The 144179-nt window shown below is 40.3% G+C and overlaps 1 protein-coding gene across 1 annotated transcript; it reads right to left on the bottom strand.

Annotated features, from left to right (window-relative positions):
• Positions 1-34881: 34881 nt before the first annotated feature.
• KLHL14 (kelch like family member 14) lies at positions 34882-130100 on the bottom strand. Its single transcript, XM_032421273.1, has 9 exons — positions 129593-130100; positions 128319-129311; positions 101080-101201; positions 56252-56341; positions 48590-48668; positions 41865-42055; positions 41625-41783; positions 38927-39084; positions 34882-36613 (listed from the first exon to the last, which is right to left on the bottom strand). The coding sequence occupies exons 2-9, from the start codon at positions 129266-129268 to the stop codon at positions 36473-36475; spliced, it is 1890 nt and encodes a 629-aa protein (XP_032277164.1). The 5' UTR covers positions 129269-129311; positions 129593-130100; the 3' UTR covers positions 34882-36472.
• Between the last annotated feature and the right edge of the window lie 14079 nt (positions 130101-144179).

Below are 144179 nucleotides of genomic sequence, written 5' to 3'. Positions count from 1 at the left end.
GTATTTGTTCAACTAAAATGTCAGAGAATATGCAGTGCTGGGATTCAGCATTGCCTAACAGCGCACAAAATTTTACTGATATTTCGATGCATAGAAGGCAAATGATACGGGAATATGTTGTCATGTTGGGTACACAGCTCCTGGCCTAATAGTCCATTTGCCTCAGTTTATCCTCTCAAATGGCAATGAAACTGCTCACTTGGACAAAATGCCTTCTGACAGGGATAAAAAAGTAAATGACTTAAACAACAACAAAGAACTCTTTGCTCCTCTGACTTAGGTTTCATAACTCCTGTTGTTATCCTAAAGGACTTATATGCACATTTGTCAATAGAAGAACATTGCGAGCATAATTAGATTAATTTTAATAGAATTTTGAATTATTTGTTCACAATTAAGTTTACACGCATGATTGCATGCTGCCTGATGCTCAATAAGGGTGGAGATCGTACAGTTTCAGTTTGCAAATTATTGATTTTTTTTCAAAGACATTCAATAATTAAAGGCAGCAAAAATGGAGAAAAAGAACTAAGCTTTAAAAAAGAATATGCTGCAACATTAGAGGAGGGGTTGTCTTTTCATGAAGTTTCTTAAAAGAATGAAGACATCGATGGTTTGTTATTACAATCCACATGAAGTTATTGAACATCACTAAAAACTGACACCATCAAACAAACTGAAGGAAAACTGAATTTTAGGACTCCCATGTCTTACAGTTTACTGAACAGTTTTTCTTTGCTTTGCTTTTTTTTTTTTCCATTCCTTGACCCTTCAGGTTAGAGAATGACGGTGGCATTCTCTTTAATAAGGAATGTGACCTGGGGACCACAGAAAGATGAGGGGCCTCAAGGCGTGAAAGGGCAGGAGAAGAGGAAAAGAGAGGCATCAGAGAAGAATGAATAGGAAACACAGGAGCAAGCACATAGGGGAAAGAATGAAAAGCAGCTGAGGATATAAATAGGTGGGTATCATCAGTTACCTCAGGTGCCATGACCATTGGTTTCTTACATCTCAGTGAGAAACAGATGTCTAGCTTCTGCTTCTCTGAAGGCATTCTGCCTTGGGAAGCTTTTCATGAAAAGAATTATACCAGAAAGAAATGGCTGTAATCATTCTGAAAGAGTAGGAGGTATTTCCATCCCTTACTGTTGAATTTTCCAACTGGCATACCCTGATGCCTAAGGTTCTGAAGCCAAGGAGTAGAGGCTACTTCACAGACCTGTGGATCTGGATGGACTGGAGGGCAGACCCAATTAGTGGAGTTCAGCCTCTAGTGACTGGGGGAAAAAAAATAAAAAATAAAAAAATAAATTTTAAAAAATATTGTGTTTTATTGTCATGTAAATAGGAGTAAACTCCCTGAGGCCAAGCGTTGTGCCTTATTGATTTTAATATCCCCAATATAAGCTCAACACCTGGTACATAGACTTTTTTTTTTTTTGAGAGAGTATGAGAACAGGAAGGGGCAAAGGGAGAAGAAGAGAATCTTTTTTTTTTTTTTAAGATTTTATTTATTTATTTGACAGAGAGAGACACAGTGAGAAAGGGAACACAAGTAGGGGAAGCGGGAGAGGGAGAAGCAGGCTTCCCGCGGAGCAGGGAGCCCATTGCGGGGCTCGATCCCAGGACCCTGGGATCATGACCTGAGCCGAAGGCAGACGCTTAACGACTGAGCCACCCAGGTGCCCCGAAGAAGAGAATCTTAAGCAGGCTCCACGATGTGGGGCTTGATCTCACGACCCTGAGATCATGATCTGAGCCAAAATCAAGAGTTGGATGCTCAACTGACTGAGCCACCCAGGCACCCCCATAGACCTTTTTTTTAAGAGTAAATGCAGAATTTATGGTGGACACTTTAAAACACATTAATTCACATCTTTTGTCAGGGGATATTAAAAGCCACTGGGTCATTATACTAATAATTTTCATATCAACATTAAAAATCATTTATATTTTTCAAAAACCTTCCATTGTACTTTTAGGTTCTGTTGAACCCTATTGAACTTCTTGCAATTTGAATGCACGTCAGTGTCAGGGACAGGAAGAAGATGTACCCATAACATAAACCATGATATGATGGTCAATTTTATGTATTGACTTGGCTAGGCTACAGCCAGTTATTTAACTCAAACACTAATCTGGTGTTGGTGTGAACAGTGTTTCGTAGATGTGACTAAAATCTGTAATCATGTTACTTCAAGTAAGGAAGATTATTTTATATAATCTGGGTGAGCCTGATCCCGTAAAGTGAAAGCTTTAAGAACAGGCTTCCCTGAGAAAGAAGGAACTTCTCCTGTGGATAGCGCCATCAGCGTCCGGCGGGGAGCTCGAGCCTGCCCTTCCTGCCCTCCCCATTCCAAACGTGCCCAGTCAGCCTCCACAAGTGCACACGTCAAAGCCTTCAATAAATCTCTTAAAACCCCCCAGCTTTATTGAGATCTACTTCACATGCCAAATAATTTACATGTTAAATGTGTGTAATTCAACAGTTTTTATATTATTAATTTTTAAAACTGTGTAAAATACATATAACAAAATTTGCTGTTTTAATAATTTTTAAGTGTACGATTCAGTGGCATGAACTGCTTTCACAGTGCTATGCAACCATCATCACTATTTCCGAAGCTTTCTCATCACTGCCAACAGAAACTCTGACCATTAAGCAATTAACTTCTCATTCTCCCCTCCTCCAACTCCTGGTAACACCTAATCTACTTTCTGTCTATGAGTCTGCCTATTCTAGATACCTCATCCGAGTGGAATCATACAACATTTGTCCATTTGTGTCTGGCTTATTTCATTTAGCATAAATTTTCAAAGTTCATCGACATTGTAGTATATTTCAGTACTCCATTCCCTTTCATGGCTGAATACTATTCCATCATGGGGATGCAGCATGTTTTGTTTGTCTAATCATCTTTGGCCGGACACAGGTTGTCCCCATCTTCTAGCTATTGGCATAATACTGCAATGCACATCGGCATACAACTACCTGCTTGACTCCCTGTTTCAATGCGTTTGGGTATATACCTAGGAATGAAATTGCTGGGTTATATGGTCAATAGAGTATATATATTCTATTGGTTTTCCTTCTCTGGTTGAACCCTGGCTGATGCAAAGGCATGCGCTAGGGGAAAGGAGAGAAAGAATCTGACCCATTTGCAGATCTGAAAGTAATCTCTGGTGTATGTGTGCTGTATTTGCTCCAGTTAAAACATTGTTTTAGATACAACATTGTTGATACCGTTGAAGCTCTTACAATCCCATTCTTCACTCTCCCATTCCCTACCCCTCCTCTCGTAGAGTAAGGAACATTCTACAGCTGGTGCATACCATTCTGATCCATGTGTACATATTTTCAATATATGTAAATGAACAAACCGCTGAGCATCGTATTTTGAGTTTTAGAAATTTACATAAATGGCATAATACTTTATCTTTTTTGTAACTTACGTTTTTCACTATTATAATGTATTAAACATCCATACAAATTTATACATGTAAATCTGGCTCATTTATTTTAACTTCTGAATAGTATTCCATTGTAAAAATACATCATTATAGTTCATACACTTCCTATTGATTCTAGTTTTTCACTATTTCAAACAGTGTAGCAATGGATCCTAGGCACGTTTCCTTATAAAAATGTGCAAAAATTTAGGATGTAATTAAAAATGGACATTTTCTCTATCCGTGTCTAATCTGATGTTTATGATATCCATTGGGTTTTTAATTCCAAAGACTGCTGTTTCTGAGAAGTTTTATTGGCTAAAAACTGCTTTGAATCTTGGGTAATTTGAATCTGCTTTTATACGTCGAAGTTGCTGTTTTAAGTTTCCCCCTTTGAGTAAGGGAAAACCTGATAAGTTTGCATGGCACGCAATCCACACACTGTTATGCTTCCTCAATATTTAGCTAGCTTTCCCTTTCTTTCTGCCCACTGCCCTGGAGCAAATGCTGAATTTTAATTTTGTGATGTTATATCTAAATTTTAGCTTTAGCCCGTTCATAGTTATGAATATATAAATTCTCCCCATGCCCACCCCCAAAAAGACACATCAAAACTCAAAACAAGCTTTATGTAAATTTGCTTTCTCAACTTCATGCACCTGAGTTAAATGAGGCTCATAAGAACGGTTGCAATTTGGTTAATGTTTTCCTCCTGACACAGAATTTTAATTTGGAATTGTATTTCTGAAAAGGTGCTACAATTTCGGAGGCTGACAATTTAGGAGGCCATTTAAAATGATGCCTTCTCTATTAAGGAGAGTAGGAGGGCTTCTTCTGGGGTATTAACTAGGCCAAAAGTTCACCAAGGTCAGGGAGCAACAAATGTCCTTGACACTGAAAAGGCCTGTTTGGAAATCTGAGAAGTATTTAGAGCCCTAGTTGTTGTTTTTAATGCTGTTAATGGGTGACAGAATGCTAATTAGTCAGATTAACTAAGTGGCTGAGTCATACTGTAACCCTTCTCAAAAAAGAAGAGCCCATTTTGAGATGCTAAATGAGACCATAAAGGCAGCCAACCATACCATTCTTGAAAGATAAGAGAGTACGATTGAGGCTGTTAACAGAGCAAGTGAATTAAGTTTCGTGAGTGTTGTACATGTGCATGTGTATCTCTATCTACCCGTATACATTAATATACGTATATACGGAGGGGCCAGTTTTCATATGTAACAAGCACTTCGATAAATCTTGCAATAAGCTTAGGTTTCAAAGATATTTAATCAGATCAATTTATTCTTTAAGGGAAACATATTCACAATTTTTATTTGAAATAGAAATTCTAAAACTTAAGAGTTGAGCACTTTTTTCTGAAAATTGTGGGTTTGGAATTTTCAGCAGAGGGGCCAGAATGGTGGAAGCGGGTTCTGAGGCAGGGTCGGGTCTCGGATATGGGCATTTTAGGGTTTGGCCACACTTTCTTGGGAAGGTTATCGTAGCAAGGATTTCTTCAGGAGAATCCAAACTACATCTAATTCCATTTTTACAGCTGTCCCTCCACCTTTTCTCAGGTGCTTCAGTAGTTACCCAAACAAAAGGCCTCTAGCTAGAATTCTTTCTGGAGGTGTCGGGGGCGCAACCCTGAGGTAGTGTTCGTTCTCCACGGTTGGGACTATGTTTCAGTTTCTCCTACTCCCGGCAAGGTAGGAGGGTTAACAGGACCACCAATGCAGAGTCACTGATGCTTCCTTCCTGGAAAAAAGAGATACCCAGGAGAACTTGTGAAAGTGGAGCTGTGAAAGGAAAACCAAGCGAATGAGTGTTCTCAGTGCTCCCTCTGTACTGACAAGCAACACTGAGAAACAAACGTTTTTGCTTAGGATGACCTCCCTATCTCTACACCCTCTTGGGAAAGGAAACGCTTTCATTTTGTCAAAAGCAAGTAAGAGAAGCAAAAATCATGGAGCAGGGACATGCTCGTTTTGATGAGAGCAAGACAGCAGTGTGAGCTGTGGGAGGGCGTCTTACGGAAGGTGAACCAGGAGACAGAGTGTGGTTGGTGAGTGTCACTTCACTGGCCTCCTGATATGGACCTGGTGTGGCCTGGAGCATCCGCAAGTTTCCTCTGACAGGAGCAAAACGAAGGCCTGGAGAGAAGAGGCGCACGCACCCTCACGGATCCAACCGGGGGCTGAAAACAAAACAAAACAGAACAAATTTGGCTGGTGTATTATGTACTTCCTTGTGCCATGGTAAGCCATTTGGATTCTGCCGTAGAGTTCACCGGGGTTTGAAGCCAACATTATTTTGAATAAGGGAGTGATATACTCTGATTTTAGGAAGATCGTTCTAGCAGCCAGCAGAGTAAAAAACCTGCAGCAGGGAGCACCGGGGGAGAGAGACCAGCGCGGAGGGAGTTAATGTCACATAGGTCAGGGGTCTCTGCCCCGCTCCTGCCCGTACTCAAAGGGTGAGGGCCGCCCCAGCAGCACAGACATTCCTGGGCCCTGCCCTATCCGTGGTATCCGCATCTCTGGGGATGGGGTCCAGGAAACTTCTCACATGCCCTCCAGGAGGTTCTTAGGCACATTCAAGTTTGTGGACGCTCCTGGGGAACTGCTGCATTCCTCTCTGGTCACCTGCACGGGTGCCCCTACCCATCCCTGCGTTCCGGCTCCGGAGACTGCGTACTCTTCGGGGTTAACTTTCCATCCTAATGCGGTGAGGGAAGGCTTTTCAGCGATCAGGGTTCCACTTGGAAAACCACAACTTCCAGGGAATAAATCAGACCCCCTGGGAATAGTTTAGTCTCCTGACTTGAGAGGAGTGTTTCATCAGCTTTGATTCATCAGAGGATCTGGCCTGCATAGTAATAATCATCATTTCGATGACAACCAGCATTTGTTTAAGGGGGGATGGATGATGGCAGGCTATGGAGGTCTGAAGTGTTGAGCAGCAATAACTCCTCTCTCTTTGTCTTTGTGGGCTAGGATAACACTAATCATTCTCTTCTCCTTCCCCTCGGGGCTCTGTCTAGGCTGTAAAAAAGCAGACAGCAGCCCGGTGGGGGTGATTTCAAGGGTACTACAAAGACCTGCAGGAAGGCCTAAAATGCCTCCTGTCTGCTAGCGTTCCTCAGGTACTGGTCACCAGGAAATTCTAGTACTTTCTTTTATTATTCAAACCCTAGTTACTTAAAATGTGAATTTCCTCTGAGGGGGTTGTAATTTTAGAGTGCCTTTAGGTGAATTTGAAGAAGACCCCAAAATATGTATGTCTTTACCTTAAAATATACATATACTATAGTACCAACGTTATATATGTTATGCTAATGCACAAATAACAATGAAACCATAAATGTGTATAAATGATACACTTTTAAATAAAATAGTCCAGCTTCATAGATTCCTGCTCTAAAACTGGGAAAATCCACGGATGGGTTCCAAAAATGGTCAGTCAGTCCCGTGAAGTTGTATGCAAAATTGATAAGCACTTTCTGGAGAGGGGTTTTCAACTCAAAGTACATAATCACAGGTAAGGGAAAGGAGGATCTACAAAGAGGATTTTGCATGGGGTAGGGGAGAAAGACACTAGTGAAAGAAATGTTTAATGAGCAGATAATGTAAATTAGACACTGTCTTTGAGACTCTGACTTACCTTCTCTCACTTGACTCCTGCGAGTCTCACTGAGGTAGGCATTACTATCTCTATTTTATAAATAGGCAAACTGTGACTCAGGAAGTTAGATGATTTCCTAAGGTTTAGTCCGCAGGGATGGGATGTATCTGGGATTCGAAGAGAAAGGACAATGGGCACCTGGAGCTAAAGGGCTTTGAACAGAGGGAATTGGGACATCCCAGAGACCCTTCCTGCTGGGTCCCCAAGAAGGAGGAAGCACTGCACTTATCCAAAGCTAACCCCTCTGGTTTTGCCACTGATTCTTCTTCCTCCTGCCTCTTCTGGGACCATCTCTATCAAGTATTCCCTCTCTCTTTTATGCCTTCAGTCTCTCCTCCTGCATAGTGTCCTCCACGCGGCTCACTCTCAACATGGAGGGTCAGCGAGGAGCATGGGATTAAAGCAAAACCAAAACTTCTCTAGGTGATTCTACTGTCCCTGTTGCATTCTCCCCTCCCCAACGACAAACTATTCTCAACCCTCTGCATGTATTCTCTACCCTCTTGCCTGTGAGCAACTTTAGCATTCCCTATTATAAACAACAACAACAACAGTAACGAAACATCGTCTTGAAACTTGACACATTTCTCTTTCTCTCAGTCTCCCTTCCTCGGATTGGATTCCTAATACTTCTAAAGCCCAACCCTATCCCTCTGACTCTGGTGCAGAAACACCATTCAAGTACAAAGCGTATAATAAGACAATGTGTTGTCTGCCTCTTTCTCCCTCAATAGACTGTGAAGAACTGGAGTAGTGCGCTGTTTTGTCTCCCTGAGCCTGACAGAGGGCCAAGAAGGAAGCCTGGTGACACAGGGATGGTGAAGGAATGGCTGCGTTCCGTTGTCTGTAATTGCAAATCGAACTCCATACTTTAGAAGATGAACAGCTATCCTGGTGTGCCCAGAGCAAAGGGGTTTCTCAGGCTTCAGAACTGTTAGTGCTAAAACTGGGCTGCGCTGGTCACCCTATGCCTTAACCTGCTATTACAGACCCAGTGTGATCTGGTCCCCAGAAGCTTTTCCAAGCTCAATTTGCATTACTTCCTCTCAGACATTCTTATGTTTCAGAAAAGAAAAGAAAACAAAACATGTCCTTGTAGTTCCCTGAAGGTGGATCAGTTGCTAGACCTGTGATAAGAATGCAGGGCCTCCACCGAGTAGCATGGGAAGATGGGGTGCTATTTTGAATGTGTTTGGCTCCGTTTGCAGATGGAGGTCATTTAAGCAGAGCTGACCCAAGTTGTACAGAGACAGGTATATTTGGATGAGGTGGAGGAGAGTGTGGGATGGTTAAAAAGCAAGAAAGGAGTCTGGTGTAGTGCTGGGGTTCACTAAGTGTGGTTCTTGAACCAACAACATCAGCATCACCCGGAAAGTTGTTAGAAATGCAAATTCTCAGGCCTGATCCCAGCCCTACTGAATCAGGCATTCTGGGGGTACACCTAGCAATCTGTGGGGTTTGTTTGTTTTTAGAGAGGGAGAGAGGGAGACAGGGGTGGGGGCAGAGGGAGAGAGAGATTCTCAAGCAGGCTCCATGCCCAACGTGGAGCTTAATGTGGGGCTTGAACTCACAACCCTGAGATCATGACCTGAGCCGAAATCAAGAGTCAGCCACTTAATGGACTGAGCCACACAGATGCCCCAGGATCTGTGTTTTAATAAGCCATCCAGGGGATTGTGATGCGTGCATAAGCTTGAGGGCCACCGTCTGGTGACATGGACAGCTGACTAAGACTCAAACAACTTGGAATGTAGTGCAGGCTGTCATTGATTATCAGTGAGACCATGGGGCCTCTGCTTCTCTCTTAACTGAGGGGGTTGGAAGAGGTCATCTCTGAAGTGTCATCCTCTTTATGCAAACTTTTTTGTTGTGAGTACCCACTGATATATTAATGAAACATTCTTTACGAAATGAAGGCCTTCATGAAGATGTGAAGGCCAGGATATAATTCCATTGTGCCACATTTGGGCAGGGCTGGGATTCATTCTCATTATGGTTCCAAGAACCTCTTGGAGCAGAAAGTGGCTGTTCTGTCTCATGTTTGAGGGAATGGAAGTACCTTCTTCCAAAAATCTCTAACTTGCTCTTATTCGCCTATGCAACTACAATCCTTTGTCTTACCTTGTGTCAAAACCCTAATTTAATCAACGATTTGACAGTCTACCCGCTGCATGCCTATTGTTGTGCTGGGCCCTATGCTGGAGGGCTGTTGTGAGCTGACTTACGCCAATAGAATCATCTATAGTAAGCCTTTTGGGGGAAGATATTACAGCCTCTGATAGTAGAAAGTTGGGAGGGTTAAGATCTCAGATTGGGACAACCATGATATCAGGTTTTAATGATTGCAGGGCTCAGATCGAATTCTGCTGCATATACAAACGTTTTCTAGCCAGGAGACACAAAAAGAGTCATATAACCTGTACTATGAGCTTGATAAAGTCCCAGCTCTAGGTTCCTTTGAGTGCGGCAACAGCTCCCTGCATGGATGGTTCACTAGAGGCAAAGAGGCAGTAATTTAGCAGCAGGATTCAGCTAACATTCCAGCCAGATTCAGACAAGGAGAATCCTCTGAGTCAGCAGCTGGACCCAGGACGATTTCTGAATCAAGCCTCAGGCGCTGCTCCTAATTGCACAGGCTATTGGGCTCGCTGGATTCTCACGCCCTGTTCACACATGAGTGGGAATGCCTGTACAATATTTCGGTCGATACACACATCTTGATCACCACTCATTTCACCAATGAGAAATCATTTCTCATATCCATTACTCTAACAAAGAAAGTCTCTGGAGCTGATCGGCCTAGAGCCTCATGTGGAAGGTGAAGTTTCCATTACAGTCTTTCAAATTCTGACCACCCCCAGAATGAGTATTCTCAATTAAGGCACTGGCCTCCCTCCTTGCAGCTAGATAGAGACTACCTAATAAACCCTGTTTATGGGAAAGTATTTTAAAGTAAAAGTAAATCACAGGTAGTATGCCTGGGAAATACAAAGAAAGATGAGAGTACGAATTTCATAATGTATGAAAATGATGCATTGTTAGGTCACAAATTTCTGCTTGGAGGTTGGTAATCTCATATGATTTGTCCTTGATACATTGTGCTATCTCCTTGCTTTGTTTTTTCCTCCATTTTTGCTGAAGTCCTTGAATGCCCCACCCGCATCTCCCCGTAGACACTGACCTTTGTTCTCTGCCTGAGATGGTTCTGTCTCAATCCTTTCCTGGCTAACTGCTAGTCATCCTGCTAATCCTATCTGAGATATCATCCTATACAGGGAGATCTGGACTCCCCAGATGGCCCAGGTTTCCTCCTAGGGCTTCTTCACATCCTCGGCTAACTGCCTTCTGAATGCTGTATTTGTTAATCTTCCATTAACGCCTCTGTCTGGGCCCCTAGCTCGTGAGCTCCCCGAGAGCTGGGGCTGGACCTTCTTAAATGACAGGACAGAGCAGAAGGCAGCAGACAGCACCATGTGCTTGGCATCGTGTGACCTTGAGAAGTTTCCTTGGGAGGGCGATAAGGTTAACCTACGAGAGAATAATGTCCCCAGTGGACAACACAAGGCACATTAGAGTTAGATGCTCTGTGCTGAGATAGTCTGTAAGTGCCATGAGCAGTTAGGGATAGAAAAATGATGGAGGTGAGGCTGATAGAAAGCCAATGAAAGACATTTTAGAGATGGGGATCCGAGCCCCTGTCCTAAGTCTCCCGCTCCTAAGAGATTGTGATTCACCCACTGGGCTCCTGGGGACCAGTCTCTGCGGGATGGTGGGGCTCCGACTGACCTCAGAGCTCTGGGCCTCAGCAGATCTGCGTAAGGGCGACAAACGGAGGGATGAGGGAGGAATGACAATAGCAGTTACAGCAATTAAAATAGAAATGATATCAGCTGGGATCACTCAACCAATTAGCATACAATTTAGTGTAATAAGAAATCAGAGAGAGGGAGAAAGAGAGAGAATGAGAGCAAGAACACATGTGCCTACCAAGAATAAGAGAGGAAGCAAAAGACCGAAACTGCTGGATTTCAACATTGGCGAGCTCTCCCTCATTTGCCAGCAAGAACTGCACCCAAGAAGGAAGATAACTGCTTCTCTGCCATTTTGGAGCCCAGCATATTATCTTTTGGCGATTTTGACATCTTACTTAGGCCTGTGCCAGTCTGATTTTAGGAAGAGTGTACATTATTTACATGAAAACAAATATGAGCATTAGGAGGCATTTTTCCCCTGTGTGCAATTCCTACGAAAGAATTTACATTCTTCTAATTTGCTGCTTTATTGCACCACTTAGTACCCGCCTGAGATGAGCACAATGTCCTCAGTTAGGAAGGTGCTGAGGAAATTTACCCTTTTTGCACTGAATCGCTGGCTCTCCTCCTTGAAGCCACCAAACTCTTACTCACTTGAAATTCCCCTTTCTAAGCATCTCTTTTGTTTTGTAGGTATCAGCTGATCCCCACGTCGAGATGCAGGCTCGGGTAGACGTGTGACTTTGATGTGGCATTCTCCGTGTGATGTGGCAGTATTTCTCCCTGATTGAAAATGGCCTTTGCAATAACAAATGCAGAAGCGTGTGCTTTATTTATGTTGCAATTGATGAATTCTTCTTTAAAATGGGGGTTCTGGATGTATTTTAGCAACACACAAACATGAATACCATATGGTGAGCTGCTTCCTGCGGAGTTCGGATAAACATCGTGAATAGCATTAATGTAAACCACACGGAGTAGCGGTACCCTCCCTCCCCGCTCAGTACACTTCAGACCGAAACTGAACCGGGAAAGTGGCTTAGGAAACCAAGCAGTGAACTCTGGTGTCAGGAGACTGTGGTGTGTTTTCCTCCAGGAGAAGGAAGACAAATTTAGAGTCTTGCTTTAAGCACATAGGAATACTCACATCCGTGCTTTTTGCTTGCTGCATTTAGAGTTTTAGGACTCTGAATGCTCCAAGAGGCAAACTTTGGAGGAAGCTTTTGGTGCGATTGTGGACTTCATTCACTCACAGGTTCTGTTAAAATTGAGAGAAATACAGAAAACCGTTCAAGGTCTTTGAGCCACCACAGGCCCGTGCACAGGCAGCCGTGCCCATCACACTTACCCTGAAAGAGTAACTCACTGGCTCGGGAAGAGTTTTTGTGCTCATTGAGGACGAACTGTAGAGGTGACACTGATCTTCATCAGGATGGAGCAGAGGGCGAAGGAAAGCCACCTGGGTCTCCCATTAATGGAGACTAATCTTTGTAGCTGAGCTTTCTTTTCAAGTAGCAGCAGGGAGCAAAATTCTCTACTGTGTTGTTTTTGCTCAACATTTTATGGATCTAATGTGCCTTGGCCAGATTACTATAATCTATGGGGGCTGTACCCATTACTGAAACCTAGATTTTTCTGAAGTTCAAAGTCTTTTCCATTGGGTTTATTCTTTCCCTGTGTCCGTTTCCTGCTGGGTAAATCCCCCACAGATATAGGGAGATGGGAATAGGACATCCCTTGCCCCCCCACTTGTCTATTCCTCTCTGCCTTCTTATTTATCGAGTCTCTACGACGCGCCAGATGTTGTGTTGCCTGCTTCCCATTGTTCCTGCATGAGCACCATTCTTGCTTTGAATTTCACCTCTTCTGTTGAGTTGCCATAGTTGCCCATGGGGAGGAGGACTTCCATCGTTTTTCTGTTTTTGCCACCTGCTCCCACTTTCCTTTCTCTACACCATGATCTCCCAATGTCTTGATGACATTAAAATCCATGTCATCCAGACTGGCCATGAGTTAACTAATTGTTGATGCTAGGTTGAGGGTATTTGGGGGCTTATGATACCATGTTTCTACTTTCACATAAGCTTGAGATTTTTCATAAGAAAAAGTTAAAATAATCCATGTTGATGACCCTTAGCAAATTGCGGTCTTACAGTTCCTGAATATGATCTTTATCTCCACTTTAGCTACCATGGGCAAGGCCACGTGTTGGACTGACCATTTCTCCCTCAAGACCTGAAATTTCCTTCTCTGAATTCACTTTCCACCTTCCTTTCTCCCGCTCCATTCACTGACTGAATTCATTACTGACCAACATCCAGATCTCACATCCCTTTCACACACTCAGTTCTCAAAATCCATTTGTTTTCGTTATGGCTTTAGTTAAGTTCCTGCCTGGCCTAGGTCCCTTGGATTGGCCAACGAAATGATTCTCGTATCAGCATACTTAATTCCCTACCCACCTGTGTTTATATGGTACCTGTTCTTCCAATCTTCATCCCATGGAAGCCCCACTACACATTTTTTTCCTGTTTACTTGTATAGCAAACAGACCCGAGGGCACATTACCTGAGTACAGTCTATATGCCAGAAAATTACAAATATTCCTTCAGGGAATATCTTATGAGCTGTCATCATTCTTTTATTTTAACTCACATCCTAGCCACCTAGAGCAGCACGGTCCACTAGAACTTTCTATGGTGATTGAAATGTTCTATGAATCTCTACTGTTCAAAATGGTAGTCACAAGCCACATGTGCTGTGGAGCCCTTGAAAGGTGACTAGTGAGCCTGAGAAAACTGAACTTTAATCTTATTACATTTTCATTGATTTGAATTTAAATAGCCACTTGTGGCTAGTGGCTACCAAGCTGGACAGCGCAGCTTTAGAGCTTTGGGGCATTGCCCTAATTTCATCATTGTTATTACTACCTGGAGACTCTTCCTGCCAAAGTGGTATGTTTCCTTCTCTCCATGAGGCCAGCCCTTCTGTATCGTGAATATTTTCTCTTTGTCATCCCTTTGTTGTTGTCTTTGTGGTAGACTGACTTGACGCTGGGCACAAAGATGGAAGAGTCTGGGTTGTTTGCCCTCGCTTAACCCTCTCCTTCTGCCAGGCCATCTTTGATGCTTTATTTCAGCACCACATGCCTGGAATTCCATCATTTATTTCCTGAACCCCTGCAGTGGCCTCTGGCCAGTTTCCTTGCTGCCATTTTTGCTCCCCTACAGCCCATTCTTCACCCAACAGATAGAAGGAATGCATTAAAATGAAATTCAGAATTCCTCTTCTCCTCTCTTGCCGTTTCAGGGACATTACAAGTGCTTAAGCCCAGGAGGTTCCTCTTCTGCTTTTTGCAGAGCTAGCTTCTTATCCTTCAACTCTCAGCTTAAATGACACCTTCTTAGAGAGGTTGTCTCTGACCACGCTAAAGAACATCCTCATTTCACTGTCTCTGCTTTTTTTTTTTTTTGGTTTGCCCTGTTTGTTTGTTTGTTTTTTCCCTCTGTAGCATTTGTTACTATTTTATGTGTTTCTCCTCTCCTATAGAATGTCCAAGATGTCAGGTTTTTGCTCCCTCTTCATTAGATTTCTAGTATTTAGCATGTAATAGACACTCATCAAGAATTGTCAGATGAATTATTGAATCATTGACATTTTCCCTCTCAGAGAGCATGATGGGCTAGCCTCTTCCTTCACAAAGTCTGGTCGATGGACCAGCAGCATGGCACCACCTGGAATTTTGTTAGGAAGGAAAAATTTTGTTGAAAATGCAGACCTACTATATTCAAGTATGAAAACACAGACCTACTATATCCGAGCAGCCCTGCTTTAGTAGACTGGCTGAGAGAAAGAGTGGGCACCTCTGTGAGCATCCTCTGTGTTCGACCCAGTAAGGGTTGTCTCTCTAAGCAAAGAGAATAAGAATTTCTCTCCAACAACAGAAATGTACAGTCTACTGACCATTCCCTGGAAGTGGGGCTACAGTTTTCATGTCTAAGTGTGTTTGCCAGTCACATGGGCTCATCTGAGCTGGGACTGTAGGAGTGCTGATGAGGGAACCATGGGTTTAAGTCCTGACTTATTATTTACTGGCTGTAATTATTATTTGGCACATTACTACCTCTCTGTGTCTATTTGACAGGGGCATTAAAAATATAGCCAGGTGGCGCATCCAGGCTATGGAATATTATTCAGCACTAAAAAGAAACAAGCTGTCAATCCATGAAAAAGCATGGAGGAAACTTAAACGCACATTACTAAGTGAAAGAAGCCAATCTGGAAAGACTACATATCATAGGATTCCAACTAAATAACATTCTGGAAAAGGCCACACTATGGAGATAGTAAAAAGATCCATGGTTATTAAGGTTGGGGTGGAGGCAAGGAATGAATAGGTGGAGCAGAGAGGATTTTTAGGGCAATTAAAATTCTCTGTATGATGCCATGACGGGTACATGTCATTTGTCCAAATGCACAAACTACACAACACTAAGAGGGAACCATAATGTAAGCTATGGACTTTGAGTGATGATGATGTGTCAGTGTGGGTTCATCAGTTGTAACAAATGTACCACTCTGGTGAGGGGTGTTGATAATGGGAGAGGCTCTGTGTGTTTGTTGGCGGGGCGGGGGTGGGCAGTGTGAGGGCAGGGGATATAGGGGAAATTTATGTGCCTTCCCCTGAATTTTCCTGCGAATCTAAAACTGCTCTAAAAAATAAAGTTTGAATAAAAAACAAACAAGTATGGGCGCCTGGGTGGCTCAGTCGTTAAGCGTCTGCCTTCGGCTCAGGTCATGATCCCAGGGTCCTGGGATTGAGTCCCACATTGGGCTCCCTGCTCCGCAGGAAGCCTGCTTCTCCCTCTCCCACTCCCCCTGCTTGTGTTCCCTCTCTCGCTGTGTCTCTCTCTGTCAAAAAATAAAACTTTAAACAAACAAACAAGCAAACATAGCCAGCATTTATGGAGTGCTTACAATGAACCAGGCACTACACTAAATGCTTTACTTGAATTCATACTTCATACTCACAGAGCCCTATTAGATCCCTTTCTGTGATCCTATGTTGTAGACAGAGATTTGGGGTTTACAGATGCTGAGAATTTTGCACTAGGTCACGTGGTCGGTGGACTGCTAAGCCGGAATTCTAACCTAGGACTACCTGCCTGGTCCCCTGGTGCTCTGCAGCTCTTGGATGATAGCGCTTGGGGTTCTTGTGATAGCCCAGTGAAATAAAACAGTGCTGATAAATGATTAAGCTCTGTGTAAATGCTAGTGAACATAATTTGGAGCGGGACAAATAGCAAGTCCCCCAGCATATGACCATCTTGCACATATGGTCCCAGACAGGGAGCGGATCCCTGCCTGCTGGTGTCCATGGACCTCAGCCCCTCCCGGGGAGGTGCAGTGCAATGACTGTGGGGATGGTAGCCCTCTCCCCGCACTAGGGAGAAGATCTAGATGAGAAGCAATGGGAGAACTGCTGTCCTCCAGGTCCTGCACACAAGCTCGAGATTGGACCCGTGCAGGATTCTGGCTGCTCTCAATCTGCCCCTTATAAATGGAAGGAGAGAAACCGGTACTCAGGCCCCTACAACCAAGGTCTCAAATGCTCACTGTGTGTGTATTCTATGCACTTCTGTCATCTCTGCAAGTAGCACAAGATCAAAAATGTATCCCCTTTTCACACCTGGGGAAACAGAAGTAGAAAGAGGTAAAATCGTTTGCCTGAGGTCATGGACTTCATCATTGCTAAGAGCAAGGACCAGGCATTCAAACATTTCTTTACTCCAAATTCAGAATTTTATCTAGTAGATGATTCTGCAAAAGAAAAAAAAAGCTGGTGTTTCAGTTCTTTTATGCTAAGCTCCATTTCAGCGTTTCTTCTGATGTATGGCCCAAATTCTGCTTCAGTGGGTCTTGTTCAAAACTCATTTCTTTGGTGAACCAGCCTCTAATCTCATATGACCACGGGCTCTCCTTAGACTGAAGCTCCCGGACATGGTCTTTGAAAAATGACATCATAATCCTAAAAAGAAATGAAGGAAATTGAAACCAATCTTCGCGACACACTATTTTTATTTGGTTGCTTGTGCTATTTAGATGAAGAGGGTACTGGATAGGGACTATATCTTTTCCATGTTTTATACCATGCTTAATAAGTTCTCAGAATATAATAAATGTTTCACAGGCCAATGAAAAATTCCAAAGCACATAACCTACTGGGAGGTTATAAAACTATTCATGGCTGACACTGATGAGAAGATCAGAGTTTTTACCCTACAGGGAGAAGACACTGTGACACCCAGAGAAGCCAGGACTTATTCTTGGGAAAACCAGATGTATAGAGTATTTCAGTGCAACCTGTTTTCAGAAGGAATGTTAATAAGCATATACAAATGTATGTAATAACAATGTACTAATTTATGTCATCCTATGATCAAACTATAGTGGGTGCTGGTTGTTTATCATGTGATGCACTGATTTTAATATGGATTTTAAAAGAGGACCTTTAAAATGCTATATTGCTGATTAAATGAGATTATATATGTAGAAGACAGCGTATGTATATTAACTATTCTATAGATCTAAATTATTATTCCTAATGATGGAATCATTTCAGTTGTCTGAATAAGTGAGTGAGCTTTGTGAAATTATTGGGAAATAAATGTGTGAAGCTGTTGGACAAATACAATTTGAAATGGAACCATCCACACTGTGTGAGAGTTACATGGGGTGTTGGAGATAAGGTTACCTGGAAAAAGAGGTAGGAGAAAAGATGATCTGGAATAAGAGGGAGGAGAAAGCACTTTAGTAATGTACATAGATGTTGAGAGCCACCATTTTTGAACATTTTCTTCTTGAATTTATCTGTTGTAATGTCCTGGTATCGATATTCATTGCAAATGAAACTTTTTACTAATGTGTGTGTGTGTGTGTGTGTGTGTTACTGGAAGGCTTGGTACTTACGTATACTGAAACAGTTTAAGCACAACTATGGTAGAAAGTCAATATACAGAAAGTTTGAGGTCAGCGAAGGAGTGGGCACCTGGAACCCCTGTGAGGCAGAGGCGATGAGGGACTCAAGTCCAAGTCAGTGGTCAAGGCTGGTCGGAGCTGGGTGGCAGCAGAGTGACCTGCAGTAGGATGTGTCCTCAAACAAGAATGGGGCAGGAAGATGGGATGTCAAAGTCTTGTGAAAGAGATTGCTAAGTAAATATAAAGTGCCAAGTGCTATGATAAGGATGATGTGTTTTGAGTATCTACCAGGTGTCACGTATATATTTTACAATGCAATTACATGTACCAAACATTTTATCTTTTTTTTTTAAAGATTTATTTATTTATTTTAGAGAGAGAGAGAGAGAGAGAAAGCAAGCATGAGTGGGAGGGGCAGAGGGAGAGGGCAAGAGCATCTTCAGCAGATTCCGTGTTGAGCGGGGAGGCCTACTCAGGGCTCAATCTCACGACCTGAGATCATGACCCCAGCCGAAACCAAGAGTCAGATGCTTAACCGGCTAAGCCACCCAGGCGACCCCTTATTTTTCTTTTTAAAGGGAATGTTTCCATTACGTTGCTAGACCTCACAGTCTGCATTATGTAAAACATGCATTAATACAATTCGCTGCAGGGGCGCCTGGGTAGCTCAGTCGGTTAAGCGGCTCCCTTTGGCTCAGGTCATGATTTTGGTGTCCTGGGATGGAGCCCCGTGTTGTGCTCTGTGCTCAGTTGTGAGCCTGCTTCTCCCTCTCCTTCTGTTCCTCCCCCCTCATGCTCACTCTCTCTCTCTCTCTCTCAAATAAATAAATAAAATTTAAAAATAAATACGTGGGGCGCCTGGGTGGCTCAGTTGTTAAGCGTCTGCCTTCGGCTCAGGTCATGATCCCAGGGTCCTGGGATGGAGCCCCGCATCGGGCTCCCTGCTCCGCGGGAAACTGGCTTCTCCCTCTCCCACTCCCCCTGCTTGTGTTCCTGCTCTCGCTGTCTCTCTTTCTGTCAAATAAATAAATAAAATTCACTACAGCTGGAAATTCAATGTTAGACCCTTTTGGATGGTAAAAGAAGGTTGGACGAAAACTTGCAGATTTGTATCAGTCTATTGCTTAGAATCTACTGTCAGTTTACTTTCCCAAAGTAATTCACATGCTAAGGAAAAGCAGATTAATGAAAATTCAGGTTCAACTATATCATCAGTAGACTGGATGACTAAGATGAGAGGCTGACCCAAAACAAGGGCAAAAATTTCCAATGAGATTCTGTTTATTATGTAATTTACAATGAGTAAGAGGAGCAGAATTCTTTCTGGGGTGTTTTTATTTGGAGACCCAGAGCAGGAGGATGGGAGATTGTTAATATTTTTCCTGTAGAAGAGCTCCCGTCCCACCAAACACAGAAAAGATTGGTCATATAACAACTTTCTTTCTTTCTTTCGTTTTCTTTCTTTCTTTCGTTTTCTTTCTTTCCTTCGTTTTCTTTCTTTCCTTTCTTTCTTTCTTTCCTTCTTTCTTTCTTTCTTTCTTTCTTTCTTTCTTTCTTTCTTTCTTTCTTTCTTTCTTTCGTTCTTTCTTTCACATGTCTTATGAGTAAGCACAATGCTATGCTCTACAGGAAACAGTGGAAGTTAATGCTGAGATTACCAAAATGGTGAAGAAATTGGTTTTATTTTGTAGTCATGATGACTGAAAGAATGCTCTTTGCCCTGACTCTGCTTACACTTTCTTCTTTCAGATTCAGTCTCTTTTCTGAACTTAGTACTCCTTCTTGTTTCTCTCCTGCCCTTCCTCCCTTTCTTTTTCCTCCTGTTGCAGCTCTGCCTGACGTCCACTTTCATGCTCTCTCAACCTCTTAGCTTCTTGGGGGAAGTAGGACGAGAGGTTTTAAACTTCTCTTGGCAGAAAGAAGCATGCTTTCTGAGCACCCTTTCCCACGCTTTGACTTAGCAGCTGACTGGGGGCTTGTTTTAATATTTTTCACAACCATTGTCATGCAGGTTACACCACTGCATTGCTTCACCAAGTTGGGTTCTGACCAAAGAGATATATTTTAAAAATGGGTATGATAAGACCTACCCTGGCTAAACAGTTTAGCACCAGACTAGTTTATGTAACACATATCTTACTGCTATATACAAAGGTCTAAATTACATGGTAAGATAATTAGAGATTAAAAATTGTGACTTCAAGATAATATGTGCAAAATAAAGTGGAGTAAAAGCGTGATTCACTTGAGAGCAGGATTACACCATTACCAGAAAAATTAAATTCTAAACATTGAGATTCAGTTTTCCCTGGTGAGGTTCATCCTAAGTGCACTTGTTTCTCTTTCAGTCGATTTCTCCTCTCTCCTGTTCAGCGTCCTCTGAGAAATTACTGTCTTCAGGTAGTTTGCTAGCAGGGCCATTGGCACTCCAAGCCGGAAGTCAAAGTCAAGTGTAGAAATTGGATTGTCAAAGATGGGGCTTGTGGGTGGTCTCCCAAATTCTCCTCCTATGTTCTTTCTAGTGCATCATGTGGTCTATAATGTATACTTTGTTTGGAATATAATAAAAAAACTTTAGGCTTCGCCACAGGTACAAGTATGCACCCACACATGGACAACAATCTTTTATATACAAATGCACATAGTCATTACTTCAGGGTACACACATGCTTACCTTTCTGATTTTTTCACACACACACACACACACACACACACACACACACGTCTCTTACCAGGCTTCCCTGTATAGGGGCTTGATTGAATTAGGCAAGGAAGGACAGAAGGTCCCAGGTAATCATAAACACTACTTTCAAGACATGGGCAACCCACTTACTATTAATTAGGATTGACAGCAATTATTCAACTATTGGGTTAACTCCCCAAATGAAAATACCTTATATGTTTTCACATTTGCAGATTAATTATTTCATTAATGAATTCTTTTTATTGGCTTAATATGCACCAACATAACAGAGCCCAACAATTCTCTCAGACTATAAAGGGGTACTAATTTTGTAACACCTATAATGCATATTTCCCATTCTAGTTATACCTTACTTTTGTTGGTGTGAAAATTAGTTTATATTTCCTGAGCACAAATACTGCTTAAAATTGGAGGAAGGTGGGACTCCTGGGTGGCTCAGTCATTAAGCGTCTGCCTTCGGCTCAGGTCATGGTCCCAGGCTCCTGGGATCGAGCCCCGCATCAGGCTCCCTGCTCCACGGGAAGCTTGCTTCTCCCTCTCCTCTCCCACTCCCCGTGTTTGTGTTCCCTCTCTCGCCGTGTCTCTCTCTCTGTCAAATAAATAAATAAAATCTTTAAAAAATAAAAAAAAAATTGGAGGAAGGTGGTCCAGGATTAATGGGAAAATGAAGTGGATACAAAATTTGCCTCGGACAGAAATTTCCGCTTTTTGTGATGGTGGGAAAGGTACTAAGGAGGACTATGGGGAACATTGATAACTTATTTTTTTTTTTTGTTACAAAACATGAACCTATTTATCTGATTTCTTAATTATAGGAACATTAACTTATTTTTCAACAATTTATTTTTTATTACAAAAGTAGCACATACCGTATAGAAAAGAAATACAAATAAGCACATCTAAAAATTCACCTCAGTTAAAAATGCACTGGAATTAGATCTGCAGTGAAGGGTTTGTACCACGTATTAAGAGTAGTTATCCCAGTGGGGGGATTGTTAGTATGGTAATTTCATTTTTATGGTTCCTTTGGAGAGAACCAGAAAGTTGCTTTGAAAAAGTGTTGAATTAGACCTGTGTGGGAGATAACTAGAAAATACCTTTAAAAGACGAAACAAAACAAAACAAAAAACTATGAAAAACCCAGAAATGGAGCACTTGGATCCTGTCCCAAGTTCTTTAAGCTTTTTTTGCCTTAAAGAAGCGACCTGGCGATGGTGGACAGCGCAGTCTGGGTGCATTCAGCCACACCTGGATCTCTACCAGGGCGTGACGCTCAAAGAACAGACTGTGACGCTAGGACCACAGATTATCAAACAAATGGACAGGTGTATATTTTAAGTCACGATAAAATCTTTAAGGTATTTTTTGTATTTTTCCTTCTTTTTTTTTAAACTTCAGGGACACCTGGGTGCCTCAGTCGTTGGGCGTCTGCCTCGGCTCAGGCCATGATCCCAGGGTCCTGGGATCCAGCCCCGAATTGGGCTCCCTGCTCCACGGGAAGCCTGCTTCTCCCTCTCCCACTCCCCCTACTTGTGTTCCCTCTCTCGCTGTGTCTTTCTCTGTCAAATCAATCAAACAATCAATCAATCTTAAAAAAAAAACAAAAAAAACTTCAATTGACTTTTGCAACAACTCATCCAAAACTTTCCACTTTTTATTCTATCCAATGGTAAAAAATGCAATCTAATCAACTCCAGGCAGACTTCTCACTCTGGTTTTCTTACACTTTCAGATTTTTGTCAATTAGATGTTTTACGGTGAGATCATTGTAGACTTACCTGGAGTTGTAAGAAATAATGCGGAGAGATCCCGTGTACCCTTCACCCAGTTTCTCACCAATGGTAACATCTGGAAAAAGTATGGTAGGAAATCACAACCAAGATACTGACAATGATATAGTCAGGATGTAGAACATTTCTTCACCGCAAGGACTTCTCACGGTGTCGCTTTTTCTCCTGCCCCCACCTCTACCTTAACCCCTGACAACCACTCATCTATTCTCTATTCTTTAATTTTGTCATTTTAAGAATGTTATATAAATAGATTCACATAGTAGGTGATCTTTTGTGATGGCGTTATTCCTCAGCCTAAACCAGTGGTGATTTACCCAGGTTGTCCCATGTATCAATAGTTCATTCCTTCTTATTGATTCCATGTCATGGATGTACCACGGTTTATTTAACATTACCTTCTGTGAGGCATTTTGGGTATTTCTAGAACTGGGTTATGCATAAAGGTGCTATAAAGATCAAATTTTGAAAAAACAAAAATAACAACAAAAGTTAACTTTCACTGAATGCCTAATATATTCTAGGCAGTGTTCTAGGAGCTTAACATGTAGCTGACCTGATGTTTTGGTTTGCTTGCTACACTTGCAGTGGTAAAACTGTAAAGATCCCAGGGCAACTGGGACGGTTGGTCACCCTGTCACATCATTAACTCCAAACAATCTGTAGAGTAATTTACAGCCATTAAATAATAAAACATTGGGACTTATGAAAATATTGTCCTCAAATAGTAAGAGTACTGAAAAAAGTTCATTAGTTGTCCTAAGTACCGCTGAGTCCCCAGGTCTTCAATAAATTCCTTTGAGGGCAGCAAGTTCTTTAAAGGTGGTATTTAAATGACAAAATCTGTGTTTTCTCAAACTGGACAATAGGCCAAGATTACAGAGCACTATATTTACTTCTTTACTTGGGAATAGTTGCTATTTGTTGAGGTTTCTCAGGCTATTACATACATTATCTCATTTAATTCTGAAAACAAACTTTTGGAGTAGAAATTACTATTCTCACTTATAGATGAAGAAATTGAGGCTCAAGAGAGTAAAATAATGTACTTCAAGTCACAAATAAGTGATGAGGCAATGAACTGTGCCCCTTTCTGAGGCTACATAAAGCTGTCTCTCAAATAGTAGAGAGATCTGATGTGAGGAGAATGTGTCTAATACATATACGCCAGGGGCTCTCCAACCAGAGTCCCACCTTCAGGCTTCCCAGGTTAAGGGAAGGTGTTGATTACTCTCTGTGGTCCCTAACTCAATGGTGGTGTGCATTAGATTCTCCACAGAATGCTCTTGCTTTCTGCTCTGGAAGCAGTGTTTTTATAGCAGGCATGGTAGCTTGGGGTAGGAGGTAAGGATCTCAGCTTCTACTCAATTAGATGACTCCAATTTCCATGAATGTCTGAGGGGAGATGAAATGTCTCAGCACCCTCTTGCCTACAAATTCCCTTTGAAGATCTCCCTCTAATTAATTTACAGTCTTTGTTTTCAGAAGTGCTTGAAGGTTATAGTCACTGGATCAGTAAGGCTCCTTCTGAGCAAGTCACATATAGATATGACACGTATAGATATGACAGTCACATATAGAAAATGTGGTGCAGTAGCCATGAAAATGAGCCACTCGGATCCTCTGCTGTAAGGAGGGTACTTGACGGACAGTCCCAGCTGCAGTGCTCTGAATCTATCACTGCATTTCTGCCAGGACCACACTTCCCACAGATTGCTTCCAGCCAATGACTGAGTGTGTCAGGGATGCTAAGACAGGCTTGTTCCTACCAAATGGAGAACTTTTCTGAAGAGTGATTTTTGCCTCCAGAAATTCCCATTGGTCTTCTTCAAACCTTAGACCATTGCTGTAGGCTGAGAATCTCCCTGCCCAACCTTCCTTTCTTCCCTCTCTCCTTCACTGGGGTCAGACCCGAATTGCATTCTCAAGGTTCCTGTCTCCATTGGTGCCCTCCCCTTTTCCCTAATGGGCATTTTCCTCAATATATCTCTCTCACGTCTACACCTGTCTTGGTGTTTGCTTCTTAGAGAACCTAAACTAACACATATTTGCAGTTAATACCTACTGTCTTCAGTTTTGAGGACTTAGCCCAAATTTTCATTTGAAACAACAGAAAAAAAAAAATCCATGTAATATCATGCCACATACGCCATGGGTTCAAATTCTAGAATATTTGATTTACTGTCAGGTATCTGAAACTCAAACTTTTTTTGGAGGGGGGAGGGGTAGATTTGAATCAACAGAATATTTGAAGAGAATCATTTTAGTATAAATTCTTGGGATAATTTCCCAGGTTTCTAGCTCAGTTTACTTGTATAAATGGAAACCCAACCATAAAGGAAACAGAACAGAAATAGAAGAGGTTTGATTTGGGACCCTGAGGCCAGTTACGTGCCTCCTAAATTTCTCTCTTTCTCTTACTAATGATAGTCTTGAATACAACCCTTCATCTCTCTGTATTATGCTTCCTTCATCTGAAAATGTAAAATTAGTTCATTACACCCAAGAAAATGTATGATTATTCCCATTTTGCAGATGATAAAATTAAGGCTGAGAGAGATGAATTTAACTTGCCCGAGTTAACCTAGCTAGGAAAAAACAGAATCAAGATTTGGATAGGAGGGTGAGTGGTTACACCTTTGTTCTTTTCATCTAGTTAAAACTGTGTCCAGTGATCTTTAAGGTGTTTCCAATTATTAACTTTATGGATTTATACACTTAAAATTAAAAGATAACACTTTGTCTAAATTCATATTTTAACTGTGCATGGGTTTTGTGTTAGCAAACAGCACTACCTTATTGGGCGATTTTGGTTTATTTTTCATTGGCTGCTTTACTGAGCCTCATCAAATGTATTTGCTTTGCAGAGCTGCAGTGGATTAATTCTGAATAAGTAATTTGGAAATGTTTTTATTCATTTCTGTGGAAACCATCTATTTGGATTTTCATATATCAAGATCATAGAGATTTGTCCCAGTCCAATTGCAATCTTAGTTACAGCAGTGCCGGCTTACATATTAAGGGCATAGTTTTGCTCTGATGGCTCTTCAGAAATCTGTAATTGGTGTGGAACACTGACACTAACAGAATGTGTCTTATGAGGTCCTATGAGTTAGGCTTCTGCAGATTAATGGAATCTTTCTTGATGGAACAAGCCCTTTGGAATTTATTAACACTATCTGCCTCTCCCATTAACTACTCACTTCTCACACAATTCATTTGGTCTGCCCCTCCTGGTGTTTTGGAGTCAAACTTGAATTTGAGAATCTAACTGATATCCGAGGTAATACATATCAGACTTATTCCTTGACTTTTTACCCCCAAACAGAGCTTTTTTTTTTTTTTTTGGTTTTGTTTCCATTTGGGGATGAATAATACTTCTTTATATATTTCCTTCCTATAGAACAAGATTCTTTTTATTCTCAGAATATGTCATCCCGCCTTTATCATTATTTTATGCCCTCCGCCTCCACCCCCAGTTTTAGGATTTTTGGGGGGACATTGTAACTTTTTTGTCCTAAACATTACTGAGATGGCTGTGTTTGTGTGTAGGCACATGTTGGGGGACATGCAGTGCAGACCTCCTGGAGCCTAGGAACCACGTTTAAAGAAAAAATGCTGTGGGGATGGTCTAAAGATCTAAGAGTATGTTAGAAATTTAAGCCACAGATATAAATTCTGGGAGAGCTTATGATAAATATCCAAGATCACCTTACTCGCCCTCTCTCCCTGTTTATCGATCATCTATCTTTTTTCTGTCTCTTTCTTTTTTCCTTTTTTCTTTCATATTAAATATTTTTTTTGTACAAAATCATTTCTTAAAACACTGATTAGTTACAACTGATATGTAATATGTAAAACAGCATCTAATATGCCAAATATCACCAACCCAGAGGTGCTAAGCTTGCCCATTTTGGTGAACTTTAACAATTCTGCTTATGTTTATATTATACCTAGTGGTATTACAGCTACATCAGCTTTCTTTTGGCATATTCTTACATTTAAATTTTGTCTCCTGTAAGCATCATATAATGAGTTTTTAAAAACCAGTCTGACAATCTTATTCTTTTATTTAGAATATTTAGTCCATTTATCTTTAATGAAATCACTGATATATTTGGTTTTATATCTCCCATCTTATTATTTGCTTTTTATTCGGTCTGCTTTGTATCCTCTTTTCTCTCCTTTCTTGTTTTTTCTTGAATTATTTTCATTATACCATTTTTCTCCTATTCATTTGTTAATTTTACATTTTTTATTATTCTTTTGATGGTTAACCCAGAGACCACAACACGTCTCCTTGACTTATTACAAATTATTTTACCTCTTCCCTAATACTGCTAGAAACTTAGAACATTTGAACTCTGTTTACCACTCCTTCTTGTCTTTTGAATTATTCTTGTTATAGAATTTAGTTATCTATATATTTTAAATTTCACAAGAATTTGCAATTATTTTGTATGGTCAATATTCATTTATAGTTTACCACATATTTACCCACATATATATATATATATATATATATGGATATATATACACTTTTCATATATATATATATTTATATATATATATATATTTATATATATATATATGTATACACACAGATATATACAGATTCTCTGCCTGGGCCAAGGCTGATCAGCATATATATATATACGTTCACTGTGGCAACTAACAAAAAGTGAATAAGTTAATTTTTAAAAATATTTTGCAAGGCATCAGAGAACACTAAAAGCAATTGTGACTAAATGAACTAAAGTTCCAAAGAAGGGAACAGTGTTCTGAAGTGAGCTGATGATGGCCGGTAATTTTTTTCTCTGGGGACATTTTCAAGTCCTGGCCACAAGTTGATCAGCCTTGGCCCAGGCAGAGAATCTGTGCTGTGGGAAAGAAAAACCAGCAAATTTTAGCGTCATACAGAACTGGAGTGACAAAATGAAAACTTGAGGAATCCTAAACACACAACCAGTTTTCCCTGAAGGGAAACATTTGGAATTCTGGTGTTGTTCAGGAGAATGGGGTACTAGGCTGAAAACTTCTAGAAGGCAGGAAAAAGTTCCCACAATCTCACAGTGCTTAGGAATTAAATATTTGCCAGGTAAAGAGAACTGTTTCAAATATATGAATCCTCATTCCCTTAAGACATTTGTGAATTTTAAAGTTATACAGGTTAGGAAGATAAAAAATTAAACTGAAAGCCACTGGAGGGAAGAGCTGAATCTTCTTCAGACTTCAGGCTCAAGATACAAAGACCAGACTTTCAGCAAAGAGCTTGGGTTAGACTGCCCTAGGAATAGGAACAAACCAAGGGTAGACTAAGAAATCCTGAAATGAGCCCCAGCCAAGCTCAATCCCTTAATGAATTGAGATAATTACCTCCTCACTCTATCTGAATAACAGAGTTAGGAGGAAACTTTCCCTAATGGAAGATAAAATTATATTGAGCCACTACAGTTCTTTTATACACAAAACCATGCATACGGTTAAAAATTACTAGACAGGAGAAAAAATACAAGACCATATGACCTATAATCAACAAGAAAAAGAGAAAACAAATAAACCCACTACTGATCTAGATTTTTGAGTTAACAAACAAATACCTATGATCAATATATTAAATAAAATGTAGGAAAAGTAGACAAAATAAATGAAAGGATGGAAAATTCTCCAAAGAATTAGAATCTGAATTTTAAAATAATCAAGTAGCTATTCTAAAACTAAAAAGAAAAAAAAAATACAGTATCGTAAATTAACTCAATGAATGGAGTTAACAGCAAATTAAATACAGCAGAACACAAGATTGGTAAACTGAAAGAAAGATTAATAGAAAATATCCAAATGAAGCACAGAGAGAAAAAAAGAATAGGAAAAAGTATATATATATATAAAATATATTTCTTTCTCACAGCACAGATTCTCTGCCTGGACCCAGGCTGATCAACTTGTGGCCAGGACTTGAAAATGTCCCCAGAGAAAAAAATTACCGGCCATCATCAGCTCACTTCAGAACACTGTTCCCTTCTTTGGAACTTCAGTTCATTTAGTCACAATTGCTTTTAGTGTTCTCTGATGCCTTGCAAAATATTTTTAAAAATTAACTTATTCGCTTTTTGTTAGTTGCCACAGTGAACATCTTGGCCTGCTGTGGATTACTTCATTCTATCTAAACATGAAAAGTTCTTGTCTTCACACTTCTTCATTTTCTTCATCATTTATGCTACCATTCAGTACTCTATTCTGGAGATGATTACAATATCTTTTATCTAGTAGTTTTCCATATGAAACTAACTTAGTTGTTATTTACTGTATTTTCAAGAATTACATTACCTTAACCAACTGAGCCACCCAGGCGCCCGGTAAGAATTACATTACCTTAATTGAAGAGAAAAAAATTCTATTTCTTTTCTACCTGTTCTTTAAGACTGACTTTATATACTCCCTCTGCCCTAGCCTTCCCTGATACCCCTGGTTGGACATAAACTCTTCTTTCCAGGAACTCCCACATCACCTTATTCATATGTCTTTATTGCATATATACCTTGCATTATAGTTACCTATATTTATATTCTTTATCGGGCATGTCATAGAGCTTTGTCCATAGTGAAAGGAATAAATGAGCAAAAAACTTACAGCATAATACTGGAGATACTCTCTGGGATACCAAAAGAGTTATTACCTATTCATCCTCATCATTTGTGAAGAGATCCCCTAAGAAGCAATATTTGTGAATGTTTTCAGAGCTAGAGGCCAGAATTATACCAGTACTATCTCATTTGTGTACTGGGGCAAAGACTTTCATGATAGTAAGGTTTTAATATAACTGAACAAGGGTTTTTGCATTAAAATTTGGCTTTCACAGTCATTAAATAGAGGAAACATGGTTAATATGACAAAGACAATTAACCTGCCCACACTTACAGACAGAGGCTATTGTAGAGTTTGTCATATTGATAGCAGTCAGAATTGTCTTTGAGAAAATCCATGTACAGCTTACATTTTCAAGATTACGAGCATAAAATTTCTGAGTCAGAAATGACTTTGCTACTTCACAGATTCTAATACCTCAAAAATCCAACCTCTTCCCATTTATTGAGTGCAACTATGGGCAAGGCACTGTGGGAAAACACAACATTTCAGGCATTATCCATTCTACACCAAGGGGATTAGTTAAAACAAGGCATAAGTATGTCATATAATGCCATCAATATAATAAAATATATGACTCATGCTATATGAACATTATAGGTAGTAAATATTTTAAGGATTTAAAGGAGATGATGAGCACCCTAGGTATGGTCTAGTCAGAGATTTGAATTATATTTTCTCATCAGACATGTAGCCTCAAAGGCCTTTGGTTTTAAAGTTCTCTCTTTTCCTTTCTTTCTTTCTTTTTTCTTTCCTGTGAGTTGAATTAACATGGCCAATCATGTTGGAAAATAAATGAATACATTTAATATGGCATCCTATCCCAGCTGGTTTTTTATAGTCTGAATTGCTTTTAAGAAAACTTGTAAGACAAGTAAAGAACTTCCTGCCAAACTATATGAATGCCATCTGGCCTGACATGGGATGTTGGTGGTCTAAGTCCATTCACAAGGAAAGTACAAGTTACCACAGCTATTCTGGAAGAGCCTGGAGGTGAGGGGAGTTGCAGCATTTCTCATCAGAAATGTTAAGTGAGGAAAAGGACTGGAGATGAACCGAATAAGCAATATCTCTGGAGAGCCAGAGCTTTTATGTATTTCAAAGTGTTTGTTATAGTGAAGCAATATTAGCAGTGGGTGGAACATGAACTGTAGAACAAATTAGTGGGAGGGAATCAGAAAGGACACATAAGAACGCCATCTGAGGACTCGTGACACCAGTACATAAATCAAAATTTGCCAATGCTTGAATGTTCCTTCAGCACACTATGAAATTATTAAGAATTACTATAAAGGCCACCTAGTCACATGGAAACGTGCTTGTGAAATGCAAAAAATTTAAGACGTCAAGATATAAATTCAGTTGCATAGAATGTAAAATGTCAAATGAAAAAGACAGGTAAGATCAGACCCCAAAGATAAAAGTTATTGTGCTGGACAGTGGACTAAAGGTAATTTTCTTTTTTCCTCTCTATTTCCCCAAGTGTCCATAATTTGGTTATATTACATTGATAATTAAAAAAATAGTATCTTTAGTCAAAAAATATTTTATGGCATTTTTTTTTCAAAGGCACATTGTATATTCTCTTTACCCTCAAGGAACCCTGAATCTAGTAAAAGGGTAAGACATAAAATCTCACAAACAATATGGAATAGATAAAGAAAGCCATAGTAAGTCAGATGAAAAATATCACACAAGACTGTTGTGATCATGAAGGCTTAATGAAAGCAGTGGAGTTTGAACGGGACCTTGAAGGACATGATTTTAATAGATAGTGTTGAGCATGAAATGGCATTCTCTGTTGAGAAAATGCACAAGCAAAAGGGCAAAGATGGAAAAGCATAGCCGTGTTTGTGGAAAAGCAAAGATTCACATTGTTCAGTGAACACGGTAGTAAAGAAAAATGTGACCTGGAAGTGAGGCTGAGGCCAGGTTTTAAGGTATCTTGCATGCCAAGGGAAAAGTTGGATTGTGTCATGGCACCCCGATAGCTGATCTGCGTATTTCACTTTGGAGTGTACCAGCTGCAAAGGGTTTTCACATTCGTTACATGTGATTTTCATGATAATGTTTAGAATAAGAGATTATCACTCCATATACAGATGACAAAACTCAAGTTGGAGAAGCTCAGTGACCTCCCAAGGTCACAGAGAGAGTTCCTCTTGCCCACTCTTGCACTTCCCTGTAGTTAATCTACACCAACAAAATATAGCATTTGCCATGATGCATCATCATTAATTGCTCACTCTCTCCTCCGGCACATCCTCTTCATCTAGGGCAAATTCACTAAGAGTTCCTACGTGACTTCAAACGGTTGACTTAAGAAGTTTCTTTGTTGGAAGAAGATGCTGGTCAGAGGATGACTTAATTTGAAAGCCTTGGTTCGACTCCTAGCTCCATTACTTATCAGCTGTCTACCCTTATCAAATAGTTTACCCTTTCTGAGCGTAAGTGTCCTGACCTTTAATTTTTGAATAATATCTATCTCATGGAACTGTTCAGAAGAGTAAATGAGAAAACATGTATAAAATGCCAGCATAATACCTAATTTATTACAAGCAGTAAATCAGCGGAAGTGTTATGTTGTTATAATATTGTTGACATAATAACTTTGAATTAATAACTAAATCTTATTTCTCTTATTCTTTTTTTCCTAATTTAGTTTGGTTTTCAAATGTTCCTTTTTAAAGATTTTATTTATTTATTTGAGAGAGAGACAGCATGCAAGGGACCATGAATGGGGGAGGAGAGGGGCAGAGGGAGAAAGAGAAGCAGGTTGCCCTACAGCGGACTCCATCCCAGGACCCATGAGATCATGACCTGAGTCGAAGGCAGACACTTAACCAACTGAGCCCCAGGCACCCCCCCTCAAATGTCCTGGATTTGAGTGACTTGATTGGAAGCAAGAAGCCTGCCATGTCTCTAAATGTAGGATGACTTCATCCCGCAGCCAAATGTTTACCTCCCCAGCCCACCTAACTCCATGTGTCATTTTGTTGTACATAGGGGATTTGAAAGGCCACAGAGGAAGAGTCACCCTAATAAATAAAAAACAGAAGGGGAGGTTAGAATCAAGGACCACTTTACCTGAAGTTATATATTTCTTTTTAGCCTGAGGAGTAGATAGTTCTGCATGTTAACTCACTCCAATCATCTTGTTTTTAGCATCATTAGTGAGCTAGAAGCACTCAGGTAATATTACTCCTGCTAATGTTAAGAAATGACATTTACTGAGTCCTTAATATATGCCAGACAATAACCTAGAAAAGAATAAGCCACTCAAACTTCAATTTGTAGAAGATTTTTTCTTATCCTTATACTGTTGTGTTGCATTCTTGAAGCGTATTTTTCATACTCATTGTTGAACTGAACCTTTTGTTATTGCGCCAAGCCTGTAAACTCAACACATGTAGAGTATCTCCATTAAGAACCCCGTCCAATACTTGGCCCATCTTTATTATACTAACCAGAGCAGAACTATACAGGTACAACCATACTACTTAGATATTTTCTTTTTATATTGACCTTTCTGCTTCTTCTCATCGCTCCTTTCTTTTTTTTTTTAAAGATTTATTTATTTATTTTAGAGAGAGAGAGAGAGAGCACGTGAGTGCAAGTGGAGGGAAGGGCAGAGCAAGAGAATCTCAAGCAGAGTCCACACTGAGCATGGAGCCCTACACAGGGCTCAATCTCACCACCCTGAGATCATGACCTGAGCCGAAATTAAGAGCCTGACGCTTAACTGACTGAGCCACCCAGGTGCCCTGCCATTTTATTTTCTATCAGAGTTTCAACATCCTCTAGGTCAGGTGCTTCTAGGAAGTCAGGCTTGATCAGTCATGATCTTCCTGCTACCTCATCTATAGGAACTCAGTCTATCTATGTGTCTGCCAGTGTGTTTTAATTGGCTTTGGGATGCTTTACCAAACTTATTTTAGCTTATTTGCTATTTCATTTAAAAAATACTTTGACCTGGGGCACCTGGGTGGCTCAGTCGTTAAGCGTCTGCCTTCGGCTCAGGTCATGATCCCAGGGTCCTGGGATCGAGCCCTGCGTCGGGCTCCCTGCTCAGCCAGGAGGCCTGCTTCTCCCTCTCCCACTCCCCCTGCTTGTGTTCCCTCTCTCACTGTGTCTCTCTCTTTCAAATAAATAAAATCTTTAAAAAAAAATACTTTGACCTAGAGAACCAAGTTTAATAAGAACTTAGGCATTTATAGTGATGCCTTTTGGGATATGTTCAATAAATACTTGATACAATGTCGATAATGATGACAATTTGTTAGGTGATATAAATGTCAAGCTGCTGGGAAAACATAAATTTGGCCCTAATAGAGGAGCACAGACACAGGTACTAATTTTAAGCCTACAAACACAGCTTAATTAACTAAAAAACTGGGTCCCTATGCTCACTCTCCCAGTTTTTGTCAGTCTAGTCACAAACTTAAAGTAGGCGGTTCCTTGGGATTAGGAAAAAGACAGTTTTTGCTTAACTGCCCATGGTATCTGGTCAGTACTAGAGCTTTTGGGGATTCAGGGCATTTGGAAGAAGCCCTGCAACAACTAGTCAATCGGCTCAGGAGAAGATGGTTAAAGAGGCTACCGCAGAGAGCAAGCATGGAAGGCTGGAGATCCAGTTAGAAGAACACAGAAACCCCATTACTCTTTCTTTCATGGAATACTAGGAAGGATCAAATGATCCTTTAATTATGGGTTTAATCATCAACAAAGGTCCATTTAGCTGGGAAAAATAAATAAATTCTTTCCAGCTTGCAGGCTTCAGGAAATAGCTTCCAACCCTTCATAGCTCTTTGCCTAGAAGGTTGCCCAACTTCTACCTTCAGCTACATGCCTCAGTTTCCCCTACTGTCTCCCACAGCCTCTTTCCTTCTGCTGCACTTCCTTTTCAGATTTTAAAAAAGAAAATACAATTAAATACTATGTTTTAAGATAATTGATCTAATTAAGTGCGTGATTCACTTATTCTTTAGAAAGTATGCAAGTACTGTTTAATACGTATGGTGCTTCTAATAATCTACATAAATATTTAATTATTAGATCTTAGATAACTTATGCCTCATCACAGCACTCTTGCAGTGGATAAATCAGATTCTACTCACGATTTTTTTAAACATTCATTTTTTTAAGTCAGCTCTACACCCAACGTGGGGCTTGAACTCACTACCCTAAAATCAATAGTCGCATGCTATACTGACTGAGCCAGCCAGGCACCCCTCTACTCATAAGTTTTAACTCACACATTTCTTTCAGAAGCATTCCATAATTTTTTGCATCATCTATACCATATACATTTATATATTGCCAGGAAGCTAAATAAACTTGCAAAATGTATCAACAGAATAACAATATTTAGGCACTTACATATTGTAAACCTTTAAACAATTCACCATAGAGATTTATATGTATGCCTTATAGGTAGGAATATGAGACAGTTGAATTAGTACATAAAGTTTTTATTTAAAGTTTTCCCCTTCCAAGCAAGCTTCATTTACACATTCTAATACTGTACAAAATTTACAATCTCTGTGACTTATGTACTCACTTTTCACTTCTAATAGTTTGTGCCTTTCTGAAATACAGAAAGCTTTATTTATAGTTCTCATAAATGCTCTTATTTATTTTGCCTAGAAATAAAAAATAAATGAAGAACAAGTCTAAGGAAAGTGAATATCCTCGTATAAACTGTGACTTTCAGAAGAAATGGTAGCAGTTGACGATCAAAGTTTCTGAAGCCGACCTTGTTCTCTTCAGGACGCCAGCTAGGCTCTTCCCCGCAAAGTACTGTAACTTTTCTTTCCTTCTCTATATCGTATGTTTTCAAGGAAAAAGAAATGAAAGTTGATTGCACTGGATATATATATATATATGTATATTTATATATATATTTTTACAACGGATCCTTTGGATCTGAACATACAAATAAATACAAAAACAACAAAGATTGCACTTTACTGTAGAAACGGCATTAGATTCCAGTACACTCATCTATCTTGACATGCTCCACGGTGAAAGCTTATCACCAAGGCATTTTTAATCTGTGGCTTCCCCACGTCGTTGTTCCGAATGACACCTTTGTTGAGGGATTCAATACACCTCTGGGTGATTGAAAAATATTTTAGGCTAGTATTTACTCCTAACTGTTGTTGTTCCAGCTCTGAAGGGCTTGAACATCAAATTCATGTTCCTTCCCGTTTTGCTTTGTTGACTGGCCACACCGAAAACTATCTCATGCTCTCCTGACCTTCTGCTCCTAAATTCCTCATGCTCCTAAAGACAACTAGCAATTGCTCACCTAACTGAGCTCAGGCATCTTTGGTGATAACAAACGAATATGATGAGTTGGAGAATAATCAGGGTGAGTCATGTGATTTTCTAGAGCCAAATCTGGAGCCATTTCTAGAGCCAGAGGTGAGGAAGAGGGAGAAATATTTGTTAAGAGCTATGATTCACTCCTGTGGCTCTTTTAAGTTGTGTGTCTTAGGGACAGAGAGACAACTGGGATTGTACTTAAAAGAAATTATTCTTTCTTTTCATCCCTGAATTCCTAAAAGCAATCTCCCAGTTTCATTATGGGTTAAGTTTGGGTCAGATGTGTTATTCAACAGAATCTCTTCAATATTGTACGAGTGACTTTGTCAGTCCTACCTTTTGAAGGAAATGACAGGTGTGTTCACTACTTTTTTATATACTGTAGAAAATGAGAAAACATGAGCCTCTGTGGAATGAACAGTTACATAATATATTTTGTTTTAATCTTTCATATAAAATTGAGGACACAGATTATGACTGGCTGGCCTAGAACCTACAGGGCAGAAAGCAATTGCTGCAAGAACCAACATCTTTCTCTTCTCTGATCCCATGAGGTGCTGTAAGGGGCAGAATGTAAATGAAATGCAGATCTATAGAAACAAACATGTTCCTCTTTAATCTTATATGATTTTCTACAACTGTGTTGCCTATGGAGTCTGTGAAGTAGCCACAGGTTAGGAATATAGAGTCAAGTGGCAATTTCTGTGATGCAGTAAGTATTTTAGTGGGTCAAATTCTGAATCATTCATGAACACAATATCCCCAAAACTTCAACATAGATCACATGCAGGTAGACTACAATGCACAATACTGATCTTAGGTCTCTCTGGGGGCACTCTTCTATATTTTATCTTTCTCCTTTTGAAAGTTAAAATCCACGTGAGGGGTTTTTGTAAAGCTGGGGCAAGTTAAAACCAGTCTGAAATGGAAGAGTCTGTCACCACCGCGTGTTTGGTGTGATCCGAGTTACAGACATGGTATCTGTTCAAGAACAGGTCTTTTTCTTTTATAGTTACTTGGAAATATCGTTAGAAACCAAGGGTGGGTTTCGGCAGTTGTACCATTAGAATGCACTGTTCCTAGCATAATAGTGATGTCACCTGTCACTGTCTCCAAGAATGTGATACTGTTCATTCCAGGGCTTGCTGGTGTTATTTGTTGTAAGGGACGCAGGCGGGCAGGATAACGGTTGCACAGGCTGGGCCTGCCAGAGGTTCCGCTACATCTCCTTCCAGTTCCGTCCAGGTGCCTTTTTCCGGACAGTAGCATATTGTAGATGACTTGTAGGCCCCCTGTAATGGCAGAGCAGGGGGCATTTAGGGAAGAATGCTCAGAGAAGTGCAATGACCATCTTATCGATCACATTTACATTGGAAAGAAAACATCAATTCTCTGCTCTTGCTAAAAAGTTCCAAATGAAAGCAGTGGATTTTAAAATGTTTTATTCGAAAGGAAAATTTGAGAGTCACAAGATTTCAAGATCTATGTGTGTGTAATTAATAATAAAAGTCAAGTGCCTACAACACCTAGATGATCAACAAATCCTTCAAAATAATTGACCAAAAATTGGAATTTGTCCAGCTGGTTTAAGTTAAAAAAACTCATCTTCAATTTTCAAATAATTTCAGTAAATTGGATTTGAGATTGTTGCCTCACTTTTCCATTCTTATTTTACTACCCTAGAGAATCAGAGCTGGCATCCAAAACTAGCTTAAAGTAAACTGGAAAAGTGGGCTTGCCAACTTCTTTGTACATTGATTGATTGATCGATCGATTGATTGATTTTCAAGTGGCCACATGAGAAATAAAAAATGTCTTTAATTTTGTTTCCTTTGTTAACATCTAGTGGTAGTGCTTGTGTAACATTTCCCTTCTAAAACCAGAGCTGTTTGGCTTTTATATCATAGGCAAAACCCCAAAATTCCAACCAACCTAGTCATCAGTTTTTGAAAGTGTACTGCTCGTGTCTGGTTCCAAATGCGTATGCTTTTGCAGCTAGTCATGTGCACCAGCGAACAAGCACAGGTCTGAATATCTAGTTACGTATATATCAATCTATATTTGCCTCCATATAACTAAGATCCATTGAAAACTCCCCCCAAACTATGTAACAACCTTGTTCGATGCAAAACAAATAAACCCCCAATTAGTCTTACAAAACCAACCCATAACTAAGAAAATATAAAGACAGTCATCATTTAAAAAATGAATATGTTGACCACACAGAGTGTGTGGCTCCTAATGTGATATAATTCCAACTATATGGCCACCTCCTCAGGTGTTCTTGACAAAAGAGAAAAGAAAAGGAAGCAAAAGAGATTTTAAAGAGAAAAAAGCTGAGCTTAATTATTAAGTCCTTATGCCTAATTTTTCGTCTTATAGGAAATACAGAGACAGAGACTGTTTTAAATGACATCGCAAGGTCATCATTTGCCCATTCCAAAATGCCAGCTATTCTCTATGATAACTGACCCTGGTTTTTTGTTTGTTTGTTTGTTTCTTGTTTTTTTTCTACAAGTTAATGGTATGGAAGAAGTGGAGTTGGGGTAATTTTCCGGATTGCAAGAGATGGATGAGATACAATAACCCAATACAAGTGGGACTGTTGGATCCTGACTTGAACATATCAACTTGAAATATACATTTCAATAGGAAACATTTGAATATAGATTAGATATTAAGGAATTATTGTTAATTTTGTTGGGTGCGATGATGGTATGTTTACATAAGCAAATAATTTTTTTAAAGATAAATACTGAAGCATTTAGGGTGAAATAATATGATGTCTAGAATTTGCTTCAGATTTCTTCAGCCAAAATTTTTAAAAGGAAGGACAGATAAAGTATGGCAAAATCTTGATGGATGTTAAAGCTGGATGCTGGGTTAACGAGTGTCCACTGTACTCTAGCTTTTTGTGTGAGCTTGGAAATTTTTGTGATAAAGATGGGGCAAAGTGAAAAGCAATGGCAAATTATATATCCTAAAGAGAATTTGTAGATATTTAACAATTTCTAGTTTTCATGCCTCCCTGGTCAGAAACTTTTCGGACAATTCAAACAATTCAACAAACTATGCAAACAATTTCAAAAGAACATTTTAGAAACCACTCAGTCTCATTTTTAGTTGGAAAGGCAGAATCACAAAGGCATGGGGATAGGAGAGAAGCGGAGACCAGCCACATTTTGGGATACAGTTGATCAGAGCAAGCCAGCTCGACAGCAACCATGCTGATTCTTTTTTATTACTTAAAGTAACTTACTGCTTGCATACAAGCATGATACTCTTAAACTTTTTTTTTAGATTTAATTAAATTAATTTATTTATTTGAGAGAGCGAGTGAGAGAGCACAAGCACAGGGGAGAGCAGCGGAGGGAGAGGGAGAAGCAGGCTCCCCGCCGAGCAGGGAGCCCGACGTGGGACTCGATCCCAGGACCCCGAGATCATGACCCAAGCTAAAGGCAGGTGCTTAACCGACTGAGCCACCCAGGTGCCCCCAAACATGATACTCTTAAAAGGTTTTTGTGTGGATGGTAACACACATGGAGGGAAACATAAAGTAAGAACAAAACAGAAAGGAGGAGGATGAGGTAAATGTGGACACATACCATACTCCAGCTGTAGCCTCCCACAAGGTAAATGCTGTCATCGAGCACTGCACAGCCAGGACCGCTTCGACCCTCCAAAATGGGAGTTTGGAGAATATTCCATTGGTCACCTTTTGGGTCATAGCATTCCACGAGCATTACATCAAGGTGGGAGAAACCTAAGTGACATAGCAAAATGGAACCATGTAAGAATAAACTCTCAGGGTCCTGATTCAAGGCTAGGCCTTCTTTTTTAAAAAGCTCTAGATCCAAGAAATAGATAATTTTGCCTCTAAAGGGACAAAAGTATAAATTTACTGGTGAAATTGGGAAACATGTTACAGGGATAGTTATGCCATTATGTTTATTTTACAGATGAGAAAACTGAGGGACAGAGAGAGGTAATGACTTGAATAAGGCACGCAGCCAGCCAAGTAGACAGGCTGAAGTTTAAACTCAGGCAAACAGGCTTCGGAGCTCATATTCTTACAGACTAAACGGTATCATTTTTCCTAAATGAATATTTAACTCTCTCAAAATGTTTTAATTAACTAAAAACATGGTGTTCAGCATCTTTTACCTTTTTAACTCTTTATGTTTATAAACAACTATGATGAAGTGAGTGGTTTCCAATATCTACTAAGGATCAAGGTAGAGTAGGGGGCTAACTTCTGCTGAGGGCTTCTCCTCTCACCTCTGATGAAGTTTCTCAGTGGCTGGGGCAATAAGCAGGTGGCAGAGAATAACTTAAGTTCTTGGACTCCACTGGGACCCTGCTTTTAATTTAGGAAGTCAAAAAATCCTTGGGAAGAGCTTCATGGTCACAGAGCAGACCAAATCCTTAGTAATATTTTTCTTCTATCTAAATGCATGCAATGGCTATTTGCTAGCTGACAGTTACAATGCATACACTAAATTAATCAACCTACTGGGCTCTCCAAAGTAATTGAGAGATTGACCAAAAAGTAGAATAATTTTCATTCTGGAAGAGGTGGACAAATTCTTTCAGGCCACTAACTTCATACGTAAAATAAATCACAGCTTTGGGAACAGGAGAACGAAGGGCTTACTGGAATTCTGTGGCATATTCCTTTCCTTTACCATTAAGATTATTGATGATAATATATGTGAATGAGGATTGGGGCAAATTCCCAGTTCTGAAATTCTAATGGCATCACAGGAAGGTATGTATGCCTTCTCTGCGCCCAGTACATATATATGTTGACTGTAAGCCTCACAAAAACTACCAAGGAAAGGACAATTATCCCACTTTTATAGACATGAGGTTGAGTGTCTTGAGTAAGACCACACAACTACAAATGCATAACTGGGACCCAGATCCATACCTTTCCCTCTAAGCCATAATGCCTCCCTGAGCCAACCTAGTTTGATGTGTGTGTGTGTGTGTGTGTGTGTGTGTGTGTTATTTAGGTTGTCATTCCCCAAATCTTTCTGTTCTGGTATAACCTCAAGCATTAAGAGTTCCTAGAATGTTTAGTCATTATTATGCAAAAGAAATTAGCAGAAATCACATTTTAATGTAGAAAGCTACAAAGTTAATACTGCATACAAATATTTTGATGTAAAGGAATGGTGTATGGATTGAAATGAAGGAGCACCAGTGAGAGAGAAAAATAATATAAAAGGAAGAATTACAGCCGCAAAGATAATCTCCCACTGAGGAGAGCACAAAGATGAACAGCATGGACCAGGATATTGACGTTTAGGACTGAATATGAACTTGGAAATATTTACATAAACATTAAGCCTGTGTGGTCTTTATTACAAGAGGGGTACATATGTATTAGGAAATCCGGAAAGGAATGTCTACTTTGAACCCAGTTTTTAGATGGGTGTACTATGGAAAAATAAATGCACAGATGGGCCTCAGCTACCACACTCGGATGGCCTGTTGCTCGTTTGGTTCAATTTCAAGGATCATGGCCGGCCAGAGCTGGAGGAGATTTTAGAGATCAACTAGACCAGTTTCTTCATTTTCAGGTGACAAGAGACTGTGGCCCGAAGCAGTTCGGGACTCTTCTCAACACCAGAGTTCTCTCTGTTTCCCTGTCGCACCCAGTGTGCTGCGCATGAGCATGAAATCACACGTGCACACAAACTACAGGAAGTTGTGGTCATAGACTTATATGGAGCCAAACAAAACTCTAAAAATACTCTGTTTTAAATATTTTTTATTATAAAGCAAACAAAGAATTTGAGAGGCATAGAAGGTCTGGTATTCAACTCTTCAAAGAAATAATTTTAAATTTAGACATGAAATTCTATGAAATGTTCTCATTAAGAAAAATCATGTATTAGCTTCTTTGTGCCTCTATGACTGAAGTTCTTCATGATTACTACAAAAAACAATTTTCTGGAAAAAATTTATTACTATAATTTTGGGGATAAGGAATAATTTATTTTACTGAACTCATTGTTACAACAAATTGTTCGTGCTTTAATGCTCTCGTTTTTTTACTTTCTGTTAACATCATTATTCATTTCTTTAATGTGTGTGGTAACTTAAAAATAATCCTATCTGCGGAAGAGCTAAAATAAATGCCTGCCCAAGGGTCCAGCTAATTTACACAGAGTCGATTTTATTTGGTCAACATGTTTTTTACTTGGTTAACTATGATTATCTAACGAGAAAATCCCTTAGCAAGAAACATGAGATGCAAATGATATTGTGATTTAAGAAAAAAAAAAAAAAAAAGACCTTTCAAATGATTTCCTCCAATTGCATACAAGCGATCATTCATGACAGCCAAAGTGTGGATGGCGCGTTTTGTGTTCATATCTTGTTTTCGAGCCCAGACATCCATCACAGGGTCATAGCAATATAGCCAGGGGACATATTCTCCATTGTGTACACCCCCTGTGAATGAAACATATACATACCAGTCGTGAAAGGGCCTTGGCACTGAACTTTGTAACAGAAAGTAGAGGAATGACTTGCCTGAAATGTATATTTTCCCATTGTGCACTGCTCCTGCGTGAGCCGCCAGAGGCTGAGGCAAAGAGGACACATAACGCCATTCGTTTGTTTCTAGGTTATAGCACTCCACGCTGGACAAATAGCCGGTTTCGTTCCTTCCACCAATAACGTATAAATGCTTGTCCAACCGACATGCATAGAAACTGGCTCTTCTACAATGAAAACAACAACCCGCCGTAAATCGCAAAAGGAGCTCAGTCAGGCCAAGGAGGTACATCCTGCTTTAGAAATGGTTGCAGGAACTTGGAAATCACACACACAGCTCCCTTCTAAATCTGAGACCTTTACAGTAATCATATGCATTGCCCACTCTGGTTAACATTTTTGGTATTAAAGTAACAATAGAGGAGAAATTCACCAACTCTGTTTCAGCTCCTTTTATCTTGCTTTTTGATACACCATTAAAGTGTTCACTAATGGTTGGGATATTTGGTACCTTGTAAGGATATCACAGCTCAGTAAGACAAAGTGAAAAATGAGGTAGATAATGTAACAATAATAAATTATCTTGACATTCACTTTTTTCATGGTCCTTCAAGGGTCATTGTTCCCAATTTATAAGAGAACTACATCATCAATATTTTTCTTCAATTATCATTTTTTTTCCTTCTCAGTACTACTGCAAATAGAGTAACTTTTGTGAATTGAATTTAGTGTTGAAATTTTGCTCTTACATAACCTGTTGTAGGAATTTTAGTGATACGGTTTTTGGTGTTGCTTTTTACAAAGCTACGGGCTATTTTTTAGTCTCTTTTCCAGAGAGGCAATTTATTAAATTTTCCCATTATGCCTTCAAGGACCAAAGACACCAGCTGTACTGAAAGGACCAATTCTGAGGTAAACCATAAGATAGGAGTGAGATATTGAGGACCTGAATTAGAGTTTTATGGAAGACCTACAAGGGCTGATGCCAAAGATATTTTAAAGGAAGATATAAGACTTGGGAACTAGTAAGACATGAGAGCTGAGGGAGAACACATGTTCAAAGGGGACTCAAAAATTTGGAGGATGACTAGGTTGATATGTTGAGAAAGTCCTTGACCCTTCGCTTCTTTTATCTCGTTGCTGCTACTGGAATAATATAATAATATATCCCATGTGGGATAACACGTGGTCCAATACTGAGTAAGTACAGTGTTTAAGTGCCAAGCCTCTCAGAGAATATAATTTGTTTGATGACTGTATGGTCTTCATAAAAATTAGTGCCAAGACTCTTGGGCAATGTGAGTAGGAAGATCAAGAGTCCCTAGAGGTTTTTTATCAGGAGATTTTCCAGGTTGTGTTTACAAAGTGCCAAAACCTCTGGGAAGCAGTACACAGCATCTTGATTAACAGTTTAGTCTCTGGAAGAGATTGCCTGGCTACATGATTTATTGGATGTGTGACCTTTGACATGTGCCTCAACCCCTCTCGGCCTTGGATTGCTCATCTGTAACAGAGGGATGTTAATGGTACCTTCCTTACAGGGTTATTTGCAAATACATATGTAAAGTGCTATCATAGTGTCCAGCATTTTGTTCATGCTTTGGAACCATCATTACCCAGATAAAAAAGTTTTTAGGGGCACCTGGGTGGCTCAGTCGTTAAGCATCTGCCTTCGGCTCAGGTCATGATCCCAGGGTCCTGGGATCGAGCCCCGCATCGGGCTCCCTGCTCCGCGGGAAGCCTGCTTCTCCCTCTCCCACTCCCCCTGCTTGTGTTCCCTCTCTCGCTGTGTCTCTCTCTGCCAAATAAATAAATAAAATCTTTAAAAAAAAAAAAAGTTTTTTAAAAATCACCATTACCCAGATAAAAAAGTTTTTAAAAATCAGCCATCAAGATGTTTGCAAGGAAACTTTTCCTAGTAATATTGTAAAAGAGTTAAATTCTTTGTTTGTTTAGGTGATTTATTACTATATCGGTAATGGTATAGATGGTGATGTATTTGGTTTGTTTTAATTTTTTCCAGCTTTATTGAGGGATAATTGACAAATAAAATTGTAATATATTTAAAGTTACACTGCAGTGATTTGATATATGCATACATTGTGGAAGGAGTCCCACAATCAAGTGAATTAACACATCCATCACCTCACATAGCTACTTTTTTTTTTTTTTTTTTTTGGTGAGAACACCTAAGATCTACTCTCTTAGCAAATTTTAAGTATACACTACAATATTAACTATAATCATCATGTTATACATTAGATACTTGGGACTTTTTCATCTTATAACTGAAAGTATGTACCTTTTGACCAAGCTCTCATTTCCCTCATCCCCTAGCCCCTAGCAACCACCATTCATTCTGCTTCTGTAATTTTGACTTTTTTTTTTTTTTAGATTCCACATATAAGTTTGGAGAAAGGTATTTGGAAGAAGCTTTTAGTTGGATTATCAGAGCAATCATTAATTTAAAAATTTTGAGATTTCCTGTTACAGAGAAGTAAAAACCCATTTAAATATAATACTAGTTATAATATAGGTTAAATATAATATTAGGTTATAAATATTAGGTTAAAAACAGTTGCAAAATTAAGTGCCCACAGATGTCCATTGCTTATTTCTATTTCTCTAACCAGATTTCAGTTGTTCTCTTATTGAATATGATAGGGTCATGGTTGTCTTACAAGTGCTTTTGTCTTCTCAGTTAAAATGTTTCATTGGAAAGAGACATGTCTACAAGAATAGACCAAAGGAACACAGATATTTCTTTGCAATGTGGACACAAGAGTAAGTCAGTATCCCTCTTCCATATGAGCATTCTATAACAAGTCTTAGAGCCTCTGAAATAATTTTACTAATGGGCCATCTTTAAATAATTTGGATTATGTGGGCTGTAAGGTGTTGCATTCTTGCATGCGCTATATACTGGTCTAGAGGAGAAAATGCCTGTTACTCATGACAAGTATGAAAACCCTCCATTAAATAAGTTTAGATAATGGAGAATAAGAGCAAGATCTCTTCATGGTAGTGTGAACTCCTTTCATCCTAGTCTAAATTTCAGTTCTCTCACTTTGTCTGTCCTGGTTCCTTCCTTCCTCAGTGACACTGAGTGAGCCTGTCAGAACTTGCTCTCTTTTTAGCCAAGATTTTCTTAATTTGGATGCTTCATGTGTACTCCTAGCTTTATCCACACAGTGTCACTGTTAGGATCTAAATGGAAAAAAAAATCAGTAGGTTTCACTTCCTGACTAAAAGGGCATTTTTATGTAGAAATTCCAATAGTGAAGACTCTGAGCCTAGGACTTATCCCCTTGCATGCCCAAAGTGAGAATTCATGAAATGCATTATAGGAGCACTGGATAGTTAATGGTCTGTCAGCAACTGTGAACCTTTGCTCCAGGCTAAAATTTTACCATACCAGGTCTCTCTTGGGAGTGCTCCCTGCCCACCCCTCACCTCATGAAGAACCACACAGGATTAGGCTCTCTGGGGCTTTTTTTGGAAAAGTAAATTCCAGATTACTGAAGATTTTTAAATGGGATTACACTATTTGTATTTCCAATTATTCATCTCTCTCCTCAAGCCCCTCCTCCCCCAACGCCAGAGGCAATATTCAACGCATTGTGGTCAGTTAACAGGAGACTACCAGCAACTTCTACAAACATACTTTGAACCCTGCATATTGTACAGGTCTTTACTAGTTCTGACCCTTAGGGTGGTCAGTTTATATACTAAAGCATGAGACTGAATTACTAGAACCTTAGCTCAATTCTTGACTTTCACCATCAGATTCAAATGGCAACAGATTTTTCAAATAGAATTTCACGTTGTTTCTTGTAAAGCTTCTAGAAACAAAATATTTAAATTTGGAAACAATTTTTTATGTATTTCCTTCTAGCTTTTCTCTTACCCTGTGAAATATAAACTTTGTTGTTAGTGCTCTCCAAACTGCTTTTTCTTTTTCATCTTTTTTTTTTTCCTACACTAGCTAGGAGGTAAGATATCCATATAAATAATACCCAAAATGTCTATTTTTGCTGGAAAATAATGTAAAGTCATCAAAGCGTTTCTATTGATCCTAGTTTCAACTTTTAACCTCTTTTCACTGAAGAATCAAATCCTACATCTGAGACCAAAATAACTCAGTAGCATTACATTTAAATGTATATTTTCCTGCAATTATTTCACAGGTAGCAGGGATACAATTCGCGAGTTAGTTTTGAGTAAACCTAGAGGCAGTGTGCCCATTGCCCTGTTGGACTGGGTGGGAGGGGCATATTCTGCACTTTTATTATAGCACGCCTTAGGAAGCTCTGATTAGGTAAGATATCCTAGGAGTCTGTCCAGCCAGCTCTAAGAGTGGGTTACCCCAGAGGTGGTTTTCAACATGTTTCTATTATTCTCAGTTTGGTAATTTCTCAGCATAACCATTTCTCCTCGGTTTTTTAGCAACTAATGGAAGGAGGGAGGTGGGGCAAGTTCTGGTGAGCCTGATTCATGATCTATACAATGCAGAATTAACTCATTGAAATGTTTCAAGAGACTTCTTTTTGGATCTGAAGGGTGTCTCATATATTTTCTTCTTTTTTTTCTTCTTCGTTTAATCACCAATTAAGCCACGCTGGTCACTGATCACACTTGCTACTTAGAATGGAGGCTTGGCAATGACGGAAAAATTTCATTTTAAGTTATGGATTGCTGCCTGGATCAACCAGCGCATAGGAGATCTGGAGCTAGAAGACTGACTGGGCATTTGTGAGATCTGCCTTTTCCCGCTCAGCTCTGTAAGGAGCTCTTTATTTGGTCTACCGAGTTGATTGTTCTAAATCTAAAAAAAAACTTCTCTTACTAGGGACCTGACATGATATACCATAATGACTTAGAAAGAAACGTTAAACAGTCCATCCTGTCAACGGTGGCTGCCGGGCGCCGGCAGACCATGGCAGGTCTTTTTATCAGGTCAATGAGCTGCTAAAAATTGTCTAAGTAGGACCCCGCCATGATGGGCCATAGTGCCTCAGAGGAAGTCATTATAGAATATCAAGTAAACAATACACATTTAGAAAAATTACTAATTAGGTTTTGCAGCAATACTTCTCATCCTTAGGGGCTCTACAGTGAGATAATTGACCGCGACGTGAGTTATGCCTCCCAAACTGAAGGCGTGAAGGTTAATTATCATGGTGTGCAGCCCCCAGCAAAGGGGACCGTGGTGATGAGATGCTGCCATTTCAAACATATTGCTGATATTTATTTTAAAAAAATATTTTTTTTTAAGTAAAACTTCTTGGAATGGTTTTGATTAAAGGGTGAAGTGATGCAGCCACAATAAGAGCAACCAAGAAATAACCCCAAAGGGAGAGAAACAAGGCTCACTGGAGAAAGACATCAGGAGGCTATCGTGCATACAGGTATGTGCAAGACGGGGGGCGGAGAAGGGTGTCAGGATATTAGCTGACTTAGAATTATTCCTCGAGGTACGTTTGAACTACACATTCCTAAAAGTGTCTGTGGTCCTTATATCGTGCCTCATCATTTCCAATGTATAGTTTTTAGTCTCCCGAAAGGCGGTTTTAATATATTTATAGGGAACAGAGCGTTAGATACAGAGTTTTCTCCTAGCATTGCTACAGTAATGCACATTTTTGAATCAATGATATTACCTGAGAACTTCCTGTTCACTTGGAATTTATGATAAGGATCTAAGTTGAGCTTAGTGTGATCTAACTGAATGTTTATAAAAGAGATGTTAAGGTGAAGAGTCATGAGGGAAACAGGAAAGAAAATTATTTCTTCAATAATTCAGTTGAGAAGAAGAAATAAGTTGCAGCTTATTGTTATTATATTGGATACTTCGCTCGAGAGGATGCTGAAGTATTATTTGAAAAGAATCGAGGGCTCAAAATTTATTTTTTTAAAAGATTTTATTTATTTATTTGACAGACAGAGCCAGAGAGCACAAGCAGAGGGGAATGGCAGAGGGAGAGGGAGAAGCAGGCGCCCTGCTTAGGGAGCCCGATGCGGGGCTTGATCCCAGGACCCTGGGATCATGACCTGAGCCGAAGGCAGATGCTTAACCGACTGAGCCACCCAGGCGCCCTGAGTGCTCAAAATTTAGCATGGGAATTTGCATGTGCATGTTAAGATGTGGCCTCCTGTAGGTAACAGCAGGAGAGGCAAAATCTGTGTGAATGTAGTAGCCACTTACCCCTTGGCAGCTGGGAGACGGGAGAGAGAAACACCAAGTACATAAAAAACCGAGATGACAGCTTGCAAAACTTTTTTTTTTTTAAAGCTAACAAAGGACCTCTTCTTGAATGTATGATGGGAGGATAGTTGAGAGGGCAAATGTCAAGGATTTGAGTTAGTGAGACTGGAAAATTTAATACTTGCAATTTCTGCATCAAAATGGATACCACTGTAAGAATGGTGTTTTATATTTATATATAGGATTTAAGCATATTACCACTGAGAAAAGTGGGAGGGGCGGTGAGATTTTAGCTCCACTTGCCAAAAAGCCAAAGCAATGTAGTAACGGAAGACAAGTCCTACAATTTTTTTCTTCCTCTGTTAGAACCAGTAATTGACTTTTTGATTATTTTTCTCCATTGAGTTAACAAAGTAGTTATTCTAAATTGGCCAGGCCAAATTTTGCATTCTTTCATTGGCTCCGTTTAGCATAATTTATCACAGAAAACCATTCAGCATCCACGCTTCCTGTAAAGCAGCCACGAATGTTTCAGACATACGAAATAAACACTTACCTTTCTTGCATGGGTGGAAGTTGTATCCAGCTATTAAATCGAGGATCATATCGGCTGACAAAATTTGTACTGTGTTTTCCTGTAAAAATATATTTGAGACATTTAAAACTTAGATTCCTTTGTTGTTTTGAACATTTAATAGTGTTTATAAGATGTCTCTGTTCTCAGGTGTAACACAGAGATGAATTAAGTTGGAGGGACCATCTAACACAGTCTGAGAAGCAGGAAGTCCGTGGAAAAATAAATGTGCCGCCTCAACTATATTTCCTTTTTCCTTCTCTTATCTTCCATTTTCCTTTTCTTTCTTTCTTTCTTTCTCTCTCTCTCTCTCTCTCTCTTTCCTTTTTTTTTGGAAGGAGTCAGAATAAAACAAATCAACCATGAGAAGAAAAGCAAGTATGTTTATCAAACCAGTTTTACCACAAAGTTAGGGGACAAATTTTTGGGTTTTGGTAATTTTTGTGTTTTAAAAACATGAAGTTATTGTCTGTAAATAATCAGTTCCAGAGACCACCTTGTGTGATATCTCTGGTGAGAGCCCTTTTTTTAATGATCCAAAAACCTAGCCGTGGTTGAGTCAGTTCTCTCCCCATGGAAATCACAGCAATCACTATAGTAAGAGTTTGCCTTAGGAAATCAGGTTTAGCCTGTGCATGTCACGTGAGTTCTGTGTGTGGATTCGGGGGGAGGCACAGTTAAAGGCACATGTGCTCAAATGGGAAACAGGAGTCCTCAGAGCTGGTGAGCCCTTATCCCCGCTGTTGAGCCTCGGAAGCACAGCGGTGCCTCCGAGGCATTAAAATGAATCTTATTTTTCATACCGACTGACACCAAAGCAAGAAATGGAAGCAAAAGAGTGCCTTCCATTTTCTGCGTAGTGCCTGAGATGACAGTCATCTAAAAGCACTTGAAGTTTTAACTCTGAAAGTCTGTTTTTGTTCATATATGTGTAACTAAACATTGAAATACAGGTACCAAACTCCGCCACAGGAATAGATAGATAAGGGTGTGTGTGTGTGTGTGTGTGTGTGTGTGTGTACATGCTCACACAGGCATGTATATCCAACACAATTATTAATTGCATAAATATATTGAGTATTTATTATATGTTTTATGTGTTCTAGGTTCTGAGAACATATTGGTAAGCAAGAAAGGAAAAGTCCCTGTTCTTGTGAATGAATAAAGAAATACATATTTTCAAGTAGAGAGGAATGCTATAAAGAAAAATAAAGCAGGGACTGATAGTGGGGAGGCTAGTTTAAATAGAATTGTTCCCTGCCTACAGATGTGTCCTCTGCGAGTCATGCAAATATCTGCCGAATGAACCTCTCACATAGTGGGCCAGGTGTGTAGAAAGTCCCTGGGGCTGGCCATGAGTTTAAAACCAGCAAAATGCTGGGGTGACTTGAACAGAAGTCAGAGGCGTAACGAGGTCCAAATCCGGTGAGCCTTGTGTACTGGTATATAATGGTGCCTTCTGTTACAAGAACAGTAGGAGGCCACTGGAAGGTTTTGAGCAAATGAGGAACATGGCCTAATTTCTCTCTTACAGAGGTCACTCTGGCTGTTGTGTGAAGACCAGACTATAGAGGGGCCACTCTGGGAGCAGGGGAGCTGTCAGGAAGCCATTATAACAGTCAAGGCAAGAGCTGATGGTGGTTTGAATGAAGGTGGAGACATTCAGATACGGCCAAGTTTGGGATCTATTGTCCGGGCATAGCCGATAACATTTTCAGATAGATTGAAGGTTGGTATGAGAAAAAGTAAGTAATTAAGGATGGCTGCCAGATTTTTAGCCTGAGTAACTAGATGGAAGGTCATGAAATTTGCTGAAGTAGGGAAGACCAGGCAAGAGCAGTGTGGGGACTGGTAAGAGAAACCACTAGTTCTGTTTTGAACTTAACCTTGAGAGGCCTATGGGATCTCAGAGTGGAAGTATGTGGTGGGCCACTGGCTTACTGAGGCTGCAGAAGCAAACTTTAGAGTCATTGGTCTAGAGATATTATTTAAAATCATAGAACAAAATGAAACCCTTTAGGCAGAAGGTATGGACATGAAAGATAATGGGTCCTGGGATTGAGCCCTAGAATACAAAAAGAAAAACCAGCAAAGGAAAGGAATTGTCAGAGAGAGGAGGAAAAGTACGATATTTTGGAAACCATGTCAAAGAGTGCTTCAAAAAGACAAGTGAACAACTGAAAATTGACCGTAGGATTTGGCAACATGGAGGCTGGTGGTGGCCTTGATAAGTGTTGATTCAGTAGACACATAGGGACTCCTCAAGACAGACTAAGATCTAAGAGAACAGATGTAAGAGGAAGGCAATGCTTCTTAGGACTTTTGTCACAAAAAGGAGAAGATGATAGCTGGAGGATGCAGCATTAAGAGAAGGTTTTGCTTGGTAGTTTGGTTGTGTTTTTAAGTCCAGAAGTACCGGAAAGTCCTTGAGCAGGCAAGTGAGAATGAGAAATAGGCCTTAGATTGGAGCAGAAATAGGAGGGAAGAGAAAATAATAGGAGGGAAGAGAAAATACATGGGTAGCAATGGAGATAAGTGGCACTAGACTCGGTTGTGGCAAGATGAAGATTTTATCTTCTGATTGCTTCTATTCTCAACAAACTACGAAGCAAGGCCATCAGCTGAGAGTGAGGAGGAAGGTTTTGGAGAAAGAGGCATTTGAGGAGAGAGAAAGCATGAGATAGCTAACTTGGAGGGTGGGAGAGTACACTGACCAGGGAAATTTGGTGGGGTTGGCTAGTAGCCAGTATTCTCCATCCACATTTAGTCACTCAGGTACAGGGAGGAGGAGGAAGAGTGTTGGGCTTAACCAGGGCCAGAGCTTTACCAGGCAGGCATAATGGAAGGAGAGATGGATGCAAGGGCTGCAGGTATATGCACTAATGTGATTACAGGGATGGGCAACATAAGGCCAATGAGGAGGGAAGTAAGGATATCAGTGAGAAAGTATTAGGGGAGAGTGAAGAAAGTGGCATGTCCAGGATGAGCAGAGAGCTGCCACATAAAGGGGCAGCGGGTGGTAAAACCTGATGACATCCTTTAAAGTGGTGGGTTTTAAGGTTGTGGGAGTGACAACAAAGAGGTAGTAGGAATCTACCTGCCTCCAATAATATGAAGTTCTGGGTCAGGTTGGGGAGCAGAACCCAGTGCCCATTAGAGAGGCTGGCTGGGAAAACAGTACTCTCATAAGATTGCCAGGTTTTCACTAAAAGAGAATGGAGGTGACCATTCAGAAGAGAGTTTAAGGATTCTGGGGGTTTTGTGGATGTGATATCATTGAGTTCCAAGGACCTTGTGAAAGGGTCTGGATGGTGTGATTGGGTGGTAAGTTAAATTTTATTTGGGGGTATACAGTAAGAGTTAAGAGTTCCAAGAGTGAGAATGACTCAAAAGACTTGGATTCCACAAAGGGAGGCTCCAACTCAAGGAAGGATTACATCTAGAGTTGGTTTATAAGGGAGTTTTTGTAGAATTTGCAATCATTTCACTCTAGAAAAAAAATATTCTTGATAGGTTCCAAGGTTAATTCCCCAAAGCACCTGAAGATGAATGTTGTTAATAGGAATGTAGAGCATACTTGCCATATATAAGAATGTTTCTCTATGAAGTTTGGTTTAGAATTTTCATTTGGAGGAAGACATCTGCCTCTTTTCAGGAATGGGGCAGAGTGCCTTCTGGTAGAAATGAGCTATGTTTGCTTTGGTTGTATTGGTAGCGGCCTTCACTCATAGAAAAGGCTAAGCAGGGATTGGTGTGATACTGATAGAAGATGAAGAAAGACTTTCCAGGGGCAGGGTCAATGGTGTGAAAGAGGGGTGAGGACCGAGGACTGGGGAGAGAAAAAGAAGGAAGGCATTCTGGAGTTGGCAAAGGATGTGTGGAGGGGATAATGAACCTCAGAAGAAATGAGTGTGGTGGCAAGAGGAAGATGAGCTAAAAAGGAGTTATTTGTTCCTTCCTTGTGGCTTCTTTTGGGACTTTACCAGCAGCTTGAGAGTGGTGGCCATATGCAATGGGATTTTGGATTACTCCACTCCTTTAGTTTCTTCTCATCTTTTCCATTTTTTCCTAACTCTTCCCCAATTTCTTCTCTTTGTGTGATGATGTCCTGTCACCTGACACCATTGTTGACTATCCCTTAAGTGATAGGTAAATGGAGCATGGGATGGCAGTTTTCAGCCAGTGGTGAAAGGGAAGAATGGGGAAGGGAAGGAAGTCTCCTCCAGGCAGTGTTTTTGGGAGTCAATCATTAGGAAGGACAAATGTAAATCGGTTTTCTGTAAGCTGGGGCACTGACAGAATATATGCATATGTATTAGAATATTATAATGCATTCCAATCACTAATGACATGAAGGGAGTTAATAGGATTTAATATCTATAGCTGACTAGAAAAGCAATATATGTGTCCTGTTTAAATTTCCAGTAAGTAATATGTTTTATGATTTCAAATTTTGGTCTTGTAATCAAGATAATAGATAAATGAAATTATATTTGTATTTTATGAGTACATACATGTTTTATGAGCATGTATTAAAATTTACAATTTTGTATTTCATTCAAAGACATGCATCTCAGGCATCATTTTCAGAAGAACTGAAGTTTAACTTAAGATTTCGTCTTTGGAACTGACATATCCAAAGCATTTGAATTCATGGATTTTTAATTTTTCCTCCCTGGTAGCAATGAAATTAAAGTTATACATTATCATAGGATTGCTATTCTTTATAAGTTTTGGTATTAACTGCTTACTTTTTAATTGCATAATTGTATTATAATATGAAAATCCCATATTTTTGAGATGATTGAGTCCCTGCATGGTTTTCTAAATGAGAAGTGATGAAGAGTTCCTTGGGAATAAGAGCCACTTTCCACTGTGATACAATACTGACTTAATTTCACAAGACCAAAGGCAAAAACATGATTGTTATTTAGTATCTAACAAAATACATATGTCTGCGTGAGGGGGAAATGTTATACAATGGTTCAACACCAAGGCAGACAGACCTAGGTTGGAATCAGCCCATCTTTGTGCAAGCTGCGTGTCCTGGCAAGTTCTTTCGCCTCTTCGGGCTTGGACTCCTCATAGTAAAACTAGAACAATCATGCAACAGGCCTCCCAGGATGGTTGTGAGGATTAAGTAAAATTATGCAGGTGAGTGCTTAGCGAATTCCTGGGAAATAATTAGTACTCAATAAATACTACAGTTCATGGTTAAAAAAAAGGGGGGGGGGTAATCAGGTATGGTTGACCAGATGAAGCTACATGGAAAATGTCTAAAGGATTGTGGTAGAGGTGTGTTTGCTACCTAGCCCAGATACCTTTACCAGACTGGTGCTGTGCTCCCCAGGTTGCTCACTGTCATAGCGGCTCCCTCTCTGGGGAACTGCTGTACACTCCATATCCCTGCCCACCCTCCCCCTGACCTGGGGGAAGGCCTCAGCCAATGACTGAGTGATTGACCCAGGTACAGAAGACTGGCCTGCCTGCCTCCTGATGGGACCAATTCTCCTCTGTTTAGGAGAGCCGAATCAGTGGCGCATCAGCATTTGCCCACATCTATTCAAATGGCTTCATGTGCCAAACACATCAGGGACAGAATGACTCAGCTTTGCGGGTAGGACTCCCACAGCTCTAAAAGGGGGTCTAACAGAAAAAGAGTTAGCTGCCAGGGCCAAATTGAGAGTAAACGTAAAATTAAAGTTTTACTAAAATTCAATTCTGAGCCTCCTGGTGGCTCAAGCAAAAGAAGAGAGACACGTTAAATCACACAAATGTATCAGTGGCAATTGTCCAAAGCACACAATGCCTCAGTGCTACGGTCTGGCAAGAATTTGTCACATAGCTCTTCACATGGGGGGCATGCTGAGTAGTGACAGCGACAGGTGTCTCTGCAGTAAATGCAACACTGTTTTCTATAGTCTTTTGTTGCGGCATATTCATTGAGGGCTTTCAACTGAATTCCTGTTCCTCTGAGGGGTGGGGGAAGGCAAATCGGTGAGGTCCAATGGCACAGTTTTATGGGAGTCTGAATTAGTTCGGAGATAAAACCTTGACTCTCTAGACCAGACAAAGGAATACGCCCATTATGCTCTTCCCTAACCACCCTCCCCCACCCAATCTCTCAGCTATGCTTGATAAGACCTCGGGGAACAGTAAGCAGATGTAGGTTATTTTGAGGAGGAGGGGCATAACCCTGGGAGCAGGTTTTCTGTGTCGCTGAAAAGGTCTGTCTCAGAGGCATGGGAAGTTCATGGTGTTTTGTGAACACCAAGTGGTCGCACCAAGACTGGCATTGTAACAGAGGCCTGCTCCACCTGGGATGGGAGGCGGGCTAAGAGAGTATGGTCCCCAGAAACAGGACTTTGCAGCCTTCTCTTGTCACGTGTGAGTTCTAATCTGGCCTTCGAAAAGACTGTTCGGCAGAGTTTTTGCTTAGATAAACCTGATGGCTGTGCCCTGTTCACTTACAAAGGCTCTATTCAGTTCAGATCACTTTGGAGGAAGAATAGGTTAAGCAGTAAATGGGGAGCTTACAGTGGATTGTACATCTGCCAGCATTTTTTGGGGACACATCAAGTCTGTCACTGCAAAGGTAAATTAGAGGAGACATATTAACTATCCCTTTTGTTCCTGTTCTAAACCTGTTTCTCACAAAGCTCAGGAACTGTCCACTTTGGAACGCTCAAGGATTGGAACCAACAAAGCTGCAGGTTTTGAGAAAGAACGTCCTGCTCTCCTCAAAGAAGTGTTCTTGGAGGTTGGCCTGGGTTGTTTTCCTGGAAGATTTTCTAGAGTGAACAGATGTAACAATTTTCTATAATTTGCCTTGGTGCAGATGCTGAAAGAGAGCATTCACAATAAAATATATGCAGTATATGTAATTTCGCTTGGATGTTCTGGGGTTTTCAAGTAAAAATGTGTACCTGCAAGCTGTTTTATGGTTTCTCGGTCGTAATGATCTCTGTTACACAGAAGGCTACAACCGCAAGTCCTCCTTCATGTGCAAGCGCTCCAAAAATATCTTGATAATTTTGCGTATTCTGCAAGGCACAGTGTTCTCCCCGTGTTGGCTTGGGAAGTGTGTTAAAATGTTCAATTTCTCTTTGCGATAAATTTCTGAAGTAATCACATCAACAGGGAAGGTGGTGGATAGTCTTCGAAAGGAGCCCTTGCAAAAGGTGCAGCCACCCGACTGGGTCTCAACAAAAGCTGCAAAGGAACTTCAACTGGGCATATGAGTTGTGACCGCAGATAAAGCTTATTTATGGAAACTGCCTTATTGTACTGATAAAATGGGAGAAAAGTGGTGGGGAAGGTGGTGAGGATTCTTAATAGCTGCAGCTTGCTACCTGCCTCTAGGGAGTCTGTGCTTATGCTCGTGGCATTCCTCAGGGGATGGATAAGGAGAGGGGCTGGGGCATCACTGCGAAGCCAAATCCCCAGACAGTCAATGAGCGAATGCTCTGCTGCGTGCGTCCTCTGCCGGCTCAATGGTTGACCCTGCCTCCAATTGTCAGCCCAATTTACCGACTGTTTCATTTGTCCCTGCGCACAGACATACATTTTCCACAGTAATTACGAAACGGGCTGCTCCCGGCGGCGCCTTCCACAACACACATACTTGTTGAGTTCAATAGTTACCATTGGGGTTCCATTGGTCCTCTCCACCCAGCACAAACAAGAAGTTTTCTACCTCCACAACGCAGTGGTGGGCACTGTTGTACGGCATAACTGGAATTGAGGGGGGAAGAAAAAGACGCGTGAAATTCTTCACCTTAGGACTTGATACTTTGGCTCCCTGGTTATTTGCTTCCACCAAAGGGCATAACATGTGAGAGTAAGTCGGAAGGAAGAAGAGAGCATAAGCAGCAGAGCGGGGCACCCACCCATCCACAGTGGCTCAGCCGTGTGTTCCCAGCAATCTCAAACCCAACCCCTTTTGACTAATTTTACATAATATTATTCCGCAAATTAGTCAAGGACAACCTGTCATGCTGCTTTCGATTCTTAAGTTCTCCTCACCTGCCTGATGATGGGGATCGCATTCTAAAGCAATGATGGATCCTCCCAAATGGTCAGGGCTGGGGGTTACTGCTTGGAAGAAATAACCCTGCATACACTTGGAGCCATGAAGATGCTCTGCCCAAACTTGGTTTGCTGGCAATCTTTCCATAAACAGACTCGGGGTGCTTGGGAGCTTTCTATTCCACAGCAATGAGCAAGCTGAATTTCCATACAGTTTTAAGTTTTTAAATTAAGGTCCTGCTGATTTAATGCCTTCTCCAAATGTATACGCTTAATCTCCTGTACAATATCATTAGCAGCACACTCACACGTTTCCTATCTATCTGCTTAGGAGCTCTTCTGGAACAAAGATAAAAACCGTCAGGAACATCACAAACATCCATTCCCTTGGTCTCGCCCTTCCCGCCCCCCCTCCCTCCCGGCCCCAGTGTGGTGGCTGCGAAGAGGGCGTGTTCTTTAGAAACCCACCAAAGCCAGGTTTCTCTGTATTTGTCTGTTTTCATTTACATTTTCTTTCGGGGACACGCACAGTGTGAGACTAGGACAGCCCTGTCACCCCATGTGCAGTGCAGTGCAGTGCTGGTCTCTGCTATTATCATATCATATGGCAAATGTAAACTCACACAGAATTAGTTATCATATCACATGCGGTGGTTTGGACCCAGTGACACCAGTAGGAAAAATGATGTCCTTGTTCAGCTCATCATATGGGCACCTTAAATCTAGGTGAGGACAAATGGGGAGGTGATGTGCATGTTCAGGCAGGGAACTTATTGCTTGACACGGATCAACAGAGCACTTAAGAAACCAGTGCAGTGGGAAATCAATATGAGTCAGGGCCAGCTCTTTGTGCTCTTTTGCCAATGCCGAAAGAGAGAGAGCCTATCTTATGGCCAACTTATTTTGGATGATATATATCTCTCATTTCATTTTGTTTTTCCTACCTTTTATTTTTCTCAGAATGCACTTATGCTGGCTAAGATATGTAAATACAACGAATAGCTTTGAAATCTATAACATAGCTTCTGAAAGAGCAAATCAGATCATTTAAGCTTCTTACTAAAGGATTTTAGGAGTTTGGGTTATTTTATTAGTTATTTATTTTTTACTGTGAATATTCATTGTTTTTGAACTTATATCTATAATGCCAGAAGGCCTTGGTACAGAAATCCCTGATTTCTGTGATAATGTGGAAATTGGATGTGGATTTGTGCGGTCCGTGGATTTGTGTGTGGTCCATTAATTAGGTCACTGACTTAGGGAATCATCCTGGGGATGTCCTTTTGCCCTTTAACCCTCAGTTATCTCTTTGGAAAATGCTTTTAACCACACGGCTCTGCAGAGATACCATACAGCTTCTCAGAATCCAGTGGGGCAGAATATACGTTGGGTTCGCCGACCAACTAAGATGGAATAGGTTTTGAACATTAAAAAAAAATTAATTATCATTGTTTAGATTATGATCCTAGTTCCAAAATAGCAAACGGAAATCTATGCTACTCATACGTGATGTATATTGTGTATATTGTGAGCAGTCTGGTGCTACCCCAGTTCATCATCATGTCGTCTGGGCAGTGTAAGCTCACAGTGTTGATTATCATCTGCATGCATCTACTCACATGGGGTGCGAGCACAGGAATAGAGGCTGTAACCAACTTACGTTATGACTTCCACTCTTTGGATATTTAAATTTTTGGTCAGCTCAGTGCCCAAACCTTATAGGTAATGAAAACCTGTATTAGCATCTTTTTAACTAGAGGTCCAGTTCGATCATAAAGCGCAATCTCTGAAAATATAACAACACTTGCGTTTTGTTCTTGCCATTTATTTGCTCCCATTCAGGCAAGCAGAAATTAAGTGAAGGAAATAATACATGATTTATTCTTAAGCCTCTTTTTCATTTGATTACCCCTATTGTTATGCTTTATGCAAACAAATGAAACTATTGCCCTAAACTATCCAAACCTTCAAAATAAGAGAGAAGCTCTTTGAAGTCCTAATATAAAGGCTACTTGAAGGCATTCCCATTTTTTACTCTTGTTTTTAAACCTTCTGTGCTATATTTCTTGGCTGAGTATTCTAGTATTCTCATTCCTGAATTACTGTCTTTTCTAAATTATTACCATGAATCGAGAGGCTATAAATACACACAAATAACTCTTTGAAATTATTCTGAATGTGAAACGTTCCAAATTTATTAGAAAAAATCTATATTAAATCAATGTTCGAGTTTTGCAAAAGACCTAATTTGACTTCTGATTAAACCTGAAGCAAAGCAAAATAAATAGGGCAGTGAGCAAGAGCACACATCTGTCTAAAATGGCACTGGGTACTGCACGTATTGATTACCTTTTAAATAACAAGGGATACATGCCTGACCCTTTCCAGCATTCTTGAGAGGTGGACGCCGGCCTTGCCCTCACAGGCAGGTATTGGAGGAGAAGTTTGTACTCGTGTTCATATATAGCCCAGTGCGAGTTTTTAGCGTGTCAGTCAGTGAGTTAGAGGGAAAGGGTAAAGAGAAGCTAATCAGGATGAAATGAGATTAAAGGCTGTCTAATTTTACAGCAACTGTGATCCATCAGCCACTGTGAAAGTGACAGTGGAAATGAATGATGGAGACAGACAGGTGGGGCTGTACATTTCACTGATTTATCCTCAAATGCACTGGGCCTTATTTTATTGAGTGAACATGACCGCATTTATCATGACTGTCATCTAAACCCACTTCCCTCCATTTAAAAAGGTCACTTTACTCAGAGGGAGTAGGAAAGAGGCACTTTCAAATCAGATTTAAAATCTCATAACACGTGTTTATAAGGCCCTTTGTGAGAATTCTAAACTTTACTAAACAAACTAGAAGTGCCAGAAGGAAAGGCTGGGGTGGGGGGCAGGGAAGCCAGAAAACTGAAAAAGAAGAAACCTTTGGTCACCTAAGGGAACACATTCATGTAGTCTCTGAATCAGAAGCAATTTGTACCATGTTTCCCTTTCCCGCCCCAAACACCTGATATTCTATTCTAGTCTAGGACGTTAAATAAAACATTTACATTTAGTATTTTTAATTAAGAAAGTGGGAAGCAAGTAACACTATAAAATAAACTTGGACAGGATATTAAGTCACAGTATTTACTCTGCAGGATGACTAATCATCACACACTCAAGAGATGTTAGCAATTGTTATAAGCGGCCCAATTTACTTATATACCTGTTAATTGTTTTCTCCTAAGTTTAAGGCCACACAAAAAAAATCTCAGTTACACAAAGTCTTTTACCCCCTCCCTGTACCAGCGCAGTAAAGTGTCCTAGAGTGTTACATACAAAATTGGACTTCGTGGATATGACAAAGGAGAGTCAAACCTTCAGAGTGTTTCGTGTTCCTTTTCATACTACTAACCACCATTTACCAAACATTTACCATGTGCCAGATACTGTTCGGGTGCTATAGATAGAGATAGAGAAATTAAATACGTAATTATATCCGTGTATAGTTTTCTATATTGTATCTCCGAAAATATAACAACACTTGTGTTTTATTCTTGCCATTCATTTGCTTCCATTCAGGCAAGCAGAAATTAGTAAATGAAATCATATCTGATATTATAATACATGATAAAATGCAATACGTGATAAAATGTACCAATGTTTTATTTACCTATATCTTTCATTTAATACAACGAACTTCAAGGGAAGCATTACTCATTTGTTTTATCTCGATAAGGCACACTGAGGCCTTGAGAGGTTAAGTCACTTGTTGAAGGTCATACTCAGCTAATGAACGGCAGAGAGAGAACCCGAACACAGGGAAAACTGGATCCCAACCCACACTCTTGTCCATTTCACTCTACTGATTTTCAATAGGTATGCTCATCCAACCAGCAAGTAATTACTGAGTACCTGTGTGTTCAATGATGGTGCTCCTGAAATTTCTGTGTAATTTTTTGTATTGAATCATATTTTAAAAGTTTATTATTTTCATATTGAAAGGAATCTTTAATTAGAGCAAGTGGACACTCCTCTATTTTTTTTTTAAATAAATCCAGGTATTCAAATAGTTAGTTTTCTTAAAGTAAGGTATGGTTGTTTGACGAAGCCAGTGTTCAGAAAAACACTGAATAGTCAGCCAGTTAAGGATGGGTAGAGTCTATTGGTGGAGAGTTTTTATTTTTTTAAAAAAACACTGAGGTCATATTTCGACCTTGTAAGCAGATTCAAAGCATCTTGGGTATAGAGGCGCTTTTCCTGACATATGAAACGTGCAGGGGGCTTGTTGTATTTATGTAAGGTCTTATCCTGTTAGAGATCCACATTACCCTGTTTCCTCCCATATATGCCTAAGGAATATATATCTCTTCCAGCAGAAAGTATAGGTATCTTTCCTAACCACACATTTTCATGAACATCCAAAGAGATTGAATAGGGCTATGCTAAGTTTATAGGATTGCTAAATAAATGGTTGTTGACTGCTTATCATTTTGCTGTAATGCTTATGAGGGCCTTGATTTTCTATTGGCTTCAAACACATAAGCTTGCAAAACTGTCAAATATGAGATAATTCTTAATTTTTTTAAAAAAATTAATGCCCGTGGTAAAAATGAAATCGTATTAAAAGTAAGGATATGTAGGACCAGTAAGTTTTCCTTCTATCCCTGCGCCTCAGCTTTTTAGTTCCTATCATAGAGGCTGTCACTGTTAGTACGTTCTTGGATTTCCCTTTCAGAGAGTTTATATATAGGAGTCATTTCCTTTAATACAAATGGCTACAGCATAACTATGGGCATACTGTTTAGTACCTTGTTGTTTTTTTTGCGCTCAAGCATGCATTCATTTACTCTTTCTCCGCCAGTCAAATATTTGTTCAGCTGCTACTCTATGCCGGGCAGTGTTCTACCTGCTGGGGAGGTCATGGCGGAAAAGAGCATCAAGGAACGTTCCAGTCAGGGGAAGCCCATAGTACACGTGTGCACAAGTAAGTAGGCGCTTTTGTTTCAAATGACAGGTGCAATGAAGAAAAGTACAGGAGGGTCAGAAGAGAGAGAGTGACGGGGGTGGGGGGAATGTCGCTAGTGGTTAGGGAAGGCATTTGTGAGCAGACTTTTGAGTCCTCTCAAGCTGACTGAGGTGAGCCAGGGAACCATGCAGGGGAAAAGGTGCGGGAATGACAAGCACAAAGACCTTGAGGCACAGGCGTGGAATGAATCGAGAATGGCAAGAAGACCAGAACAGAGAGATCTGAGATGAGGTCTAGGTGGTCCGACCACGGGCAGGTCAGGTGTGAGGGTGCAGGCTTGGTCAGAAGACAACACTTGGATTGTCCACCACTGCATTTTTTTTTTTTAAACGGCTGCACGGTGTTCTCTTTGATGGGGATCCTATCATGTATTCCATTCTTAATTCATTCAACAAGCATTTATTCAACACCCATTATGTGCAGACACTTTTCTGGTTGCTGACAATGCGGCAGGGAACTAAGCTCTCACAGAGCTTACATTACAGGGGAGAGAAGTATGTAAACAAATACGTAATGAACAGGAACACAGCCAAATGAAAATACATGATGTAAGGAGAAAGAAAATGGGATGATGTGTTACAGAGTGAGCGCCTGGTTATTGCTGTAGCTGGGGTGGCCAGGGAATGGCATTTAAGAGAGAGCTTGAAGGGCTAGAGGGGGGCACTGTTATAAAACGAGGGCAAGGAGTCCACGCAAAGAGACCCTGAAGCACAAATGAACCGGGTGTGCCTGAGAAGCCCAGAGAGGTCTCTGTGTCTGGAACTCTGAAGGTAAGTAAGGCCAAAGAGTCGTGGGATGAAGCCAGGAGGCAGGCTGAGGCTGGGTAGATGGGTCTTCACAGGCCAAGGTGAGTGGAGTGGATTTCATGCTTGGCATGATGGGAAGGCATTGGAGGGGTTTTAAGCTGCTGAATGATGTAATCCGATCTCTGTTTTAAAAACATTACTCTGGGGGCGCCTGGGTGGCTTAGTTGGTTGGGCGACTGCCTTCGGCTCAGGTCATGATCTTGGAGTCCCTGGATCGAGTCCCACATCGGGCTCCCTGCTCGGCAGGGAGTCTGCTTCTCCCTCTGACCCTCCCCCCTCTTATGTGCTCTCTTTCATTCTCTCTCTCTCAAATAAATAAATAAAAAATCTTAAAAAACAAAACAAAACAAAACATTACTCTGGCTCCTGTAGATGGGGGGAGGGAGGGAGGGGAAAGAGGGAGACTAGGTAGAGCACCCCTCTTGTGGTCTGGATGGAGATGATGGACGCCTGATCAGGAAGCAAAGCTAGGGATGGACAGAAGGGACATCTGTGGAAGGCTGTTGCTACCAACGGTGCTCTGTTGTGTCCCTGGAGGCACCCAATGCACACACACGGGGGTTCATCTGTAGGACTGATTCCTCCAAGGGAAATTTCTGGGCCAAAGGATGGCTGCATTTTAGATTTTGTTGGATATTGTTACACTGCACCCCTTTTTACATTTCTGTCTTTGCCAATATGGTAGGTGAACAATTGGGAGCAAGTTAAAATGTAAATGGGCATATATTGAATTATGCTAGAGGTTGAGCGTCTTTTCATGAATTTCAAGTCTATCTATCGTTCTTTTTTTAAAAAGATTTTATTTTTAAGTAATCTCTACATCCAATGTGGGGCTTGAACTTACAACCCCAAGATCAAGAGTCTCATGCTCTAGTGACTGAGCCAGCCAGGTGCCCCAAAATCTTTCATATATTTTTTCTGTTGGGTTTTCAGTTTCGTGATATCAGAATTTATGTTTCCTATAATTATGTGATTTCTGTTTTTGAAGTGTTCTTTCTATGGAGTTATCTAGACTGGCAAAATAAAAACGATATTTTGGAAGCATGATGTTGCTAGAATGTATATTTGTGAAATATTTACTCATTGAAGCAAATTCAAATAGCATTTACATGTTGTTGAAAACAAACATAACCTGAAAGAAAGATGCCCCACTTTAATAATATTGGTGAGTATTCCTTGCCATAGGATCATAGAGGAATTTTTAAAAACAATTTCTTCAACTTTATAGTAAGTGTAATTGAGAAACATAAATAATTAAAAAATTACTATGTGGTTTAATACTACCCTCTAGTCTTTCTTCAAAGACTTAGCAACTTGGCCAATGATTCCCTGGAGGTAGAAACAGATGTATTAATAAAACATTTTACATGAAGCAGGGGCTTGATAGATACTGTTGAATAAATAATCCACAGAAAAGGCTCTATTACCTTTTTTTCCTGTCATATTTGGATTGTACTATCTCTGCAAACTACCAATAGTAGTTTGTATATTTGGGGATGACTTGATCACTAAGGACAATTAGTCTGGAAAATTAAGCCCCGTGAGAAATTTACATCGTCTGAATCCAGTGATGAGTTGGCTGAAGTTCTGAATTAACCAAAAGGTTACCGACACTTTCTCCCTCATCCCCAACTTGTCCTGCATACATTAAGCCAGGTTCCCATAGTCCCACTGAAGACAAAATTATTGAAGTGAATTCATGATACATAAATCTGAAAAAAGTGCATGTGTATTAGGTTTTGGACACTGTGCATGAACCGAGAGAGCTTGTTTCTCTCTTATGGTTCAAAATTGTATCTAAGGGAGAGTTTTCCTGACAATGAGTATTGCTTTGATACTTCGTCTTTTGTGCAACTATGGTACTAAATTCATGCTTTATTGTACACTTGCCAAATCATGACAGTTTATTAAAATTGCCTGTCTCATGTTTGTTACCACTGAAGGACCTGTGAGCTCCTTTAGGCTGGACTGTGTCATCTTTATAGCTTTATGCCTAGCACGGTGCCCAATACATAGCGCTGGGACAGACTCTGGCATTAGCTTGAGCTTTTATTCCTAATACGTTAATTAGAAATATTAGTGAATTGGGGCACCTGGGTGGCTCAGTCGGTTAGGCATCTGCCTTCAGTTCAGGTCATGATCTCTAGGTCCTGGGATCGAGCCCCACGTTGGGCTCTCTGCTCAGCGGAGAGTCTGCTTCTCCCTCTCCCTCTGCCCCTCCCCCTGCTCACACACACTGTCTCTCAAATAAATAAATAAAATCTAAAAAAAAAAAAGAAATATTAGTGAATCAATAAACATCAGTAGCATGAATGAGTGGATGATAGCTAAGAGAGACTGTGGAATTTACTTCTTTGGAACATGTGCAAAATAGAATGGGTCCCATTAGATGTGAAGGAGGGAGGGATTGAAGGAAGAAAGGGAAGAAGTTCAGATTCTATGACTTCTAGGAGAGATACCACCCTGCAAGCGATACATATGTTTTAAACAAAGGAGGTTTGAAAGTTCCTTAAAAACTGTGACATATTTCTTCAGGAACTATTATGGACCTCAATGTGCCAAGGTCAAAGGCTTTCAATAAATCCTTGTTGATTTACAGTTTTACCTCTGAGCACTTTACTTGGGGAAGCACAATCAGCAAAGCCAAGGGGACTTCAAATAGGACTTCTGTTATCTATTTAAACAAAACTGACTTTCAAAGTCTTATTTTTATTTTAATTAGAATATTTTTACTAATATGTTCCTAAATTATGACTATGTTATTATAATATTAACTACTTAATTTTGGATACTTCCTGGCATGTTAGTTTGAAGTTAAATATAGTTTCATTTTCACTTTTGGAAAGTAAAACATCTTTGGGAATAAAAACTACTGTCTCTTGCAATGATTAGTTCTATTTTCTGTTTGTTTGTTTTTTTCTGTTTTATAAAGTATTGTGTTTTCAGGGACAGGTTGATGAAACGTGCTGGTGCTTTGATGTTTGCCCCTTCCTGCAAGCCCCTTCTTTCCTTGTTAGCTTCCTTATCTTTCTGGGGCAGTGAGAAATTGCACCTTTCATTCTACACCTAAAAAGCCTCACTAAAAAAAAAAATAGTAAACTCTTTAAATGAATTAAAGTAGTAGAGCAGCACATATTATTTAAAGCTGTGAAAATAAGACCCTTGATAAAGGTCAAGGGAGCCAGGGCTATTTATACTGTGGATGGTCCAGCAACAAGGGAGCATATATGTTCGTTAAATAATTTAAAGTCTCTTAGATGATGGCCCTCTAGTTGTCCCAAATTATTGAGGGCAGGAAGAAGGAAATGGGTGTGGTCTATATAATGAGGATTTATACAGAGTTTTTTTATATAGGTCCCATTAACTCAATATTGGACAGTGAACACTAGTGGTTCACATTAAAACCCACGAAATATCAAAAGGTACATTTAAGGATTACTTGTCTATTAACTCATTTGTTCATTTCATTCCAAAACATGTGTTGAGGAACTAGTAGTTATTGTGCTAAACTCTGGGATGCCATTTTTTTTTGAGATTTTATTTATTCATTTGACAGAGAGAGACACAGCGAGAGAGGGAACACAAGCAGGGGGAGCGGGAGAGGGAGAAGCAGGCTTCCCACTGAGCAGGGAGCCCGATGCAGGGCTTGATCCCAGGACCCTGGGATCATGACCTGAGCCGAAGGCAGACACTTAACTGACTGAGCCACCCAGGTGCCCCTCTGGGACACTATTTCTGTATTCCAGATCTCACAGTGAAAGAGAACATATAAACAATGAAATAGTATACATAGTGCTCGAGGAGAAGAGCAATAGAAGCACCAGGGAGGAAAGGACTAAAACTTCAGGGAGAAAGAGAGGCTTAAGCTAAATCATAAGGCTAAAAAGCATTTTCCAGGTTGTCACAGCAGCAAAAGGAACATGGATTCTACAAATATTTATTGAGCTCCTACTATGTGCCGGAACTTGGACTAAGCACTTGTGATATTATTTTTGTTAGATTGCTTTATAAAAATTGATTGTTAAAATTAATCTCCAAAATGTTCTTAATATTATGATCATAACACTACAATATTAATTGTTTTGTTGAGGCCAGAGGAAATGTGTTTGGGGAATGTGGGAACGAATAAAAGGGATGGACCATTATCTATACCGTCTTTTTAGGCAGCTGTCCTATTGCCCATCTCAGGCTCCCTCTGGAGCACTCTCTCCTTAGACAATCCAGCAGTAATGGCCTCTGCTCTAATTAAATCTCTCCCAACATGTGGAGTCACCTGATATTTCTAGAAGCAGTTGGTAGGATTATCAGAACTGTGAGCAATACTTCTGTTCCTTTCAGGCCACCCCTCCCCGCATTTGCTCTTGTTGCTTCCGTGTGTTATTAGGCTATTGTACTTATTTGACTTCAAAGGATATTTCACTGCAAAGATTCAGAAGGATTTGCTGTACATTCCTCCCATGACCATTTCATGGTGTGTGCCTGGGCCCACTCACGCAAACTCATGTGTGTGTCAAATCTGGGAAATACCAGGGCAGTTGAGCCTAGCAGTGACGATTATCCTAAGTCAATATCTTACGACACACAAAAGAAATTAAAGTGCGGCCCACTATCTTTGGAGATGAGCCCACGTTGGGTGGTATTTGCCATGGAAAGGCACCTAGAGCCGTCTTGAGAAAGTTCTGAAATCCGTGTTGCTGGGAAAAAGTGGAGAATTGTAGCTGTGTAGATCTAAAGAGAGAAACATGTAGAGAAATATGATGAATACTGAAGTTGCCTTTTCTTGTTTTTTGGCACCATTTTTTTTTACTGGCAAAACTAGACAGCCATTGAATGCTAAGTGATATTTACTTATAAATATATTTATGAATGTGCATGAATATTTGGCACTTTTCCTGTCTTAGAATTTAGGCTGAGACCCTAAAGCTGAAGCTAATCTAAAGATATATGCCAGGCCATCTGTGCAGGACTAGCTAAAAGTGGCCCCTAAACTTGTTCTGTCTGGTAGTATGCGTATGCGCACACACACATGCACACCCCTATTTAACCTGTATATACAATGACGTGGAAGACTATTAGTGAGTGGGGACTTTTCCTTAAGAGTGTGTTGTGGGAATTTGTTGGAGCCTTGGGCATTTTCCGTCTGCAGGAGAACAGAACACTCCTCCCACCTACACCCCAAAGACAAAAACTGGTGGAGGATTCTCGGGCCAGATGTTTCTGTCTCTTGGGGCTTGGCACGCACAAGGGGAAGTGTGAAGGCAAGAAGCTGGTTGGAACCGGCTGTGATAGGAATGTGGAAGGAGAGAGCTGGGGCAGAAGTGGCCCACATTTCTGGGTTTGGTGGGGCAATGGCACCTGGTACGTTCCCGCATGCTGAGCTGATGCTTGGGAAGCTTGCTTGGCTAGAACAGCCACAAGAGGATCCTCCACCCAAGAATATGAATTGCCAGGTCAAGGTGACCCTAATAGAAGCTATGTGGTGGATAGCCCATAGTATGATGCAAAGTCTTTAAAAAGAGGTTTAGAATAGAACCTGTAAAGACAGTTCATCAAAAACAAAGTCAGATTTATAGCATTTGTCTCTTGAAAGCCAAGTCCTAAAAACACTAGGTAAATAAGAGCTTTTCTCTCTGTGCCTTCCCCTCCAGATCTATCCTTGGTGGAGCCAGATGACCCAGGATGGCTGACTTTTCCTCCAGGGCGGGTCAGCCTTTCTCACGCTCACAGAAACATCAGTGCAGGAAAGGGCTCACAGCAGGCCTGAGACTGTTATTCATAGAAAGGCCTGGGAATTTAGATTTCAGGATTGTTCCCACTACCTTAACTAAGAGTGGCTAGTTGTGCCCAAATTGAAAAACAATGTGGTATGCTGAACACCTATCTTCTGGGAATATGGAATTTTGGATGTCTACCTGACCAGCCTCGAATAAAACCTTTGGGCACTGAGTCTCTAATGAGCTTCACTGGTCGACAACATTTCACAGGTGCTGGTGTAATTCGAGGCTGGAGGAAATAATTGTGTCCTGTGGGACTCCACTGGAGAGGACTCTTGGAAGCTTGCACCTGGTTTCCTCCAGACTTTGCCTCATGCACCTTTTCCCTTTGCTGATTTTGCTTTATATGTTTTCACTGTAATAAATCAGCTGTGAGTACAACTATATGTTGATCCTGTTAGTTCTTCTAGTGAATCACTGAACCTAAGGGTGGTCTTGGAAATCTCTGATACAATAGGAGACAGAGAATCTGCTAGTGTATTGAGAGAATGAGGTTTTGATTTAACATCCCAGTGTAACTGAGGCTGCTTTAAGAATGTCCTGAGGTATAGCCCCACAGAGAGATGCAACATCCAACAGAGAGGTTTTGAAAAATCAGTGGTTGGAAAAAATCAACTTGTTTTTAGTTGGCCCGATATAGGGGAAGCTCTTTCAAGAAACTGATTATGGATGTATGTGCTTATGACAAGATTGCTTCTGGACTCCTGAAGAACCCTTTTAGCTGGAGAGGCATGGGTTCCAGATTTCCTCCGGTTGGAATCAACGTGTAAATCTCTCCTGGGAATCCACTAGTGGCCAACTCCGTCCTGTCAGAGGTGCCAGAGGATTTGTCAAAGAAATTAACACTGTGGCTCTTTTTAATTTCCTCCGAAAATTTACAGTCTAGTTGAAACACTAAATAGACATATTTGAGACCACTTGGAAGGGATAATGCAGTGGCGTAGGAGCATTGTGCCAAGGAAATCTAAAGAAGGAAGGAGTCCCCGGGCCTTGGCTTAGGTAGCCGTGTGCTACCTTCCGTCTCTCGCCAGCCATCACATCCTTCTGCATCCTCACAGGGTGCCCTGCCTTGTCTTTAAAACAAACTAGAAAATGCAAACTTCTTTCATCTTGCTGGCCCTTCCAGCTATCCTTAGAGCACCCCACTCCCTGGGCCACCAAGCTGGGCTCACAACCACAGCACTGGACACAGTGAATGGTTGCTCTAGAGACGGTCCCATGACCCAGCCAGTCCCTTCAGAGGGGTTTTCGTACTGGAGCTGACAAGAAGAAATCTTTTCTTTCTGACTACAGATCCTGGAGCTGCTTATGGCAGTGGAGAAGAAGGTCTGAACAAAGGAGCTTGTGTAATGAGGAGAAAAGAGACTTACAGAGAAAGAATCCTGATAGGATTTCAAAATTTTGTTTCAAGTCACATGTGAGGGCAGTGCAGCCCTGCCTTCCTGCTGACGTGGTCCCATAAGTTCTCTTTCTCCCCTGGACCTTCCCAATAACTCCCTGCCTCCCTGCTTTCACTATTGTTCCTTTTTGGCTTAGTCTTCACAGAACACTCACAATGATCCTTCTGCTCAGTCTTTTCCTTACTTCTTATCACCCTTAGAATAAACGTTCAAGTTTTCAGAATGGCCTACAAGGACCATATGGTCTGGCTGTTGGCCACCTTCCCAACCTTCTTTTCTACCACTTTCCCCTCACCAGTGGCTTCCCTGGGATCTCCCCAACACCACAAACATATTCCTGTTTGAGGGACTTTGCACTTGCTGTTCTCTCTGCCTCATATGTTCTTCCTTTGTGTATTCTCATGGCTCACTCCATCACTTCATTCAGGTGTCTGCTAGAGAGACCTTCTCTGACAATCCCATTACAAAAGGCCTCCCCTGTCATTCACCACTTGTTTACCCTGCTTTAATGTTCCTGACAGCACTCGATAATGCCTATCATTATATAGGGTTTTTGTTTGTTTATAAACGATTTCTATACTAACAAGTAGGCAATATACTAATATACTAGCTGCATAGTGCATGACTTTCATGCTCATCACCAAATCTTTAGTGCCTAGAACAATGTCTTGCACAGAGCAGGCACCTAATAAATATTTGTTAATAACCCAATAGTTTAAGTTATACTGAATTGGATTTCTATAACTCATAACCAATACTTCTACATTTTGGATGGAGAAAGTAAAGCAATTTGGTTCAGGTGAAATAGTAATTCAATAAGCATGAGACTTCAGCTTATTGAATTAAGTCAATAAGTCAATGCCATCTGTGTGCACAGATGCACGGTGGCTGGGGAACCGTTAGGCATTTTTGTGGGGTTGAAGTGTAAAGTTTGAGGAGCAGTGGGATGTACAGTTGGAAAAGTAGCGAGAGACAAGGTCACGGAGGTCCCTGAATACCAAAGAGTCTACAACTCTTAGTAGAGAGGCATGGAAGGTTTAGGGAGGGGAGTAAAGCACAAAGTGTGTGAACAGGGAATAGATCCTGTCCTTAGATCTTGCTGACATTCTTTCCTCACCTGGGTACGTTTCTGCTAAAATAAAGAGAGCCGTCATCTTAAAGCTTGTAAATCCAACAAAAGAGAGAAAGTTCTATAGGGAAAAACATGAAGAGTATGAACACTTTCAAGTGACCATCTAGAAAAAGTAAAACATAACCACATGTAAAGGCTAAGAGGCAAAGAAAATGGGAGGGTGAGACATCAAAAGAAAAAAAGAAAGACCATTAATGAAATTATATCAATAGGTATAAGCATTATTTGTGGAGAGAGAATAGGCAAGAAAATTTTTTTATAATAAAGAGCAGGTTGTCCTAATAACTAAGAAACTAAATATAATTGTAAGCAAAACTGTCATTTAAACACGACTTCCGAATTGGATTTGGATTCTCTTTCCCCTCATAGTAATAAAATGGGGAATACTATTACATCTACCCCACAGATTGATGACTACTGTATGCGCTGTGAGCCGACAAAGTTTGAATCATCATTGAGCTCAATGAAATAGCTAATGAATTGTCCTCTTTCCTCAGGAAGAGAATCTGAGCATCAAAGGCTAATCAAAAGTCCTCAACCATTAAAAGCCTGCCTCCTCCTCACTGTCCTTCAGAGCCCTACCCCTCGTGTCTTCATATCCCCCCCTGACTCAGCTTAGCTTTCATTGCTCATCTTCATAATAATTTTTCTGGCATACATACTCAAACTCTCTTGTTCCTTTCTCTGTTTTTCATACTTGCAGTGCAAAACCAAATCGTGGTTATATCCAACCCTATGTCAGGACCCATACAACTGAATGTGGCTGGCGACATTCATACCACCATATGACCAGGCCTCGTCTTATTTTATTTTTTAATTAATTAATTTTTGTTTGTTTGCATAATTTACCTTTTGTCTTAGAAACTTAAAAAGATATACAGGAAGGGTGTGTACAAGGAAAAGCCTCCCTCACCCTTCCCCCCCCCACCCCTCCCTAGAGGCGGGTGTCCTGACCAGCCCCTCCTACCATCCAGTTTCAAACTTATATGTAAAAGGCCAGGTTTGGGTTTGTTTCTTTTAGTAACCAGAATCATGCAATATGTATTGTTCTTTGATGTGCTTGTTGAAGATGTTCCCAACCCAGCACACTCCTTTTATCCATTACAAATTCCACAGAATTTGGATTGTTTCATTCTGCCGTTATAATTATGTCCACTTTTGTGCACAAATTTGAGTACAGGGGCTGGAATTTGAGGGGGAGAGTCTCAGTTTGAGTCCCTGTTGATCTGGGGTGAAGGTGTGTGGACTTGGTGTTGAGCAGGTGGCGGGCAGTGCACACCTACTGGGGCAGGAGGGCGGCCGGACTGTAGATTTGGGACGCACAGGCCAATGGCGCCATGTGTGACAGGAAGTGGCTGGTTTTGCTCCTGGTTTAGAACAGGCCTCATTTTAAATTCATAATATTGTTGCCTGAAATTCCTACCATGTTTCCCTAGACCACTCCTTATTCCATTCTTTTAGATCAAGGGTTAACAAACTGTGGCCCATGGGCCAAATCTGGCCAACCACCTGTTATTGTAAATAAAGTTTTATTGGAACACGGCCACACCCATCAGTTTATATATTGTCTATGGCTGCTTTCATGTGACAATGGCAGAGTCGAATAGTTGTGACAGATCCCTAATGGCCTGCAAATGATAAAGTATTTACTATCTTGCCCTTTATGGAGAAAGTTTTCTGACCTCTGTCCTAAATGATAATTTCACATCTTCTCTCTCCAACTCTTTAACATCTGCTTACTTTTAGCTGATAACCTTGTTTTCTGTTTCACTAAGAAAATAGAAACACTTGGAAAAGAACTCCCACAGGCTCCCAGCATCATACCTATAAAATTACCTGCACAGTATACCTATACTCTGCCTTTGTTTTTACTTCCTTTTCTTATTAAGGATGGATGGGCCATCCCTGCTCCTTTCTAAAGTCAAGCCCTCCATTCGTATACTAGGTCCCATTCTCTCTCAACTACTCAAGGATATTTTCCCAGCAATTTTATCATGTCTCGTCATCAGTTTTTTCCCTCTTTATCAGATCTCTCCTATCCGCAGAGAAAAATGCTGTTAAATTGCTACCTTAAAAAAGTTCCTTGGATCAGGGTTCCTAAGTGGCTCAGTCAGTTAAGTGCCTGACTCTTGATTTTGGCTCAGGTCATGATCTCAAGGTCCTGAGATCAAGCCCCAACCTACGGGCTCCGCACTTAGTAGGGAGTCTGCTTGAGATTCTCTCTCTCCCTCTGCCCCTCCCCCAACTCTCTCCCTCTCTCCCTCTCTCCCTCTTTCTTTCTCAAATAAATAAATAAATCTTTAAAAAATTTTCCTTGGATCAATATCCTCCACTTCCTATCTCAATTCTCTGTTTCTCTTTACATAAACAATCCTTGAAAGAGTTGTCTTTACTCAAAGTTTCCAGTTTTTTCCCTTTCAATTCCACTTAAACCCTTTCCAGTTAGGCTTTTAGCTTCATCATTCCACTGAAACAGCTGTTGTTCCATTACATCCACGTTGCTGAATCTGATGTCACTTCTCAGTGTTCGTCTCACAGGATCTGTAGCATCTGACCTAGTAGATCACTCTCTCCTCCACCTGTGTCCTTCTGGGTGACCATTCTCTCTGGATCCTCCTTCTACCTGACTGGCTATTCCTTGGTCCCACTCCTTACTGCTTCCTTCTCATCTCGTCTGCAAATGTTGGCATGCCCCAAGAGCATGCCCTTTAAATCTCTTTTCACCTCTATCCATACTCACTACCTTGGTAATCTTCCAGCCACATGACTTCACAGCTACATTTGGGTATGAGATGGGCTCTCCAACGTAACATGCTCCAAATCAACCCTTGGATTTCCCCTTCAAACACTCCCCTTTCCAACCAAGTCAATGTCAACCCTGTCCTTCCACTTGTTTAGGACAAAAAATTGAGGGGGCATCTTTGACTTCTTTCTCCATATTATGTTTGATAAAATACAGTATTTATTCCTCTTGGGATTAAGGATATCCTTTTAGACTTTTTCTTTGCCTACTCATAAATAGATAAAAATGGATTATGATATATATGCTTTTCTAATCTGCTCTTTTCCACTGTGAATATATGGTAAAATATTTTCATTTCAATGACTATAGATCTTCATTAATAGTTTTTAATAGTGATAAGCTATTTTCTTTGTATGGATAAACTAAAATTTATTCAACAATCCCTAACTATCAAACACAAGTTTGAGTCCAATTAATTGCTGTGATAAACAACACTGAAGTGAATGTCTTTGAACATAGGATTATCTCTTTAGAACAAATTTCTAGAAGGAGGACTGCTGCAATCAGGACCATTATATTTCTTTTTTTTAGAGGGGGGACGGGCAGAGGGAGAGGGAGAGAGAGAGAATCTTTTTTTAAAAGAAGATTTTATTGGGACACCTAGATGGCTCAGTCGGTTAAGCGTCTATCTTCGGCTCAGGTCATGATCCCAATGTCCTGGTATCAAGTCCCGTATCGGGCTCCTTGCTCAGTGGAGAGCCTGCTTCTCCCTCTGCCTGCTCTGCCTACAGCTCTCCCTGCTTGTGCTCTCTCTCTCTGGCAAATAAATAAATAAAATCTTAAAAAGAAAGATTTATTTGAGAGAGGGAGAGAGAGAGAGCATGAGTGGGGGGTGGGGAGGAGCAGAGGGGGAAGGAGAGGGACAAGCAGACTTTGCACTGAGCATGGAGCCCAATGAGGGGCTCAATTCCAGGACCCTGAGATCATGACCTGAGCCAAAATCAAAAGTCACAGGTTTAACCGACTGAACCACCCAGGCGTCCCAGGACCATTATATTTCTTGAAAATCTATCTTTTTATGTAATATATTACATAAATATAAATAAATATTTTTTCAAGATTCCTAGGTGAGAGTGATATACTAATATTTATTGATGAAAATGACATAACAAATAAACTATTGACAATTTAGGAATGTTCTTTTACTAATCACATTTGAATGGCAGTTTTGAATCCAATGTGTGCAGAAGACATCACAGATTCCGTTTACAGAGAACGAGTCTTGCGAGGGTGGATTCAAGGACCCTGTGCAATGACTCCGTGGTTCTCCAGGAGTTCACACACTGCCAACCACAGCTTTGGTTGATGATGATTTAGACACACAGTGCACTTAGCATATGATCACAAATGGAACCTATTTCCTCTTTCATCCCAGTTGCTCACTTCATGATATAACAAAGTGTTACAGTAGTAATACTAATTCCAGTACTAAGCAGGCAACTAAAAAGTTCTCATTAAAGCAGAGTAATTATAGATACATATCGGAATAAAGTAGGATTTTAACTGTGGGCTATTTAAATTAAGTTCCTAGATTGAATCTTTTTATGTGCAGTGAGGGCTTCCCTCTGGAATTCATGGCAACCACTTCAGTGTTCTTCAGGCAGTCAGAGAAAGGCTGAAGGAAGAAGTGTCTGTTAATTGCCATGGCTGCAGACACCCATTATGGCCTCCTGCTCAAACTCGCCTTCCCTGCACTGCTGCAATTTTGAACTGAGCCACTAGATGGCGTACACTGTTCTTTGCTTGTTCCCCCAGAAAAAGCCTCAAGAACTATGCTCAGAGATGGGGCTCTAAGTAAGCCAGCAAAAACAAAGAGGAAAAGTACAACAGTAAGAGGATCTTTAAAAAACTCTAGTGTTCTTTTTTTTTTTTTGGATGCAGATCACTCCGAGCTGGAGAATAAGATCGATATTATTCTCTTCACTTCATTTTTCTCAAGTAATCCCAAATATTTGAGATGGACCAAAATCTTGCTTTGATTCTCTAGCTGTTCATAGTAACCTATCTTTAAACTTCACACCTCAGTGCTGAAGGCAATATCGTTTATTTTCTCTTTTAGAAACTCATATGGACAAATACTTAGCAGTGCTATCCTACGCGAATAGTATTAAAGACAGGTATTTAAAGTAGGCCAGATTTTTCAATAATTGAAAGATCTGCAGATAAGTCCTGTGGTGTTTATGTGGCACAGGTGTAATGAATTAGAATCTAGTGCTGCCCTTCTGTCTACAAGCCACTTTGATCCATGTATCAATATAAAATTGTATTTCTCTACATAGAATACATATGGTTGGGAAAATGATTTGATTTCCTTCACTTTTTAGGGAATAATTCACACAACATTTTTAAATGGTAAATAAATTGCTTTAAGAAGCAAACGTTTTAGAGAAGTTGAAAGAATAAAGATCTTTTCCTTAAAATTCTCTCTTGGGGTTTTACAAATGCAAAGGCACTGAGCTGTGGATGACTTTTTTTTTTTTTTTTAAGTAGCCTCAACATATCTTTTACTCTTCATTGAATTAATTTTTTAAAAAAATAGTAACCTGCTTTCAGTTAAGAAACAAACATTTTAGTGAAGAAAACAAACTGAGGGGTACTGAAAGGGAGGTGGGTGGGGGATTTGCAAGATGGGGGATGGGCATTAAGGAGGGCACTTGTTGTGATGAGCACTGGGTATTGTGTGTAAGTGACAAATCACTAAATTCTACTCCTGAAACTACTATTACACTATATGTTAACTAACTGGAGTTTAAATAAAAACTTGAAACATTAAAAAAAAAAAAAAAAGAATAAAAAATAGTCTTCCCCCTTACCTTAAAGTACTTTCTCCAACTTTTACAAATAATACATGCATTTAAACCATGGGTGATCCTTTTCTGATTAAGTAGTTTCAACATATCTTCTACTCTTTCTTGTCATATTAACCTAGGTCCTATACGAATTTAACTCCTCATCGCAAGTAGCAGTTAACTTTCTGAATCTTTAATATTCAAAGATGACTCTAGCAAATCGATAGGATCATCCTCTGTGGGGAAAATAGTCTTCAAACCAACAGGGCCTCAGAGCTGACAAGGACTGCTCAAAGTTCATTTCCTCTACACAATAATGAGATGAAAAAAACACCTCTAGGTGGATCTTCAGTTGGAAAATCTAAAAAGTCAGTGAAATTACTAAAAGGCCTTAATGGTGCTTCTGAAAACAGACACTAATTTTATGTTCTCATTTTTTGAATTACATTCATCTGACATTTAGAAGTAATTTTAAGGAAAATTTTTTTATTAGCTGAGAGATGAGATTTCTTGGACTGTAATGATAAATGATGACTATATTTTAGGAATATAGTCAACTCATAATTATTCAATGACCAGTGGTCTGGTTCATATATTATTCCAGTATTATTATTTTTTCTGTTACCTCCTTTCAGTCTGTCCTTTGGTTATTTAATCCTTCAGAGAGTGGGTAAAGCCAAAGGGCAGTGGTAAATGTGAATAAATTGATCATGTATCAGCCATGAAAAAACTTTGCTTTTTGGGCAGGGGTGTGTGGTGAAAGAATGGGATGATAAGGTTATTTAAATTCTATAAATGGTCAAGTTTTTAGTTTGCTTGACTTTTAACAATCAATTTTAGTCTTTCACTTTGTATAATTAATATTTAGAAATTGTTTTTTACATCGTTTTAGATCTAGTTTGGATTTTAATTTTTTTCAAATATTACTTTCATAGATATGAGCCCTTTACATTATAACTCCTGAAGGCTTTAGGTTTACTTTGGTTTTTACATATTATTTGTCCTGCTGTCCTCATCTGCCTGTCTAGGCTGGGCTCATAAGAGCTAAATCAACTCAGGTTGAGATTGAAGTGTCTTCTCTTTCCAATTGGCCTTCCCAGTGGTGGTCAAGGTATTGGACCAATAACTGTAAAACCTCTTCTGCATCGTGTTGCATAAAAGGGTCACAGTAAGTGAAGTGAGTGGACTGAGTATTTTGATTCTATTTGGCCCACTTTGCATGAAAAAGTGTTACAAAAAGTTCCTGTTGCTGTTGTATAATTGTTGTATAATGGAAAGAACAATCTGTTATAACTGCAGTCTGATGATAGATTTAAGTAACTGGAAAGAAAACATGTGGAAGTGAGAAAGTCTCTATGACATAATCCTATTTTCTTAGAGTTGAGCCATTAATTCTCTTTTGACTCCATCTCTTTGCCCTTTCAGATGTCAGTGATACTATTTGTTTAATGCTGACTTCACAATTTGTATTTCTAGCATTTTCTCCTCTGTCATACAGACCAATTCCAGTCCTCTCTGATACTGTCCCTTAAATATCTCCCAGTCTTTAATTCTTCCTTTCTTCATTCATATGCTCACCTGCAATGTACCAGGCACAAGTCTGGATGTGATGAATAGAGACACTGCGACACAGATGTTTAAGACTAAATCTATTCTCCTCTAACCTTGCATCTTCTTCTTGGTTTCCTCTTCTGAGGAAAGGCATCAGCTCAATTTGGCCAAGCCAGACTGTCTCTTATCTCCTACTGCCCAGCATTACCACATGATGTTTAACTCTATTTATAAAATGAGTTCTAATTTTGCCATTCTTTCACTGTTTTCATAGCCATTGCTGTAAATCAGGCCCTTATTATCTCCTGCCTGGGTTATGCAATAAAAGGTTAGCTTGTCTCCAATCTCTCCTTTACCAATTCACCCCAAATTAGCTTTTAAAATACAGGTTTAATTATGTTATTTCCCTGCTCAAAGATTTTTTGGTGACTCCCCACTGACTGTAGAATAAGATCTAAATGGTTTTCACTTGACCCTTTACACCTATTCTCAACCCACCTTTCAGCAGTTCCCCACCCTTTGCGATTTCCTCAATTTAAAATGCAACGTCACATTCAGCTTTTGTACATGTTGTTCTCTCTCTGGCCGGAATAAGAACTCATCACGTTTGTACGTCACTTGCCAGTTTACAAGGGACTTTCCCATGCATTTTCTGTGAGGTAGGCAGGGATTATTTTCTCCGTTTAAAACAGAAAGAACCAAGGCTAGGAACAAGTAAATGGTTTACCGAGGGTCTTATGATTAGCAAGAGAGACCAGATACTAAATGTCAATAGGGCACTGGCTCCAAAAAACAGGTTAGATTGAGGTGTAGCATCTTCACCAAATAAAATGAACTTGGAATATAGGTTCCCATCAGTATTTGGTGTCATATATTTTATGCAAGAGCTCCTTTACACAGAAACCCAATTCTTAAATTGGATTTATTGCACTAATCAGAGTTTTAAAAAAATCAGTATTTTATAGTCACTGTAATAAGCTCCACTCTATTTTTTTTTTTTTTTTTTTAGAGACATGGGGGGTGGGCAGAGGGAAAGGGAGAGAGATCATTTTAAGCAGGCTCCACACCCAGCGCAGAGCCCAATGCAGGGCTCGATCTCACAACCCTGAGATCATGACCTGAGCCGAAATCATGAGCTGGAGGCTTACCTGACTGAGCCACCCAGGCGCCCTCTGCTCCACTCTATTTTTAATCTTTGTGTATTTGTACAGGGATACAGATACACTCAACAACACTGCTACAGTTTAGCTTTCATGAACACTTTGTTAAAAACAGCACCTGCTAGTTTCATCAAAATGTGTAATACATTGTGCTACAATTTGATGGAAACACACTATTTCAACAAATATTTAGCTAGTACCTGTTTTGTGCAACTATGGCAGGCAGTTAGTACACAGTACATAGGAAAGAATACATTTTCAAAGCTTGCCCCCAATTTTTGAACTTGAACTCTAAATATGTCAATATCCCTTAAGTCCACTATTCAAAGATCTGGATAAATTAGATATTTCTCTCATCATTAACAACTATAAGCACTTTGGGCCTCACTATATGACGTTATATATATGTATATAACATTATGTACCTATGTATGCATGTATGAGTGTGTATATATATGTACATGTATGTATACCTCAAACAATTTGATGTAACACTCATCCACATTGATCAGTATATCAATAAGAAGTGAAGGTAAAGTGGCTTTGGTGCCTGTGAGTTTATTGATTGCCAGGGTTGCTTAAGCTGCTGTTGTGGTTCAGACACTACTCACCCATTTCTTCAATAATTACTGCATGTGCTTGACACAGTGGCTATAAGATAAATAAGACACAAGATCCTTGCTGGCAGTCGAGGAAGGCAGACATTTAAACGACTACCACACAAAACAATAAGCTTTCTAAGGTAAGTGTGGGCAGGGCTCTGTGACATTGCCGAGGAAGCAGCAACTATTTGTTAGAGGTGGGGCAGGAGTGACCCTGGCGTCCGGTCAGAAGGAGGTGCACAGCTGAGTAGTTGCAACTCTCTGTGCTCCCTTAACACCCCATACCTACCTTTATCCTGGCCTATCATATTATATCGAACGGATGCACTTGTATTTTATTTATTTAGTTATTTATTTTAGAACCGATTCACTTGTGAAAATTGTGGAGACCTTAGTAATATGGGCCATGTCTTATTTGTATCCCAAATTCCTAGCACAAAGCTTGAAATAGAACAAGTGTTGCACAATTACGTGTGGAATTAGAACTGAAGAGCATCCCACACAGAAGAAAGGGCATTGAGCAATGGCCTAGGTGTTAGAAGGACTACCTTTCAGGGATCTGCATGTGGTCTGGAAAAGCTGGAGGAAAAAGTGTGGGATGGGAGAAATAACCTAACTGAATCTGGGGAGGCAGGCTTTAGAAGCCATGCTGAGGAGGTGGATTTCATCCCGCGTGTTATATGGATTCATCGAAGATTTTATACTTAAGGGACTGACAGTGGGAGTGGAGTTGAAGAAATGGATTAAAACTGAAGATAATAATGACAGCACTTATTGGCAGAATGAAGAAGGGTTAGAGGAGAGGGACAAGTCAGGGATGAAACTTAAGTTTTCAGGTTGGGGAGATGAAGATGTCATTGACTGCAATACAGAACAAAGACAATGTGTTTGAAGGCAAGATAACAATTCTGAGGCCAAGTGGAGGTGTTCAGGAGGCAGTTGGAAATACAGTAGTCGGTTCAAGAGAGAGGCCTGGGAAGGAAACGTAGATTAGTGGTCCATCACCAGCTATCATGGATGCCACAATGCAGGAAGGGTGTTCAGGATGAGAAGAGGGCTGGCATGATGTTTTGCCAAACACTAGTACCTGAAGAGTAACTCGAAAAGAAGCATCCAGGAAGGTACCTGATAAAGTATATTTTTCCCAAAGCTCCATTTTCAGGTAAGAAGATGACGTCACTAGATAGATATGACATTCATTGAGATGAAGGATATATTAGAAGTGCTAGGCGTGCAGAATGGACACTCCCTGGACCGAACTCATCGCCCAACGAAACCCTCCTTATTCTTCATGATTTCAATACCAGGCCCACCAGGCTTCCTCACATATTAACAATTTAAAAATTGTCATTCCTCTCCTCTTCCTCAAGTTATTCTTCTTCTCCTTTGGAAACACGCGTATTTTAAGATGATCTTCATGTTGGTTTTATTAAACGGAAATGTGGGAGAATGGTGATGACACAATAGCAAGGTGAAAAGTAGAGTTGCAGAGAACAAAGTGCGTTCTCTAAAGAGAAGGCTCTCTTCCCCACATTGGCCAGCAGTGTGCTAGCGCTCTGAGGCTGGCGAATTTTAAGCCACTCTAACACTTATACCCTCAATTCCATGCCTCTGGACACTTAGGTGACATTAGTAGACAGGGGACAACAAAAGTGGCAAAGTCCATATTTAAAATCCTGCCAACAGAAAACCTGGGCATTTCTTGGGAGCCTGCAGAGGGGTGCACACCTCTGGGTGGTCTTGGAGAGACGTGGGGGTGCAGCAGGCATCTGCCAGCAGAGGTAAAGAACAGGCAGAGGTAAAAGGTAAGAGGTAAGCTCCTCCTAATGGGAACCATCTATTTAAGGGATAAAAGAAAGGAAAAGAATGACTTTCAAACTAGATTTTTATTGAAGTTAATAATACTCATTAAGAATGATTCGTTATTGACATCTACATTCACTGAGCATTTGTTCAGGCTTGATTCCCATAAAATTTACATTTTTACCTGTTTTTTGTTCACTCGAGGGAAGGCCTCCTCTCCCCCAACCTTGACACATTTGTTTTAAATGGCTAATTAATCAAGCTCTTCTTTTTCACATGGCTGGCCTTCCTCAGTTACCAATCTAAAAATCTTTATGTGGTGAAGAATATTAGAACACTTAATTCTCACACAAGTTTGGGGAAGCCTTCTCTAATAGTCGCTGTCTCAGAGCATAAGCACAGTGAACTCACTTGCCTGACTCACCCATTTCGATCCGCAGTTACCCATCTGACCTTGAAAAAGAGACAGGATGACTCTCCCATAGGACCCTCCTGGTAATGGCTTTTCCTTCTACATTAAGTGACAATCAGGAGGCTCTAGCTCAAACCTATGACATCCCTTGGATACATAGTGCCTTTGCTTTATCAGAAACAGAGCCTTAAGTCTAACATGATAGGAACGACAAGGACAAAAATGCAAGAGAATGGGGCACCTGGGTGGCTCAGTCGTTAAGCATCTGCCTTCCGCTCAGGTCGTGATCCCAGGGTCCTGGGATCGAGCCCCGCACCGGGCTCCCTGCTCAGCAGGAAGCCTGCTTCTCCCTCTCCCACTCCTCCTGCTTGTGTTCCCTCTCTAGCTGTCTCTCTCTCTGTCAAAGAATAAATAAATAAATCTAAAAAAAAAAAAATGCGAGAGGAAATGTAACCAAGAGGAACGTGAGAAAATGGAGAGGAGCAAATACAGGAGCAGAGCTGTGCTCTGTGAATAAGGAACTCACAGAGCCCAACAGGGAGCCATGCTACTGAAGACAGTGGTCTCAGTTCTTGCTACAAATACCAATAGTGTTTTCCAGTAAAGGTGAATCAGACCACTAATTTTTACTTCATTTTCTTTTAAAGATTTTATTAATTTATTTGAGAGAGAGAGAGCATGAGGTATGGAGATGCAGAGGGAGAGGGAGAGGGAGAAGTAGACTCCTTGCCGAACAGGGAGCCTGACGTGGGGCTTGATCCCAGGATCCTGAGATCATGACCTGAGCCAAAGGCTTAACTGACTGAGCCACCCAGGCGCCCCCTAATTTTTACTTTGTTCCATTAAGGTATGCAGAGCACAATGCTGTACCGTGGAGAATGTCTTCCATTCATAAAAAGAATCATAGGGAAGAAGAAAAGTAATTCATCTTTTAAAAGTCAAACAAACATTCCTGGTTATTCTTACTGTGAGGGATGGGCCTGGGATAATCCTGGCTACAGGCTCAAACTGTTACTGGTGGACAGGCTTGGTGGTATCATGTCACTGTCCCTTTGTTACCTGCCTCCACTCCCAATTTGAGCCAGTTAGACCCAGTAGAAAATACAAAACAGCTCAAGTGTTAAGGAGCTGGGGGAAGCTAAAGTAGATATTATAGTTCCAAAGAACTGAAAATGTATCTGCATTTTGACATTTTCAATCACCATTTGGTTATAATAAAAGGCAGCTTAAGAATAGTGAATGGTGGGCCTCCTCTGATCACCCCTGCAGATCCCCTCACCACCCCCAGTGACCCTGCTTGGTTCTTCCAGGTACCAATGGTACTAACCACATCTAGGGGTTCCCTTTCCTCTGGCTTCTGGCTGGATTTGGTTTCAGAAGACTGGGGGGAGGAGGCGAGGAGTGTCAGGGTATATCCTCTCCTGGCTTCCTTCTTCTGGGTCAGTGTGAGCTGCGTCTTTAGTTTGAATGAAGGTCCTGTTAGATAATCTCCTCCACACAGCCCCTCTGTCCCTGGTTTTGCTAATTCCCCCCCTCTTTGCCTTTCAGACCTGGGTGGGAACAGTGCCCCACTGTATTGGCACCGGGGCATAGGAAAGGGGGGTGTAACACTCCATAAGGTGAGCAGCTCTTATGTCTGCTTCCTGCTGGAATCCTGTGTTATTCATCACGTATGCATCAGCTTCAATATGGCACCTTGTGAGTTCTCATGTCTGCATAATTTGCAATAAGGAGTTAACTATTTTCCATTCAAAATGGCTCCAGTGAATTAAAAGCTTCTGATATATACTTTTCTAAAGAATTCAGTTGGAAAAAAAATATCGTGTTAGAAAGATATCAAATAATGTCAGTTACAGGTCAAAGAACTCCTAATAAGGTTTCATAGAACATGGCCTAATAGAAAGAACACTGAACTAAATTAGGTCAGAAGCCACAGGTTTGAGTCACAAATTCATCAATTATTGCATGACCTTGACAAGTCACTTAACCACTCTGAACTTCAGTTTCCTCATATATCAGACAGTGATAATACTGCCTGACCTGTTTATCTCACTGGGTTATTCTGGGCGACTCAATGAATGATAGGCTTGGGCATGCTTTCCAAATGTGAGGACTGGATAGGGATATTACCCAGGGTTGTTATGAGGATAAAATGTATCCAGTAAATACACTTGTAAAGTTCCATCATCCTGGAGAGCCCTCAGTACATGCCTACTCTGATCCTTAAAGTCACACGGACAAGATAAAAGCAGTACAAGGTTGAGTTGAAGAGGTAGAAGACAACTGGTTAGTTTCATATTCTGGCTCCACCAAACTATCTTGGAAACACTCCTTGACCTTGGTTTCCTCATTAATAAATGGAGAAAATAATGATCTCAACCTCACATTGTCACTCTGAGTATCCCATGTAAGGCTCCCAGCACAATGTCTTACACGAAGAAGTTCTCCATCTATGTAGCCTCAAGCCATAAAGGTTGAGAGCGAGCATCTCAGTGAAGACAGTGTCATACAGTGGTTAGGCACCTGGGTTTGGGAGTAAAAAAATTCATGCCTTGGAATATTAACTGTAATTTTTGGACAAGTTATTTAGTTTTTACATCCTTAGGGTAGTTACATCTGCCTTAAAATGGGATCTAAATAAGATGTATGCAATCTGTTCAACACAATGCTGGCCACGTAATAAATGCTTAGTTAAAATGTTCATGATCATTTTGGTGTTGCTAAAATTAAAACTCCCTTCCTTATCTTTTTATCCTTTACTGCTTTTGCATATATAGTCTGCAAAGAGGCTGCTTTACATAGCAGACACTTGCAAGTTCAAAGATAGAATTCAGACAAGCAGAAAAATGTCACTGCATACATTTAAGGGCTGGACATAGCTTTGAAAGGCTGACATTGTCTCAGCACAAGCAGTAGATGACCCCCTGGAGGACCCCATGGCTGTTGAGCCAATGTTCAGCCACTGCAGAGATTGGCTTGTGGTGCTGGCAAGAGTGAGGGGTAATCCCCCAGTTCAGCCTTTGCCCACTGTCTGTGGGCTGTGTCCTGTGAGCCAGGCAGGGGAGTGGAGTGAGTCAACAAGGTAGATAGAGTGTCTGCTCTCCTGGTGCTGGCAGGGGAGGTGTTTCATTTATGTTCAGAGCAAAGTCCATCCCCAAAGTTAAAGGTGAGGGTCACAAAATATTCCCTGGGAGTCAGTATGGTTTGTGATTTAAGATCTCTGGAGCGAGACTACCTAAGTTTGAATCTTGGCTTTGCTTCTTCTTCTTCTTCTTTTTTAGATTGATTTATTTATTTTAGAGAGAGAGAGCAAGCAAGCAAGCAAGGGGAGGGGCAGAAGGAGAGGGAGAAACTTTAGCAGACTCCGACCTAAGCGTGGAGCCCAACTTGGGGCTCGATCTCAAGATCCTGAGATCATGACCTGAGCTGAAACCAGAGTCAGATACTTTGCCGACTGCGCCACCCAGGGGCCCCTTGGCTTTGCTCCTTACCCAGGGCATTGGACAATTATTTTACCTCTTTTTTTTTTTTTTAAGATTGTATTTATTTATTTGACAGAGAGTGTGAGCACTCAAGTAGGGGGAACGGCAGGCAGAGGGAGAGGGAGAAGCAGGCTCCCCGCTGAGCAGGGACCCAGACTTGGGGCTTGATCCCAGGACTCCGAGATCATGACCTGAGCCGAAGGCAGATGCCCAACTGACTGAGCCACCCAGGCTCTCCTATTTTACCTCTTAATGCTTTGGTTCCTCCTCTATAAAATGGGAGTAATAGTGGATCTTGCGCCGTGGGATTGTTGTGAGGATTGAATGAGCTAATGCAGGTAAAGGGCTTAGTCAGCCTAAAAAATGTGAGTTATGAGACTCTAAGTATTGTTTTACCATGATTTATGAATAAAATAGTTATGTCCTTAGATTAGAGTGCAAAGGTTGGCAAATTACAGGTTGCAGGTCAAATCCAGCTCTCCACCTATTTTTATAAATAAAGCTTTCCTGGAACAGAGCCCTGCCTGTTCATTTCTGTGTCCATCTACGGCTGCTTTGATGCTACAACGGCAGAGACGAGTAGTGGTGACAGAGGCCTTATGGCTGCAAAACCCCAAAGATCTACTATCTGGCCCTACACAGAAAAAGTTCATTGACCCTTGGATAGACAACTACTACTAACATATTTTTTTCTCAAAGGGAAAAGTTGTGGTAGAAATTATTTATTCTGGGACATGTGTTTATATTCATGTGTTTGCATTCTGTCAAGTGACATATTATACACCGTAAACAAGTGAAACTCAGAAGACCTCAGAAGGTACTGCTTTGTGCCCTCCAAGCCCCCATCAGTTCTGCTTAAGGAAGCAACATGCATGAGGCTGATGCTACTAACCTACTTCCAGCAGAATCAATGTCCTGTTATTTTTCAGCAGTGTTAATGGATTCGTGCCATTCCATCCTCTCTTTCAGTGGGCTTGCCTTACCAAGAGTCACAGATGCCTATATGAAGCTGTAGGGCACAGCCCCTGGCTTGGAAAAAGAATTCCCTCCATATGGAGCCTGTGGAGCTGTAGAGGGAATTAAACTCTTTTCTTTGGCTTTCCTCAGATCATGGTACAATCAGGCATTGGCCATCGTATTTGTAAGTGACTAAACTTGGAAAAAAGAACAAAAGTTGCTTCTTAAAAAGATATGTATTTCATGTTTCTGTTTTCTTTTTGAAAAGACGGTATGGGAAACTTAACAATTTTCCAAAGGTCAGGAAAGGTTGTTCTGTCTAGGGAGAGTGCTTGGTAGTGCCCCCTTCTGGCTTCATCCTGGACTCACATGTACTAAGCTTTTCAGTTCAAGGCGGAGACCAGATGGCGATGAAACCCCTATGCAGAGATTAGCAAACGAACTGGACAACAGAGATACATGCACACGAAATAGAACCATTCTGGGTTATTTTCTGAACTAGATCTAGAAACCCATTTACATGTATTTGTGACAAACACAATGTAAGATATCAGACCTTGCAAATTTAATAATAAGATTGAAAGCACATAACCATTACAATTCTCCTTAATTCATCTGCACATAGATCTTTTGATTATCACTCAGGTGGGAAAAAAGGACTTGGGTTTTTGACAAGAATAAAGACGAAAAAGCAAGCTCTATTTTTTTTTTTTTTCAAAAATGAAAGCTTTAAAGTGGAAGAAATAATTTAATCCTAGGAAATGCTTATGCACACACAAGAGCAGCTACTGGTATTTGGTAAACTTAGTGATTACAGTAATGAAACACTTCAAACAAATTTATGACCAGACAGGAAACGAAGATCTGAGATTTACCAACACGCTTCAGACAAAGGAGGCCGTCCGCGTCATTAGTACAAGATGAAACAGACAAGCAAGAAAGCGGACATGCACAGCTTTTCCCTCTTTAGCAAACACAGATCCTACAATTATGATTTCTGCCAGTGGAGAGGTACACACAGAGAGCAGTGGCAGGAGTTGCGAGTCCCCTGGAAGGGAAGGTCACCTCATTCTAGAATGATTTTCCCCAGGAATAACTCAATACGATATTTTTCCTTTAATCTTTAATTAATAACAAAGGGGATAGCGGAAAGTTAAACAAATACGCATATTTATGATATTAATATATTCAATTTGTGCAGAGAATATTCCATTTTATTCTGCATAAAGTGCTGAAATGGCCTGTCCAGTCTTGCTTCACCTTTAACTCTTTTTACAATCCGCACTCTGTGATTACTCCAGTAATGAGAAACACAAGGGTGCAGACTCTGGAGCTTTATTTGGGTACACATTTTGGCTCTGCCATTTACCATCCGTGTGACCTTGAGCAAATGACTTGACAGGCGGGGATACTCACCACTATACTAACGAGGATGAGCAAATGACTTGATATCTCTGTGCTTCCATTTCTTCATCTCAAGCAGAAATAATCATAGTGCCTAATACCCTAGTGGTGGTGTAAGAATTAAATGAGTAAACGCTAGTGAAGTGACTAGACTGTGTGCCTTCCACATAGTAAGTGTCTGTTTTGTTGTGTTTTTCCTTATCTGTGTCATTTGCTAGGGGTAGTGAGATCAACTGTGTTATCCAAAAACATAGGTTTAAGTCCTAACCCCCAGGATCTGTGAACATAAAGTTCTTTGGAAGTAGGGTCTTGGCAAATGTAATCAAGTTAAGAGGAGGTCAGACTGGATTAGCCAATGACAGATGTTTTTACGAAAGAAAGGAGAAAAGATTTGGAAACAGGAGAGGGTCACAGGGCAGGAGTCTGTGAAGACAAGGCAGAGAGGAATGAAGCTACAAACCAAGGAATCCTGAGCATTGCCAGGAGCCGTCAGAAGCCAGGAAGAAGAGAGGAAGCATTCTCCCCTCCTGTCTTTGGAAGGGCCCGTAGCTTTGCTGACACTTTGACTTTAGACTTCTAGCCTCTAGCACTGAAAGACGATACATTTTGTTGTTTTAAGTCACCTAGTTTTTGGTATTGTTATGGCAGCTCCAGGAAATGAATACCCCAGTAATCTAGATGAGAAAGTGGGGACTTGTGGAAGAAGAGAATGAGACATTAAAAGGTGAAACTCAGTACCTAGAAGAGGGCTTGCCTGTGGTTCCTTGGGCGTTCTTTGAGTTCAGTTATTTCATAGGGTCACCCGTTTTCTTCCTGACACAGAGGGGAACAGGTTTGGGCCGGCAAGGCTGGGTGGCAGACAGCTCTCCAGAGTAAATGTGAGCATCACAAACCTTTCTGTCGTCTGGAGCTGTGCTGTTGACACAGAAGCCACTTGCCACAGGACATGATTGTAAGTGGAAATTTATTAAAATTAAATGAAATCCAAAACTCAGTTTCTCTGTCGTAGCCACATTTAAGGTGCTCAGTAGTGACATGTGGTGAGTGGCTACTGTATTGGACTTTGAAGTTTGAAAGAACATTTCCACCATCGCATAAAATTCTATTGGACCACGCTGGACGATATTATTATTGCTAATAAGATTTGTTTGGGAGGCAAGTAAAGCGAGCAGACAGGTTGTGTAGAAAAAAGGAAAGTTCCATATTCTTGTAATATGGGCAAACAACTCCATCATTTATTAAAGAAAAAGGAAAAGTGACTATGGTGGAATTTATACTTGGACAGCTGCTCACAAGGCAAATCTCACTTGCTGAATGGCCTACTGTTTTCTTCATAAAATCATTTACATCACTGCTTTTCTGTAATTTGGACAAAGGATACTGTATTAATTCTTTTAGACCGAAAATTAGCATAGCTGAAAACTCGCCTCTATCCAATGCTAGGCATCACCATGGAGAAGTATGGTCTGCTTTACCTTCATCTGGCCGAGGTACACCTCGTATAAAATTGGTTAATATTTTGGTCCCTTAATATTGAGAGGGAAGTAAATGCTACAAGGCGACAAATGAGATAAAAAAAAATCTGTGAGCCACAATCTCTTTCCTCCTCTTCAGATCCAATCATACAGATGAATAAATTGCTATAAAAAATACCAAAAATAAAACTAAAAACAATGACTGAATCATTTTTTTTAATCTCATGTACTCTGTGTTCAGGTAGCAAGAAATTTAATTCCAGTCGGACCAGTCTCCTGTGATTTTTTTTTTCCCTTTCATTTAAGATATTTTTAATGCTCAGAGGCATTATAATAGAAAAGCATGTATTTTTGCTTGGTTTATACCCATCATCCTTACCATTACAACAAGACAAAAGCATTAAAGTAAAATTAATCATGTCAAAAGATTTTAGCAAAAACAAGTGAGACCATGCATAAAGCATCGCTTTGTCTAGTGTGAAGTCATGCTCTGATTAAAAACATATAATGAAAGCAAAAGCGATACATCATTGCCTTAGCAGTAGGGTTTTCTGAAAGCACTTTGCGGTTCTCGACATAAAAATGTGGGAAGATTTTGGTCTTTGAAATTCACAATGATTATTGTTCTAGCTAAATAACTGGAGTTCAATCTTAATTTTTTTTAAAAGAAATTAAGACTTAATGACCAAACAAGGCATGCCGGTAGGATTAATAATTAGCACACACTGTAAGGAGCAGTAGTTTGCCTTGGCATCCAGACACAGAGGTAAGAAAGTGTCTGCTCAGCACTCCCCTTTCAACAAAACCATTGTTAAGCAGATGAATGTGGCCAGGTTTTTAGGGTAACTTCCATGAAATACAACTGTTTGCTCCATCAAAAACAGGATAATTAATAAATACAAAGGTGTGATCAGAGTGATCGTTCCCCAGTCGGGAGGTCATCTTGTGTATGATACATAAAACCAATTTCTAACTGACCAGATAGTCATGAAATATAGATTTACTTCTGAACTCCAGTGCAAAGTGATCTCAGGGATCTGAAAAGGAGCAGTTTGCTTATTTGCACTTTGCCTTAATTACTCCTTTATTTTGATGGAGATATTTGCATACAATAATCACTCACCCCAATTATCTTTCCATTTTTTTGTTGTAATTTTGAAAGTCATTTCAATTCTTTTTTTAATGAGTTCTCTTTAAATGATAAAAACCCTTTTGTTCTATGGGAATTATGTGTGTCTATGCAATTTTTATCTATATACATGTTTGCATATCTATATTATAGATGTGTAGTAGTTTACATATATATAATAAGCAGTAGAAATAGTAAAAATCACAGAAAGAGATAATTAAACTATTTGAGGGGAGGCAAAATTTTAAAAATTCCACCCCCAATGCATTATAATATTTGGAATGTGTTTTTAAATATTTCCTTTAATATAGAGGCATCCAATCTTCTGTGAATAAATATCGGTCCTGAAGATGAAGTCATACCGAGACAGGAACAGATAGAGATATGCATGGAGCAGCGAGCTATCTCTTCTAACTCCTAACTGTTCATAGGAGGAGTGAGGATATTTTGCATGTGATAAGAACAGTGCATCAAATTATTCGTTGAACCTAAGGGTGCATGGTTTGTAATCATTACGGCTATTACAGAAATATTTTGGTAATCCTTCTGAGAGTTTGGGAGGATTGCACTTTTCCACCCACTTTGAAGTTAGGTGTGACTAGGTGATCTATTTTGCCAATAAAATGTGCTAAATTCAGAGCAGAAGCTTAAAGAGTCAGAGTGAAATTGTCCTCTCCCTTGCCACGGCAAGAGTGACAAGTCAAATCGTGGATTTGTCATGAACCTGAGGACTGGTATAAGAAGAAGTAGAACAGAGATTCCAGCAAACCTACCATAGACCGGTGACATGAAAAGAAATAAGCCAGTAAGATTTGGGATTTTTGGGATGCCTGGGTGGCTCAGTCGGTTAAGCATCTGCCTTCAGCTCAGGTCATGATCCCAGGGTTCTGGGATTGAGTCCCACATCGGGCTCCCTGCTCTGTGGGGAGTCTGCTTCTCCCTCTGCCTGCCGCTCCCCTTTGCTTGTCCTCTCTCTCTCTTTCAATCTCTCTGACAAATAAATATATAAAATCTTAAAAAAAAAAGATTTGGGGATTGTTGTTAAATGACCCTTAGCCTAGCCTCCCCTAATCTGACTGATACAGGCTTTGTTATCACGAAGGCCCACAGTGGCTGATGGCAAGGAAGCTGAGATTGGAGGGTGGAAAGATGGAAATGCATGTTATGGCATGGAACACCACTTGGTAAAAATGCAATTTGCTCTTACTTAGTGGATTGCTTATTTAATAATCTTCCACTCCAAGGCTGGAAGACAGAATGTTGACAATGTGCATTGGTTGCTGTTGGTAGCACTTGGCAAGATCTACAGAAAAGAGATGATCTCACAAACAAAGTTGGCCCATTTATAAGCAGGAGTGAAAGGAAATAGAGTCCAGAAATCTAGGAGTGTGCAGCATTGGAATAAGTAATTTTTTTCAATCTCATCTGGTAAAAGATTTTGGCTTTGTGCATCATACACAAAATGAGGCACATTTTGAGCAAAATAGGTAAATTACAACTCAGCTGACAAAGACAAAATTAAAGATATGGCTTTCACAGTAATTTGACCACATTAGAGTATCTTAGAAGAAAGTTTCAATAAAAGGAGAGATACCAGTAAATTCTTCTAACTCAGGGAAAAGAGTAAAAAGGGAGATTTTTCATTAAAGATTGATAAATATATAGAGTATTAGAGTGTGTGTATGTGCTTGTGTGTGTGTGTGTGTGTGTGAGAAAAAGAGAGAAAAGGGGAATAAAAAAAAAAAGAAGGAAAAAGCAATCTAAGAAGTATATTGGAAAAGAACTGTGGATGTGGTCAGTGGCCATAGAGGGGATATAAACATAAGAAGATAGCTATGCTTTCTAGGGACTTAATTGCCAAAAGACCCACCAGCCTGGATTAAAAGAGGCTGTGAAAATTAGAGACTTAAATATCTACAGACGTGAAAGGTACTTAAAAACTCTTCTACTCCCAGGAAGAGCATAGCCTCAGGTTTACTTCAGATATGTCCAAAGAAGGTAATAGAAAGAGAAAAATCTCCCCAAAGGTGGAGCCAGGGGCCACGGAGAACAAAGGACAATGAGCAGAACTAGGGAGGGCCCTAATCAAGGAACACAACGTTGGGTAGGCACCCTTCAAAATGTCTGTTTGGTGGGATTCCTAAATTGCTATGCTCTTTCCAAATGAAAATGTTTATTGTGCTGATCCGGTCCCTAATCCATCACTGTGCATGATGCGGGAGGAAACTAGGTAATTTGATTGTTTAGTTTGTTTCCAGATCAAGATCAAGAACAAATGAGCCTGATACTGGGATGATTGTCCATCACTCAGAGATCATTGCTGAGCTTGATGATTTGTGGTGATCTCAAATCATCAAGCTCAGGAGCTTGTGGAGGAGCAAGTATACTTTGAGCATGGCAAGGAGAGTACGTGGAATATTTAATGTCCAGGAGGACAGATTATAGTAGGCACATTGCTCTGTTCACCAGATACTTCAATCCTCTTCTTCCTGAACCCGGGGAAGATTACACTTCCCTGTCCCCTTAAAATGGGGTGTGGTCTTGTGATTGAGCATAAATGCTAAATGTCACTTTTAATTGCCAGTGCAAGACACTGCCGCACATTCTTCCCCCATTGCGTTGATGATAGAGATCCATGTTAAGATGCAGCCCCATATATCTGGATCCCTAAATGACTGATGAACAGGTACTCTCTGCCAACCTGTGTTGGACATGTAGCAGGAGTGAGAAATACATTTTTTTTGGCTTGAGCCCCTGAGATTTTGGAATTGTTTCTTACCACAGCATAATCTAGCCCATCCTGACTGATACACATGGCTTCATGCTAGAAATAGATAGAAATTTCATTCTGAATCAAAGGTGTGTCTTCTTTCTCAAACTCCTGATGATAAGAGCAGAAGGCAAGATTTAATCTTTTGCTTTCCTCTGTTTGGCTATATGCAAAATAGACTAAAAGAGAATAAAAATTTTTTGAGGAACAACTATCTTCCCGATACTGAGCCTACAGCCTTATTTGTATTATTTGATTTAATTCTCTCAATAACTCTTAAGAGGCGGGTAGAATTATATTCACTTTGCAGATGAGAAGGATCAGAGTGAAAGCAGCATACTAAGGGCTCAGTCAGCAAGTGCCTGGGGGTGTATTTCAATTTAGATCTATCTGTCCCGAAAGATATGGCGCTGTGTGTGTGTGTGTGTGTGTGTGTGTGGGTGTGTTTTGTTGTTTCATTTTTGACACTGCTTCAAAGACAGAGTTAAAAATGTCAAGAAATTTGCATTGAATTATGACTTGTCAATAATATTAAATGCAAATTTTATCACTTACGTATCATAACCTGTAGCTTAGTCCATAAACCAAGATAATATTCTTAATCTCTAGGAGTAGGATATTCATTCAGTTAACCTATACCAGTTTTATTCTCTGAATGTGGTACTGTAACAAGTACATTGGATCCATTTAGATTTTCATGAGTGAAATGGGTCAGCACAGATTAAATCCCATTCATCTGCTTGGATTCTTGACTAATGGCACTTGTTGGTGAGACAGATTGGTGTGGTACATGAGGCAGCACTGCTTGATGGAAATACAAAGACCAGTGTTCTATTCCTCCTCCTGCCACTAAATCATCGGGTGACTCTGGGTATGACACCTTCTCTCTTTCAGTCACTTAAAGTAAAAGCCAAATTTGTGAACCTGCCATAGAAGAGCCTACAATGGTCCGGTTTCTGTGAATGTCTTTAGCCACGTGTCCTATCTTTCTTCCCCCAACTCTTTGACTTCAGCCATGCATCTTCTTTCCACAGGGTCTTCGTACTGATTATTAACTAACCTGAAGCAATCTTCTTTTCACATCTTTACTTGGCTAACTCTGTCTCATCCTTCAGTTCTCAGCTCAAATGCCTCTTCTTTGGTGACAACTCTCCAGGAAGTCTAAACTAGATCAGGTCTCTCCAGTTCAAGATCTTACATACCTTTTACACCTTTATGCTCTTCCTTCAGATGACTATCACATTTTGTTATTATACATCACTATTTGAGATTATTTATTAATGATGGTACCCCCCCAGCTCTAAGATTGGTGAAGGCATGATAATATTTGCTTTGACTCAGCCTTGTTTTCTCTGTATTGAGAACAATGGCTGCTACATAGAAGATATCAATTACATTTATTGAATGAATGAAATTAATGGGTCAAATGAGAGGGCTGGGAAAGGAGATCATCTAATCTCTTAGTATTCACATTCATTGGCTTGCCAGACTTAGTCTGCAATTTGCCTAGGAATGACACAGAGCGCATTTAAGCAGCAAATATGACTCATACCCCCTTTATACTAGACTCAGTAGCAAGTACCACAGCTTGTATGTAAAGAAAGCATCAGAATTATTTGTATACATGCTGTTCTCTGGAGAAAAAGCAATTGCTATATTCAAGGGAGGTATAAACCAGAAATAAAGTCAACTAGTTTTTCCAGGCACCCAACTTCCTCGAAATACAGTATTTTGTAAGTGACCACCACACATATTTTTTTTAAAAAATCTATGAAAAATCCACTAATGCACTGGTGCATGAATACACAGTAGCAAATAATTCAAGATATATAGCAATGTGCAGCCATGTATCTCAAATTAGAATTGAGCTCATTGAAGGTAAAATTAGATGCTAACATATTTAAAAAGTCCAAACACAATTCTCTCTCCTTCCTCTTTGTCCAAAGTCATGGAAACAATCACTCCATGAACTGAAATAAAAAGTTCCAAGCTAATAAAGGACAACTGTCATGTTACTGTATAAAGTCTTTAGATCATTATGTTTTCACTAACACCACTCAGTTCTTACTTTTTTTTTTTGGAGGGGGGAGGGGCAGAGGGAGAGGGAGAAAGAAAACTTTAAGCAGGCTCCACACCCAGCAGAGCCCAATGTGGGGCTTGATGTGGGGCTTGATCTCACAATTCTGCGATCATCATCCTGAGATCATGACCTGATCCAAAATCAAGAGTCGGACACTTAACCGACTGAACCACCCAGGCGCCCCACTCAGTTCTTACTTCTTAAACCGATCTTAACAATTCCATGAAATAGTCCCATATAATACGGTTCTTGCTTAATCCTCCAGCCCCACCACCTACTTTCCCAGCCTCACTCTCGCCTATAGATGCACAAATTCATTTCAGTTTTTAGAAGGCACCAACTCTGTCTTGCCTTTTGGCATTCCCAGTACTAGACCCTCTTACTAGAATACTTTTTCATCCGCTTCTTTGCCTTGATAATTCCTACCCATCTTGTCAACTTTACAGAAGGTCACTTTGAGGAAAGCTTCCCTAACCTTTCATATTTAGATTAGGGGCCTTTTTTCTCTGCTCCCCCCATAGCACCCTGAGCCTCCCCTCTCTATTCCTTAACACTCCCTACTGTATTTGCCTCTTTAGGTTCTTGAGAGGAGAGATGGCCCTATCCACATTCTACCCTCCCACCCAGCACAGAGTGGGTATTCAATAATTGCTTGTTATATGAAGGAATGAAGTCTATAAATAAGTCTAAATTCTTCCCAGGCAGTTTCAGAGTTATTCTGGAAGCACCTACTTGTTTTCTGAGGTTTTCCTGCAATGAGAAATGCACTGTCTATGGATTCTGCATCCCTGTCTAGAAATGAAATGAAATTAACTAAAATTAAATAATTTGTGGGGTTTAGGTCTAAAGATAATATAAATAAAGGAAACCCACAGGTATAAAACCCTCAATTGAATTTACTTTTTATTTCTTTCTAAATAAATAATCATAAGAAATGATTATTAGCTTTTGACTAACTTGACTTTCCCTCCAACATATCCTCAAAGAAATAAACTGAAGTCAAGAAACAGAGGGGTCAAGGAAAGAGGTCCAGGTGAAAGTATCAGTGTGCAGCCTTATTATTTCCTGAATAATCAGCAATTATTAGGTATCAGATATAATCAAACCTGTATGTATCTTTTGGAACTGAAGTTCACTGTCTTATATAAGATTTGCTTCCTTGGTACTAGTCCTTCAGCATTTATGGAAAGTATATATTATTTTATTTTTTTAAAGATTTTATTTATTTATTTGTCAAAGAGAAAGAGAGAGAGAGAGCACAAGCAGGAGGAGCGGCAGACAGAGAGAGAAGCAGACTCCCCACTCAGCAGGGAGCTCGATGCAGGACTCAATCCCAGGACCCTGGGATCACGACCTGAGCCAAAGGCAGATGTTTAAACGGACTGAGCCACCCAGGCATCCCTGGACAGTATATTTTAAAAAAAGAATGAAGGGGCACCTGGGTTGAGCAGCCGATTCTTAATCTCAGTTTAGGTCATGATCTCAGGGACGTGAGATCAAGCCCCATGGTCGGGCTCTGCACTGGGCATGGAGCCTACTTGGGATTCTCTCTCTCCCTCGCCCTCAGGCCCTCCCCACTCTTAAAAAAAAAAAAAAGAATGGAGAGTCCACCAGCTTCTGATATTTGTGACTCTCCTAAAAGAAATCACTGACACCCAGACTCAGAACCCCTCCCGTGTGGATGGGATCAAATTCAATGTCCTCCAGGGATCAGAGGAGATGGCCCAGGAAATCTCCACACAGTGGTTTCCTTTATGTTCTGCCACTGAAAAACACAAGGCCCCCAACCCCTGCACTACCAGGTAGAGAATAGAGCCACAAATCAATTGAAAGGAAGAGGGGAAAAAAGGCATTTCCCCCTACCTCTGGCAAAGAGAACCGAGGTGGCCAGAAGGAGGAAGATGCCTTTCTAAGTTAGTTCTTCTAATTTTCATCCTAACGTTATTAAAGGGAAGTCGTCATGGGCATGTGGAAGGACAGATCTTTGTTCTGAAGTCCTCTTCCCCCTCATTGCTCACAGAAAGCAGTAACAAGCACCTAACAAGTAGAATGTCTCATCTGAAATGCAGGAAGAAGGAAGTCAGTCCCCAGGAAACACCTTTCTCCACCAGTGAAGGAATCGGCCAATGGGGAGCACGAAGAAAGTAGATGGCCCCTCAGTGCTGTCCCTTGCAGGGGTGGGGGGGGGGACCTTCTACACGTGGACTTCATAAGAACTTTGATGTGTTGTAAAAAAGTCTAAAGTAGCCATGGGAATTGTTTGGTTTGATCTTCGCACCAAGGATTTAGGGCCTGCAAAGTGCAAGAGGCATGTTTTTTGCGCTAGCCATTTTAGTATTCAGGTCTCCTGTACTGCTTTCTAATAAGTTAAGAATGAAACGGGAGACTGCGTGCAGGAGTGAGAAATGCAGGGGAAGCAGTACTGTAAAATAAAAATGAACGAAAGTGCATCTCAACTTCCCTTCTATTATTAACAGTCGAGAGAAAAACAATGCCAATTTTACTGTTATTACTTAACATTTTACACTGACAAAAGGACTTTACAGTCATTTTTACATGTTATTTCCCAGTACTTTTTCTACGAGAGACCACGGAGCTCTGTCACTATTCTCAACATTAATTATTTAATGTTATATTAAATGATTTTTCCAAAGAAGCGGATAAAAATGCAATCTGTGTCAGCATGTTACCAAAACAGTCTTTTCTGTGAGAGTAATTGTTCCCTTTGCTGTTTGGGTAGACCAGACCGCTGACTGGCTGACGGCTGGATTTCTTTTCTTTATGTGATGTAGATCCACTTTCTCCCTTCTACTCACCCTCCTCCATTCAATTTATTATTACTTGTGTACCCCTTAAACTGTGATTCTAAAACTAACAGGGTAAGATCTAAAGAGATCCTTTGCATTCTTCTTTGTTATAAAATTCGTGTAAGCCGTGTGGCTCCCCTAACTGGGTATCTGTGCTCCTGCCTGTGGAATGCCATCTTTCTCTAAAGAGCATGTTTATGAGACAGGCTGAGAAATGTCTGCTCAAGCCACGAGGGCAAAGGATTCTAAGATTCAGAGGCTCTAGCTAACCTCGGGTTTTAGGTTTTTGCTAGTTAGCTTATTTGTTAGTTGGTATGGAGACAGCCATTTGATAAATAAGCAGACCCAAGCCGGGCCCTGTCTGCTAGCATTAACTGTCATCCTCATCTCCCTGTCAATAAGTTTAGCTGTCCTTCAGGGTCAAAAGAATGGCAGTGGGAAGCTCTGCGATCCCAGATGCTTCGTTGGATTTAGGGAGAATTTGGATTTTTTTTTTCCTATTCCAGTGAGAAACATTTCTTCCTTTATTGTTAGATGGCCCAAATAGCGTGGAAATCTGTCAGTGACCTGACTTATTTATTAGTCAAATAAGATGCCTTAATTAAAAAATACACACCAACAGCAGAAAGCATCCAGATAAACTGTCTATATCTCTCCAACAAACCTGAAAAATATGCCTTCACTTGGGGCCATGTAGTCACAGCCCAGCAGGTAATAAACTCTATTTTTGAAAATATAAGTCCCAGTGAAATGAAGAGTATAAGTGGAGTAGACATTTATTTCAAAGCTGTAAGCATGCCTGACTATAGGAAAGAGGTTCAAGATCTTTGAGTATGTTCCCTTTATAAGAACTTTTGTATACATTCATGTCTGTATTTCCTTCCATTTCAAACCTGGTGAATGGAGTCAACTGACAGTCATTTATCTCTACTTCTGAGTCTGTAGATCACCACACACAACATGGGAAAACTATGGAAAATAGGTTCCTGGCTCCGGGACCGTGGGTCAAAGTGCTGTATCTGTTGCAGTGTAATTTGTCTCACCTCTGCATAGAGAGCTTGAGTTGACTGACGCCTCTAGGGTATAAAGGTCCACACAGTCCTTGTGCTCAGACTGGTGGTGTTGTTCTAATAATGGCCACAACACCTGGAATTGGTTGAGCTCACGCTATGTGCTAGATGACTTATAAACACAATTTTATTTAAAAAATACTCCAATGATGCTGACAAAATGAAGAAGAAGAAGAAGAAGCCATGACTTGGGACATTGACATGCCTGGCTCAAGGTCATAGACATGGGTTTGAACCCAGGTCTGACTGATTCAAGTTCATGTCTTCTTACCACATCCTTCTAAGTAAAGAGTTAAATCAGGCAATGTGAAAAATTTGAGGAGGGTGACCCTATGTTCCAGTCTATACCTATTGTCCCAGCATAATCAATAGGTCCCCATGTCATGCTCTGAAGTGTCCCCGTTTGGAGACCAAACTGGATGATCACTCTGTCTCCGAACAAGCTTTAAAATGAACCTAAGACTTTTCTTGGGTATTATTCATGATGTTTTAATTAATCTTTTTGCCTTTAATGAAGGGCTTTGCCTGGTGTATTTGGGAAAGCAGATGGATTTGTGAATGAGTATCACTTCTTTTGCCTCTATGTCTCTGTCATCTCTCTTCGAGAATCTTTGTCTTTCCTTTTTCTTCTCTCCTCTGTGAGACCTCATCCGTGTCTTATTCTGTGTAGGCTTTCTCTATTGATCAGTGTCAGATAATTGATTCTTTGGTTTTACTTTAAAAATACAGCTTGGTCACTCATTCAGATGTTCAAATCACTATTAACAGTCCTTTTGTCAAAAAAAAGAGAATGAAAACCCTTTTAAGGATCTCTAACTGATTTTTCTTCCTTCCTTCTCCTTAAGCTTCCTGCTACTATCCCCGCACTTCTTTCCTACAACCGTAGCGTATGGGTGTCCAGGGAGCTTCCTCGTTGCAGATCTTGGACAATGCTACTGGCGGTCTCGCCGGGGTAAGCCAGCTCCGAAATGTATTATTTCAAGCACCACCTCACATGTCTTTGCGCCTCTTCTGCTCTTATGGGCAAACTGTTGTCCTGTTTCTATTATTTAAAAGGGCTTTTAGTAAGAGGAGAGGAAATGATTTTTTAAAAATCTGATAAAATATATAACTGCTTAAAAGACACATGCTATAAGAAAATCTAACTTTCTCTTTTGTCGGTTTTCAATGTATGGCTTTGATTTATGGATCAAAATTACTCATTTATTATTTTATCTATACAGCTCTGGGCAATTTTGACAGTTAAAATTTAGTTTTATTGACCAGTGCGGCCACTGTGCCCACGAGGGGCCTAGTGCACACAGCTCGCTGCACTCAAGAAATGATGATTTTTGATTCCATGACCGAGTCAGATTGGGAATCATAACCGACGTAACAATAAGTTCCAAATCTCAGTGCCCAAGGCAAGAGGTTTGCTGTAAAACACAATCACCCTTTAAGGAGGGGAGGAAGGGAATCTTGGGTGGAAGTTCGTAAGCACAATTGAAGGCAGCTGGGATAGGCCACGGGATCTGTCCATCCGAACTGTGGAGCTATTATTATTGGTCTATTGAGGGGAGTATTTCTCTAAGACCCAGTTTTACAGACCAAAGACGAATGAGCAGAAAATGTCTAAAAGGCGAAATGAGTGTTAGTTACAAAGACAATGAGCGAAACACCCCTTATGATGTGAGAAAATTTACTGGGGCTATTAACCGACCTTTCACTTTTCGATAAGCAAAAAAAAAAAAAGAACGGAGGCATTTCTTTTGGCACATCTCTGTGACCACCCCCTCTCTGTCACAGAGACACAAACTCACGCAGTGCTTTTAGGCCACTTTAATTCAGGCCTATTCGACTACCAAATTGGCCACCTCTGCAATGTTAATTTAGTCTTTTACTCTAAATCCCCGGTGATACATAAACAGACCTCCAAAGGGTAACAAATCAACAAAATGTCTAATTTGATTAGCCATGTTTTCGAATTCATCGAGACAGCTCTAAGCTAAAACAAATAGGTGGGTAAATAAATAAAGAAGGGCACTCACTTGTGAGTATTTTCCACGTCTTCTTTTCATCATCGTAGTACTGAACCAAGTTGCTGGGGAGCCGGTCCGGCCCAGGAGGCAAGCCTCCGACCAATAACAGCATTTTCTTGTTAGAGCGAATTCTTCACCCAAAACAAAAGAGGAGATGAATAACCACATTATTGTAGAGCCTTTTGAGTGGCGACGCGAAATCATAACCATCAAAAGAATGTTCCTTGCTTGCAGATTTCTATTTCATTTTTTCCTGTTTCTTCTCCCATTCATGTCTCAACAATTTTTTTGAACCAAGCAGAAAAATGATCAGAAGAGCAGCATATCCCCATACTCATGGAATAATAAGCTCCCTTTATGCAATTTGTTAGAGGTTCATTCTAGAACGACCTTTTTCTTATATTATCCCTTTAAATCATCACTCTTTACAGCTGAGTACACATGAAATGCTCTGGAGTTGTACTAAGGTTAAGCATTAAAGTTGCATGTCAAAAATCGTATTAGTCAAAATCATTATTATAAGCCATTCTCCACTCAAAGAACCTTGAAAAAATTAAGGTTATGCAGAGAGTTTGTGAGCCAACTCTTTAATCACCCAGGGAACTTCGAATACCAGTTTGGTACAATTAGTGGCACAGGGCTCACTGGGGAAGGTTAACCAGCATCTAGAAGACTTTCTGTTTGTTTAATTTAGCTGAGACTTCCGCCTTCAGCCCCTTCCCAGCGCCCCCTCCCTTCCCTGCCCCAGCCCCCCACCCCCACCCCCCATCCCTGGGTACCACCCGTGACACAGCAGCACCAATTGGTAAAAATGAGACTGTGAGGCTGTTTTGAGCCTCCCCAGAGTGGAGCCCTGCCAATGCTTGCCACTGATCCAGCCGCATGAACCTGCTCAACTGTGCAAAGTCACTCTAATTCCCTCCCTCTGTTTTTCTACCTTCTCCCCCAGGGGGTAACCACTGAAAGGAGTGACTACCCACCCATCAAGAGCTGGCAATTCGCTGCTATTAACCGTGACTGTGATTCCCAGTCTGCCCGGCAGTTCCTGAGAACAGGCCTGCAACGTCTCATATGCAGTAAAAGCTGTAAGATGCACCCTGGCCGGCACACTCGACCTGATGGATGTGCGATCCTCAGGAAGGCTAATGGATTGAGCGCACTTGCGATTGGAGCAGGGAGGGGAGGCCCAGACCCCCGCGAGGGGCCTGCTGATTTAACGGTCGCTTTACATATAATTGAACTTTTCATTTACCTGAAAGGCTGAAGGTGGTGGTGGAAGAAACGGAACAAGCATGACTGAAGGAAAAAAGTCAATAAATTCAAAAGGGTTCCTCTTAAATATGATCGCAACCCACGGTGGTGGCTCTCAATCTGTTATTACATAGTCGGCCCATCGTTCTGATTCAAGGATGCTTGGCAAAGTATGCCCTTGTGGAGAAGCACTGTTTGTTGGTTAAGAACCTAACATTCGGAGAGTTAACTTAATAGAGTTAATGACATTTCCATGTGAAGGAAGGGAACGGGAGAATTCCTTTAATGAAACTCTGGTGCCATTGAATGCATTGTATATGCCTCAGTACAAAAAATGCCTTCTGGAGAAACTCCTATCAGGCAATCATGGATAGGGGGAGCTGTACTTCCAGAAGGATGCCTAATGTAATATCAGCTTGCAATATTAATTTTGTAACAAACAAAAAGCCCCCTTGCTTCTTTGAATCTAAAGTACTTTGGAACTGTACCCATATGCCTTATAGACCAGTAGTTGTGAAACAAAACTAGAATCTAGTAGCAAAGTGCTCCATACTTTGAGGATTTCAGTGATTGGGGTGGTCTGCTAAGAGGGGTGATGGGAACTCAGTGCAGTAAGTAGCTTTCTGTTATTTTGAAATGAGAACATATGTAATTGATGTGCTATGTAATCTTCTAAATGCATGGTTACAGAACTAATAGAAGCCTATTCTATTATTGTCATTTTAGTCCAAATAATCAACCACTCTGTGAGTCTAAGACAAGTCAAGATGAGAGCAAGTACTCTTTTTTAGGTTGCTGCTATTGGGTACCCTGTGGCGACGTTTCCTGGTCAACTGGAAGGCGCCATTCTGTGGCTGTCATGACAGGACACATCTACCGGCTGCCAGATAGCTATGGTCGGGCGGAAGGGGAAAGGACTCAGGGAAGCTGTAGTGGGACCGGAGCAATCTAATTCAATCTCTGTTTTCATATTTAAATAAAGGTACTGCTTTTAAAATGTGTTTCATGAATGACAAATGGAGAGAAATGAATGACTTAGCGATGTTTGTAGGGTTGTTTCATTAATTGATAAGGCCAGTTTCCCCGGACACATCCACATGGGTGATTTTCAACAGCAGTTTAGATGGACCATCTCTGCAGATGAGGAGAGGATCTAGAGTCTTTGTTCTCTGTCCAAAGAGCCACGCACTGCCATCTGTCCTCTAAGAACTGGCCGGAGACGACCAATACCTAAGCCACTGAGCAGTTGGCAAATGGTAACAACCTTCACCCCTGCCAACAGTGACGTGATTCAAAGGGCCAGCTAGCGTAGCAGCCATGAAAGCCTCCACGTAAACTAAGATAAATCTCTAAACCATCCAGCCTCCTCAGGGAATGTGATGAAGAATCACATGGAAGGAAAGGAAATTCTACCTACCCTCACTGGTTGTGTGTTTTCTGTGAAGGAGCCGTGTTTTAAGGTCATCACGTATGGCCTTGTAGTGAGTGAAAATGCATTTTAAAGCTTGCATTACTAATTCGTATTATCATTCATTCAACTTACTATGGCATTTCCCTTGGATTATTTTGTTTCTAAAGCCTGTGTCACTCAGTTTTCTAACTCAGTATCGATATTATTTAAGTCTAAATAAAGGTTAAAACTCTACCTTGTGAAGGTGATTCACATAGAAACCAAAAATAGGATAAAGCCTGTGAGAAGTAGCAGAGGGCAGAAGAAAGAACGCACAGATTCACAAAACACATGTGAATGTTTTTCTCCCTGTTTTCTCCATTGACTGTCAAAACAGCCTTAAAGGCACAGAAATAACTCCATTTTACAGGGACGTTAGAAGGCTCCCATAGTAAAATAAAATGGCCTAAAGAGTGTCGAGGCCCAGGCCTCTTAATCTTTCTAAAATTCAAGTTTATTTTTTTAATTTTTATTTTACCATAACTTCTGATTAAGACCCAGATGACTGGGATTCTAGGGCTAATTTTCTTTTCCTTTTTTTTTTTATTAAGATTTTATTTATTTATTTGAGAGAGAGAGAGAACCAGCAGGAGGAGGGGCAGAGGGAGAGGGAGAAGCAGACTCCCCACTGAGCGGAACCCAACATGGGGCTCAATCACAGGACCCCCAAGATCATGACCTGAGCCAAAGTCAGACGCTCAGCTGACAGCCAAACAGGAGCCCCTCTAGGGCTAATTTTCTACTCAGCAGAGTAATTTTGTATGAATTACTTGGCTTTTTGGAGCCTCTGTTTTCTCATCTTTAAATAGATTAATAGTGTCTGACTTGCTTCTTCAAGGGATTGTCATGAGGATTACATAAAATGACGAAGTGAAAGTTCTACATAAACTCTAAGGTAAATTATTATTAATCTGTAGATGTTGGCAATACAATGTGGGCTTCATTTCAACATACCAAACCTGATTAAATAGTCAAAAAAGAAAAGTAGTATTTTTTACTGAGATTCTTGTTGAGTTCATGTATATAAATATAAGCTAATTAAGAGGACTTCACTACCCAGTTGTTACCTTATATGTTCTTGGAAAATTATCACTTTAATCATATTGGATATCTTTTGAGCCTTGTTATAAGAAAATATACATTTGGACATTACATAAAACTGAACCTTTCTGGATCCAAATAAAGGGGACTAACAGAGATCACTCTACATTTCTTGTTTCTTAAGAATAAAACAAATGAGAAAAGCCATCACATATTTTACTTTGATATAAATGCAATGTCAACTATTCAATTACTCCTAGAAAGTAATACACGTGAATAATTCCTGTGGAAAAGCTTCCATTCTTTTTACAATGTGCAATTATAATAGTGACACTGACAATAATGACAGGTAATAATGAGTGTGTATTGGATATTGAAACCTCTGATTATCATGCTATTTATTTGATGTGTGTGAGTTTCAGTTTGAAAACACCATGATAAAAAAGATACCTTGTGAACCAGAAAAGTAAAATTAGGAGAATCTGAATTAACTTGCTGAAGGGGGTTTCAATTATTCTTTTCTAAATGATTCCAGCAGAGCCTTACAGGTTTAATTTTAGATTAGGAAAAATCTACAGGTGTAGCCCTTTTGCAGTAATTAGAGTTCCTTCAAATGGCTACCTGGGATAGCTCTTTACATAGGGAACCAATTTAGCCAAAGTGAATATGATCTCTTCAAATTTGTTAATATTTTCAAAATACTCCCTTTTACTCCTCAACTTAGCACCGCCTAGACCAAAGTAATGTGTTTAAAAGACAAGGAATTAGAGACAAAGAGCTTAGTATGTCATGATTAATAACATTATTTAGATGCCTTTGATTTGGCTTCTCAGATTCTTGCCTAGAAAAATATAAGGTTAAAAAGGCGATGGAATTTGAAGGTCTCCTTTGTTCCATCTCAGTAATTGCCCAACATTTACCATGTGTCACATTTGTGTGTGTGTGTGTGTGTGTGTGTGTATGCATGTGTGCTCACGCGCATATGTACTTTGGTTCTGGGGATGAATGATTGAAGGATGACCTAAAACCTCCCGGTGTAAACAAATTTTTCATCATACCGGTGTTCTAAGTACGGTAAAGTCTCATTTATTTATATTTCAGTGATTTGGAACTTTAATAATTGGGAAACAGGCCAGATAAAGTTTACCTTTCCATGATACATGGAAAAAGTTTTCATTAACTGGATTGCAAGGAGAGTTTTAACCTGTTGAAGAAATCGGATGGTCTGCGGTACTTTAGAGCGACCTATGTACACTTAGACTAAATTCATTTTACAGATTGTAAGTCTTTTCTCATTTATTTATTAAAACATTCTGCAATCTTCTAAGAATCATTAAATCAGAGAGTTAGAAGAGAACTTTGAAGTAACCTAGTTCGGTGATCCCCAAGCCTGGCGAGTCACCAGGATCATCTGAGGGGATTACAAAATTTAGATTCTTTTTTTTTTTTTGATTTTATTTATTTATTTGACAGAGAGAGAGAACACAAGTAGGCAGAGTGGCAGGCAGAGAGAGAGGGAGAAGCAGGCTCCCCGCTGAGCAGGGAGCCCGACGCGGGGCTCGATCCCAGGACCCTGGGATCATGACCTGAGCCGAAGGCAGACGCTTAACCGACTGAGCCACCCAGGCGCCCCACAAAATTTAGATCCTTGATACAGATTCTCGGGTCCCACTCCCAGAGATTATGATTCAGTTGGGACGATGCCTTAAAAATCAATAATGTTTCATAGTCTTCCAGTTGATTCTAACTAGCATATAGCCAGGCTTGAGGTCACTGACTTGGTCCCCCTCTCTCCATAACGTAGAAATCTTTTTAATAGTTTTTTCCATGGGTAATTATTTTTATCAATTTGACAATTTATAACAAAATGGACCTTGGTTTTTCAAATGCACCTAATTGTTAAAAGATGTTGGACAGTTGTGTTAAATATATTTTTTCTCCTTATGCTGACCTGAAAATCTACCTGAGTTTTCTAGGAAAAAAAAGAGCAAGTGCCTATCTCTTTGTCATAGCAGCGCTTCAAATATTGCAAGATAGTTGCCATATGTCTTCTCTACTGAGTGTCGAAAATCCTCATTTCTTTCTGAGAAAGTTTCCATTTTCCCTACTGTCATACTCACCTCCTTTGAGTATTTCTAGACTATCGCTGCCCCTTTTTAAGATGTGATCAGAATTGTGCACAAAATAACAAATATGATATGTGATATGATATATATTATATAAGTATATATATCTTTTAAGGCTTTATAAAGTTACAGTAGTCTTTTAGCGGTCACAGTGCAGTGTTGGGTTCCTGTTCAGCTTCCAGAGGACTATGAATACAGATTTTTTTTTTAAACCAAATGTTTTCAGCCAGGTTTTTCCTATCTTATATTTCTTCTGGTTAAATATTTTAAACATCAACGTGTGACTATTTAAAAAAAATTTTTTTTTATTATGTTATGTTAATCACCATATATTACATCATTAGTTTTCGATGTAGTGTTCCATGATTCATTATTTGCGTGACTATTTTTAAAGGTTTTTATATCCTCTACTGATTTAGATATCTTGTTTCAATTCACTTATTATTTAGCAGTTATTAATTGAGTTCCTACTATGTTCCAGGTACTGTTCTAAACACTAGAGTTGTTGGTGGGAACATGAAGTATAAATTCCTTGTCCCTCATGGCACTTACTTCCATCCTAGAGGGGACATCTATTGAAAACATGATTCTTGAAACAGGGAGCCTGGTTGTTAAGTTGTTAAGGGTATAAGTCCTATACCACAGGCTTATTTTTTTTTTTTTAAGAGAGAGAGAGAGCGAGCGAGCAGGGGGAGGGGCTGAGGGAGAGAGAGAGAAAACCCCAAGCAGGCTCTCAGTTCAGCGCAGAGCCCAACGTGGGGCTCAATCCCACAACCCTGAGGTCACGACCTGAGCTGAAACCAAAAGTTAAACGCTCAACAGACTGAGCCACTCAGGTGCCCCTGGCTTTAGCTGTTTTGAGATGAATGACCTTGGGCCAGCCGCTTTTCCTTTTTTAACCTTATTTATAAAATAGGGATAACAACAGACTTATAAGGCATAGGGTTTTTTTTCATTAAATTAAATATCTGCCAAGCATGTATAGTAGCGCTAGATAAGTGCTATCATTACCATTCTCCTCCTCATCACTATCATCAGTGTTAGCTATTTCTTTGTGTAATTTGCAGGTTTGATAAGCTAGTGGCCTATGTCCCATCCCGGTTTTATCACTTAAAAATAACAGTGCTGTATTTCCATTGTTTAGATATTTTAATTATCCTAACTTGTTCTCTCTGTAACAATGCTAACTCATTGGGGTTTTTACTCTAGAGTTCCTCATATACGGTCTTTAGGAGTACATAGCCTTTTTTTTTTTTTTTGAAACATAGAGATTTGACGGAAAAACTATGCAGTTTTGAAGTGGCAAAGTAAACTGGAGTAGATAATCATTTTCCCATCCTCTAAAGGCCACATTAATTTTAATGTAAGAGTCAGCCAGACCTGAATTTAAATTCTCTTTCTGCCACTTCATAGGTTTATATCCTTGGGCTCTTTAAGCCTTAGTTGCTTCATCTGTAAAGTGGGAATGTCATGAGGGTTAAGTGTAATGGGAAAATAATTGGTTGCTACTTACGAATGAAACCACCTTCCAGAGCCAGTCCCTTTAACAAATGAAGAGTACTTTGTGCTGCTGATGCCTTGGAAATGCATGTCTCTGCCTAGTGAAGGGAGAGAACAACTGGTACCTCTGACGTAATCCAGTAGAGAGAGGCTGGAGAAGATTGGAAGAAGTTATGACTCATTCCCATTCCTCTCCAATTTCAATGGACTTCACTAAGCCTCTGATGGCTTGGCATTTTACACAAGCAGTGAGTGAATGGGCAATTTCACATCTGGTCTGGGAGGCGGAAAAGCCAGGGAGATGCAAGCCCCCAGGGATTCGCAGACCTGAGGATGGGTTTTGGACTTCCCTAGGCCATGACATTGGTGGGGTTTGGAACAGTTTTACCAGATCCGGGAAGACACCAGCTGACATTTGGGTTGCATATGGAAAATACTTATGTAGTTCCCATGGTTATCAATCGATAAATGATAACTATTATTATTCTGCATAATTATTAACCTTATCAATCACTCATGTGAAAATCAATCATTGCAATGTGGCTTTTTCTTATATTGCTTAGAAGTCTTTCAGAAGCCCTAGGTTGTGCCTTTTATAAATAGCCAGAATCTTCACTGCACAAGTAAGTTTCACAAAAATATAAAACCATTGGGTTTTCTACAGTGGTGTGGATCCAGATCTCATTAATAAATTCAACCTGCTCATTCTCTGGTCTGCTCTCTCTCTCTCTCTGTTAAGGATGTCACTAAACCTTATCCAAGTCACCAAGTTTTATGATAATCCTGATACTTCTTCCTATCTTTGATGTTTTGCCAAGTCCTATTCTAGACCCATAATGTTTCTTCAACCTATCTCTATATTCCAGTCAAACTACTATTAGCCTGAATCAACTGGGTTGGCTCTCTCCTGAGCTGATGGAGGAGTGGTGTTGCTGTTTTCTGTGCTCCTGCTCCCATTGGATCTACCCTCCATAACTTTGTCAAATGAATTTCAGCAAAGCCTGACGTTAATGATCATCTACTTCAGTTCTCTTTTTAAAAACTATCAAAGAAATCCCCCTATTACCTATCATCTATAAGGTGCACATTCTCCCCACATTATAACTTCCCTTTCCTCTCTCTCTCTCTCTCACAGGTAAATGCCTTGCTTGCAATTCTTTTCAGGGATAAAAGAGTTTCTGAGTTAAGGTCTGAAAAAACTTGAAAGAGGAATTTCAGATGGAAACTGCTTAGACCATGGGGAAAAGTAAGCAGAGGAAGATCCTGAGTGATTGGCCAGGAGGAAACTTTGAAAATCAGCTAGCCTTCCCTAAACTTCCAGCTAGAATGGTACCCAAAAGTCCCCAGAGGAGAGCTGCTACCCTTTTCTTAAAATTTTCCAGAGAAGTAAACTCCCTTGAGAATTTGTTCCAGCTGATTTGCTGTTGTATTTAGGTTTCTGTATCATAGCTGTTCTTGGTAATTACACAGCAGCTTTCATCGGAAGAGCCTTTAAATAGACCTGATAATGCCTCTCTGAGGTAGGTAAACACAAAGTATCATTATCCCCATTTAACAGATGAAAGAATAGAGGAAAAAGGGCTTGGGAATCTTTTCTAGTGCCTCAGGATGGGTTTTATTTCCTCTATCTCACAGAGGAAATGTCTCTAGGGTTTTCTCACACACCTCCTCCCCCCTCCCCCCCTTCGGTGATTCTCAGGGTCAGGAATAATTGGAAATGCCTTAGCTTCCCAGCTTCTGACATTGGAGCTGCCCCTCTTCCTACCACCACGAGCCTGGCTGCATGGTGACTGGAGAATGGCCAGTCATATACAGGGTTCAGTTTTTCTAAGATGGAAGTAACTTTAAGATTTGTTTGATCATATCATAAAGACAACTCATGCTCCTGAAATTCTGACTTACACTTACAAGCAAAAAGGACTTAGTATATAGTAGGTGGTCAGTAAATGCTTCTTGTATGAATGAAGAAATGATAAACAAAAGAACGAATGGGTGAAAAGAGTCACTGGTAATCCCACCTTCAAGAAACACATCATTACTGATTCGTTGTCATCCTTTTTTTTTCTCTCATATGTTTTTTTTTTTTTTTTTTTAAGATTTTATTTATTTGCGAGAGAGACAATGAGAGACAGACAGCATGAGAGGGAGGAGGGTCAGAGGGAGAAGCAGACTCCCTGCTGAGCAGGGAGCCTGATGTGGGACTCGATCCCGGGACTCCAGGATCATGTCCTGAGCCGAAGGCAGTCGCTTAACCAACTGAGCCACCCAGGCGCCCCTCTCTCATCTGTTTTAAGGTCCAGTCAGTGAGTATGGTTGGTGAGGACATCAGAAGGCAAAAGGGGAAGAGGAAAAGCCATGTTTCTGAACTATAAGGTGGAAGAGTCAGAGGGTAATACTTTGGGCAACAGTCTTATTGACAAACACCCAGATCTAACCTGCACCTTTCCTCTGCACTGACCCAAACCCTTTTGTCCTTAATGCCCACTTAGGCATGTCCAGATAATCAGCCTTGCTGTTGTCATACCACTATATTCATGATTTTTATTGGATATCCCTGTTTTTCTCTTTGTTCTTTAGGATTATTATTGTCTCATAGAATGGGAGCTACCCATGATAGAAAGTTTACCACATTTCAGTTATTAGCACAAGGTAAAAACTTTGTGATATTTGCCATATCCACACACTATGATATTATTTAATATTTTATTTAAAAATGCTCACTTAAAAAAATATTTAATCCCATTCTATTTTAGTGGTTCCTAGTGCTGCTCACTCTGTAGAATCACTTGGGAAAGCTTTTACGAAATCTCTAGGATGGGGGCAAGTTCTCAGAGATTCTGGTTTAATGACTGAGGGTGGGACCCAGCATTGGTTTTTTTGCTCTTTTGTTTTGTTTCATTGTAAGTTTTCCGTGTGATTCTAATGTGCAGGCAATATTGCGCATTATTGCTCTAAGCAATCATATTTATGACTTATGGACTTCACGGGTTAATTGTTTATTTCTAATACAGGCTCAAATGTAGTAATACCTAACCTAATTATTACAATACATTTATTTTTTTTTTTTTTTAAAGATTTTATTTATTCATTCGAGACACAGAGATACAGAGAGAGAGAGAGAGAGAGAGAGAGCATGAGTGGGGGAGAGGCAGAGGGAGAAGCAGGCTCCTCACTGAGCCAGGAGCCAGACGTGGGGCTCGATCCCAGGACCCTGGGATCATGACCCGAGCCGAAGGCAGATGCTTAACCATCTGAGCCACCCAGGTGCCCCTATTACAATACATTTAAAAATGGTTTTTCGTGTGCCATCTGAAATTGTCTCACATCCTACCAGAGGAAGGCAAACATAGTTTGAGGACGCACTATAATAAGTGGAAGAAGCAGCGACTTTAAGATCTGAACCTCTGGAAACCATGTTACATTCCAACTCTGCCATCGCTTATGTTTGGCTGTGAGAAGATCCACCTCTTTATGGACCATAGCTTTGCACATCGCAATTGTAAGTAAGCATCTTCCTGCCCCCTCACTCCTCGCCCGAGCCCCTGTAGCATTCCGGGGTCTTCCACAATTCCTCCCTGGCACGTGCGAATTCCAGGTGAATTAGGAAATGTGACCATGTCTTCCTGTATGTGGATGGGGTAGTTTGCTTCTGCTTTTGCCACTTTCCTCTGGGACCAAACTGGTAGACTGGCTAATGATGGGAGAGGTAGATGTGACAAGAAAGCCTTCATCTGAATCCACGAAATGTAGGCCTCTTCCCTTAGATCATAAGCCTTCAGGGCCAGAACATGTTTATACTGTACATAGCACTTCACATTCCATCCTTGGTCCTTTGCTTCATGAGGGACCATGGCTCCTGGTCAAGTTTATACTCACTGCATTTCCCCCCTCCTTCCACACTTCCCAGATTAAAGCTTCCTTTAGTAACTAGAAGCAGTTGAATATCTTCTTTGCTTGATTACCTATATAATCCCTAATTCTAATACCTAGTACTTAGTGCCTTTCTTCTGAAGAGCATAAATTGCAATGGAAATAGCATCTCATTAATCCTCCCCGCATCCCTGTGAGGAAGTTGAGTGGCAAGTATTACCTCCTAGACTAATCCTCATGCCTGCAAGTGGGACACAGGATCTCACTGCTCACCAGCACAGATGCTTGCTACCGAACGGGCTGGCAGGGACAACCAACGTTTGTGCGATGGGAGAAAGCTCTTCTCCTTGTTCAATGCAGCCTGTCACAAAGGAGGCATTCAAGCTCTGGGTGGCTTGGTGACAGGAGGAGATAAAGCGTCACTCTCATGCTAGTGATGGACTCATAAGTAATGCCTGCATTTAAACTCCTAATAAAGCTCAATTATGAGGCTCTGCTGCCCCCTGAGAACTAATCTCATTATGGAGACTTTTCTCTCTCTCCCTTTCTCTCTCCTGCCCATCTGGCCAGCTTTTCGAAGAGACAGAGTGACTTCCTGACCTGGGGAAACGGGTACCTGCTGCACAAGAAAAAGTGCAGAAAGACACAAGATCGCAGAATAATGTTGAAAATTCAAGTTCAGTCTATCACATACCCGGCTACAATTACTTGTCTCTGAGGGTCTAGGATGTAACAGTCAAAATGAATACATTAACAGAATCAGCATTACAAAGAAAGTCCAGCCATTCTGGATGATGCTGCGGGGGAGCGTGGCCAGATCCTACCTCATGATCTAGAGCCTGATTTTACCCATTACTCTTAACTCCAGGGAGAGATTTCTCATGGGGAAACTAGGAAGCTCGTTCTGAGGAGCTGGAGCCAGCCTCCTGCCAAGCTGGCTGTTTCCAGTTGGAGAGTCACGGCAGGAGTGGCCATGCGGGAAGACAGTGAGGAAAGTTAGTTAGTAACCGAATATATTACTCCAGGCTTCTCTTGGAATATTCATGGCAATTAATAGATGTCCATCTTCAATTCAAGCAAAGGGAGTTTCAGCTGATACCTTCTAAATGGCCTCAGAATTTGATTTGAGGGGAAGAATAATCCTATGAAATCATCCTGGGGTTAAGATAAATGAAGAAGGTTACCCTTACTTTTGGGTAGATAAGCAGCAAGGGACTAAGGCAGGCCCGGGGTGTGTGTGCTGTGGAGACAATGAGGTGTGGCTTGTGGGATCCAGCTTAGGGACACCCTGCTGCTGTGGGTGAAATAGGAATCTCTTATCCTCCTCCTCTTTTCTTCTCCTTCCCTGTGGGGAGCCAGTTCTTTCTGTTCTTTGCTGCTTCACCAGCCCTGGAGGGGCTAATGCTGAAGTAAACCCTAACTCCAGGGCTTTGCGAGGCTAAGAGGCTCCCCCAATGTTCCCCCTGGAAAGGGTGTCTGTTTGCATGGAAGCCTCCCCGACCCTCCCAATCAACCAATCCATGACAATGTCCGTTTCAATCATCAGATCTTTGCCAGGCAGGAACAAATTATCCTGGGGAAACTGACCACATTCTCTGGGGCTGAATTGTGGACACTCTAACTATGTGGCTTGCATTATTCTGAAAATTCTCTAGTGCGGTAGGTACCCCAATTCCATCATCAGGAAATAAATCCCTTAGAGTCTGGTAATTCCAATAACTTTCCCTGTGTCTCATTTCCCCCATTCTCATGTCAGTTTATCAGATTTCTTTTAATTTTGCAACGTATTTCCTTCAAACTTATCTTTCAGTAAATTACTGTTAGCATGTTCTCCCATCTTCTACAACAGACACGTTGCAAATTGGAAAGCAGAAGCAATTTTTTGTTTTAGTCTCATGATTTTCAAAGTGTGGTCCAAAACCACCAGTAGCAAAATATGCAGGTTCTTGGGTCCACATTCCAGATCAATTTATTTAGAATCTCTGAGGTAGGGCTAGGGAAGATATATTTTATTAAAAATCTCTATTGTTGATTCTTAAGAGAACTACTGATTTAGACAAGACCTTATGAGGCCGAGGAAAGAGGATATTTTTCTCTTCCAGCTTTGTATTACTGGAATAGCGATTAATGTATTGCTGACTTGGATCATTGCTCAGTTGCCTATATAACTTTGCCCTATAGACCTAGTTGAGAAGTAACAATTCAGTTAGCTTCCCTAACCTGTTTTCTAGTTCCTGGATCCTATTATTGGCTCTTGTTATAAACTGAATCGTATATCCCCCAAATTCATATGTTGAAGCCTTAACCCCCAATGTGACTGTACTTGAAGATAGGGTCTTAAGGAGATAATTAAGGTGAAATGAGGTCATCAGGGTGGGGTACTAATCTGATAGGACTGGTGTCCTCAGGAATCTCTGCCTCTGCACACCAAGGAAGGGCCATGTGAGGACATAGAGAAGGCTGCTCTCTGTAAGCCAGGAAGAGAGACATCACCAGAAACCAACCTTGCTGGCAACTTGACCTTGGACTTCCAGCCTCACAGAACTATGAGGAAACAAATTCCTGTTACTTAAGCCATCCAGTCTATGTTATTCTACTATGGCAGCTCAAGCTGACTAATACAGCTTTCCTCAGAACTGTCCAGTCAACACGAATGCAGGGCAGAAAGAGACCAATGAATCTCACACTCACTTTCGGGAACGGACACTTGAGAAGGAGCCTTCTATGGTGAAACGTGCGTAACTACCTTGAGAAAGGGTTTTCCTAATCTTAGCACAAAATAACTCTATAGCAGCCTGCCATCTATACTCTATAGGGAGAATTTGGAATGTGGGGAGGTAGGCTCCTTGTGTACTCCTCTGTTTGGTGCTCAAGTCCCGTACATATGTAGTAAATGTAACGGGTAACAATGTTCCAGTGGAGGAAGGGCAACTAGGAGGGATAATAACAGATACAAGCTAATGGAGAGAAGTGATTCACATCCGCTTTTGTGGCAGACTCTAATTAGTGTCTATAAAGCCATAGACATGAATTTCTTTGTGCTTTCACAAATTTTAAGTGTTTCTTATGCTCTGAGACTCTACAGTTTCCTTGCCATAAAAAAAGTGCAACATTTTCCAGACACAGCTTTCTGAGTTGAGAATTATTCTTTCTAGGTCAAAAAGACTATCGTTTTCTGGAACTTGGGCTCTCAGTTTGACTAGGCTGATGGAAGGCTTGAGGGGCTCCTTTCTGTACAGGGAGTGCCCCTTCCTCAGAATAGAGTTTTTTACTTAGACTACTTGCTGCCAGTTTAGTTTGCTGCTTTCTGCGTCTGGAGAAATCACAAACCTTGAATTTCTTTGAGCACATTACAGTGATGTTTACGTATTTCAGTTTTGCTTCATCTGCTTTCTCTTTTTCCAAATTTTCAATATAAGAATGTCTGAGGGACAGTTGAAAGTTTGTTAGCTTCCAGAAATACTGAAGTGACAGCTGGAATTAGTACCTTCTCTATGTGAGTACGACTTCCACAGGCGGAAGAAGATGCCTGCCTTTTAAACACATACACACATGACTAATTTAGAGAGGTTACCTGCTTTCTTGGGATCTGTTGGCAGTGCATACTAGAAACTATAAAATTATCATATACCTTTGATAACACTTTGTATCTAGATAAAGAAATCCACATTAAAATTCCTACCACTTTGCACCCAGATCTATGATGGAGTTGTAGATCTGGAGTCTTCTTTGTTATGTAATGGAGATTGTAAACCTTAACAGAAAGCAAACACTTGATGTTCAAACAGATTCATAATCAAAATAGAAATTGTCCATCCAGAAGCATAAACATTAAGTTTAGGAAGCGATTTGCTGAACATTCTTCCATATCCATACACTCAAAGCAACAGTTAGTGAAGTAATAATACCTAATCTACTAAGAGTTGTAAGTGTAATTTCTTGTCAAGAGTAGTAGGTATTTTTTTATCCCTGAGGAAAACTGCAAGGAGACTGTAGCAAAGGAAGATGAAAGTGGGCAAGTTATTCTCATGTCAAATTTAGCTTTTCCATGGCAGAAACCGCCTTGGCGATACATGTCGTGAAGACTTTAGTTGAAACCCAGCCATGACTGAAAATCCTGGGCTGTACTGTTTCCTGCTGATCCCCATAAGGAACACTTTTGCAGCCCCTTCCAATTGAGAGCATCTGTTTTGCAGTTTTGTTTTCTTTTTACATATTTCTTCTTCTGCAGTGGCTATTATGAGTTATCATTGCCTTGGCAACCAAAAAATTTTACCTCATTCCATTGTCTTGGCAACCAAAGAATTTCACCTCATTTCCCTAAAATAGTTATTGTATAAACACAGTTTGAATAGAAATGTCTTATGTACCTCTAAGAAAATTTAAATAAATTAATTAATGGATTTTTTTTTTTGAATGAAAGCTTTGCTAAACCGAGTCCAAATTATCAGCTGAGAAATATAATGCCTAAGTCAACATAAGGCCAGAATAATCATACAGAGAAGAAAACAAACAACAACAAAATTGACCATAGATACTGTCTCTGTCATACCCAACACCAAGAGTTTTAGTAATAGACATATGTATCATACAAAAGTATCTTGAGAGTTTTTCACTGTACAATCTGCATGCATTTTCTTTTCATTTTTGTCAGCTACAGCAGCGAGTTCCTGCAGAAGATGGGCCCTGGCTATGATCTAGGAGCCATACTAAAGATCCTTAAAAGGCTCAGAACTCAATAAGAAAAAGACAAATAACCCAACTAAGAAATGGCCAAAGAATTGGACTAGATATTTTTCCAAACAAAACAAACAAACGAAACAAGTGGCCAATAACCACGTGAAAAGATGCTCGACATCGTTAGCTCTTAAGGAAATGCAAACCACAGTGAGCTGGCACTTCACAGCCATGATGTGGTCAAAAAGACAGACAACAAGCGTTGGCGGGGATGTGGAGAAAGTGGAACCTTTATACACTGCTGGTGAGAATGCAAAGCGGGGCAGCTGCTTTGGAAAACAATCTGACAGTTCCTCAAAAGGTGAAACATTTGTTCATTTTCACTGATTACCGCATGACCCAGCAATTCCACTCCCAGGTATATCCCCCAAAGAACTAGAAACATAAGTCCATACCCAAACTTGCACATAAATTGCTCATAGCAGCATTATTTGTAACAGCAAAAAGTGGAAACAACCCAAATGTCCATCAATTGGTGGATAAATAAAATGTGGCATATCCATACAATGGAAAACTATTCAGCTATAAAAAGGAATGAAGTACTATTACATGTTTCAACATGGATGAACTTTGAAATCCTTACACTACATGAAAGAAGCCAGAAAAAAGACCACATATTGTGTGATTCCACTTATCTGAAGTGCCCAGAACAAACAATACTATGGGTCTCTAGAGACAGAAAATAGATTAGTGGTTGCCTAGGGCTGGGGTGGGGGGTGGTGCTGCGGCAGGAAGGAGATGGGGTCTGATTGCTAAATGTTTTAAAATTAATTGTGCTGATGGCTGCACAACTCTGAATATACTAAAACTACTGGATTTTACACTTTAAAAGGAATTGTGTATTATGTAAATTATAGCTTAATAAGGCCATTCAACGTGAATCCACCATGATTTTTCTAATTTTTCCAATTGCTGACATGGATAGATCAAGAGGATGGAACAGACTCCAAGACTGGCCTAGGCTCTGTCATTCGTTCAGAGGTGTATAAAATGGAAACTTTCAGCAGAAACATTATCTCTATCAGAGCTGTACTTGGGATAACCCAGCTCTAGAAAGAACACATTGTATGGAATTAGGAGTCCTAACAAGTGAACAGAAAAGCAAATTAGATATAAATAGAACTATTCTCATAAAAATAAAAGTATTCATAGCCAGGCACTATGTGAAGTGTTGTACATACATTCTTCCAACGTTCAGAACTGCCCAAATGAAGTGGGTATTATTATGTACAGCTTATAGATAAGCAATCTGAAAACAAGTTAAGTAAATCACCCAAAGAAAGCCAGCTTGTAAGTGGTCAAGGTGGGATTTGACCCACATCTGTGTGACGTTCGGGTCTTAATTACTATGCTAAAGAACTGTTTAAGATATTTGCATTATAACATAACCCCTCATGTGTATTTCCTAGCTCTACTCCGCAGTCCCTATCTACAAATGTCATTTTGGAGGGAACACTTGTGAAAACCTTAAAACAGGGAGATTACAGGGATTGCCACTGACAGTGGTGGTACAGTTGTCATGGTAACCAATCCACCCACTTGGTCTCTGCTACGGGCACACACTTCTGCCTCTACAGAATACACCAATATTGTCGGGGATCCGGCACAGCATCAGTGAACCCCTGTTAATGCATATGACGTAGAAAGTGCTGAGGTCCTGGTCTGCGTATTAAAGCATTAAAGTTTTTCCTTCAAACTTTCTGTCTCAGACTTACCGATTTTACATTCTCTCTTCTAATCCTTCCCATTTGCCCAGGATGTTCTGGTTCTGAGGGGGCTAAAAATCAGGGCCAGAGAGTGGTCTGCCGCTTTGTTCTAAGCGGGATTTACAAACGTGATTACTTTCTTTCTGGTGAAAAACTGACCCTCCCAACCCAGTAATTCCTCACTCGGTGCCAGACTGAATTGTTGACTGTCCCGCTCCCATTGCCATGTACAAAACAGACCTTCGGCTGCTAAAAACACATCTCAGAAATCATTGCACAGAAAACTTAAAGCCAGCACCCGGCAATATGCACTTTTTCTGTGGATACACACACAGACACGTACACACATCCACCTATCCGTGTTCTTCTACGTTGCCCCTACATTTGCAAGGACTCTTTCTTCTCTAATATTGGTGCTGTCTCTCTTCCTCCTCCTCCTCTCCATTTCACTGGCCTCGCCTGTCTTCAGAGGCACCTGAAGGCACATAAGGCAGGGAAGTGAAACCGACTGTAATTCTTCAGTTCACTTCTCTGCAGCCTCCAGTGAGCCAGTCTCCATACGGTGGCCCAGCTGAGCTCTGAGGAAGTTCGGAGTCCCTGCGCAGGTGCAATTTACCAACCCGCTCACAGGCGCCCTGGGAGCCCAGGACCTGACATACGTACGTGAGGGACTCAGGGGACAGCAGGAAACGGGCGAAGCCTCTAAGCTTGAATTTATGAGATTAAAAAGAAGAGGGACTCTCCTCTATGAATGGAAGAGACGGAAGGCTTTTACATCTAAAAAGGCCATCATTTTCCCTTTGAAGAATTATGTATAAATTACTGAGAGCAACCAGAAAGTCTAATTTTCCCATTTCCTTCTGATGTCCTCATGTTCACCTTCGGGTTCCTTCAACTTCATTCATCTGGTCTGAAAAGTCTCTAACTAATTCTGTGCTCCAGTGAAATCACAGATATATTCGAGAGTTTTCTTGTTAGGCAAAAATGTATTCAAGTAAATTTTGCTTATTGTATCTTTGAAAATTAATAAGTCGATTTTAAATAGCATTTTCTGTGTATATGGTTTTTTCATTGTCTCAGGCTAGTGCCAGGTTATCCTGGCAAGTAGAACTATAATTATTAACCCATTTTACTGATGGGGGGCTCAGCTAAAGTGGACCTAGGACACCTATTTAGGTTTATGATTGCAGAGACAGTGTTTCTACCATACTATGGCTTATTTTCTCAGTTCAAATTAAAAAAAAAAAAAAAGCTGATTTTTCCACTATGGAATTTGGCCATGTAGTGGATAATCCATAGCGGGGCCTACCACTTCCTGTTTAATTTCGACAACCCTTCCCTAATCTGCATAACCCCTAGCCACTCACACCTTCTTTCAGTTCCTGGAAGGTACCAAACTTTTCTCTGCCTGGTGCTCATGCGCATGGTTCTTCTCCCAGCTTGTGCTTTCCCTGGGCGCTCTCCCTGCCTTCCTCCAGACTCGTCACTCTGGATAGCTCATCTTCAACTACTTTGTAAAGAAAGTCTTCTTTGGTCTCCCCAGTGAGGTTATAGGACTCTGTTACATGTTATCCCATGGAAGTTTGCTAACCTGCAGCATGTATTACCAGTCTGATTAATTTGTGTAATTCTTTATTCTTTTTCCTTACACTGTAAACTGCACAAAGTCAGCAATGTATCTGTCTTGTTTAACTCTGCATCTCAGGACTTAGCTCAGGGCTTGGTGGATGATATATTTATGTTCAGTACAAACGTGGGGGATATTTCACAGCAGAACTTCCTGTTAGTGGTATATTGCAACGCATCGTCCCAAGTTCCCACTGTGGGGGTCGTGAGGTCATAGGCATGGATTTAGAAAAGCCACCCAAGGTTGTGAAGGCCCCCTTGCTTCTCAGGTCTGCTGCCAGTTCCAATTATACTGAAAATTAAGATGATTTTACAAGGAATGCAGCTATATTTTCATCTCCTCCTACTGGAATAGCAGACTGTCCCCTTTGAACTCTGATACTTCTGGAACTACTGCATTATCTAGCACAAGGACACAGAGTTTTTAATAAAACATCTTAATTAACTCAGATTACAAATATGTAATTGCTGAACTGAATTGAATTATAGGAGTGAAGATACCATGATTGACCTTTTTCTTTTCCTTGGGGAAACAGTCTTTTTTGTTTCTTTTAAGGACTGACTTTTCTCTTTTCAATGGAACACCACCAATTACCTTGTAAACTATATTAGTTGGGTATGTAGAGACTTCAATGCTTCTGAATTTGTACTTCTTTGTCCAACAAATATTGAACACCTACTCTCCAGGCTCTAGAATTTCCTTGCTCATCTTCCTGCACTGCTAGTCCTCTTTTTCTTTCTTTTTCAGATGGTTTTATCTTTTAATAATTTCTTTGATTTCCCATATTTCCTTGTATTTCCCTTACTGCTGTTTTTTCTTCTTTTTTCATTTCCCTATGATTTATTTTCTCTCTTTGCATCATAAACATTCACTATTTTTATTTTCTCACGATTGTAGGCTTTCTCTAGTATCTTTCTGCTTTAATTCTAATGTTGCAAATAGTTCTAACCCTATTTTCATTAATATTATTTGTGACTAAATAGGCCGTTTTAATATTCACAAGGAAATAGATATATTCACTGTTTCATCTATGTTACAACTGAGAGTCCTTCCTCTGGTTAACTCATTCTCCTGCCCATATCATAATAGTGTTGTGTGTGTGTGTGTTTTAAAGAAATCATCATTAGTAATTCGTGCATCATGAATTATCTTGGAAGTTAATGGAAAGGACATAACAATGAATATATTTTCTGAAATTCTAAGTGAATGACAGAAGGTATAAACATTTATGGCATAACAATTGTTAAAATGATTTTCTTGAAACAAAATATAAACAAAATAAATTTCCAATTACAGTAATCTTATTTTATGTTATTAGAGTATACAGGTGTTTTTATAATTCTGGCTTCTACCTGTTGTATTTATCACCTGTAAGTATCACCAACATGAATAGCTTTTCTATTGTCCTCACAGAAACAAAGCTGTGGAAACTCTAGTATTCCACCAGTGCACAGAAATCTAGGGGGAAAAAAAACCTCTTGGTTTAAATTCAAGCTCTTAGGCTTTGTTTTGTTTTTTATTTTCACAATTATTTTTCATAGTTAAATTGAAAGTTCTTATTTTTATTGATTTATTTAAAATATATTGGCTCATTGTATTTTTAGTAAGTTAATTTCGTAGTGAAAAATCTCAGCAACCCCATTATCTAGCTCCTTAATCTCAGAACTAATAATTAAGTATGTTAGACCAATGGGAAAGAATTTTGGCTTTCCAAAATATTCCTCTCACTCCTTTTGTTTGGGTGGGTTTGAAGAAGCATTAGAAAGTTGTAACTTTTAATCTCTTCTGTGATGTGGTAAAACAAAGATACGGAAGTTGTAGATTAGAGTTTGCTTTCTGTATAAGCCATATCTATAAAATATACTCACAAAAAGGGAGTATTCTTCAGATGACGACGACTGACTCCCAACTCAATCCTACCCAGATAATTAGACAAATTATTTATCTTCTCTGAGCCTCAATTTTCTAATATTTAAAAAGATGAGAAGAATGTTACAAGGACTAGAATATGTAAGTAAGTAATATGTCAAGCTCATGGTAGGTACTCAACAGTGACAGTTACTATTGTGGTTGGTAAACAACATTGTGTGTGTGTCAATCATCTTTAAAATAACCTCCATTTTTATTTCAACATTGGCTTTTTCAATTCACACTTAATTGACCAAATCCTAAGTGTCCACCTCAATTATACTTAAGACCAATATCAATTCAAATTGAACTCACATTTCTAGATCAAGGTCAGGCACTTGATCTACTGAGGGAGATAGACACATAAACCAAACCTACAACAGCAGGAGGGCTCCTCCAGAGGTTACTCATTTTGGAGAAGGCAGGGAGGTACTATAGATGTACCCAATCCAACTAACTCACTTGGAAGTCGGAGTCCTGACAACACATACCCTTAGATCAAAGCAGCTGGAGATATAGGATGGCATTTAGAAAAATAATTGTTCATGTGTTCATTTATGTGCTTTGATTAGTCTGCTGGACATGTGCACGTCAATCTTAGCAATGTGTTAAATGTGCCTGACTACTTTCCTATTGGAAATCATTAAAATTTCATACAAATGATATTTAAACCTCTTCCGAATAATGACCAACCTATGTTAGTTGGTTCTCTATATAGTAAGCTTGAAAAAAATGAGCAGCTCGTTCACTTTTTAAATTAATTACTCTTTACTTTCCTGAGATTGCCACTTAAATTCTTAAGCTTTATTATGGAAACTTGAAATTCTAATTTGGCATTGGTAGGATTATTGAGACTTGCATTCTTTCCAAGCAGAGGGAGAAAGATCAATGGGATTCTTTCCACTAGAATAAGGACAAACCCCCTGAGATCTGGCCGGTCTAGAATAATGACACTAGAATAAGGACAAAATTTTGTGTCCATTTTGTTCATTGATATATCCCAAGTGCCTAGGACAGGGGTTGGCAAACTATGACTCAGAACAAATCTGGCCTGCCTCCTGTTTTTATATATGCCCTCCTTCCTGAATGGTTTTTACATTTTTAAATGGTGGAGGAAAAAAAAAAATCAAAAGAAGAAGAATATTTCATAACATGTGAAAATTAGACAGAATTTCAGTGCCCACAGTGATGTTCTATTATAACACAGCCATGCCCATTTATTTACGTATTGTCCTGTTTTCGCACCACAAGGGAAGACCGGAGTAGTTTTAACAAGGATTGTGTGACTCCCAAAGCCAAAAATAATTACTATTTGGTATTTTACAGGAGAAAAAATTCTGACCCCAGGCCTAGAACAATACCTTTCCTTAACTTCTTTTAAAGTCAGACACATTAATATTTAACCCTCACAAGTTTCATTCCGAAAGGAAAGTCTTAAGTCTATATATACTCTAAGGACGATCACTAGATCATATCCTAGCATAGAGAGGCTCATAGCAAGAAGCGGAACACTGTGGGTGAGAACACAGACTCCAGAGCCACACTTCCCCCAGCTCAGACTTTGGTTCTACCACTTAGCAGCTGTGCAACCATGGACAACATGCTTAACTTCTCTGTGTACCAGTTTTTCCATCTATTGAATGAGGCTAATGCTGGTACTCATCCCTTAGGGCTGTTTTGAGCATTAAATAAGTTAATGTTTGTAAAATGCTTAGAAGATCCTCTGGTATAAAGTAGTTGTTGTAAATAAAGTGATATATTTTTTACTGCGTTTTTAAGTTAAGAAAATAGAGATACTTGGAAATTGGCTAAGGTAATGAGTGAACCTCAACATGTTCATAAATATGGAAAAAATACAAGATATGAATTAAAATTTGAACATGTCCACTTTTGTCAGTAAATCCTCTAAGCCAATACAACATATTAATATCTACTCTAATTGCCTTTTGATTGTAGGATATAACTGTTTGGCTCCCATACCTGTGATATAATTTTGTAATCAATGGTCCTGTTTCACATAATAAACAAATTGTATTCTGAATGGTTGGGTAACTTCTGATACAAAAATCTAACTACCTAACAACTTCTAATCTGAGGCTATCAAATTGATATAAAGGGAAGTAACAACTTAGAGAATACATGGATACAAGATTAGTTTGCTTTGCTAAGGTTGTTACTCAGGCCTTAGGAAGAGAACCAATAGAAAATATAGTCCTACATTTAAAGAAACACTTTCTAAGCAACAAAGGCAGGAATCAAAGCTGCGTATTAGGAAATCTAATGGCTTTTTAATCATTACAAATCATTTTAGCCAATAGGTAATTGTGCTCCTGATATTTAAGTAGATTTTTAAATTAATTTATATGAAATCTTTAAATAAACTTTTTAGAGAGTGAAATCTTTATAAGGTAGCTTTCTGTCTTCTACAAAATATCATCTCTGGAAAACTACACTTCAGTATAGGGCTGTAAATGGGACTGTAATATCTGGTGGTTAAATGTTTTAAAAAATATGATTATTTTCAACAATGCTTTTCTATTACAGGTGTTTTCCTGTAGAAGGTTCAATGGCCTTTTGTTATGTGTAATAGTAATGTAGATTGAGGAACATATTGGTGAAGTCAACACTGAGCTTTCTTATTTTATAATCTTAATTCTTTCAACTTTCAGTAAGCATTTATTTAACTGCTACATTGTGTGAGATGCAATGAAAATGTAAAAAAGAAGTTAATGAATCCAGTCCAAATTGACTTATTTGAATAACTACTAAATTATGCACTAAAATTTTAAAAATACAAATAAAAAAGAAACTTTTGGGATTGCTTAAGCTAAACTTGGACTGTATGTCTTCTGATATTTACTTATTAATGTACTAAACACTGCATGTTATGTCACTAATTAAATTAAATTTTCATGCTTTAGAAGTCTTTAAAAATGACTTCTCCAGAAACTTTTTCAAGAACTTACTTCTTAAGTTTTATATTTCTTGCAATAAAACCAAAAGAAAACAAGAAGTAAGATTTCAAATGTCTTAATTTTTGTCTCCTGAAGTCCTTTCCTCTTAAATTAGTTATGCATATGTTTGAATATAAGATAATAAGTCTTTTATTTTTAATTTATTATTCTTATGCTTAATTTGCTAAAATAAAACATGAATCTGAGCATAATGGCATACTCAGAAAGACTAAACTAGAGCAAAATTAAATATTAATTTGGGTATTTATAAAGTCTTCAGGCTTGGGTTGCTTTATTTTTCTAGATGTAATAAAAATTCAAAATTACTTAATAATCTTTAAAAATATTTAAAATACTGTTATTACATTAATAGCCCTACTTTCAATAGATAACATGTATTCTTAAAAAAATAAATTCTTTTTGAAGTGATTCTATTTCCTTATATTTTGTACTTTTTCCAACAGATTAGTCAATTTTAATTTTTCAACTCCTTGCCTAAATTTGAGGAATTCTTTCATGTTTAGACTTTAAAAACTATAGGTGGATAAAAAGTAATATATACAATGCACTTCCATTCAATTGTCTTCAATAAAAGTGATGTATTTGCAGAAGCAATTGTTTAGCACATTTATCCTTCTGTTAAACTACATGTAAGTCTGAGAGAACATTTTTATATTCTGCTGATGCTATAATAAATGGGCCAATATAATACTATTGGTTACAACTTACAGCATTTTTGTCTACATTAAAGTTAAGATCTTGATGGTTAGTCGTTCATTCTTTCTGCAAATTAAAATTGGAATAATGTAATTAGTCCCCCCCAAATTAAAATGCTACAGTTATCCATAATGGAACAAAAGCTAAATTATATTCTTTTGAGATCAACAACAGGTTCACATGAACTGTTTTCTTCTCTGTATCTTTCGCTTTTAAAGAAAAACACAGTTTTCTTCCTACCGCAGAAGTATCAGATTCTTGCAGCATCCATGACACTTGTAAGCACTTAGTGGTCAGACACCACTACACGTCCTTCAGATGATATGGCCCAGTGAAGCTGGACGGTGTCGTCACGGAGCCGGGCAGCCTGGTATCTCAGCCATCCACCAGGACAGAACCAGCAGGCCCCAGCTGGTATGCTGAATCCAGACGAGGGTAGAAAATGCATTTTGCATTTTGAAAGTCAACTGTTCTAACACTGAGCCCTAGAACATACTTATCAGGTAAAAGTGCATGGAGGGCTTCGGAAATTCTTTGAAAGATCAAATTTGTAATGCTCATATCCCAAAGTCACTCTTAAAACAAGTTAAGCCTTAATCTTATTATCCCTCTGGATTTCTGAGTTTCTACGAGATTTTACATGTTTTTAAAAATACGAATAAATCTATGTTCAGGACTATGACTGTGTTGTCTGAATTCCTGAATATGTATAATATATGCTAAATTAAGTATACCTGTAGGTCATTTAAAAGTGATAAAAGTTAAGATAACGGTGTGGTGTGGTGTGGTGTGGTGACATGTGCCCATCGCACTAAGTTTTGATCTTTAGACAAATGAAAAACTCTTACAAAAATAAAAGTACATTCCATGTTCTTATTCACACTTGGACTCCTGTGCTCACTATTCAAGCACACAAGGGTTTGAATTCTTGCTTGTGCTATTGTCTTACTGTCATTTATTGACACGATTCATTAACTCATCTCTCACAAATAGTAGAAAATCAACTTAGAAGGTTTCTAAGTCCAAGATTTCCCATACCCCTGTGGGCCTCACCTGAACACCAGTGCTGTAGAGAATATCTTCCTTTTCTTAAAATATTTCTACCTGCGTCTTCTAGAAGCATCATGACTAAAAAATAAATGTTTAATTCCAGAAAGCTGCACAAAATGGACCCCCCTCCCCCCACGTTAGACATCCTTCTGAATGGGAAAATGGCATGATGGATTTTTAAACCATGTAACACTCTGGTGGATTAGGCTGGGATAGCCTGGCATCTGAAATCATGATGTTTTATCATGAGAAACTGAGAAGATACTGTTTCTCTTTTTTAAAAAGAGAAAGAAATGCTCTGCTAGGGCTCATTAAAAGGGTTTTAAAATTGGAGCCAATAAAATATGACTGTCAATCCCTACAGTTAAAACTCAGCAACATTTTAAAAAGGCATCATTTCTCTCTCCCCTTTGACATTAAAACCTATTTGCAGCACACACAGACATATTCCAAAGAGCAACAACAAGTCCCCAACTTCTTTGTGACTTCAGAACAAGCACAGGGACCTAACTGGAGCCAAATGACTCGCCTCCTCCCAGTTTTCAGCTGTGCTCCCCTTAGAGATGGGAGCTGCTAGGCATGATTCACTCTGACATCCTGAAACCTCTTGCTCTGCTCTCCTTTAAAAGTGAAAAAGAAAGGCTTTCCACAAGACAGAAAAGTTTGCCTGGGTCTGTGATGCCGGAATTTCCAATAGTGACCCGAATAGACCAAACGTTTGGGAGCTCTAACTTCCAAAGGGAGCAGACCTCAGTCACTCAACAACAACAACAACAACAACAACAACAACAACAAACCTTGAGTGTCTGACAGAAAGAATGAAAGCTCTCCTCCCTGAGGAGGAGAATGCCAGGGCGCTCCTGCTCACCCAAGGCAGGAAAGAGGTGGAGTGGGGTGGGACTTGTCATTGCAGAATCCTTTCCCTTAAGCCAGCTCATTTTGAGATTTGGAGGGAGGACTGGTTAGAGAGGGTTCCAGAGCGGCACTTGTAACTACCCCGGCCTTTGGCCCCACCTGCCTGTCAATTTCAGCCCACAAGTCCCACATTCCTTGCTCTGGGGATGTTGAGAACGTGGGCTTTCTAGCGCTCCGGGATGCTGTTAGGCCACTTCCCCGTTGACCTGTCGCGGACTCCGAAATCAAGTTTCCCCACACAGTCTGAATTGTTTGTTTGCGTTTGTTTTAAGCTTGCCAGGGCCTCCCGCGCAGCCCACCCCTCTCCCCCCTCCTCTCTGCCCCCTCCTCTCCCTCCGGCCTTTCCTGCTTCCAACACCCCCCAACCCCCCCGCCCTCCTCTTTGTTGTCTCCTACCTGCTGGCCAGGCTCTGCCTGCAGTGCTGCCTGAAGGGCATCAGGTGGTAGTTCATGGCGTCCAGCAGCAGCTTCTGGCAGACCGGGTCGGTGCGCATGAAATCCACTGACTGGACCCGCTCCACCAGCTCCGGGGCCGGGATGAGCGCGAAGCGGAGGCGCTTCATGAGGTCGGGCGCGTACTGCATGCGGGTCTCGCGGTCGTGCTCCAGCCACAGCACGGACATCTGGAAGAGCGCCAGCTCCGACTCCACGGGGGGCGGCAGCGAGTCCAGCAGGGCGCGCATCTCCTCGAAGTTGAGCAGCAGCACATCCTCCACCAGGTACTTGTTGGCCAGCTTCTTGGTCTCCTCCAGGCCGTGCAGCGCGGCGATCTTGCACACCTGCTTGTAGTTCTGTACCGAGATCTGGTCGTTGAGGAACTGCACGCAGAGCTTGGTGACCTGGGGGATGTGCAAGATCTTGCTGACCGACAGCACCTCCTCCACCGTGTCCAGGGAGAGGGTCACGTTGGCCGTGTAGAGGTACTCGAGCACCAGGCGCAGCCCGATGGACGAGCAGCCCTGCAGCACCAGGTTGTTGATGGCCCGGGGACTGGTCAGCAGCTTGTCGTCGGGGGAGGAGGAAGGAGTCCCGGGCTCCTCCTGCGGCGGCGGCGGCTGCTGCTGCGGCGGCTGCTGCGGCGGCGGCTGCTGCTGCTGGTCCTTGGGGGCCCCCAGGCCGTCCTGGCCGCCGACCCCTCCCCCGAGAGGGGGGTGGCTGGAGAAGAGCGATCGGAAGTACTGCGAGCAGGAGGCCAGCACGGCCTTGTGGCAGTGGAACTGCTGGCCCTGGGCCGTCAGGGTCACGTCGCAAAACAGCTGCTTCCTCCACAGCAGGTTGAGGCCGTGCAGCAGGTTGTCGCTGTGGCTGGGGTCGAAGGTGGAGGTCCTGTCCCCGGATCTGGACATGGCGAGCTGACTCGGCGCACCTGGCTTTAAACCCTCCTCCAACCTGGCAGACAGGGGTGGGGGATGGGAGGGAGGGGAGAGGGTAGTGGAGGGGGTGGGGTGTGGTCGGGGTGGGGAAGGGTGTGGAGGGGAGGGGAGGGCGAAGAACAACAATCAGTGCTCAGCTTGGCTCCTGCCCGGCGCTCCCCAGGACCCCGACCCTAGGAGTAAGGTCTGAAGGCACTGAATCCGTGAGCGCCACCAAAAGGGCCCTGTCTGGGGTCGGGGCGCCGGTTCAGCTCCCTGCTACTCCTCTCGCCACCGCCCACACACTTCGTCCCTCACTTTCCTAAAACCACCCTGGCTCGGCTCTTGGCAGCGACAGAGGTGGCAGCAGCGACGGCAAAGTGGCGGCGGAGGCCGAGACACCTCGTGGGCTCGTGTCCATGCCGGGCCTGAGGAAGGGAAAGGCCGGGGAGTGGGGAGCCGGGGGTTCCCGGAGAGCGCAGAGGCGACCGTCGGCGGAGGTTCCAGGTCAACTTGTGCCTGCAGCTTTGCTTTTCGCAGTTGGTCCAGTTTGGGGGGTAGGAAAGGGGACCCGACAAGCGTGCGGGTGGGCGATTCTTAGCCCTCCAAAAGCTGGGAACCCCTTCGATTATCCGTGCTGCCCCGAGAAACTCCTAGGCTAATAGTCTGAGGTAGCAGATAAAGCCCTTTCTTCTCCCGGGAAAGTGCAGTGGAGCGCGGTGAGGACCAGCTCAGTGGACTCGGCAGAGGCGGGAGCTGTCCTTATCAATTCTAGCTCATTTCCCTCACCCCGGCCCTGCCTGCTTGCCTGCTTCGCAAACTGTTGGCTTCCCCGTCACCACTCAGTTTTGCTAATTTTCCAGAGACGCCTTTAAACCTGGCAGGAGAATCCTTTCAGCCCCCCCACCCCCGGCCCCCTCTCTCCCGCCCCCCGCATTTCAAAGCGCGGAAGTTCAGACATGTATCTCCCCTTCTCTCGCGGGGCGACACCGGGGAAGATTGGGAGGGAGGAAGTGGGGCCACTGGGGTGGATTTAGAGCAGGAGCCGGGAGGCCCGGAGGGATTCACGTGAAAGGTTCTGTCTCCAAGGCACCAGGAACAGTGGCTTTAACTCCAGTAACTGTGAGAAGTTCAAGTTAACTGGCAGGTGTTGGGGGAGGGGGTGGGGCCTGTCCAATGAGGGGGGGTAGGTTTCGTGGGGGGGGTCTCTGCATCCCACCCAGCATCTCCGCGCGAAGCCTCAGCTTCCCTGCGAGCCCCTCGATATAACCCCCAGCGGCCCCCACTCGGGCACCCCCACTCTCCTGGCCCTGGAACTACTTCTGTAAAAAAAAAGTCTGAACCGCCCGCATCTAGGCGGAGGACGGCAGGATGGGGGAGGCGAGGCGAAATCGATACGCCAGGTCCTTAACCTGTAATTACACCTTCCAGGGCCGAGCAGAAAGGGACCCTCTGCCCACATCCCGCCCGCGCGCCCGCCCGCCCGGGAGAGCCGCCGCCGCCGCCGCCGCCGCCGCCGCCGCCGCCGCCGCCGCCCGGCTCCGAGGGATCCCGCCGGACCTGCCCCTTCCACTGCGGCTCACTCTGCCCTGCCTGGCGCCAGTCCTGGATCGCCGGCTTCCTATTTATACCACACTGGGCTCCTCTCGACTCACTTTACCATCCCGTTCCAGGTGGACCCTAACCTCCCTCGAGCTCCCTCCCCGGGCAGGACCCCCTCCCCCACCGGCCCCCAAAGCTCTGGCTTTCCTGAAACATCTCCCAGAGTCTCTCCCTTTAAGTGGACCCGGTCATACCTCTCTCGCTCTCCCCGCTTCGTTGTCTCGCTCCCCCCCACCCCATCTTTTCCTGCTCCCCTTCCTTCTTGTTCTCCTCCTTTGCCTTCCCCCCATCTGCTTATTTCTTGCAATAGGAGTTTTATTCTTTATGAGCGTTTGCCACACAACTAACCCCCCACCCCGAAAGACTCCCTCCCCGTCCCTTCCCCCGCCAAGAACCCAAAAGACAGAACAAAATACACACAAGGCAGACACAAGGCCAGAAACTTACCTGCTTTCAACCAGCTGCAAAGTCAAGGCTCACTTAAGCTCCCCCCCAAAAATCAATTGTCCTTCCTTTTTAAAGGTTTGCTCTCTCCTTGGGAGGGGGAAAACACCTTCTGGTTCCCAACTCCAGGCAGTCACTCTTTACAATTTATTTTGTCGTACATCATTTGATCACCATGAATTAGCAACAGCAAGAAAATGTAGGAGAGGGAGAAAAGAGAGAAAGAGAGAGGGAGAGAGAGGGAGAGAGAGGGAGAGAGAGAGAGGGAGCAGAGCTTTCTGCAAGAGAAGAAGAAGAAAAAATGTACGTGTGACAAATTATGCTACCAAGAAACAACACATCATTATCCTTGGGCCTGGGGCTCAGTGAGTCGTAACGAGAGTAATAGGAAATCCACGGTTGGGGAGAGAAACGGTCGTGCTTGGCCAGTAGAGAGAGACCATACGGGGGATGGATGCTGGAGAGACTCGCAAAATTATGGCTCAAGGCTATTGTAAAAATTGTCGAGCGTAAATGACTGCGATTTCAAACATCTTTGGAAGAAAGAAGGGGAAAAAGCGAGCCCCCCCTCCCTCCCTCTCCCTCTCTCTCCCTCTCTCTTCTCTCTCTCTATAAAGAACCGTCAAGTTTTAGTGCGCATTGCTAATTAGTCAATTTCTCTCTGCCTTCACAGGCTGGCGACTTCGCTGCTGAGCTGAAACTGCTAATTTCTGTGACCAGCTTTTTTCTTAGCTGTGATCTGGATGAATGAGTAGCTGTCTCACAGAGATGACAAAAATAAACTCTAATCCCCCCCAAAATTTCCACTACATCTTTCTCATGCATAGATTTATGATCTTCAAGCGCTCTGTGCAATATGCAAACTTTTTTTTGTGTCTGTATATATGCTGTTGTTTCCAGATTTCACTACATTGGTATGCTGCTTCCCCCCCCCCCCCCCCATGAAATGCAGAAAACGTCTGATCTCAAAGTATGCTAAGATGCCACTTTCTAGTATCTTGGTATTTGGGGGTTGAGTCTAATTTGGAAGACACTAGCCCTTGCCTAAAAGGTGAGTGGCTGGAGTGTACAAACTGGGGATGGGGGAATTAGAGCTGGTAGACGGAATAGAGGACAGCTCTTCGCTTTACATTTGTTTCCCTGCACTATTCAAGCTTTATGATCTTGTTGGAAAACATATTTTTCTCTATCATTTTGTCTGGTTAAACAAACATCTCTGAACTTCTGTGTCAGCTCTTCAACAGATAAGGGTTCAGAAGTAATATTTTTTTTAATTGAAAGATTATCATATTGTCAGATTTGTCTTTCAATTAAGAGTCTTTGATTTGCAGGAGCTAGAATCAAGTGCTAGGAAACCCAGCTGCAATTTCACAAATGTAACCTTTAAACTTTGGACCTTATCTGATATATAAGGATGACCACCTACAGCTCACATTTTTGACCCTGCTTAGCATGCAAAATGAACCCCCAAATGATTCCAGAATTTTCACTGTACCAGAGATTCATGTGCATTTTGGTAGAGGACATGTTCTCTAGACTTATCTCATGATGTATTGCACCCTTACATTTATAGCCCTGCATTTCGGTTGTCAATGGGGGTTGGAGGTGTCCAAGAAAGAAAGGAAAAAAAAAAAAGCAAAAAAAAGAAGACATGCCCTTGAATAAAATGAACATGAAAGAAAGCTGGACATGAGTTAAATTGAGTTTTCCTTGCTATTAAAGATACGAATATGATTCATTCTAATTTATATGTGCTCTGATTAGTAAAGTTATTAAAATACACATCAGGGCACCACTGAAAGCCTGTCTTCCCACCTTCCCTTTTGATTTGTGAGATACAGAAAGACACCTGCTTAAGAGAGGGAGAGAAAACTGAAAATTCTTTGGTTTAGAAAGAGGGAATTCCCCATTTAGAATAATAAACATTAACATGCATGTGGGATATTTGCTCTTAAATAAATGAAGAAGGATCGAACTGAAGCATTTACTCCTTACAAAGGCCCTTCTCTATCAAGGTCCTAGGTTATCTGAGAGTAAGATACTTTATTCAGATCTTGTTGAAATACTGTATTTCACATTTCATATTTATAATAAAAAGCTCAAATACATGGTAAAATAATAGAAAAAGATTTTTTTGTTTGTTTGGAGCAGGGAAAAGAAAGGGAACAGATTATCCAAATCTTCTGGCTCTACTATTTGTTTTGAATTTTTCCTTTTTTGAATTTCCCTTATTTAGGTCTTGAACAAGAAGATTGTGTAATTGTGATATAGTGTCTTTTGGGGGGTTCTGTGCATTAGCAATTAAATCTATCAAGTAGGTGCAGTATCACCAAATTCTCATACATTGAAAGTATAATTTGTATAGTATGCTTTTGATGCTTACCTCTTATGAGCTTCCAATGAAGCATTTGGAACTAAATCCAAAGCGGAATAAGAGTATTGATCACTTAAACTATTGTCATCTCTCCATATTCTCATAAAGGAAGTAAGATGTGTTTTGAGATCTCAAAATATCTTGATTTTGAATTTCTATTTTTTTTTTACTAATAGGATACATTGATCACTAATTATGATTACAAGGATCTCTGTTGCTCCCAAACAATATGAAAGGCACATTTCAAAAATTTTAACTATCTATAGTTTTGATGCTTTTTTAACAACGAGAGTGGAAGAGCAAGAGAAGGGTTGGGGTCTTGCAATTCTAAAACGGCTGTTGAAGGGAAGTGGCTAGGCTTTTTCTTCTGGGTTTTAAAGTTACACTATTTGAGAATGTTTAAGATTCCAGAGAAAAAATTACAATTGCGGCCGTTTTGTAAGCAATTAAAAATAATATTGATAATTAAAAATCCCTTCATAATCTAGGTGTAAACTGGCATATATATCATGTAAGTCTCACACCTCCAATATCTTGCACTGGCTTTGACTGAAATTATTGCAGAACTCACAAATGATATGACACTATTTACAATAAATCCTGTTATGAAAGATTCAATTTGCAGCAATCAGATGCTAGCTACTAAGCGATTGTAAGTATTTGAATTTTATCCTACTTCACTGTTCAACGTACAGAAATTGCATCTGTGTGTTTGATCTGTCCTGCTGAGCACTATCAGCAGCTTGCATCTCTGCCACTATTGTTTTTAAAATGGCAGGAAGGACGTGACTAGTGAAGAGCACTCAGCAGGATGGATTTCACATGGCATTAGGGAAGCCAGAATTGTCTTATAAAAAAACTAAATATGATCATGTAGTTCATCTAATTCAAGCAGTCTTCATACTTCGACAGAATTATCAGAATTATTCATTGGTGAATCTGCATTTAAACTATGTACAGTGGAGAGATTCTGGAACTGCTTCCACTGAGCAATCTACTAGAGCTCTAGCTCTAAGCTGTCTGGTCAGCCTTCCGGGTGGCAGGGACCCAGGCAGATCAGTGGCTCTGGTTTCTCAGGACCATCTCACTGGACTGGATGTACTTAAGATTATCTTCAGAACAGTTCCAGAAGGGTTTTTGCTGCTTCACATGAAGGGGCAGCCACATTGAAACTTTATTTTCTTGACTTTTCTGCTTAAGATTTATGAGTGATCACCAAATTGTATAAACACCAAAGCCTGGTTTCTCCTGTGCTGCTTTTGATTAGTAAATACTACTTCCTGTGGCCTGACCTTCATGATGGCCACCAGTTGTAAAATGGATGAAAGGAGGAATTATTCCATTTTACAATAAAATTGAACAAAGAAGGACCTCCTAGATCCCCAAAGCCACGGAGTGGCAAAACCCAGAGAAAAACGGTAGGTTTCTATTTGAAATCTTGGGTAGACATGGCCAGAAATATCACAAAACCAGCAGCATCAGGAAGCTTCTGGAAGAACAAAACATCTAAAATAACAGTAGAAGATAAGAAACGGTACAATTGGCTAGTATTTAGTCAAAGCCAATGGTTTACTCTTGCCCCAGGGTCAAGTCCAAGTCCTTGGCCAGTTCTCCAGGTTCCTAGGCTCTTGTTGTAGCTCTTCTGGGGAGTCTGTTGTTGGCTGCTTTCTGAAACACATCCCACTTTCACAGCACATCTTTAGGTTGTATCCTTATGAGAGGCCTTGGTTCTCCACATAGAGAAATCCCACTTATTTCTCAGATTAAATTCAGATTTCTTTCCATTTTGAAACTCTTCCTGGCAACTTCGAACAGAATAATCATAGCTCATTCTTATCGAATTCATTACTTGTTAGGTGGACACTAGCCTAAATCCTTTAGATGTTTTGTTTGCTTAATCCTTTCATTAATCCTGTGAGAGAGTATGGTAGGTTGTAAAAATGGCGCCAACTCTCTATCCTTCCTGGTATAAATACCCCATTATGAAGTGGCTTTGCTGTTCTTCTTATAAGAGTGGAGTCTACTTCCCCACCCCTTGAAAGTGAGCTGGCTTTGTCACTTGTTTGATCGATAGAATGTAGCAGAAGTGACTTTGTGCCAATCCCAAGTCTGAGCCTCAAAAGGCCTTGTATGCTTCACCTTCCCCTCTTTGAATCCTGCCAGTGGCCATGTGAAAAAGTCCAGGTTAGCCTGGTGGCAGAGGAGATACCACATGGTCCCAGCTGACCTGGGATGTATGAATGAGCCCGGCTGCAACAGAAGAACCAACGTAGCTCAGATTTACTAACGCACAGAACTCTGAGCGAAATAAATGGTTGCTGTTTTGAGCCATTCATTTTTGGCGTGACTTGTTCCTTAGTAAAATTAGCCAATAAAGAAAGGTAACATTATTCTAACCTTACCAATGTGCAAAATGAAGTGCAGAGAAATCAGGTAAAATTTTCAGGGCCACACAGCTTTTCAAAGGGAGAGCTAAGATCCAAATCAATACAACCTGACTCCAGAAATTAACCATTCTGCTACACTAGCCACAAAAGAAGTGCCTGCTTTCTGTGAACTTCATTCATTTATTCATCAAGCATATGGTAAGTATTTATCATATCCCAGACAACAGGCTAAACATGGAAGATATGATGATGAGTAAAACTGCAACCTTGCCCTCAAGGGGCTAACATTCTAATGGAGGAGACAGGCAGGTAAATTAGACACAGCATGTGAATAATTACAAAGTGATAATTGCTCTAATAAGGGTATGTGTAATGAACTACTGGAGCAGAAAGAACAGTCTCTTAACTTCCTTATAGTACTTATTACCTGTAATACTCTTTTGACATTTATTATTTACCGCTTTGTATTGTTAGTTGCTTATTTAGGTAAATATATTTTGTGATCTCAGCTAGATTATCAGCTTTGAGAGGAGAAAAGGTCTTGTATCTGATAAAATCTCCCATGGTCCACAGCTCTGTACCTTGCCCATAATAGTTATTCAATAAATATATTGATGGGCGACGAAAGATGAATTTTCAAATTTTTCAGGGTAACATCAGAATGAACAGGGGGTATTTCATAATCAGGGACTGTGTTGGGCATTTAACTAATGTGGCGTTACTCAGTCTCTTGATTTTACTGATCTACTGGCTAAAAATTAAAAAAAAATCTTTTTAACATGGTGAAATAAACATTTATTGTTCATACCACATTGATAAGAGTCTGATAGGACCTTATGAGTGTTTCCCTCAAATCCTTCACCTATGGCAGCCATCACTCAGCAAAGTGCTCTAAAAATTTGAAGGGAGTAGGTACTTTTATGGAAATATTGATTAAACTACGAAACCAAGGTAGCTAAGCCTGCATTCTGGAAGCAGACCACTTACATTTGAATCTTAGCTTTGCCACTTTCCATCTTTGCAACTTTGGGTAAATAACATTTCTCTGTCCAGTTCCGCATCCAAGAATGGGGATAATTATAGTACCTGCCTCCTAGGGTTTTATAATGCTTAAATTTTGTAAGTATTTGTAAAAGTGCTTAGAACAGTTCCAGACACATAGTGAGTGCCATGTGAATGTTTGTTAAATAAAAAATACACATATGTAGCTAAAGCCTTTTTAGTTTTCCTTTTATTCTTTCTTTTCTGCACATTATGCCCAGAACTCAACAAATATGGGATAGAAGGAATAAAGACATCCGCTTTTCTCAGGTTTGTAATAATTTATAAAACTATTCAAAAAAACAACCGGTTACTTTAACAAAAGAACCACTACTTTTGACTTTGTTCTTTAGAGGTTTTATGTTTCAGTTTGTTTTCCTATAGTTTTAAAAACCACCATTCTTTTATCTTTGGGAACATCTGGTGTTTTATGTACATGTCTTGGGTAATTGAGATTCTAAAAATGTAGGGACATTTATTATTAATAATAGTTTAATGATAGGTGGTTGAATATATGCCTGACTCTGAAAAGTGGCTTTTTGGTAATAGGCCTTCATGCCAATGACTGAGATGAGAGAGGAGGTTGTTGGGTTTCAACTTCTGTCTTTGACATTACCTGTGACCCTGGACAAATCACTTTTATTTTCCAGGTCTCAGTTTTCCCGTATTTGGAGAGAACATTTTCTTCATTTAACTAGTATGGGGTTGCATTGAGATAAAACTAAAGTGAATGCTCCTCAAAGAACAGTTGGGAACTTTCCTCATGACTTGTGGAATAAGATGAAGCTTTAAGCAATACCATAAGAAGAAAACAATCCTCCCCCTGAAAACTGCCCAGAGGCTTGAGGCCAGAGTATTTACTGTGCCCTCTTTGTGCAAATAGTCAGATACGAACAAATAAACAATTGGAAGTATTTTGAGCGTATTAACAGAAATTACGTGCACTCACAAATAAATTATTTTATATGCATCAAAGTTTTTGAAGAGTTGGGGTTATGGGAAAGTATTTGTTTTACTGTAGAAATGCCATATTCTTAATGTTGAGTAAAGGAAGGCATGGAAATGTTTCCCTATGAGCAAATCAATGCATCTTTATCACAAAGAATTATTACCTGAATTTGCAAATTATCCTAGTCACCTTCCCCAACCTCAAATTTTTTTTCCTTTCCTTTTTTTTTTTTTTAAACAATTTATTTTTTAGAGAGAGAGAAAGATCGGGGGAGAAGCAGAGGGAGAAGGAGAGAGAGAATCTCAAGCAGACTCCCTGCTGAGTGTGGAGTCCACAGGGATGGATCCCAGGCCCTGAGATCATGACCTGAATGGAAATCAAGAGTTGGATCCTTATCAGACTAAGCCACCCAGGGGCCCCTCAAGTTTTCCTTTTGTTTGTGGCAATTTTTTTTCTTTCTCTTACTAATTCTTAAAAATGAAAATATGTATTGCTGTGTTGGAATATTCACCAGCCCATTGAAATTTTTCATAATCAAGAGAGAATGATGTAAGTTTTTTAGTCAAATACCTATATGCTTAATCAATAAATATTATTGTATCATTACAAGGACATACCATCTTGAGTAAGGTCCAGTTTCCTTTACAGATGAGTTGTTTATACCTTTAAATATCTATTTATTTCTGCTCTCAGCTTCTTTGGTATTAGTGCAAATTTGTCCAGTTGTCCATTTTCAGAATAATCTTTCTTTGTTGCTCTTATCTTTTTCACCATACCCTTCCCACTCCTCCATCCCACCCCAGTACACCCAATCCTATTTCTACTTCTATCATGTTTGTTTAAAATATAATATTTCACAGTATTTCAGAAAAGTTTAAATTGCTCAAATTCTATGACTTGGTATCGTTATATTGTTGAAGTTTTGTTTGATAGTTTGGATACATTTTGGGAGTTGGTTGGCTGAGGTGACATACAATTAAAGAATTCTGTTGGGTATTTCATTTTATTTTATTTTTTAAAAGACAGCCAACTAACTAAAGGATATATTTTCTCAAAATCTGGTGGGAACATACAGCCACTGCTAAGACAACTTGATAAATCTGGATTGGAAACTTTTCATTTTGTCTTTACATATTATTGAGCTCAACATTAAAGTAACACGGGTCAAGATAACGATTGATTTAAGTTCCCTGTGGGGACTTGAATCTCGTCTGCAAGAACATTTTGTCCAGTTTTATGTTGTTTTATGTATATTAATTTCCTTGGCTTTCTAACAATAGTCAAAAGAAACCAAATGCTTCAAAAGAAAATGTCAAGAACACTCCTTTGTGAGTATAAGATGGAGCTCTTTGCAGTTCTCATCTTCAAGAAAGGCTTTCAATTGTAACTGCTTTCATAATTCTAAAATGTATATACTCTTGACACAAAATTCTATAGCATCTCTGAAGGGGTAAAAGTTGTCAGTTGAATCTCATATGTAAATGCTTATTTGCCCATTTAATGAATATGTGCTTGGGAAAAACTCAAGTATAATGATTTTAGGTAATATGTACAGTATTTAATTTTGAAGGTAAAATTTTAAATGCGCGTGTATATTTCCTATTGTTCTCCAAAGTTAGTATTCTGCAGCATGGGTAGCTGTCAGTACTTGCCAAATGTATTTTCTTTTGAAACTATTATTAATATAATATTTTATTTAGATTTTTTCCTAAGCTACAGAGGTACTTTTAAAATAAATTTTTTATTTTAGAATAGATTTAGATTTACAGAAAAATTGAAAAGATAGTAGAGTTCCCATTTACTTAGCACCCAGTGTCCCCTATTATTAACATCTTATGTTAGTATGGTGCATTTGTTACAACTAATAAACAATATTATGAATTACTATTATTAACTAACGTCCATAGTTTATTAAAATTTACTTGATTTTTACCTAATTTCTTTTTCCAGGATCTCATCCAGGATTTCACATTACATTTGGTTGTCATATTTCCTTAGGCTCCTTTTGGCTGTCCAGTTTCTCACACTTCCCTTGTTTTTGATGACCTTGAGTTTTTAGGGGTACTGATTTGATAATTTGTAAAATGTCTCCCAGTTGGGAGTTGTCTGATGTTTTTCTCATGATGATACTGGGTTTATGGATTTTTAGGAGGAAGACCACAAAGGTAGACAGAGTGCCATTTTAATGTCATAATATCAAAGGGTACATGTGATCAACATGACTTATCATTGTTGATGTTAAAATTGATCACCCGGCTGAAGTAATATTTACCAGTTTTCTGCACATTGAGGGTAGCCCTCCCCACACTTTTCCCCTTAAATTGTACTCCTTGGAAAGAAGTTATTATTCACAGCTCACACTTAAGGAGTGGAAGAGTTATGCTCCAACTCCTTGAGGCTGAAGTATGTACGTAAGTATTTGGAACTTGTCTGCAAAGGAGATTTGATCTATTCTTCCTCATTTATTTATTTATTTAATCATTTCTTTTTATCAGTATGGACCCATGGATATTTATTTTTGTTCTTCGGGTTATAATCCAGTACTACTTTATTCTGTTGCTTGAACTGTTTCAGCTTCAGCCATTGGGAGGTCTTTCAATTGGCTCCTGCATCCCTTGATATACTCCTATCATTACAGTCCTTTTTTCCTTCCTCCCTCCCCTCTTGACCCCCTCCCCTCTTTTCCTCCCTTCCTTCCTCCCTCCCTCCCTCCTTTCCTTCCTTCCTTCCTTCTCTCCTTCCTTCATGGCATGGCAAGATATAGCATGCTTACCTTGTATATTTCATGCCTTAGTCCTAAGATCAATCATTTCTCCAAGGAATCTTGCTTCCTTTTATGGGAGATGCTATTAGAAATGAAGATGTGAGCATTAAGTGTGCTAGTTGCTCTTGGGATGCTTCCTTTAGACCTGACAGTGGACAGGACGAGGAGAAATATGTATGTATAGTAATCCTGTATGTAAGCATATCTATACATGTTTCTATACGGAACTATCTGTATCTATATTAAGCTAACCATGAGTTCATATTGATGTCTCCAACTTTAATCCATTACCGACCAACTTGATTTTAACTTAAATGGTTTACATGGGAAAAACACGAAAGAAGGAAGAACAGGCAAAACAGTGTCCCTACTTTGGGATTGATGAGACCACAGAGTATACTGAGCTCTCACAGGATGTAAACAAGTGCTCTTATGGAGGAATAAACCATTGAGTAATAGTCTTCAGATTTATTATTTAATAGGGTTATACTTCAAATGTGTAACACACAGAAAATGAATACTTTGCAACTGAAGTCCAAAAATTTTTTAATTGAACTTTTAAAAGTCCAATATTTTTTCAATATCTTTTCAGTAGATGTCAGAATTCTATAACTGCAGAGGAAGAACTCAAACACAGGCCTATTGAGAAAAGGCTATAAGAAAAACACATCTCAGACCTAGCCTGATCTTGCTTCTATTGATCCTGATGATCACTGGAAATTCCATAATAGGATGGTTGTAGCTACAGTTGATCTAATAGTTCAAAAGCCCAGGGGGAATAGGAGAAAAGAACACAGAAATCAGGATTGGAAGAAATGGATTCGAAGATCACCTCTATCATTTATTGGTAACATAAATATCTTAATGCCTCCAACCTTCAATTTTCTCATTTGTAAAAGGGGATAATAATAATTTGTTATAACATTTATTTTTAAGGGCAATACAACAGTCAAGAAAGCAAACAAATGTGAAAATAATTTTTGAACTGATAAAAACAATGCAAAAAATATTATGGGAGGAGATCATAACCATGTAGGTAGTTGAAAGTGATATGCATGTTGAAAGTGATATGCATGGTGATCAAGAATGTTGACTTTGGAAAAAAGAGATTGTTTGGATTAAAATCTCAACTACACAATTTACCAATTGTGTAAAATTAGGCAAGAAACCTAATTTCTCAAAGAATCTGTTTTTTTATAGGTAGAATGGGATTCATTTGGATTTCAGTTTAATTATCTATGGAGTAGAGAGAAGCATTATGTGGTTGCTAATATCCTTTTTAGTTCTAAATCTCAAGGTCTGAATCTCTATTTCCTTGAAATGTTGACTGAGGCATTGGATATGGGCTCCCAGCTCATAATGCAGAGCCTGGGTAAATTCTCTTGAATTTGGGAAGCAGGAGGATTGGGCCTCCCAAGCAAGCTATGAGGGGGTCTCACATAAATTATGCCTGAATTCAGTGATCAGAGGAGGCTGTACTCTGGGAAGCTCCTTCACTTGCAAGGGCCCCTTCCAAGGCTCTGGGAGGGGCTCTAGCATTGTGTAAAAATTTCAGAAATAAGACATTTTAATTGCAACCAACTAAAATTTCTCTCTATTTCCACTTGGACTTTTCCTCATGTTAGATGGTGTTGGAGAAGGAGACATAAACATTTTTGAGACATTGGTGAAAGGGAGGTTGAACAGAGAATGTAGTGTGAATGGAGTAGGATGTATTAGGATGTAATTTATGTGTTCACAATTACTTTCACATAGAGTTAGGTTATTATTAGCTGCCCCAATGAAAGAACGACTAGTAGGAATATTCTGGCTTTCCACTGTGCTGACTCACACACCAACAAGAAAAAAAAGAAAAGTGTAGGACTGGAAGTTCTATTGTGATATGAATATGTACTCTTGAAAGAGTCCTTGAAAAATATGGGGTATTTAAGATGATTCCCTGCACAAGAAAATTAAAATCATATAGTTAGTGTATGAAAGAGACTTATCATACACGTTGGGAAGCTGAAAGAAATTTTCTAAACTATCAATAATTAAAAAAACAAATTTTGATCAATCATGGTAGAAGAAAGACTAGAAATACTGATCTTTTGTCCTCTAGAAAATTGTATTACAAATTTTTTTTTTGCCATCGTGCAGCTGAAGACTACGAAATCAAAATTTCATGGAAAAGAGCATTATAGAGGCATATGTTAGACAGTTAATTAGTTAAAATTATGTTATTTTGTGGACTTTGCAAAGTTTGTGGTATTGCTAGCTTTTTAAAATTTGTAATTTTAGACACCAGAGAATGTGTATCTACCCCATGTTTGTTTCTTTAAGGATTCTGCTAAGACTGTAACAAGTAGATATGAAGGTAGATGGATTTCTGTGATGCACAAAGATACAGGGCTGAATATAGATTTCCTTTTAGATCCTTTGTATTTCAGGAATTCCTGTGAAATGAAGAGCTGAGGCTCTTAGAGCTTCCTTCTGTTTATATGGCCTCCTTCCCTGCTGGCTTGAAGAATCCTGTGGCTCCCAAGGGCCCAACTTGCTACCTGGAGCCACTTAGGCAGTTAACTGGTCACCACGGGGGTTAGAAGAATTGGACTTGTTTGTTTCACTTGTGCTGGTATGCAGATGGGTCTCACTATGTATGTCTGTATGCATGGATTCATTCATTCAACAAAATATTTAATGCTATGTGTGAGATGACTTTTGTCCTCACATGTTGTTTCTTAGAACAAATGTCTTAAGGTTTGTGCAACAGAAGAATTGGTGCTGTAAGATCATGTAAGCACCTTGTCACTTATCAATATGGTTCTGAAATCTATAGAAACCTAAAAACTCTTCTGGTATCATAACTCCTAATCTGGCTTTTCTTGAACTCATACAAATAACGTGATGGCAGTTCAGCAAACTTTACCCCAAATTGCTTTATTTTAATGGCCATGTGTCAGAATCTGAAGGCATGTTTGTGCTAAATAAATTTCTTTATAAAAATATAATTGATTAAAGTGATTTAAAAACAACCAAATCATTTGGGAAAATAATGTATTGTTGATCAAAACATCTGAATAACAATTTAAGTAGTCAAGTTCTCTCTCTCAGGGTAGATATGATGATTTTGCATGTGTGTTTAAATGCATTCATGTATATATACACGTATGCACACATACATGTATGTATGTGCACACGTGAATTATATTTTTCCATACATACACATCTACACACACATACATAGATATACATAGTGTATGTAATTACTGTATATGTGCACTTTGTAAAGCTGAAGAATTGCTTTACCCATCCTTAGAGGGTATGATCTATTAAGATATTGTTTTAGGACCAATGTAATAGCT

This window comes from Phoca vitulina, unplaced genomic scaffold (genome assembly GCF_004348235.1).
Source record: "Phoca vitulina isolate PV1807 unplaced genomic scaffold, GSC_HSeal_1.0 scaffold24, whole genome shotgun sequence".
NCBI classification, from domain to species: domain Eukaryota; kingdom Metazoa; phylum Chordata; class Mammalia; order Carnivora; family Phocidae; genus Phoca; species Phoca vitulina.
The sequence above is the reverse complement of the archived record's forward strand: the minus strand, read 5'-3'. Positions and strand labels throughout refer to the sequence as shown.

Coding starts and splice junctions, on each gene's coding strand:
- KLHL14 (XM_032421273.1), bottom strand. CDS start 129,268: ATGTCCAGATCCGGGGACAGGACCTCCACCTTCGACCCCAGCCACAGC. Junction 101,202..128,318: donor AGGCAGAGCCTGGCCAGCAG/GTAGGAGACAAC, acceptor TTTTGGGTGAAG/AATTCGCTCTAACAAGAAAA. Junction 42,056..48,589: donor CTTCCACCCATGCAAGAAAG/GTAAGTGTTTAT, acceptor TTTTCATTGTAG/AAGAGCCAGTTTCTATGCAT.